Raw genomic sequence first — 144,179 nt, 5'->3', positions numbered from 1 at the left:
GAAACGAGGTCTCACTATGTTGCCCAGACTGGTCTCAAACTACTGGCCTCAAGCAATCCTCCCAGCTCAGTGTCCCAAGTAGCCAAGACTACAGGTGGCCACCACCACATCCAGCTAATCATTATTTTTTATTTTTGTAGAGATGGGGTCTTATTCATTTTCTCAGGCTGATCTCAAACTCCTAGCTCTAGCAAAATCTTTCATCCTTGGCTTCCCAAAATGTTAGGATTACAGGCATGAGCCACCACACCTGGCCTATTTTTAAATTAAGTTATGTACATTATTTTTTTAGACATTGTGCTATTGCACACCTAATAGGCTACAGCATAGTGTAAACATAACGTTTTTTGAGACAGGTTCTCACTCTGTTGCCCAAGTTGGAGTGCAGTGGCATGATCATGGTTCACTGCAGCCTTAACCTGTCTGCCTCAAGTGATCCCTCTGCCTCTGCCTTCCAAAGTGCTGAGATTACAGGTATAAGCCACTGTGCCTGGCCTGTAACTTTTACATGCACTGGGAAACAAAAAAAACATTGTGTGATTAGGTTTATTGCAATATTTGCTTTATTGTGTTGGTCTGGAACCAGACCCACAATATCTCGGAGGTGTGCCTGTAGTATTAAACTTAGAAGTGGTAGGGGAGACAATGTTAGCATCTTTAATTTAATTCTAAAAAAATTTATGCTATTATGCTTACACCTTACCCAAGCTATTTTAATCGCTTATAAAATAATTTTTTAGATAAAATTGGCATTCAAAATTAGGACTACTGTCAAAATCAAAACCTGGGCAATATTTTGCATGACACCGTAAGTTGAATGCAGGGAAAGCAAGCTGATTCTAATATTTCTCTAAGTTAAATATCATTAAGAAGATACATATTCTGCCAACATGTTCATATCAGGTATTCCAAAACCTAATACTGCATCAACTATTTTCTGAGTGTCTGTAGTTTTTGGCTTATCATTCCGTTTCTTTTCACTATTCTGTTGCATATAGCAGCCCTCTGCTGTTTAAGATATATGGAAAGTGTCAGCTTTGAGAATTTGTTTTGTATTGACATAACCAATCATCAGAATTAAATATAATCATATTATTTTTAAATTATGCCTTATTCAGCATATTCTGGATTTACAAAGTCTTTAAAGATATCCTTAAACCTATTGTGTGTACACTTTAGAAAATTAGTCTCAGTCATTTGTCTATTCAGGAAATCCATTCATTAATCTCAGCACATCTAAGTTGGGGTTTCTCCGAAACCTGCTTTTATTCTGGCAACTCCTAGTCAGTAGTTAACAGAGAGGACTTTTTCCACTACTTGTGCCACATGAGAGATACATTTTCACCAGGGAATGAGACCAGAACTGTCCACTCCAAACACAGATACCTTCCCCCTTCTCTTGAGATTTTGATGTACTTGGGAAGAATGGCTCAAAGGGTCAGGGACAGTTGAAAGAACTTGCATAGGGAGCAATTTTTATATATCTCTTTCACCTGGGAGATTTTTCATAAGTCAGCTCAGAGCATCGCTGCTTGCCATGCAATACAGAAATAACTGGGTAAGTCTCTCATAAATTGAATTGAACTGACCATGGATTTGAAGTTACTGGCTTTCCCACTGAGTTAAAGCCAAATAGAGTTGCCTCCCTGGGCTAGACTTTGATCAGTAACACAGTACTTTCCTCTTCCTGACTTAAATGCAGACAGACCTGAGCTCGGGTTTTATTCAATGTTCTTGTTCACCTCACTGGAAATGCTTTAACTCTGGCACCTGCTGACTGTGAAAGTGATTAGGATTTCATGGGACCAGAGCATTTCATTTCTAGTAAGCCACACCACGGCCCATAAATTAATACAGGATTACACTTCAGCATTTACTCTGCAGGCTTGTTTTGAACTGAAAAGGAAAGGCAATTGAAGGATGAAGAAGAAAGAAGAAAATGATGAGATGAAAAGTGAACAGTGCTAAGAAACCTGACACTGTGCATTAGCATAAGCACTTTCTTAGGAGGAAACTGAAAAACTTACACCACTACACCGTTATACTTTGTTAATGCTCATAAGTATCATCCCTTCCTCTCCAAACCTGACTCGTTTTACATGTGGAAAAGATCATACCCTCCATCAAAATGTATATTGGTAATCTCAAGTCTCTCTGAAAGCCAGTTCAGAAATTGGAGTCACAATTCCTGCTGAGCTCAGCCTTTCCAGCACTCCCACCAAGGTGCCAGAAATACATGAATAAAGCTGCCTTCGCATTGCACTCCAGCCTGGGTGACAGAGTGAGACTCCATCTAAGAAAAAAAAAAGCTTTCTTAGACTTGCCAGGCCAACACATCCAAAGACGAACACTACCAGCTGGCCTCTGTCAATATTAAGAGGAGCAGGCAAATCAACCTGCTATGCTCTGTCTTAATTCTTAACCCCACAAAGTGTCAAAGATAATAAAAATATTATTGTTGGCAAACAATGACCTACAGGTCAAATATAGGCCATGGCCTGTTTCTGCACAGCCTGTGAACTGAGAATGAGTCCTACATTATTGAAAGGCTGCAAAAAGAATCAAAATAGCAATAATATTTGTGACATAATACAATCATCTGAAACACAAATTGCAGTGTCCATCGGTAAAGTTGTATTGGAGCATAACCACATCTATTTTTTGTGTGTATTATTGTTGACTGTTTTTGTATTACGATGACAGAGTGAAGTAGTTGCCACAGAGATCTCTAAAATATTTACTATATGACTTTTCACAGAATAAGTTTGTCAACTTGTTTTAAGCCACCAAGTTTTCAGTTAATTAGTTACACAGTAATCAATAAACAGCAGTATTCTAAGTCAAAAGCCAATACTGATATTGCAAATGTAATTCATGAGAAACACCTTTAATATAATAATTTCTTAACTACATACCTTTATAGTTGATTCAAAAGAAAATGAATAACTGAAAAACATTTAACACCGAACTTCCTGAATTTTTTTTCTTATTTATTGCATAGCATGGCAATACTTTGTTCCAGTGAGGAGCAGGATAAATGGAGCTTTTCTTGAAGTCCTGCCATATATCAGCCTCTGTGTTAGGCCACAGAGAAGCAATGGCAAGCAAAACAGATAAAGACCTGCCTTCCTGGAGCTTATAGTAAAATGGAGAAGAAAGCAAATAATTTCATAAAACAATCTGCAATAGGATTATTTTAAAAAAAAATTGTGTACAGTCATTCATGACTTCAATGGGGACTGTTTCTAGGATATACTTAGAGCAGAAGCCAGATAGAGTGTGCTCAAAATGACTGGAGGTGAGGCAAGATAAAGAGTAAATAAAAATTACTTGAGTGGTTGACTGAAGTTGCCTCTGAGGAGAAAAAAAAAAAAAACTGCGTACACAGAAAATTGTGTACAAAAAAAAACTATATGCCAGGAAGATCTGACCTTGCCTTTGTGAGAGCTAAGCTTTCCCTTAAGATGTGATATGTGAATGGAGATTCTAATGGTAAAATAGAGTTAATTAGGCAAAATGAGGTGGGGGTGGTGAAGAAGGGAGACTCTTTTTGACTGAAGGAGTGTGGCACATTTGAGAAAGCAGAAGGTTAGTGTGGCTAGAGACAAGAAAGGTACAAGACAAAGCCTGAGATGGTAGGGCTGTGCAAACTATGTTACTGGTTTTAATTTTTATGCTAAGATTGTTGTAGTATAAATAGTAAGGAGAAAGAGATGGAGCTGGGTTTCAACATAGTCAGGTTAACATTTGAAAAACTATTTTGCAGCCAGGCAACCTCTGTCTCTCAGGTTCAAGCGATTCTCCTGCTTCAGCCTCCTGAGTAGGTGGGATTACAGTTGTGTGCCACCATGCCCAGCTAATTTTTGTATTTTTAGTAGAGACTGGGTTTCACCTTGTCGGTCAGGCTGGTCTTGTAATCCTGACCTCATGTTCCGTCTGCCTCCCAATGTGCTGGGATTACGGGTGTAAGCCATCGCACCCAGCTGTATCTGTTTACATTGGTGTATGACAATTAAGTAGTTCATGTGACAGGCTGTGAATTAGTCTGCAGTCACTCATGCCTCAGGTGTTCTCCACAAGTGTGATAATAGAACACCATCTTGATGGTAGACAGGATTCTGAACCCAGCCTATAAAACATTAAATTCGAGTTTCCTTATACAAATCATTTTCCTAGATGTTATTTCCCTTCTAAATACTTTAAAAGTAGAACATCAAAAATAAAGGAATTTGAACTTTCTTTTTCATTTAACTTCTGGACTTTTTTGAAAATCAGTCTTGGAATTCAATGACAGTTCCCCTTCCTCCGCTGGGTAGGAGGTGGCAGGCACTGGGATGGAGCAGGGTGAGGGCCTTTCCCTGTGTCTAGCTGGTTGCCGGTCTCACCACCCCACCACAGTTTTCTGCCACCTTGAAGAAAGGAATTGCTTCATACAATGGCTGTTAGCCTAGTGGATATTTAGACATTTTCTCTCCTGGGAGAGATGATCCTTCAGTTTTTGGAATTATTATGCGCAACATCTTGGTAAGGTGGGTAGGTGTTCCTGAGTCAGAGACTTCCTGGAAAGAAACGAGGAAAGAGAGAGACAGAGAGAGAGAGAGAGAGAGAGAGAGAGAGAGAGATCACATGTGAGCGGGAGGGAAACAAGCAGAAAGAGAGGGATACCTTGTGAGAATTGTCCTTGGCAAAATAACTTACACCTTCAAAGATCCACTTCCTGATGTGATATAAATAAGAACAATGCATTTATCAAGTCAGCTTTTTTTTTTTCTTACAATCAGGTAAATTTCTGAAACCAGCATGTGTGTTTCTGCCAAATGCTTGGGAATCTTTGCTTCAGGGCATAAGGAAGATGGGGTGTGTGAATATCAGTGTGTTAAGACTGACCTGGGTCCATTTTGCTTCCTGATTAACTTTGTGACCAAGTGACATTATTTTCTACAAGTATTGTGGAAATCATTCTTTCTTGCATTTAGAATTACTTTTGTGAAACTTTTGCTCTGTTAGACCAAAGTACTAGTTTTACACTTTAACTCAGCTGAATTTACTGGGCAGTATCCCCTCGTGCACGTTTCATACCCTTACATGGAGGATGGGGCAAAGGGTTTGTCACATCTTTCTTTCCTACAACTTCCATTCAAGTTAGCTATGAAAGCACATTAAGCCACTGAATACCGGATGTGGCAGATTCTTATGGCTTTGTGAATAGATTTGCCATTTTTGGGGGTTGCTGAGTCAGGAATTTGACATTCTACTGTTGTGCTTTTAAAAGTATTTGCTGTGACTTCAATATTTTTTCTCTGACAGTTGAAGCAGAAAGGTGGATTAGCTTTCTTGATTCCAATTATCTTCCCTGTAGTATATTGCTGATATGCTCCTGTGTCAGATAAGTTATGTGAAGCAGAAGAAATGTCACCTGGTAAATGTGACACTGTTTGAGGGAGAGCTTGAAAGGTATTTTTTGTCATTGATGGGTCTCCAAGAACTTTTTAAAAAGACTGGTGGAATTCTTTTGAAATATTTGAACTGTTTTTTTTTTCTGCCAAATTTGCTCAAAGATTACCATGCAAATGTCAAATTTTGTTTTTTAGAAAAGATATAAATTGAGATAGAGTAGAGTTCCATTTGATTTCATTCTACATGTCAGAAAAAGGAAAATCTGAAGGAAAAATACTTAAAAGCACCCCAAGATGGTTACAGGTTGGACATATGGTAATGGAAACGATGCCTGTGAACTAAAGCTGACCCTTGTCTGCAAGGCTTGAGACTGTCAACTATTTCACTGACCTGTACTGATTACAACCTTGCCTAGCAGATGATTCACAAGGGCATGGCAGAATTGGTCATCCTTCTCTGGTTCTAAGATGCCCACATGTTCTTAAACATTTTCCCCTCTATGCCCTAACCTCATATTTGCTGTATCTTATGTATAATGTCACTAAGCAACAAACAGGTTTGTCACCTTTGCTTCACTGCCCCCTTCTGCCATGTATGTGTAAGGGGAATGTATAAATTTTGTGCCTCGTGTAACCCTCTTGGGGACACATTGTCACCTTGTCCTGACTCTGTGTTCCCTGGGCTATCATCCTCAAATTTGGCTCAGAATAAAGCTCACTTTAAATTTCTTTAAGTTATAGTGCTTGTTATTTAACCTTTCAGTCAACACGTTTGAGAGTTAGATTGAAAGGTGTTCTTTGTGGCACTTGAATCTTCCTCTGATTTTTTTTTTTTTTTTTTCAGATTACCAGACAGCAGGTTATGTCACCATGAGACCAGGCTCTCATGGCTACAGGGAGAGAAAGATTTGAGACAATGATTGTATCATCACTGGTGATCCGTGTCTATGTGCTTCTGTGCTTTCGGATTTGGTGTTTGTATTTCTGAAAAGCTTTTGCAAAAATTATAACGGAGGAAATGATGACAGTGAAAGAAATCAGACCTAACCAACTCGGTCTTGCTTCTAACCTTTAAGCTGTCCTTGTTCATTCCTGGGCATAGGCCAAACTAACTTTGGGAAGGAATTCAGTTCATGATTTGATTCTGAAACGAAATTGATAATAGCTCTTTCTGGAAAAAGGAGAAAAAAGAAAAAAAAAAAAAAAAAAAAAAAAAAAAAAAAAAAAAAAAAACCTTCTTGCCTTGGGACTGGTCTGCCTTTACAGAACTGACAGATGAGCTACAAGATTAGAAGTTATAGCTTAGGGGTCATGCAGCCTCCTGCTCCAAAATACTGAACCTCCCCAAATTGATCCTGGGGATAACATCATTACTGTAAAACCTAAGATCAGTGCTTGAGATATTTTGCAGACCCTGTACTCATTGGAGCAGCTGACACCACCCAGAGGTAAATAATCTGGCTCAATGGGTTCTGTCTGCCATCCTACCCAGGAACAGAAAACAGCAAGAAAAACTTGCTCTGACCCTCTCTGATTCCATCTCCGACCTGACCAATCAGCACTCCCCACTTCCCAAGCCTCTACCCGCCAAATCATCTTTAAAAACTGCGATCCCCTAATGCTCTGGGAGACCAATTTGAGTAACAATAAACCTCAGGTTTCCCGCATAGCTGGCTCTGAATGAATTACTCTTCCTCCACCGCCATTCCCCTGCCTTGATAAATTGGCTCTGCCAGGCAGTGGGCAAGGGGGCGAACCTGTTGGGTGGTTACATTTCAAGGTGGTGAGAAAAGGCTTACACATTCAAAGCCTTTTGATTATATAGAACTGCTAGACGCCGGGCATGGTGGCGCGTGCCTGTAGTCCCAGCTACTCTGGAGGCTAAGGCTGGAGGATCGCTTGAGCCCAGGAGTTCTGGGCTGTAGTGCGCTATGCTGATCGGGTGTCTGCACTAAGTTTGGCATCAATATGGTGACTTCCTGGAAGTGGGTACCACCAGGTTGCCTAAGGAAGGGGTGAACCAGCCCACGTCGGAATCAGAGCCATGCTGATCAGTAGTGGGATAGGGCCTGTGAATAGCCACTGCACTCCAGCCTGGGCAACATAGTGAGACCCTGTCTCTAAAAAAAGAACTGCTAGACGCCTCTGACTATCTGGTGAAGATGAGTTTCTTTTGCTTTTTTTTTTTCCATTTTGTTTTATAATCTTATATTTAGAAGTTCAATTTTCCTGTTTTTCCTGATGAATCATGTTTATCTTTTTCCACAATGAGATAATTTAAATCTCAGCTAAAATGCTATCCCTATTTTTAAGGTAAGGCTACAACCCTCAGAACTTCATGAGTCAGATGAAGGAACTGCTTATGGAGGTAAGATTACAAAGGAACCTAGGTGATTCTTTATACTGAATAGGCAGAAACTGACAGCTGGGTGTGAAATTTGAGTTATTTGCCTTCTAGATTAAATCCCTGTCTTCATATGATATTAAGGTATCATTATGGGCTCATGCATAAAACAAGGATTTTTTTGGTTAAGCTACGGGCTTTCTTAATTTTTCACAAAATAGAAACTAAACACTGTCTCTGAAATTCTATAATGAATCATGACTTCTACCAGATAAGACTGCAGAGTACTTAATCTGTGTATCTTACTCAGAAGTTCTGAATCATTTTCAACACTCTGTTAAATATATTTTTGTTTAATTAATTAATGTATTTATTTTTGAGACAGAGTCTCGCTCTGTTGCCCATGCTGGAGTGCAGTGGCATGATCTCAGCTCACTGCAACCTCCACCTTCTGGATTCAAGCAATTCTCCTGCCTCAGCCTCCTGAGTACCTGAGATTACAGGATGCGTGCCACCATGCCCACCTAGTTTAGTAGACACGATATTTCGCTATGTTGGCCAGGCTGGTCTCAAACTCCTGATATTGAGTGATCCACCCACTTCAGCCTTCCAAAGTGCTGGGATTACAGTCTTCGGTCACTGCACCCAGCCTTTTATTATTGACAGAAAAAATCTTGCAAATAGAGGTATCAGCTCCTAGATCTCATTTAGCTGATTATTAGTGTTTCAATGGAAATGCCACATTCTCAGTTAAGAAGCCTAAGCATGTAGCAGGAAAAACCTGAGTCTGATATGGGAATAATGGAGATACTAGAGAAGTCCAAAGAGAAGGTAGGGACAGGAGCAGGAAATAAACTTCCCAGGAGGAGCACCTTCACGGCTTTAGAGGAAAATGAAGTCAGGGATGGCTCCGCTGTAAAGCTGATCAACAATAAAATGCAGAATCCTACAAAAAAAAAAAAAAAAAAAAAAAAAAAAAAAAAAAAAAAAAAACACCACCAACAACAAAAGAATTTCTGTCTTTCCTTCCTCTTGGTATTTATTTGGTCTGTAATAGACATGAATCAGCTCTGCAGGTCTTCATCTTTCTGCACTTCAATACTTGAGCATTTCCAGAATAAAAGCCTCCTCTAATCATTATCAAGATATCTTCCTATTTGCAATGCAATCTCCTCAGTTGAAGGAACAAGCAACAGCCTTTCCTGGAAGCATGCGGAGAGTGTTTAAGAATCTTACTGCTTTAGGTTTAGTGAACAGGAAAGCAGAACCTTATTGGTTGAGTAGGAGGACAAAAACACAGCAAGAAAGCCATGGTACTTCCTGTGATGTTAGAAACATATACGAAAAGAAATAATGTAGATCAATAGGGAAATGAAGAAAGACTTGCCAACACTGAGTCACCCTTCCTTCCTTCCTTCCTTCCTTCCTTCCTTCCTTCCTTCCTTCCTTCCTTCCTTCCTTCCTTTCCTCCCTCCCTCCCTCCTTCCTTCTCTCTCTCTCTCTCTCTCTCTCTCTCTCTCTCTTTCTTGACAGAGTCTCCCACTATCACCTGGGCTGGAATGCAATGGTGCGTCCGCCTCCTAGGTTCACGCAATTCTCCTGCCTCTGCCTCCCGAGTAGCTGGGATTACAGGTGCACAACACCACACCCAGCTAATTATTATTAGTCATAGTAGTTTGTATTTTTAGTAGAAACGGGGTTTCACTATGTTGGCCAGATTGGTCTTGAACTCCCGACCTCAGGTGATCCGCCCACCTCAGCCTGCCAAAGTGCTGGGATTACAGGCATGAGCCACCGCACCTCACCCTAAGTGACTTTTTCTATGTGTTAACAGGCATTCTTTCTAAATAAATCCTGTTAGGTCCTTCACAAACACACAGCAGGCTCTGAGTAACCAGATTTGATCTGCCAGATGAATTGAGAAAGCCCTAGGGATGCAGAAGGAAACGGACAGTGATCTACAGGGAGATGAGATGGTCACACCTCCAACTTGCCAATGCGAGGCCCTTTCCTAGGTCAAATCCTGCACTAACAGCAGTTGCTAGCTCATTGATTTCTCCTTCAGGAAATCTGCTCCTGCAGAAAATATGAAATGAGCAGAATTTTAGGAGCAGGAGAGGGAGAAGGGTGAATATAAGTATGGATTGTGTTAGAAATAATACTAGAAAAAAAAACACATACTTTTTTGGGGGGTTGATGTGAGAGAAATATTGCGTTTTTCCAGAAGATATTTATTAGAAGTCTTCCTAGGTTCAGAAAGGCAGACTAATCTGAAACTCGATGCGACCTAAATCATCTGAGATTTGATGTGACTCAAATTTTACAGAACTTAGCCCAATTACCAAATAGTTTTGTTTATTATCTGAAATTTCCCTTATAAAATTAGTACTTGCTTTTAAAATGTGGGAATCAGCAGGTGTGCACTCTCTCTGCACCTCTATCATTATTTTCTGTGTATTTATGAGCGTGAAATATGGATAATCTATGTTAGGGAAATGAAGAAAGCATTTACAACCATGTTATGCATATATATACATATATATATATATATACATATATATATATATACACATATATATACATATATATATATATATACATATATATATATACATATATATATATATATACACACACACACACATATGCATAACATGGTTTTAAACAAACACTCCCCACAAATTGCTGGAGGCTGTGTTGGGACATCCAGTCTGCGGACTGGATGAACTGCTGAAAAATCCAACAGTTGCCAGGAATGATTCTGTCTATACTCAGAAAAGCACTCTGTGATAGTTTGGATATTAGTGCCTTCCAAATCTCATGTTGAAATGGAATTTAGAAAAAAGAAAAGAAAGAAAAAAAAATGGAATCACCAGTGTGGGAGATGGGAGGTGGTGAATCTTGGGGGCAGATCCCTCATGAATGACTTGGGCCATCAGCTTGGTGATGTCTGTGCTCTCTGAGTTCACCCAAGAACTAGTTGTTTCAAAGAGTGTGGCATCTCCTTGTTCTCTTGCTCCTGCTCCTGCTCCACTTGCCTTCAGCCATGAGTAAAAGCTCCTGGAGGTCCCTCTGGGAGCTGAGCAGCTGCTCATGCCATGCTCCTTGCACAGGCTGCAGAACCATGAGCCAATTAAGCCTGTTTCCTTTTTCAATTACCCAGTCTCAGGTATTTCTTTCTAGCAATGCAAAAATGGCCTAACACAACCCCAAATCTCAAATAAGGAGAAGCAATAACATTAGAAAAAGGAAACCACAATTACTGTGAAAGAAGAATGAAAAAATCTTCTTCCTCTTTACTCAAGCTGTATTTCACCTGTCATCTGTGGGTTTTGAGAAAGCAAACTTAGCCAGCCCTCTGCTGAGAACAGTTGGTAACTACCAAGAAAACTGCAGATGCGGAGCGAAACTGTGACCCTAAAAAGGTAGAACAATAGGGCTGGGTGCTGTGGTTCATGCCTGTAATCCCAGCACTTTGGGAGGCTGAGGTAGGTGGATCACGAGTTCAAGAGTTCAAGACCAGCCTGACCAATGTGGTGAAACCTCGTCTCTACTGGGTGTGGTAGCACACACCTGTAATCCCAGCTACTCAGGAGGCTAAGGCAGGAGAATTGCCGGAACCTGGCAGGCAGAGGTTGCAGTGAGCCAAGATCGTGCCACTGCACTCCAGCCTGGGCGACAGAGTGAGACTTCATCTCAAAAAAGAAAAAAAAAAAAAAAAAAAAGGTAGAACAATAGATCCATTCTTTCTTTGATTATTTCTTGATTTTCCCCATGTCTCAGTCACTGTTCTAGGCTCGGGGATACAGCTATAAAGAAATAGGCAAGACCCCCGAATCTCATGTGCTCAAGGGAGAAAGGAGGAAATTACCAGTAAGCAAATACACCACTGAGATCATTTCAGGCTGACTGGTGGGGTATAGATGCAGCTTTAGACTGGTGATCACAGAGGTTCTCTCTGAGGGGGTAACTTCGACCGCAACCTGAACGCTGGAGTGGCACCAGGCATGGAATACATGGGATCTGATACTTTGCAATGAATATTAACTAGCAAAATTGGCCCATAATTATCATAACCATTTTTATACCTACAGAGTTTCAAAATGACATACTACTAAAGCATTTCTGAGAGTTCTGGCAACTCGCGTGCAAATGCTGCATTAAATACAATGCAGTGTATCCCCTAGGCATTATCTGAACTTTTTATAAAATCCATGTAGCTATCGCTCGTACCACTCCATATGCCACACTCATACAGGCATTATTTCTTCTGTTAAGATAATCACCATCTCCTTTGGTCCTTTCAAACTCTTGGCACTCTCAGTGTTTAGAAAGAGTGTTAATTTAAAGAAAAAAAAAAAAAAAAAAAAAAAAACTTGGTCTATGTAAGAATTTTCTTTTTCTTTTTCTTTATTTTTTTTCTTTGAGACAGAGTCTCGCTCTGTCACCAGGCTGGAGTGCAGTAGCACCATCTTGGCTCACTGCAACCTCCGTCTCCTGGGTTCAAGTGAGTCTCATGCCTCAACCTCCCGAGTAGCTGGGATTACAGGCATGTGCCATTACACCCAGCTAATTTTTGTATTTTTAGCAGAGACGGGGTTTAACCATGTTGGCCAGGATGGTCTCAACCTCCTGACCTCGTGATCTGCCCTCCTCAGCCTCCTAAAGTGCTGGGATTACAGGTATGAGCCACCAAGCCCGGCCTATGTAGGAATTTTCTTAGACAAAGAGTATATACTACTACACACTTGTCTCAGCAGGAACAAGTGTTTTTTCTTGTCCCTGATTCAAGACCATTTTGTGTTGCTATGTGTTAGCTTTAAAACAGCAGACATGTAAGTGATAATAAAAATGCTGTTTTTCTGCTTTCAGAGTACTTCCACAGAAAATAACTTCCTTGTAATATGAGTGCTCATTCCTGAAGCTTACTCTTGTGTGTAGGCAGGGTAGATATTCATCCATGTATTGTGAATGTACAATTTGAGGAACAGTACTCAAAAATTTTTATTTATTATGGTTTCTAGCAGTTGCCACATTCTCAAAATTTATATTCTTTCCCATTTAACGGAAGTTGTTGACAGTCTCAGATTGGTGATACTAAAGCTGTTTATACCCTGGTGCAAATGACTCTCACTCTTATCCTAGGATTTGGTATTGGTGAGGGCAAGAATAAAAGCAGAAAAACACTGTGTTGGCTGGGTGCAGTGGCTCACGCCTGTAACCAGCACTTTGGGAGGCCAAGGCAGGCGAATCACAAGGTCAGGAGTTCCAGACCAGCCTGGCCAATATGGTGAAACCCTGTCTCTACTAAAAATACAAAAATTAGCAGGATGTGGTTGTGGGCACCTGTAGTCCCATACTCCCAGCTATTTGGGAGGCCAAGGCAGGAGAATTGCTTGAACCTGGGAGCAGAGGTTGCAGTGAGCTGAGAGTGTGCCACTGCACTCCAGCCTGGAAGACAGAGCAAAACTCTGACCTGAAAGAAAGAAAGAAGGAAAGGAAGGAAGGAAGGAAGGAAGGAAGCAAGGAAGGAAGGAAGGAAGGAAGGAAGGAAGGAAGGAAGAAAAAAAAAAGAAAAAAGAAAAGAAAGAAAGAAAGAAAGAGAAAACGCCCACTGTGGCAAGGAGTGGGAAGAAGCTCATGTAGAACAGGGAGACTGTGTGTCCAAAACATGTATATTCTTGCTAGTCTCCATACAGCTTGGGGCAGAAACATTTCTCTAAAAATAAGATGTTGACAGAAAACTATTAACGTCTCTGGTAGATCATTCTATTTACTCAGAAGATTTAATGGACTTTCTTGAACAAATAGCATTTATTCTGTGAGAACTATTAGAAATATGATAAGACATTCTTCTTGCCCTCTAGGGCTTATAATCAAGGGGAAGGATGAGCAGTTTAGAGAAAACTAATGTTGGGAACGAATTTTGTGGGTTTGTTATATTTCTTCATGGCTTACCAACAGAGGTGCAGAGGTGCAGACTACCTTTGTTTTGGGCTGTCTTTCCAGGGATGTTTGTTTAGTGAACAGACTTGAAAGACAGTGAAGGGAGCTGCCTCTGGACCAAAGGACAGGTTTGTTTGTGGTCCAGAATAATAAATTAATGTCTCTGGGCAAAATTTAGTCAAGTTTACTGGTCATTATAAAGGATTTGGGTTCCCTAAGTTCAGGGTTCCTCTCCAAAGGACAACCCACTGCACATACAGGGAACTGGAGTTTAAAGAACTTGGATAAATGCTGATATGCCACCTACTGCTGTATCTTTGTGTAAGAAAGTCCTTTGTCTCTGACCCAGGAGTTTCATGTCTTCTGCCAGCATTCATGAATCTGATAGGCAAACATGTTAGCTTACTTTTAGATAAAATTTCAGATGCTCCACAATTCTTGACAACCAACATGCTGCCCATTTTTTAATTTCAAACACAGTAGATAACTAATGATAAAATAAAGTTGACAATAGGCCATTAATAGAAGTATATACAAATTATCATGAAAGTATATCTGAGGACAGATAATTGTAATTGGAGAACATACGGGAAGACCTATAAAGCAGAATTTGAATGGGGCCTTGAAGGAAGGGTGGGACTTCAACAGTTAGAATATCAGGGAATGGCAGTACTCGTAGTGGGAACAGTTTGAGTAAGTCTAAGGACATGTTAGGCAAGGAGAGACTGGTTATACTGGTGGGTAGTAGGGTCAGGAGAAAAGAAGATGGAGCAACCAGCCTTGAAACAGGGATAGCATCCAACTTTTCAGGGGGACTATGTAATGATGTTTTTGCTTTTTTTCTTCCTTAGAATTGTGGAAGTTGTGTTTTTTGTTTTGTTTTGTTTTGTTTGTTTCTGAGACTGAGTCTCGCTCTGTTGCCAGGCTGGAGTGCAGTAGCGCGATCTCAGCTCACTGCAACCTCTGCCTCCTGAGTTCAAGTGATTCTCCTGCAGCCTCCTGAACAGCTGGGACTACAGGCATGCGCCACCACACCCATCTAATTTTTGTATTTTTAGTGGAGACAGGGTTTCACCATGTTGGCCAGGATGATTCCCATCTCTTGACCTGGTGATCTGCCAGCCTCGGCCTCCCAAAGTCCTGGGATTGTAGGTGTAAGCCACTGTGCCTTGCCTGTCTTTTTTTTTTTTTTTTTTTTTTACAAGAAAGTTTTGCAATCTAAGCATTTGTATTGAAGAAATTGCTTTGGTGCTAGAAAAAAATACCAAATAATTTCTACCTTTTAAAACTGATGGTTGTCATTGTCTTAAAGTTTCTGGACAAAGGTGGTTTTTTTTTTTTAATTGCTTTAAGAAGGAGGAAGAATACACACTAACTCTAGAGATTCACTGTTCAATGCCAACTTGCATGAAAGGTAGGTGGCGTGGTGGTATCACCAGGACAATGAGACTCCAGAGCATTTTCTCTTTGTCCAATGCAATCTATGACTCTGGAAAACGAAAAATACCTGTCTTGGCAAGGAAGCACAACTTCCCTTTCTGAGCAGCTGCTCAGACAACTGAGACTTCTTCAAGGGGCATCCCAATAACTTTGAACAGCAAGTCTTTAGTTTCTTCCTTGCACAGAAAAACAAAGCCAGCTAAATATGCACATAATGTCCAGAAATACAGTCTGATGAATGTAGCCTTCATTTCTTGAAAGACCTTAGTAAATGTCAGTGATCTAAAAAGTACACTCCAATGCCACATCAAGGACCATGCTCACTAAAAACAGCTCATTTACAATTTGAAGGAAAGAGTCAGAAATGAAATGTAGGAATACAGCTTTTAAGACCTCTTAACAGTTGATTCTTGATAGGATTGATGTTCAAAAGTTCTAGCATTGATGATATTTACAATAACAAAATATGAAAGCATCAAGGTCACTTCCCAAATGTTCTTTCACTATGTTGCTTTCCAGAAGGGTAAATATGACAGAGTGTCTAGAAGCTGCCTAACAGTAGTTTTATCATAAATTCTGAATGATAAATGACTTTCAGACAGTCCTAAGCATCCCACAATGGGCTCTAATAATACTGAGGGAAAATTTTATGATGAATACAAATCACCCCTAAAGCCCATAATACATCATGCTGAGTAATATCACAATAAGAATGGGAAAGAAAATGAAACTCTAAATAGGCATATGCTTTTATGTACTTTGACTTGAATTTGTATTCTTTCCACCCACTCCCTCAATCCAACAATAAATATTACTCTGGAAAATAAGAAAACAACTTAAACATTTCTTGGAAAATTTGATATCTAAAAAAACAACACAAAATGTGTATTATATTAACCTTACAATTGTTCTTATTTGTTAAATCGAGAATAATGATAATGCTTCACACATGCTCCCTTTTGAAAAGATTTTTACATGTATTCTCATTTGAACTTTATAATAACGCTAAGTAATAGACATTCCCATTTTATAGACAAAGGAATTAGTACATTTAAATGACACTTTGGCTAGCTCACAAGTTAATGAATGATAAAACCAGGAGTAGGAATTTCAGTCTCTTGGAAATTGAGTATTAGTCTTAACCAACTACCTAAGGTCAACATAAATTAATTTGGGAACCACTGTTACAGTAGATATTTCTGTGTAAAAAGTGATCCCCTAACCTGGAGGTGTTTTGTTTGAAGTTCCTTATGACTTTGTGGCCCAGGGGTCTGAGAATAGCTTGGTGAGGCAGGTCCCACTGGGGGCCCATCATGCAGAGGCAGTCCAAGGGTCAGCTAGGGCTGCAGTCACCTGGGGCCCAGGTGGCCTGGGTGTCCCAGAGGGTCACTCACAGGGCTTTGTCGGAGTCTGGCTGTTGGCTGGGAGCTCAACTGGGGTTCTCTCTAGAGCCCCTGGAAGAGACCTGTCCAATATGGTATCTCAGGGCAATAGGAGTTCTTACATAATGTCCAACCTCCCTCAAAGAGAGCATCTCAAAAGAATTGGGACAAAAGGCACAACCTTTTGTAATCCAACATGTGAAGCCACATGCTGTTTTTTCCACTGCACACCATTCATTAAAGCAGTCCCAAGGGTTTGTTTTTTTGTTTTGGTCAGGAATGTTAAATAATGTGTGGCTTTTATTTCTTAACTATCACTTCTAGTCATATTCCCCTCTTCTTTCATTTGAGCCAAATATAAAACTTATTAATATATCTGACCTGAGTTTATGACAAATTTCCTAATAAAACTCAAACACCAAACCCAATCCATTCCTTTGGAGGTAAGATAAACTCTATGGGAGTCCATCAGGAAGAAATTCTATCTCTTAAGAAATCTGCCTGATTTGCCTTTATGTTCAAAATAAAACAATTTTGATTAAGAAACTGCCATTCTACCATTAGTTAAGTCCATATAGAATAACAACAGAAGAGGCTGGGCACAGTGTCTCATGCCTGTAATCTCAGCACTTTGGGAGGCTGAGTGGGGGTGGATCACAAGGTCAGGAGTTCAAGACCAGCCTGGACAAGATGGTGAAACTCTGTCTCTACTAAAAGAACAAAAAAATTGCCAGGTATGGTGGCAGGCACCTGTAATCCCAGCTACTCGGAAGGCTGAGGCAGGAGAACCATTTGAAACCAGAAGATGGAGGTTGCAGTGAGTGCTGAGATCCCACTACTACAATGCACTCCAACCTGGGCAACAAGAGCGAAACTCCGCCTCTAAAAAATAAATAAATAAATAAATAAATAACAGCAGAAGGAAAGTGGTGATTCCAGAGAGAAGAGAAAATAGAATCACCTTGCTACCTTGCTTCTCAAGTAAGTGAGCTCAACGCTTGCTTTGCAAACTTTACTTTCTGTGCAAATGACAAGAAAGATAAAGGAGTAAACTTCCGTGAAGTTTATAAAATCGTTATTTTTTTCACTTAACAGCAGTTTGGTACCTTTTTTTAAAGTTGAGTGGAAAGAGAGTAGATCACCTTGTTGGACTGAAAACATCCCCAATAGCTAATGGTACTATGCAGTGAATTATAATATTGTCTTCACAGTATGCTCTGTGGCGAGAATGGTGTGCACAGACACTTCACTCTTTGTATCATTATTTTTTAAACTCAGGTGAGCTGCTTATAAATTATAGAAGGGAAAAAGTATAATTAAATGTAAGCTATTTAACCTGGTCTTATGCAATAGCTTACATTTGTGTTTTGTGCTAAAGTTTTTGAAGTGTTTTCTCAGATCTGATTCTTTTGATCCTAACAACCACCTTGGTAGGTAGATAGAATCACTATTTGTAATTCATATTTTGTTGATAACTAATGAGGCTTGTAAAGGCTAAATGGCTTGCCCACAAAGCTCCTAAAAGTAGGCAGAAGGAAAACTAGAATCAAGACCTGATTCATCCAGTGTTTTTTTTTATTTTTATTTTTATTTATTTATTTATTAATTTTGAGGAATCTGGCTCTGTTGTCCAGGCCGGAGTGCAGTGACACGATCTTGGCTCACTGCAACCTTTGCCTCCTGTATTCAAGCAATTCTCACACCTCAGCCTCTTAGTAGCTGGGATTACAGGCGTGTGCCATCATGTCCAGATAACTTTTTTGTATTTTTAGTAGAGATGGAGTTTCACCATGTTGCCCAGGCAGGTCTTGAACTCCTCACCTCAAGTGATCCACCCCCTTCTGCTTCCCAAAGTGCCGGGATTACAGGAGTGAGCCACAGAGCCCGGCCTTGTGCGTTTTCTACCAATCTGCAAACGGAGGAAGAGCAACAGGACAGTACAAAAGCAGAATCTTGTAGGTTCAGGTATTTGGCCAATGAGAACACATGGACACAGGGAGGGGAACATCACACACCAGGGCCTGTTGGGGGTCGGGTGGCTAGGAAAGGGATAGCAGGGGGCAGGAGGGGGGGAGGGGGACAGGGGACGGAGAGCAGTAGGAGAAATACCTAATGTAGATGACAGGGTGATGGATGCAGCAAACCACCATGGCATGTGTATACCTATGTAACAATCCTGCACCATCTGCACGTGTATCCCAGAACTTAAAGTATAATAATAATAATAAAATCCAGGTTTTTAGGAGAACCCAAGGTGTTTCAGGAAAAGAAATAAGTGGCAGAAAAAAAAGTGGAGGGGAAAATGCATTAGTTCAGGATTTGAAAAGCATGCAAATAACAGTGATACACTTTAAAATATCCCATTAGCCTTCATTTCTGTAGCATACAATGGCTGGAGTGGACCACTCTTATTTTTCCTCTAGAATTCTCAGGAACTAATTAATTAATAGATACCTCTGCCAGTTCTTCTCAAGTTTAGCAAGTTATTTGACTCACTAATCCTCATAGGCTTTGAGAAAGAAAAGAAACAGTCTGTAAGACATAATTGCAAATATGTGAAATTATGCAAGTGAAAGGTAATATATGAACATGAAATAGTTGAGCAAGGACTATCGGGAGACACTGCTTATTTTTTAAGTTGTTAACATTTGTATTTTCAATTTTAAAATAAACTTGACTGATTCCTCAGAGCCTAGCTTTGAGGGAAATGATGATACAGAGAACACGGAGATAGTGAAGATGTGACATACCTGCACTGCTTCTTAGAGGATTGTGGATTTTGGGCTTCTTTTTGTTTTGTGATCATTGACAAGCTAGTGATGAAAGGAGATTCTGCATGGCTCTAAAGTTGATTCTTGTTGAGTATTGTAAGTTTGAATCCACAAACCCCCATTTACTAAGAAATGTTGTTTGCTTGAAGACAAATTAGTCTCTGAGCCCCATTCTAACTGGAGAATTCAATCTCCGTCATTATGAGTGCCCTTCTAGTTCAGGGTCCTCAGTGTTCCTTGGGCAGGGAGAGACTCACCCAGAGTAGACTAGATGGGGACACTCCTCCTATGACCAGCCCACCTGTATGCCTCACCTGTGTCCATGTTCTGACCCACGTTGTCTCCTGAGGTTCAGCTTTGTTGCTACTGTGGCCCTCACTGCTCGGGACAAAGCTGAGAGCCCTCTAACTAGAGTCCAGTACACCCGAGCTCAGCCTGCAGCGGGTTCCTTCTAGAGCACTGGGCTCAAAGGCGCTGGTCTCGCTGCCTTCTGCTGTAGTACAGATCCCTGGAGGAGCTCAGGATTCTTGGAAACAAAGGCAATGAGAAAGGGTTCACCACAAACTACACTTGCTCCCGCCTTCCTTCTGCACAAAGCTTCCCTCGTGCACAGGGGCACAGAGGCCTAGCTACGTGCTTGGTCAAGTCAGAGAGAAGCAAGAGGAGAGCAGAACTTCAAATCCATCTAGCTATCAATGATGCTGCCAGAATAATTTTCGTCTTGTGGCCCTCTAGAAAAGCAGGTATGAGGTTGCCAAAAATGCAAGATTTGACCATTTCTTTCCCAATATTTCCTTTCTTTGTTTTTACAGCTTTAAAACAGAAATGATCTCTGAAGGGGTTAAGCCTCAGCCATCCCCTGCTGTGAATATTCTACTCAGATAAACGTCCTTCTTAATTACCAAAGTAGAGATATTTGATTGGGGTGGGTGGAAGGAGGAGAGAAGGCGTGGAGGTCAGGGCTAAAAGGGGCAGCCAAAAGGCACCATGGGAGAGTGGGGAAGTGCAGGCTAGCAGAGGACAGTGAGGAGGGCGGCAGATAGTGGCGGTTTGGAAGGTGATAAACCTTCGATTTTCCCAACTCACAGCCTCTGTCTTAATCCAGACCACCCTAGCCCAGCTTCATGTCTTCCTGCATCTTTCCTATAAGTGGGCCCCTGCAGAACTTCTCTGTTCCTCTGATCTTCTAACCTGTGACTGTCATCTGTGGCAGCAGTACTGCAATACTGTTTTTTTTTATATTTTATTTTGTCTTTATTTATTTATTTTTGAGATGGAGTCTCACTCTGTCGCCCGAGCTGGAGTGCAGTGGCGTGATCTTGGCTCCCTGCAACCTCCACCTCCCAGGTTCAAGTGATTCTCCTGCCTCAGCCTCCTGAGTAGCTGGTACTACAGGCATGCACCACCACATCCAGCTAATTTTTGTATTTTTAGTAGAGACAGGGTTTCACCATGTTGGCCAGGATGGTCTCAATCTCTTGACCTTGTGATCCTCCTGCCTCAGCCTCCCAAGTGTTGGGAGCCACCACGCCCAGCCCTGTTCCTTTAAATATTTATTTATTTATTTAGAGATAGAGTCTCTCTCTGTTCTTCAGGCTGGAGTGGAGTGGCACAATCTGGGCTCACTGCAATTTCTGCCTGTCGGGTCTGAGCAATTCTCCTGCCGCAGCCTCCCAAGTAACTGGGATTACAGGCAAGTGCCACCACACCTGGCTAATTTTTTATATTTTTAGTAAAGACGGGGTTTCACCAGGCTGGTCTCAAACTCCTGACCTCATGATCTACCCATCTCAGACTCCCAAAGTGACCTCGCCTGGCCCATACTGTTCTTATCTAGAGTAAAAATGGCTTCTAGATTTTAATGTTTTGCTTATAGTGGTAAAGATGTAATGCCTGAATATATGCTCTATGGTATCAATAGATTATAATGACCTGGAAAAAAAAGAAATACATATATATATATATATATATATATATATATATATATATATATATGGAGAGAGAGAGAGAGAGATACGGAGTCTTGTTCTGTCACCCAGGCTGAAGTGCAGTGGCATGATCTTGGCTCACTACAATCTTTGTCTCCCAGGCTTAAGCAATTCTCCTGCCTCAGCCTCCCAAGTAGACGCAATTATAGGCATGTGCCACCACACCCAGCTAATTTTTTTTTTTTTTTTTTTTTTTTTTTAGTGGAGACGGGGTTTTGCCATATTTGCCTGGCTGGTCTTGAACTCCTGACCTCAGGTGATTTGCCCACCTCAGCCTCCCAAAGTGCTGAGATTACAGGCATAAGCCACTGCCCTGGTCATGACCTGGAAAAGATTTGTGTGTTTTCTCAGCTTCTTAAATTACTTTGTTTGGGAATCGTTGCCCAAGCATACACTGCATTACCCTACCTCCTCAACTACCTGAATTCCTTTTTTACGAGCTTTGCCTGCCAATGCAATCCTTTAAAGCAGCCTCCAGTTCCGTAAGTGTCACTCTCATTTATCCAGTATTTCAAGCCTTAGCCTGGAGTTTCTGCTTCCTCCTTCTTAACGGACTATGTGAAAATTCTAAGTTGTTTCACCTCTCTCTGCCCTTGAATTCATCTGTCTCCTCTGCCTTGGGCTCAGCAGAGGCCACCATCATTTCCTGTCTGTGCTGATTGTTGTAGTTGCTCTCTTTACCCAATCTTGCTTCCTTCTAGTGCCTCTTCTTCACTGGGGGCAGATTTATCTTAAGAAAATGTATACTGGATCAAGACATTTTTCTTTTCCAACCTTTTTCAGTGGCATCTCATGGCTCATACGGTAAAGTCTTCCCTCCATTCAATGTTTTCATAGCCCTCAGTGGTGTCCTGATTGTTCTCCGACCATCCCTCTTACTGCTCTCTTGAAAGTCCCTGTAGCACTGTCATTTCTTCACCATCAGATTGTGGAGCCATGCCTGCCTTATCACTCACGGCATGTTCAGCATTAAGCTCAGTGAACAGTAGAGGCTCACTCAATATTTGTAGAAACAGATGAACAAATGAGTTCACTTTTTTTGTTTTTTTTTTTCCTGAGACAGACTCGCTCTGACGCCCAGGCTGGAGTGCAATGGCACAATATTGGCTCACTGCAACCTCTGCCACCTAGGTTAAGGTGATTCTCCTGCCTCAGCCTCTAGTAGCTGGGATTACAGGCAGGTGCCACCGTGCCTGGCTAATTTTTGTATTTTTAGTGGAGACGCGTTTCTCCATGTTGGTCAGGCTGGTCTCGAACTCCTGACCACCTGTCTCAGCCTCCCAAAGTGCTAGGATTACAGGCATGAACCACCACACCTGGCTCAAATTCACTTTAAAAAACATTTCTGAGAGTCACATATTAAGCAATTAAAATAACAAAAACTAGTACTGTGTAAGTAGAACAGACTAGCTTGAACTATCAAAGTTGAATTTTGATATGAGTTATGAGTGTGGCATGACTTGTGGGTTATTTGACATGAGATATGAGTTATGAGTTTCGATATGAATTTAGAATGCTAACATTTGAACCAGATGATCTGGTTTCAAACTTTGGCTCTGCCAATCCCTTAGAAGAGTTGTTTAACCTTTATGGTCTTTGGGTTCCTCATCTGGACAGTGGCATTAATTAAATATTTACTTCATATGGTCATTGTTAGGATAAAAGAAGTAAACATACTAAAATCTTTAGAATTATACATAAGTTCAATGTAAGCATTAACTATTATTAACATCCAAATAAGACAGCTCGGAAGGTTCAAAGATAGTGAGGGATATCCACAAGTTTTGAAATCTCAACATGAATAAATGTTGCATGTATTTATATGCAATTTTAAACTTAGTTTGTTCACTTAAGTTTAGAAGAATAAATGGAAAGAAACAGAAGATTTAAAAGCAGCTGTGCACTTATGTATGGTTTTCTGATAATCACAATAGTAGCACACTTTGTAATGTCCCAATCAGTGTTGGTCAAGATGGCGGCGATGGACCTAAGTATATAATTATATTTGCTGCCTACATTTAAATTGACATGAAATAGTAAGACAGCAAGCAGGTCACCACTAACCCTCCTTGCTCAGTGAGATCGATATTTGATAGTGAGTGACAGGAAGGTATTTTAGAGAAAAGAAAATGTTTCTAAGCAAATCTAGTCTTCCAGATAACAAACAGCCTGGAAGATAACTTTTTCTCTTAAAGCTAAGTCTATATCTAAAACCTGTTCTTGCTCCAGGAGCAATAGAGTCACAGGTTTTCACAAAGTTCCTGTTAGAAAGTCAATCATAGGAGGTGTGAACAAGAGAATTAGATCCTACGTTTTAAGATTAGAAGAAGAAAAGAAAACAAGGACTTTGTTGTCCTAAAGTGTTGTGGCAAAAGTAAAGTAGGGTACCGCTTTTGTTTTGAGTTGAAATAAAAAACATTTAATGGAAATAATGAACTAACACTATTGACATTTTGAAGGCCCACTGGATAGAACTTATTCTAATTTGCTGTTAATAAACAAATCACAAAAACATTACTCAACATACATATAACACAGTAACATTGATCATGTTTTACAACTGGATATTGAGTTATAGAATAGAAACAATAATCAACTCTTGATCATATTTAGTTCTTCAGGAGGATGTTAGTATAATTTTTTTGTCATTTCGATTTTACTCCAAGTCCAAAATTTAGTATGAGAGTGAAGGTGAAAAATAAAAAAGATGTATTAAAATATTGAGCAACTGCTTCTTATTTCCTTAGAGTTATCTCTTCTCAAATTGCTTGGCTCTCCAAATCTAGGCAGGCACCAAGTGTATTTCACTTTTTCCTTTGCAGTCTGTCTCATATCTTATTGTTTGTGTTACTATAGTAGCTACATTAGTGTAAACCCTTATCATTGCCTCATGTCTGGATTATAGATGCTTCTTGACTTATAATGGGATTATGTCAGGATAAACCCACAGTAAGTAGAAAATACTATAAGTCTAAGATGATAATACCCTGATAAGCCCATGGGAGAGTCAAGCCATGTAAGTTGGGAACCATCTGTATTGCAAATGCGCCTATTTTCTCTCATTTCAATCCATAATAGCACACACTGCTCATGAACTAATCTTCATAAAACACATCTCTACTAAAACTCTTCAATAGTTTTCTACAGAGCTAGATCTAGGTCCTTAAATGATTGGATCCCATTCCAACATCTTAGTTTCATATTAAAGATCCCACATCAATTGACCCTTCACTGTACAATCTGATGTCTCACTGTCCTCAAACTGTAGGCTCCAAAATTTCAGGTGAGTTTTCCTTCTATCATCTGCCTACAGGTTAGGGAAGCCCCATCTTCACACTTTTGCTTCAGGAGCCTCCCTTGCCTAGAACAACTAACTTACCATTCCAGAGCTTACATTTCCCTAAGGTCTCACTAGTATCCTTACTGTTGTGTGAAGATTATCTGGAAAATTCTAGCTCTTACCACTGTCTTCTTTTTCTGAATCCTGACAGCATTTCTGATAGCACATTATTATCAATGTTAAGTAATTCTTTCCACTAGTTTCCAGGTTTTTCATTAAGTTAAGATCTCCTATGTTATAAAATTTGAATAATCCCTTAAAGGCTATATTTAGACACTGAAAATGAAAAGATGATTAGTTCAAGGCAATCACAGTGGCTCATGCCTGGAATCCCAGCAGTTTGGAAGGCAGAGGTGGGTGGATCAGCTGAGGTCAGAAGTTCAAGACCAGCCTGCCCAAGATGGTGAAATCCTGTCTCTACTAGAACAACAACAACAAAAAAAAGTGGGGCATGGTGGTGCATGCCCCTGATCCCAGCTACTCAGGAGGCTGAGGCAGGAGAATCGCTTGAACCCAGGAGGCAGAGGTTATAATGAGCTGAGATCGCCCCACTGCACTGCAGCCTGGGTGACAGAGCAAAATTCCGTCTAAAAAAAAAAAAAAAAAAAAAAAAGATTAGTTCTAGAACAAACCGTCAAAATAGCTCAGAGGAGTGGCTGAAGAGTAGATGGGAAACAAATTGAAAAGCACATTTTAAATTTGCTAACCAAATCCTCCAACCAACCAAATCCCTGTAAGGAGCTCCTTGTGTCATGGCTTTGGGATCATTTTGTCTCTGAGAAGTCTTCCCCTCTCATGCCCATTTTCCCTTCTCTATTCTCAACAGTTACAAAAGTTAATGAACCATCCATTTGCTCTGATAATAGTCAATATAGTTCGGTGACATAACATACGATCAAGTTTTATGTCCGTTATGGTTTATGATCTCAGACTCCGGAACACAGAAATAGTTTTTGATTACAGAACTTCGTATGGTTATCTTAGAATAATATGGCTGGGCGTGGTGGTTCATCCCTGTAATCCTAGCACTTTGGGAGGCCGAGGCAGGTGGTTCACCTGAGGTCAGGAGTTGATACCACCCTGGCCAACATGGTGAAACCCCATCTCTAGTGAAAATACAAAAAACTAGCCAGGCATGGTAGCGAGTGCCTGTAATCCCAGCTGCTTGGGAGGCTGAGGCAGGAGAATTGCTTGAACCTGGGAGTTGAAGTTTGCAATGAGCTGATAGTACACCATTGTGCTCTAGCCTGGGCAACAGAGCAAGCCTCCATCTCAAAATAATTAATAATAATAATAATAATAAATATATGGGATGCTTTTTTTTTAACCTGAGATTGAGAGAATCAGACAGAAGCACACACAATAGTTACTCAGAATCTCAAGGGATATGGTGGTAGGGAAGACATCTGCATGACAATTACAAGGAAGAAAACAGACTTTTTATATAACCTGTCTTCTAGCTAATTCTCCCACATGAATTAGACAGAAGAATTTTGAAATACAAATGTATATCATAGGAGAAATTATGGAAATACAAATGATTAGAACTAAACTAATGATGACTGAGAGATGTGATTTCCTTGCTAGGTACAAACATCAGAACACTATAGGGGAGATTCAGGGAACGGCTGTCATGTGATTAAGAGGGTATTAGTGGCATAGAGGAAGGTACTATATCATGGAGACACTAATGCTCCATTTTGTTTCATAGACTAAAGACTTATGAACAGTATTTCCTTAGATACCACTTTAAAAAAGGTAACCGAAAGATATGCAACCAGTGCTTCAACATGTGGATGGCAAGAATATTCAGGGAATCTACATGCTCATGATGCAGTTAAGGATAATTACTATCCAATTATTGTCAACACAGAACAAAACACAGCGATGCATTTTCAAGGAATGCATGTGTTGTAGGTTGAATTTTATATTTTAAGATGATCACTTCTACTTTCTACTTAAGCCACGGAACAGAAAAGACTGTCTGGAAATGATTTTCTCCTTCAGAATAGCCTCCCAACTCAAACATTCTTAACTAACTTCCCTCATGAGGTGTTAACTAGGGTTAAAGTGAAAGATGGTGGATTTATCCAGTCAGTTAAAAGTTCAGCCCCCATAGCTTCATTCAAATGTGAGTATGTGAACGAAACTTAAACCAGTTATCGTAAATGATTATGAACAAACCATTTTAAAAAAGTCAAGGAGAACACATGGGCACAGGGAAGGAAGCATCACACAGTGGGGTCTGTTGGCAGAGGGACAAGGGGAGGGACAGTGGGGGGTAGGGAGGTTGGGAAGGGATAGCATGGGGAGAAATGCCAGATATAGGTGACGGGGGATGGAGGCAGCAAACCACATTGCCATGCATGTACCTATGCAACAATCCTGCATGATCTGCACATGTACCCCAGAACCTAAAGTGCAATAATATATATGTATGTGTGTGTGTATATATCTATCTATATCTATCTATCTATCTATCTATCTATCTATCTATCTATCTATATCTATCTATCTATCTACCTATACACATATAGAAAGTCCACGGGAAAAGTTTAAAAAAAAAAGGAGACACAACATAGTGCATGGAAAAACAGATATCATCATGGCATAAAAATCTAACAATGTAAAGTGTGGCTTTGTATTAGTCCATATAATTTTTTTTTCCACATTGTCAGTGAAATATATTGCAGAGATTTGTGAAAGATAAATTATGTTAAGGTAGAAGGATTGTAGTGATAAGGTAAGGAGAAATGCAAACATAAAAATGTTGTAATTGCTTGTGGTGTAAGACTTTATCCGTACTGTATTGGCGAAAACGCTCCTCTGGGCTAGAATAGTTTAGGGAAGAATAAACGGCTATAGACTTGGATCTGAGCAGTGAACAGAAATCCTTGCTGGAAGTATCTATGGGTTAGGTCGTCATATAATAGGAATCAATGTCTTCTTAAAGAGGAAACACTTTTTAAAAATCCATCACTTGCTTACTCAACGTTAGAAAACAAACTATGACAAAATGCCAGTGTTGTAAAGCAGAGTCAATTATCAGCAGGAAATCTGTACACTCTTTGAAAACACCCTGGTGCAAACTCAGGAAAAGCGTGTGCTATGAATCAAAAAGAAAGATTGTGTAGCTTGCCTTTGCCACCCTCCACTGCTTTCTTCTGCCCACCTTTCTGCCTTCCTCTACCTCTTTTTTTTACTTCCGCCCATCACCACCCCCTCCAAATTCCTACACAGAGAGACTCACAAATAACACAGTTAACTGGCAAGTAATACAGGCTGATATTATCAAAAACATATCTTTCAAAGATGGTAAGTTTTTCCAAATAAAAGCAAGACAAAGAAAACCCGCATGTATTGTGGCAGGTTAGGAACAATCTAGAAATTGAGAAAGCCAGAGGTAATCGAAGACATATGACTGCTATCCAGTCTCTCAAATGAACTGTTGGCGTTCTTTGATTTTTCTCTCCTTCATTTCCCATATCTCTTTTTGCAACCTAATTGCCCCAAGTCTAGATTGTAAAGATTGCAACTTCTGGAGCATCTCCCATAAGCCAAAATAAATGTATTTTCTTTGACACTTGAAGCAACAAGTAAGATAGATATTACAACCTTCATCTTGAAAATGAAAGTACTAAGGCTCAGAAGACCTTCAGCGATTTGCCCAGGGCCACTGAGCTGGCAAGTGGAAAGCAGTGAATCTTAACCCCTATTTGTCTGCATTTCTTTCATTACAGCCTATGGTTCCCCTCAGCAAATCTCATCGCCTCTCGCCCATGTTATTGCAAGAGGTTTCCTGCTTTCAGTAGAATATTTTTCTTCCAAACCATCTTTCACAGTAATCACAATATAATAAAAGCCCAATCAAAGCTTTCCTATCTGAAATAACTTGGGATATCTATTTGATCTGTACTTTCTGAAGAATACAGTAGATTCTGAAGAATACGGTAGATGGGAAAAGGATCATAAGGAGTGCAATTACAGAAATCAAGAGAAAGCAGAGACAGTGAATGACAATAGACTAACTGAATTAGGACTTTGGAAAGTTGAAGTGGTGAAGAGATGCGACAGAAGCCAAAAATGTTAGAAGAAAAGGAAGGGAGTGAAGAGGTATAGGTGGTGAGTCAGGAAAATGCCGTGGAGGTGAAAGGGATGATGAATGAGGGAAACTTTAAAGGTCTAAAAGAAAAATCAGCTAATAGGATGTATATAAAACTTCTAGAAAAGTCTACCATTTTGAGATAGGAAGTGTAAAAAACATAAATGACCTCGAGATGGCTTTGGACACGTTCTTAGATCATAATCTTGTAAAGTACTTTGAATGGAAGCTTCTGGTATTTGGAATAAACTTTAGTTTTTCTGAGGGTAATGTCATAAAAGACAGTTATTCTTTCTTTTTTAAAGGACACTTTGCAGCTATTGTCAGAGATAGAGGTACAGGTAGAATGGCTGAGAATCTCACCCTATGGGGAGGGGCAGCGTAGTTCAATTCTGTCTATAACTCTGCCACTGACTTAACCAGTTTACATGTTCTTTCTAAGCCTGAGGTTTAATATCTGCAAAATGAGGGGAATGACAATTTCTGTCTCAGGATGGTTATGAAAACTAAAGAAAATATATATGCATGGGTTTGGCACAGTGCCTAGGACAGGGTTAGCATTTACATGCTTACAGTTTGAATACTTAACGATTGAATAAATGGTAAGAATCGGTGAGCCTTCCCTATGATTTTGAACTAAGAAAGAAAAGCAAGGAAGCAGGTAAGGAAGAAAAAAGAGAAAGACAGTAAAGAAAAAAGGGAGGAAGGAAGGAACGGAAGATGAGGAAGGAAGGAAAAGAAAAGGAGATAGGGACAAAGGAAGGAAGGAAGGAGGGAAGGTGTGAAGGAGGGAAGGAGGGAAGGTGGAAAGGGAGGAAGGAAGGAAGGGAGGAAGGAAGGAAGATGAAAGGAGAAAGGGAGGGAGGGAAAAGGGATTTTCTTAAAAACTCGAAATAAGGCAGGAGATTTCAAACGAGAAATTTGCAGTGTAAGGAAGGTCAAATAAACTGAACATCAATTTGCTCAGTAACATGAAAACTGGATGTGAAAGATGAAATTAATAGAAATGATTGAAACAAAAAGAAGCCAAATAATCTGACAAGTTAATGTGTCATTAGATAACCATCTGCAAGGAAGAAAAGTCAATGAAATGAAAAAATATGTGCAGATGTAATTCAAGATATTCCCAAAGCGGTACTAGACACTGTCACAGATAAAAGCCTAGTGAGCTTGAATTGACACAGCTTAGACATTCCCGCCCAGTGGTCCAATAAGGAAATAGGAAGCCAAGGACCGAACTGAGATATAAAGGTGGTTATGGAAAGGAGCGCCATGCGTGGCCTAGTTTAATATTGCTTCACTATTTCATAATAGTCTCATGTGTAGTTAGTTTAAATAACATATTCGAAACAATGGTAATAAAAAGGAAAGTAAAAATAATATTAATAAATAAAAGAACAGCAGATATTGTAAAGTCAGTTAAACATCAGGCCTGACTTTTTACAATTTGTCCAAAAGCATCCAAAGAGTTAATTTAGCCGATTTTAATGGAAACTTTAACTGCCTTGTGCTCAATGGGGCTATGAAGTTGTTCCCTGTGGCAGCTCTGAAAGACAACTGTGAAAACCAGTTATGCCTTTGACATTTATTTCCAGCCATTTCTTTTGCCTGCCTGAAATTCTTCTTCATGTCATCAATCTCCTGATGTACTCTTAAAAAAATCATTATCCTCTTCTTCTACCTGGAGGAATTCTCTCTTTCTCTTTCAGACTCTGGACAGTAGTCACTCTTTGGTGTTGGATCAGACAATTTGATAAGCACTGAGAACTACAATCTCTATGAAGGGAGAAAAATACCTTTTCCCCATCCCCAAATTCTTAAGTTCCATATAGCAAAGTGTGCAAATGATATTTTGTGAATAGTTTTATCATGGGGCATAGTTTTCTCAACCAGGCTGGAGGCTAGTGAACTGTGGCCTGTGAGCTGGATACACAGATTATTGACACTAGTTCTTTTAGCGTCATTAGTCATCTGAGACTCTTGACCTTTTTCATTTCTGTAAGGGAAGAGTTTGCTCAGATGTGAGAGGGTTAGCATCCAAAAAATAATAGGTTGTCTTTAGAAGTGTTTTAAGTTTTTCATAGGAAAAGATATTATACACAGAAAACCTTATTATTATTTTTTACCATACTTACTATTAACCTTTGCCTCATGGTCTGATTTTCATCAGGAAATTCTGTCACTTCAACAAAATAGAGAGCTATTTTGTCATTTATAGCAACAAGTTTAACTCTTTGTCCACATGATGCCAGAGTATCCTACCAAGTAAAAGTAAAAATCAAAATCTAGCGAAATGCTATGTGGGAGAAGAAATGTAATAAATTGCAATATGATTTTCTACACTTTCTTATTAGAAGATATCAGAAAAATGTATATTCTTTTCCAACAGCCAGTTCATATATTAATTAATCATCATTTTAAGACCAGGCACAGTAACACTCATATCTATAATCCCAGCATTTTGGGAGGTCTAGGCAGGCAGATCACGTGAGTCTAGGTTCTTGAGACCAGCCTTGGCAACATGCCGAGATGCTGTCTCTAAAAAAAATACAAAAAAAAAAAAAATACAAAAATTAGCAGGACCTGGTGATGCATGCCTGTAGTCCCAGCTACTCAGGGGCTGAAGTGAGAGGATCACTTGAGCCCAGGAGGAGGTTGAAATGAGCCAAGACTGCATCACTGCACTTCAGCCGGGGTAATGCAGTAAGACTGTCTCAAAAAAAAAAAAAAAAAAAAGATTAAAATTGAAAATAAAAAACAAAGAAAATAATATAATAGTCCTCAATAAACCAAACAACTTCAAGGCACATTAGTGTTATAAAGAAAACATCTTTGAATTTATCTATTGTTAGACATATTTGTGAATTGTATTGTGTTATATAGAATCTTCATGATATAGATATTTTTGGCTCTGTGGGCACAGTCTTTTGAGCATCATTCCCAATTATGTGAGTGCTTAAGAGATATTGACTTAAATAGATACTTTATGCAGGCTAGTCCCTTGATTTTTTTTTTAAGGGAAAAATGTTGAGGTAAGACTTCTATTCTGATACTTGTCTTTCAACAAAAATTAATGAAATGTTGTAAAATATTCTCAATTAATTGTATAAGCTAGATGAGAGTTCGTTGATGCTTTATGTTTCTTGCCTTCTTCCCTTAAAGTCTGAAAAGAGGCCAGGCACAGTCGCTCACACCTGTAATCCCAGCACTTTGGGAGGCTGAGGAATGTGGATCACCTGAGGTCAGGTGTTCAAGACCAGCCCGGCCAACATGGTGAAAGCCGGTTTCCACTAAAAATACAAACATTAGCTAGGTGCATGTCACGTGCCTGTAATCCCAGCACTTTGGGAGGCTGAGGAAGGCAGATCACCTGAGATCAGGAGTTCAAGACCAGCCTGGCCAACATGGTGAAACCCTGTTTCTACTAAAAGTGCAAAAATTAGCTGGGCACAGGGCACGTGCCTGTAATCCCAGCTACTTGGGAGGCCAAGGCAGGAGAACTGCTTGAACCCCAGGGGTAGAGTTTGCGGTGAGCCGAGATCATGCCACTGCACTCCAATCTGGGCCACAGAGCCAGTCTCCATCTAAAAAAAAAAGCTGAAAATATTTCTTACATAATATAAGATTTGAGTGAGTTAGAAGAGTCATCAATCAATGTGCTTAGCACATCAGAGAATTTGGGGAGAGTTAGAATAATAAAACAAGAAAGAAGGGGATATAGCCTTCAAAACTGGTTCCAATACCATAGAGATGAGACCAATGTTTTTTAACCTTGCTTCTAATAGAAACACCTAGGAGGGGGGATCCCAAGATGGCCAAATGAGAGGCACCTCCGGAATGCAGATCCCAGCAAGAGAGACGCAGAAACCAAGTGGTCTCCACAATTCCAAATGAGGTACCAGGTTCATTTTGTGGGTCTGGTTGGACAGTGGGTACAAACCAAATAGGGCAAGTGGTGGACAGATCTACCTGCCCCGAGAGGGAAGGGGAACTGAACACAAGGAAACAGCCCATACAGCAGGACAGGTCTCCCCTACCCCCTCGACAAAGCCCAGCAGACTGAAGAAAACTCTCATGCCAGAGTTTCGCACCTGGAGAGTGACAAGGAATGATCCAGCTCCGTGGTTTCTGCAGCCGCCATTGCAGAAACCTGCCTAACTTTCCTGAGTGAATAAAAGACGCAGCAGCTCCACAGAACCCTTGGCAGCCCAGCAGCGCCTTTGCAGGCAGACAAAGGAAAGGCCGTCTCTCCAAGCAGCTACCTGAGATAAAAACTATACAAATCCAACGAGATGGGAAAAAATCAGCGCGAGAAGAATGAAACCATCACAAACCAGAACGCCTCTCCCCCACCACGAGATCACAACGCCTCACCAGCAAGGAAACAAAGCTGGACAGCGAATGAATTTGACGAATTGACATAAGCAGGCTTCAGAAGGTGGATACTATCAAACTTCTCTGAGTTAAAGGAACATGTTCTAACCCAATGCAAGGAAACCAAAAACCTTGAAGAAAGGTTAGATGAAATGCTAACTAGAATAACCAGCTTAGAGAAGAATATAAGCAACTTGATGGAGCTGAAAAACACAGCACAAGAACTTCATGAAGTATACATGAGTTTCAATAGCCGAATAGATCAAGGAGAAGAAAGGATATCAGAGATTGAAGATCAACTCAATGAAACAAAATGAGAAGGCAAGAAGAGAGAATAAGAATAAAAAGAAATGAACAAAGCCTTCAAGAAATATGGGATTAAGTGAAAAGACCTAATATATGCCTGATCGGTGTACCGGAAGATGACTGAGAGAATAAATCCAAGCTGGAAAACACTCTTCAGGACATTATCCAGGAAAACTTCCTGAACCTTGCAAGGCAGGCCAACATTCAAATACAGGATATGCAGAGAACACCAAAACAATACTCCCCTAGAAGAGCAACCCCAAGGCACATCATCATCAAATTCACCATGGTTGAAATGAAGGAAAAAATACTAAGGGCAGCAAGAGAGAAAGGTCAGGTCACTTACAAAGGTAAGCGCATCAGACTCACAGTGGATCTCTCCACAGAAACCCTGCAAGCCAGAAGAGGGTGGGGACCAATATTCAACATCCTTAAAGAAAAGAACTTTCAACACAGAATTTCACATCCAGCTAAACTAAGCTTCATAAGTGATGGAGAAATAAAATCTTTTATGGACAAGCAATTGCTGGAGATTTCGTCAATTCCAAACCTGCCCTACAAGAGTTTCTGAGGGAGGCACTAAACACGGAAAGGAAAAACCAGTACCAGCCACTGCAAAAAAGAACCAAATGGTAAAGACCAATGACGCAATGAAGATATTATGCCAACCAAAGGGCAAAACAACCAACCAGTAGTAAAATGGTGGGATCAAATTCACACATAACAATATTAATATTAAATGTAAATGGACTAAAAGCCCCAATCAAAAGACACAGACTGGCAAATTGGATAAAAAGTATTAATTTGATTAAATGTCAACCCTTCACTTTCTGTTCTTTGACAAAATGAGAATTATGCATGAAGTACATCTGCTACATACTGAAGTATGACCTCTTGAGCAGAAACACTTGTGTGATTGAGTTGTGAGCTAAAATTAGCCAATGCTTTCATAAACACTCTTTTTACTTGAAAGAAGGGCTAACACACAAACTATATAGACTTGGATATTTAGCAGAGATTTTATTGAAAATAAATTATGTGCGCCTAATAACTCAAAGGAATTGCTGTCAGTATGTATTATTAAATTAGAGCTCTCATGTAAAAAGTACATTTTGAAATACATCCACAACCATGAGATTTAACAGCTTTCCACTACTTAGAGACTTTTCTTATGGGATCAGTAATTATGAGTACTTTTATATTGTGTAATGGAATAATCAGTATTTGTAAGAGCTGCATGTTCAGTCAATATTTTCCAAATGCATGGATGAAAAGTGTTATGCATGAGCAAGAGACCCCCTCTTTGATCACAAGACAGAGTAGTGGAATTTAATGCAGCACAGAAAAACAAGTTCATTGATATGGTTTCAGTTTCTACATTGCATATTGCTTTAAGAAGTTACCACTTGTCAAGTTTTGGTATCATATCAAAGAAGGAAATTCGACATTATCTGAGAAGGCAATTAAAATATTCTTCTCTTTTCCAGTTACATGGCTGTGTGAGGCATGTGTAGAATTTTCTTTAGGAACTTAAACCAAAAGAGGATATTGCAACATGGAGTTGAGAAGCAGAAATAAGAATCCAGCACTCTAAAGCCAGCCATGTAAGAGATTTACATTAATGTAAAACAATGTAACTCTTCTTGCTTTGTTTTTGTTTTTTAAAAAATACAGTTTTTAAATATATATATATATTTTTTGAGACAGAGTTTTGCTCTTGTTACCCAGGCTTGAGTGCAATGGCACAATCTCGGCTCACCCCAACCTCCGCCTCCTGGGTTCAGGCAATTCTCCTGCCTCAGCCTCCTGAGTAGCTGGGATTACAGGCACATGCCACCATGCCCAGCTAATTTTTTGTATTTTTAGTAGAGACGGGGTTTCACCACACTGACCGGGATGGTCCTCATATCTTGACCTTGTGATTCACCCGCCTCGGCCTCCCAAAGTGCTGGGATTACAGGCATGAGCCACCGTGCCCAGCCCCTTAATAAAAATATTTTATATCAACATGTAAAGGATTTATAAGTAGATATTTTTGTAATGTCTCCATTTTAATTTTTAATATAGTGAATGGCGACAGATAGAATTAATGCACATCAACATTTTGGTTCTCATTAATTTCTTAAAATGCAAAGGATTCCTGAAGCCAAAGCATTGAAGAACTGCTGCTCTATACTGAAGGAGCAGGTGGCAAAGCCTGGCCGGATGAGTGCTGTAATGCTGTTGAGTAAACAGAAAGAAACTGAGGCAGCAGAAATAGAATTTAATACAGAAGTCCAAAGGAAGCCAGTAACATTTTGACATAGTCAAGCAGAACTGAAAGACCAAAGTGATAATTTTTACAGCGGAGAAAATGTCGGTAGTTCAGCCATGAGACACACAAGTGTGACTTGAACCAGAGATTTGATTCAGATATGTAGAGAGGAAGATGCAAACATTTTGACTGCTTTAGGGGAAATTGTTCTGATTTTTACGGCAAGGAGTCAGAATTTACTCTGAGATGTTGTCATTGGGTGACTGCTGCTGATACATATGTGATGATATTTGAAGGACTGGGAAGAGGCTACGTCTTGAGGGGAAACATTAGAAAGCACATCATGCCCCAAAATCCTCTGTGATAACTTAGCTGACTGCAATCTCTTTAGTTATCTCAGGTGATTGTTTTCTTTGACACACTTGATGAGGATCTCTCTTTTTAATTTTTTAAGTATATATATATATATATATATATATATATATATATATATATATATATTTTTTTTTTTTTTTTTAGGCAGAGTCTCACCCTGTCACCCAGGCTGGAGTGCAGTGGCTCAATCTCGGCTCACTGTAACTTCCACCTCCTGGGTTCAAGCAATTCTCCTGCCTAAGCTTCCCGAATAGCTGGAATTACAGATGCATGCCACCATGCCCAGTAAGTTTTGAATTTTCAGTAGAAATGGGGTTTCACCATGTTGGCCAGGCTCGTCTCGAACTCCTGATGTCAGGTGATCCACCTTCCTTGGCCTCCTAAAGTGCTGGGATCACAGGCATGAGCCACCGCAAACCATCTGAATGAGGATCTCCTAATACAACCACTTCGTTCTATTTACGGTTATACAACGTGTTATACAATGTGTGTTACACAATGTACATTTTGAGGTTCGACATCTGGAAGAGTGGGAGAAACCTGTTGTTATGGTCTGAATATTAGCATCCTCCCAAAATTCACATGTTGGAACCTAATAATATTAAGTAGTGGGGTCTTTTGTGAAACAAGTCATTTTATAAGGGCTCCAACCTCATGAACAGGATTAAGACCCTTATAAGAGGGGCTGAACAGAGCTGCGCTACCCTTCTGCCATGTGAGAATGAAGTAACAAAGTGCCATCTTGGTAGAAAAGATCAGGCTCTCACCAGACACCAAATCTACTGGAGCCTTAATCTCAGACTTCTCATTCTCCAGAACTGTGAGTCAGAAATTTATTGTCTTTATAAATTGCACAGTCTAGCCGTAGGACTAAGCCACCTACCATGGATCTCTTAAGTGGAGTTGAAACCGTGAAAGGACTGTCTTCTCAATTTGGGGTCTAAGGGGCATCAAACCATGTTCAGGGAAAGGTAGAGAATTAAGCTTATGAGCTAAACGTTGTAGAGAACAAGACATTTTCAATCTTTGGAATACGATCTGTTTTTCAGAAAGTTAAGATTGTTTCTTTACTCTGTAACACTTAAGTCGGTTTGATATAATCAATACAAGGGCTGACTGTGGCATGCTGCTCTTGCTTAAACATGCTTCTTACAAAGTACCTCTTGAAAGTCAGATCACCACATTATATTTGCATCATATGTTATGCCTGGAGTATTGTCCTTTGAAATTGATTGGGCAGAGTATGCTATTCACAGAACAATAAGCAACCAGCTTGATAGAGTTACTAAATTTTAGCTTTCACTGAGAGAATGCCAAAGTAAGTTATCATAGACTACTCTTCAAAAATTAAAGAGCCTGTTAAGACCAAGTAGAGTATGAAAAAAAGAAGAACCCTCTTTCCTTGAATAAACACTTCTTTATTCAGAAGTAGTTTTCACAGTCTCCAGGTAGAGCTGAAAATTCTCCTATAGTCTCAGAACTAAGGCAACATTTCCCTGACTGCCTGTTTATAACTTTTCTTCCAATCCTTTACAGTCATCAGATCCAAGCATAGTAGCTGTGTATAGAATTGTGGATCATTGAACTTGTACAGGTTGTCATTTGTGGCTAGTAGAAGGGGATCTGCACTTCTTGAGGGATGATCGTAAAAAAGTCTTTTGAAAAATTTTACTTAATGTCATAGATTTCTTAATATCAGGTTCATTCTGTGATGCCATTTAGGAAAAAATAATTTCAAATCAGCCTCAGCTATAATGCATCCTTAAAATTATGTTAGAGACACATCAAGATCAATGAGGTCGAAACAGTCAGCAAAACCATTTTCTGAGAAGTGCAATGCTGAAGACAGTATCATGGACTGAGGAAACGATTGACACCTCAACTTTGCAATGTACTGTGATGTTTAAGTAATGTGTCAGTGATCGCAAAGATTTAAAATAATAGTACTTATGGTGGAAAACTAAAATTGTACGAGATCATAAAAACGTTTGTGTTCCCAAATTATTGCAAGATTTTTTTCTGATTAATAAAGACTTCTTTACATCATGTAAAAGCACTGTTGATTGACTGTCACTGAAGAAAGACTTCTCCGGAGGAGGCACGATATTAAGATTTAACTTGCTCAATGCAGGTAGGGAGATTGTGGCAAAGGAAGTTTATGGAAGGTCTCTTCTGATTGCTTCTGTTTCTTTAGTGACCTAGGAAATAGATAATTAAAAGTGAGGATGTGGAAGGTTTTCAGGGGTTTCATGTTTTAGGACAGAAGATAGGAAATGACATCAAAGAATCAAAAGAGAATGGATTAAGGAAATAAATCATGATTGCTGGAAGGCATTAGGAGCCCCTCGATATTAGTAACTATAGATTTAAAATAAGAGCAGGTGCAGTGGCTCATGCCTGTAATCCCAGTGTTTTGGGAGGATGTGGTGAGAGGCTCACTTAAGGCTAGGAGTTTGAGACCAGCCTGGGCAACGTGCTAAGACCCTGACTCTACACAAAAATAAAATAAATAAATAAATTTAAAATGAGACCATCTATGTGACTGAGAGTTTTTTTCCGATTGATTTAGATTCAGAGATGCTGATGATGGCAGCAATGGCCTGTCCACAACAGCCACTGCCAACACGCTGGCTGCTGCAGGGAAGATGCAGGAAGGAGGCAGAGCTGGGCCTGAGGCAGTGCCATGCTCCGTGCTGCCAGTGGGAGCCAGCGACAAGCGGGAGACCCCCAGAGCCTATTGCCCTGGGGGCTGCCATGATGGGGCCAGGCTGAGCCACCTGTTGACAGGGGAACAGCCTGGTCAGGCATGGAGGGGCAGACAGAGAGGGGCTCAGTGAGGACCTGCTCATCCATGGAGTGGGCAGGTGTCTGGCCCTCCCAGGTGAAGAACCCAGGCATCTCTGTACTCTGCACCTTCCAAGCCCAGGAAAGCCCTCTCTTTCCCCTGCAGACTCAGGAATGTCTACTCCCACCGCCTGGCCTCTCCCCACTCCAGGAGCCCACTCTGATACTAGAGTGCACTTGGGGCCAAGCCTGGGTGCTATCACAGCCTGTTGGGGTTTGTGCACACTCAAGGCAGTGTTAACACACCAGGCCCCTGCTGCCTCGGCTCCCTATGGACTTCATGCACCAATAAACACTGGGTGGAGGACACAGGGTGGCTGAGGGCAGCTTGGCACTGGTCTGCAGGTGCCCCTGGCTGTGAACAGCTGGGCATCATGGATGGTGGGAGGAGGCAAACAGACTCGTGGGCAGAAGTGGGTGGGCTCCCGGTGAGACCCCAACTTCAGGGCAGAGAGGGCCTGAAGGCTGGAGACTGGGTTGCCAGAGTGGGAACGTGAGGTGCCTTTTCCAGGCCAGCCCATGGCCACCCATGGACAAATTGGCATGCACTTCCTCCCAGCTGGGCCCATAGGAGCCCTGGGCTCAGCCAGAGCTGGCCAGACGACATGACAGGCAGCTGTAGAGAGGAGATGACCTCTCTGCTGGGAGCTGAACCCTTGTTGGAACACCCTGGCTATGGAAAGGAACTTCCTCCTTTGCGTTTCTTCTGAGCCATTCTATGTCTCAGTAAAACTTCTCTTTGACTGGCTCACCCTTCACTTGTCTGCATACCTCATTCTTCTTGGTCTCAGGACAAGAACTCAGAACGTGCCGAACACTGAGGCTAAAAGAGGTGTAACACAAACAGGGCTGAAACATGCCCCTTGCTCACCATGTTGCAGGGGAAGGCAAGGAGAGAACAGCTGTGGTCCTTTGGGGAGTCCAGACCTGGGAGTTCCTTGAGCCAGGGTTGTGACTCCCTCTTTGGGGCCCTGTGGTTCCTGGCATCTCCAAGCTTCCAGGCACTGCCACGTTCCCCAGTGCCAGCCATGAGAGCTGCTTGCAGTGCACCTGGTCCAGCCTCAGCCTCTCAGAGAGCCAGTGCCCATGCTGGCACCTGGGGCTGCCCAGCCTGCTGTGGCAGCCGGCATGTCTGACTGTGTGCAGTCGTTGGACTCCATGCTTGCTCACAGCATATTTTTAAGAAATAACACATTGAATCCAAAGTTTTTATGGAAAAATAAAATTATATCAATGTTAAAATAAGTAACATTTTTTTTTGCATGAAATGATGAGTAAAGATTAAGATTATAGGTCCAGAACAGAAACTTTGGAAATATTTCAGAATATATGGATATTTAGTATGTGGTAACAGTGCCATTTTCAACTAAGAAAAAGATGGATAATTTAATAAATGATGATCATCAAAGGTCATCATACCAGTTGAGTTACATATGAATAGAGTCTGAATTAATAAAGTATTATATTAGTAATAAAACTATATTAGTATAAATAACCTCTGAGGTCAAGACTTTTCTAAATTTGACACAGAAAATAAATATATCTAAATACATGAAATTAAAAACACCTCCATGTGCAAAAGAATTCTATGCCTTGATAGAAGACAAATAAAAAATTTTAGAAAAATATTTCCAACCCATGACAACACTACGGGCAAATTAAGCTAATATATGAAGAGTACCCTTAAAGCAAAAGAAAATGCTTCCCAAAAACCCAAATATATATAAACTTACCTAAAAGAAAATAAAAATTTAAACACATGAGTGATAGTGACAGGAGGCAGTCAAATGCCTAGGCAGATAGGGGCGGGTCCCTGCTGAAATCCCACCTTCAAGCCAAAAGCAGCCTGAAGTCTGGAAGACTGGACTGCTGGGTCTGGATGAAAAACGTGACCCAGAGTGAGAACTTCTGTTCCTGTTTTCCTGCCCTTTCCTGATTGGTTCTTATTGAGCAATGCTTTTTAACCAATGGAATGTTGCCTTTTCCCATACTACCTGTGGCCCACCCCTCCCCCATGTGTGTCTATACAAATCTCAGACTCACTCACACTGGGAGAGATGACCTGACTTCAGGTGAGAGACTTCCTTTCTATCTCCTCTCCTGCTAAGAGCTGTTTTGTCATTTAATAACATTCTTTACCTCATCACTCTTCAGTCATTAGCATGACCTCATTCTTCTCGGATGTGGGACAAGAGCTCAGGACCCAGCAAACATGGGTACCCAGAAAGGCTGTAACACTGTGGCCCTCTGCCCTTGCCAGTGGAGGGCAGCTGCTCTATGCAACACAAACAGTGGTGGGGCCCAGGCAGTCCCAGAGGTGTGGGCTAGAGCAGGACAAGGGGCTGACCGAGCTGCTAACACACCACTGTCCATTGGGCTGTGGGGAGCAGAACTAAAAGAGCTAATTAGCACACTGTAACACCCCCTCTGGGGCTTCTGGATCACCAGCACCCATTTCTGAGTGTCACCACATTCCCCGTGGGGTGACACAGCCAGTCTGGCTGCAGCTCCGCACAGAACCTGCTCTGTGTTGATGTTCGGAGCAGCTGGCCAGACCCCAAATTCACTCACTTACATGCTCCCTCCCACCAGGGGCTGAGTGTGTGCAGTCACAGCGGCCGTGGGGTTCACGCCAGAGGCTTGCCTCAGGCATGTCTAGGTGGGCCAAGCAGATGGGCTGGTCCTCTGCTGTAATCTGGGCAAAAGGGCTGAGAAAAATTCCTGCATCATGAGGAAAAATAAAGTTAGGAAAGAGTCAATAAAATAAAAAACAGAAATATCAGGAGATTTAATTCACTCAGGGAAGAAAAATAATAGCATTCTGAAAATTACATTAAAATAAGTATGTTTAGGACTTTCATGAAGGATACAAAGGAAAGTAAATCATGAAACGTAGCAAACAGATGTTAAATAACAATGGTCAGGGGAAAGAAACAGATAACATTTTTTAAAAGAAAGCAGACAAAATCGAAATACATGTGATGTGATAAATTTGGGACTAGGCAAAATTAAAAAGAGACTAAATAAATTAAAATATTAATTTAAAAAGAATTCACTTTCCATGCAGAACATAAGGATTTAAAAAATATAAAACAGCACATTAACTGGAGGAAGGAATTAACGAAGGAAGCTGAATGACAAGAAAACCACATATTTTCACTGTGCAGGGAAAATTTACAACACAAAAAACAGAGAGAAAAATCTTCAAAGTTACCTCAACCACTAAGAGATGGTATCTGGAAGATAACTCAGACTTAGACTATAGGAAATGACTGTGGGTCCAAGAATTTGACAAAGCTGATCCTCTAGGCTCATAGAGTGGGCATGAAATACACATGCATTGCCAGGCAAGTGACATACATGTGAGAAGTGAAATTCGTGTGAGTTAGAAAGATGTTTAAGAACAATTGATGTTCTCTCAGTGTTGGAGGAACAACAATAAATAGTTAGGGCTGGGACAGAAGTGATCAGTTACCTTCTAGAAAGAAGCAGCCCATAGGGGAATGTGGATCCATCTCTGTTTTTTAAAGAGAATCCATAAATCCAGGCTTTTAAGGTGACATCTTCCAATTATAAATACTGACACATAATTTAAAGTATGGTTCAATAGGAACCCAGGCAGGCAGGCCAAAAAGCATGTGGTGAGGGCTGGATTTGCTACTGCTCACTTCAGAGAAATGTGCACAATTAGTTGAAACGTTCCGGCCCTGAACAGGCTTGATGACAGTTTCTCTGACCTATTTCTTCCTTTGTCAGTAACAAGTTATTTAAGTCAATATCAAAAGACATGTAAAATGCAGTTTGTATTGTGAGACTCTAGTGAGACTTTCTTATAAAAAGGTGGCCCTGTACAGAGACAGACAGGGTTGTTGCCTTTCCCCCCATAGTCAAGAACTATGCCTGATATTGTTAGATTGGGTACAATTAAATCTATACATTCCAAAACGCTTCCTTTATAGACTCATGCAAAATTATGTCTGGCTTTATTGTTTTCTTTTCTTTTTTTGAGACAGGGTTTCACCATGTTGGTCAGGCTGGTCTTGAACTCCTGACTTCAGGTGATCCGGCCCACCTCAGCCTCCCAAAATGCTGGGATTATAGGCATGAGCCACCATGCCCAGCCGTTTTCTTTTCAATGAAAGAGAAAGACCAGGTCAGCTGCATCTTTCAAAAATAAGTATAAACTATAAATGATTTTGTAATGGTGTGTGATTTCTGGTCATGGAGTACTTTTCCATTAAAGAAAGTTAATTAGAAACCACAAAAATTTTAATGTGTTGAATACTAGTATGATTGAATAATATCTTTTTGGTGAATAAAGGTCATTTTAAAATGCTCATTTTACTACTTTATTTTGTTCACTTTTTGTTTCTTAAGACAATATTCCACAGAGAGCTATCATTTAATGACAAACCTAAGCATCACAACATAACAATTATGATGACAGAATCTTACTAAATCTGTTTCTTCTAATGACTTTAAGTAATTCACTTAGCAATTCGGTCTCATTTTGCCTTATCTTTTTATGTCTAACGTTATACAAAGTTGTGTTATTTACATAATGGAATATGGTAAAAGTTTATTTTGATGATATTTTTGTGACAGAGAGAAGAGGATGAATCCACCCTTCTCAGTTACAAGTGCTCTGGTTTTACTTAGCCTAAAGACACTTTCTTTTTGTTAAATATTTTACTACAAATATTTCAGATTTTCAGCTGATAGAAATGTCTCAAGTATTACACTGCTGCAATAAATCACTTAAATTGCCAGGTTATATTTTACAGCTCCAGTTGCTTGAATATTTATTGTAAAGCACCAAGTACAATAATTTGCATTTTTATAATTAATGAGAAGATCTGGAAAAATAATTCTAATTGGTAAGGCAGGAGTGATTGCAATCTATTCTTAAAATTTTGTCTAAGTCCTTATGTATCCTTGTGTTTCTCATGAACACACGCTAATTAGAAGATCAGAAGAAGTATACTTGTTAAAAGCTGAGTCTCAGACATTTTAATGGTGAGGTGAGCCCCTCAGGAGTAAGATGCCATTTGGATTATATTATGCATGCCCTTCTTTTCAAAGCGCAACTCTTTTTGGTGGGTTTTTCTATAATTTTTAAAATATTTCCCGGTCTTGACTCATTGCCTCTTTCATGAGTGCAATTAATCCTGATTTTGGATCTCCCAGTGTAATTCTCATGACAATATCCATTGATTACATTGGTCTCAAACCTACTCCAAGGTATCTACCTTTTTTAGTTCCTAGTTTAAATCTGTTATCTTTCTAAACTTTGTCAATTTGTTCTTCATTTTTTAAAGAACGTCATTTACCTTCTAGTTACGCCTGATCATGATTTGGTTTTGCTTTTTTTTTTTTTTTTCCTTCTGATTTTCTCATTTTATGTTGCTCCCAAGGCCAAAAGTAGTTATCCTTGACTTGAATTTGTCATTTCCCCTCTTCATGTCATCCACTCCTGAACATTTCTAATCTATGCCCCTACCAGAATCTTGCCTATGCTGAGATTCTTATTTATATCTTAACTATATCTTAATCGTTTTTTATATCGAATCCTACCTCTACCTCATTTATGGCCTTCTTAAATCTTTAATCTGTGAGTTTCAGACAATCTATAATTCTGCTACTATACCATGCTACCTCTCCATTTTTCAAAGCTCTATATTCCTGACCTTTTCTATAATCTTCAATGGCTTCTTCATCCATTTTTTTTAAAACTCTTAGTTACCGGGTTACTTGCTTTACTCTTGACACCCTTTAACTTTCTTTTACCCTTCTCTTGAAATCGTTTCATTAAAAATTATAATATAAAGTACCTAATTTCCATTGTGTGTCCATGAAGTTGATTTTCACAGAATCATTCGACATAATGCCAGTTGAACTCTGGGGCATGTTCCAGAGCATGTGTTAGGAGCTGAATATAAAATGTGAGGCTGGTACAGATTGAGTACTGGTGGGCTTACTGAATTGATTCCTCAGTGCTGTTACTATGATCATAGATGACTATTTCATGCTATAATAAAGGGATGACTGTAAATCTGGATAAGATACAACAGCTCTTATATGTTGGACTCTCAGTCTTTGCTTTTTGTAGGTTCCTGAATTTTTCTGTGTTTTCTAGCTCTTATCAGCATGGATACCAATAAGCAACCTCTCAACTTACCTCTCATTTCTGCTTTCATATTCTGAAACTCTTGAATACCAGACAATCAGTTTTATGAAAATAATGTACAAAGAGCAAATCAGCAGAATCCGATCTTCATCGTTAAGATGGTAGGAGTTCATCCCCAAAATAACTTGTAAAAATGGAGTGCCTGGATTTGGGGATTTTTATTTTATCTTGTCAAAACATGTTTTGTTTACTGCATAGTGTTATGCTTACATGAGATTGTCCTGGGTTCATCTTCAAATAATGTTTAATAGAAATTAAAGCTGTTATTGAGGATCTCAAAGTATGTGACAATTTTATTCAGCCTCTGAAATGCAGATAATATGGCCACTCATTTAGATAAAGGGAATTCCTTGATGATATGATGTTATATTTCAGAAGTTTTTTTTTTTTAAATGAAAACATACAGAGGTATTTGTAGTTCCGTTTTTCCATTTCTGGTAACATTCTTTAGGTATGTGTCAAGAGATTATAGTTCTTGCACTGGGCACAGTGGCTCATGCCTGTAATCCCAGCACTTTGGGAAGCTGAGGCTGGTGGATCATAAGTAAAGATGGAGACCATCCTGGCCAACATGGTGAAACCCTATGTCTACTAAAAATGCAAAAATTAGCTAGGCATGGTGGTGCATGCCTATAGTCCCAGCTACTCCGGAGGGTGAGGCAGGAGAATCACTTGAACCCAGGAGGCAGAGGTTACAGTGAGCCGAGATCACACCACTGCACTCCAGCCTGGCAACAGAGCAAGACTCTGTCTTAAAAAAAAAAAAAAAAAAAAAAAAAAATCTGTCATAAGATTAGAACAAATCAAAAAGAGAGAGAGAGAGATCATTCTTGTAGGTGAAGTGAAACAAAAATATGTTTTGTATACATTTAACCGTGTAAACTTGAACTTTTCTTTTTTTCTCTTGAAAGCAATAAGATGTAGCCCTGAAGACCTCAGAGCACGGGGGTGCACCTGCCTGTATGAACGGAAGATATATCAGAAATGCTGGAAAACTAGGACTCCAGAGTCAAAAAATAATTTTACAGCATACAAGAGATGTAAAGCTGGTACAATCTGTATTCACAGGCTAAAAGAAATTTAATTATTAATTAATATTTACCATGAGATCCTCCATACCCACGTGTGTCCTTTGGGAAAAACAATGTTTTAGGCACTGCCTAGCTATACCACACTATTTCTGGAGGAAATAGTCTCTGGCATCTGGTTCTATGACTACCAAGAGGAAACTTTTCACCATTCATCCACAAGAGGAAGCTCTGTAAAGTCAAATACACAAACAAACACAACATACCTCACTGCTCTGTGGACCTCCCAAACCAACAAATGTAATGGGCCTAATGGCCTCAACTTTGTCACGCTATGAAGTGAGCCTCTCTCTCTCTCCGTCTCTGAAGGCTCATCACCATGGCTGGGAAAGCCGGAGGGAGATTGGAAGCCATGACCTGACCCCTCTTCACCCTGGAAAAGGTGAGCCTGATGCAAGCGGTTGGTTATGAACTGAGCTGTGCATATGTGCTTTTCTTAATGTGGAGCATTGCATAGTGAGAATCTTTTCATTGTTATTATCTTTATAAATTGCTTCTGCCTGTTCTGCTCCTCTAATACACTGAAGATGTTGACATAACGTACATTCCAGGCTCCTGATGAAAAATTCACACAAAGATGTCCTACTCTTTGTTAGGAGTTATAAATGAATGAGTCTCTGCTACCACCTCTCTGAGATGAAGGAAGAGACAGTAAGGAAAGGCAAAGAAAAGCATAGTTGGTGCCCCCCATAAGTTATTTGTCAGGGATGGTTAGTACTGGGGAAGGCAGGAATGTCACCCCAGGAGTTTTGAGATAAAGTTGCCCTCGGAGAATAAAATCAAGACCATTCAAAATGTAATGGATGAGATTAGTTATCTGTGGAAATGACATACCCCAAGGAATAGACAAAAAGACTGTGTGGAGAAATTCAGAAACACCCCGAGGAATTTGACAATAGCAGAAGCTTGATTGTATCCATATATTTCTAGCAACAATCTAATCACAGTAAATGGATGAAGCTGTAACACAATCAAGCAGTAACTTAATCAGTTGTAGTGAATAGATTAAGTACTCTAATCACAATCAATTGCATTGTAGCCCACCTGAAGAAAAAAAGTTTTTACTGAAGGTGGGGGGTGCCTATAAGGAAATGGGAAGCCTGAGACGCCAGAATTTGTCTGTGATTTCAGCTCCCTCCAGCGTAAGATGCGTGGCTCCCGTACTCCACTTAGCAGGCTGGCAGAACCAAGGGCTGCTTCTGTAGTAATTTGGATTTCAAAAGCTTTATTCATATGTCCATTTGCCTACAAGGGGAGAATGCCTTTACCAGCAAAGCAGCAAAAGGCAAAAGTTTGCATTTTTAGAAATATAACTTCCTTAACTGCCCAAGAGCAGTTAGGGACATTTATAAAGGAATAGGATACATATTCACTCAACAACCATTTATGGAATGCCAATTACACTCAAGCCACTGGTCTAGGCACAGGGGATTCAGTGTTGAAGAAAAGAAAATCCATGCCCTTACAGAGCATTCATTTAAAAAAGAAAGACAGATATTCAACAGGTTATATGTGATTTCATTACAATTGTGATTATTTCTAGGAAGAACATATACACCTCTCTGTCTCTCTCTTTTTTCTCTTGAAAGCAATTAGATGCAGCCCTGAAGAAGATAAGAAGCCTAATCTGAACTGAGAAAAATCACGGGGCCCCTGAACTGATCTGAGATTTAGAGAAAGATTTTCTGAGGATTATTTTGTTTGATTTGTGTGTATCTTACTGAAGGAAGAAGAGGATGAACGAGGGAATAAATACAGTTAGTTAAGGGAATAAAATCAGGCTAACGTTGTGAATAAAGTGAGTGACAAGGAGCTCGAAACGATCCATGGCAAAACAATTATTTGCACAGAGAGCATTTTGAAAGACTGTTGCTCATGTTTCTTTAAGAGTGGCATCAAGAGAGGCTTACGTAGTAAACCGCATTCCAGAAATGATGTACTATTTAGAAATGAACTACTTCCCATCTATTTTGAACCGAAAACAGCTTCGAAGATTTTACGCCACTGGAATTGACCGTGGATCAAAATTATCTATGTTCATTTCTGAAACAAAATGAGGATGCTGGAAACGTGTTAGCGTTAGAGCCCCTTTGTAAAGCACTGGACAATCAGCTGCAATAGATAAGACCAATTTGACGATGCAAGACCATAAGGCATGGAGGTGGAATGATTGCCAAGTGGTGCTGAAGTAGGGCATTCTCTTGTAATTTCCTATCTGAGGCAGAGAAAGGTTATTGAAAACTTTTAGATCAACCATGCACATGCTCTAAGTGGGCCTCAAGGGCACTCAGGCAGAAGCTGCATTACCCAGGAATGCGTTAGGAGTTGGAGAGCCAGGACATAAAAAATAAAGTGCTAATACAGTGGAGTGTGTGAGATGCGAGGAAAGCACCAGCCTATGTCCGCCCCCCCAGTCACAGATCATAAAAGAAAGGGAGCAGGAGTGGAGGAAGCAGTGGGTAGGTGAATTGAAAACATGTATCTCCTTGTGAAAATACAAATAAAATGTTTTGGGAAGAAGCACTCATGATTATAAAGAAGACCAATTAATTGTTGCCAGGATTATAATGCATGATGTAATTTGTTCTCTAAGTGTGTTTCCCTTAAGCTTTTATTGAGAAATTATTTGTTTGGAGTGGGGGGAAACTGTTAGGGGTTATTAAATCTTTCCTTTTTGAAGATTATAGTTTATGTAAGCAAGGTTTGGTGAGAAAGCAATTAAACAGAATATCAGCACCAACAAAAAAAGAAAATAAAAAGGAAGAAAGGAAGGAAGTAGGGGGAAAAAGGAAGGGAGGGAGGGAAAAGCAGGAAGGATGAGAATTCAGAGGTCTTTGTACAAACAGCAGTGTTAAAATTTTCCCCTGGATTGCCAGCTTCTCTGATCTTATTTTCTCTATCTTAACTTCAGTGAAACTTTTTTTTCTTGTTAGTTTCCAGCCCCTGTGAATTGTTCAATTGACACTCAAGACAGGATGCTTCACACTCTGAATCAGTACAATTTGTTTTGTTTTCTTCTAAAGGTCGATTGGGGAGTTTTAATCAAGCAATTTTTTTTATGGGAATTTACATGTATAAAAGTAAGAATACCTCATTTGAAACAAATGTATGGTAAACTAACCACTGACCTAAAAGAGAGAGGGCAGAAAGAAAAGCAGATTTAAAAGTGAAGCACAGGGAAACACAGCAGAGATAATTACATTATTTTCAGTAATGTTTTGAAGAGACACAAGAAGCTGAAAACCATGGAAGGCAATCTGAAAAGAGACTGGGCATGGCTATACTATTTTATTTTATATATACTATATACTCCATGTCTGACAAAAAATGGTGAATGTGAAAACATTTTGAGAACTGTATTTCAGATTTGGGAAGGGATTTTAGGCATCTTCTAATAGAACGTTTTTTGTTTTATGGCTGAAGACTCTGAGGTCCAAGAGAAGTTCTGTATGTTGGCAGAGTTTCATATATTTATTAGCAATCATCATTTGTTATTATTTTTAACTACTATTTAGTGGCAGAGCTAAAATTCGAAATCAGGTTGCCTGACTCCCACTACACTCACTGTTCTTTTTTCAACCTCACATTTCAATTTCATTTTAAAGAATTAACCCATGAATTACAACACATTTCAAAAAAGTCTCACGTGTCTGTTCTAATGTAGTATACACATGCAAATACTTTTTGCTCTAGGACAGGGGTCCTCAAATTTGAGAATGCACAAGGATTACCAGGAGAGCTTGCTGGAGAGCAGACATTCCTGGGTCTGAATCCTGGAGAGTCTAAGTAGCTCTAAGCTGGTACTGATACTGCTAGTCTACATTTTATTAGCAGTTTTACTTACCAGCGTTGCTCTGGAAAACAGACAGTGGTTATAGTAAGCCCACGCTCGGTAAGTTGGGTGAGAACAGGTAATAACTGACAATGAATGAACAACATGAAAGTAATTACCGTTATCAGAGTGGGTTGATTTTAGTTCCAGTTGTCATTCACATTTATAACATGCTAGTCCTTTTCCATGCCAAATAGGCCTTTACAAATTCTGTTTACAGGCTTCTCCTAAACTCACATGCTTGAAGTGGGCTACAACTCATCTCTTCAGTGCTACCACCTTTGTGAAGGATTCTTTGTGTCCTCCAGGTTGCCATGGGTATTCTTTTTCCTGTTTTCTCTTTGCACCCACCTCTCTGCACTGTAGCCCTTGACACGTTGGGCTGTAATTGTTACTTTGCATGCTTAATTCCCCCCAAAGGCTTTAAACTCCTTGAAGCACTGTTCTTCCTTTATGCTTTAAAATACCTGGCTGACACCATGCACTTAAACATTTGTTGACTGAACACTTATAAAAATGAGGATAACTAGAGAGAAGAAAAACATAAAATATATATGGTAGAACTAATTCTCTGTGAAATTTATGGTTTCTAATTTTATCTATCCATTTAATCCTTGGTAGGCCATAAATAAACTGAAAACTATCTGTCAGAAAATAATAAACGTGCTAGGCATAATTTCATTATACAAAATCTTTAATGCAAGTGTTCAGAAATTACCCTGCCAAAGTTTAGCACCATTGATAATACATTCATTTATTCTGAGCCATTTTCTTTTTTTAATTGTTCAAATTTTTATTTTAATGCACGCTATGAAAAAATGAACTTTTAAATCAACGGAATTATATGGAGAATGACACAGCAAATAAATTAGACCCAGGTTAAAAGAGAAGGTCAGCTAAATGTCCAAACTTTAGGATATAATGGGCAGAGATAAACATAGATTCCACAGTCTTCTTTAAGTGGTGGCATTCCCATCTGCTGCTGATCTCTGGGCAAGTTTATATAGCAAAGCTGTGTTTGAAGGACTCCAGCCTCTTTAATTGTAGTTCCTAGAATATTACAGTGGGAAGGCAACTTTGATAGAACTAGAGGTTCCTTCTAGCCACATCTACTCCTGTAGGAAGTTGCTGCATTTCTCTGATGACATTCTCAGCAGCAGCTAAGCACCTCAGGGTGTCCTCATTTCATTTTCAAGAATTCTAATTTTTGGAATTTTATTTTTGTTAAAATCAAACTCATGAATGTTAGTTTCTGTTTTTCTGGATACACCTGGAATAAATAGAATTCTTTCTTTCTATCTCCGTCTTTCAGATTTCTGTAGATAGCTGTCATCTTCTATCTGCTATGTTTTCTTTTGTAAAAAAGGAACAGAATAAAAGGAGACTCTATTTTTTTTAATTTAGAAAATAAATACTTATCAAGTATATGTATTAATTCAAATGCAAATATATATTTACCAACAGTGCTGTATTTAATGTCACTCAGAAAGAATAGATGGGAATGCACAAATCAAATTTGAACTGAAAATATAAACAAGTAAGAATGATACACAGTCAAATTTACTAACCAACTTCTTTTTAACTATTTCAACTCTCAATATACAAGTTTCTTAAATCATTGGTGAGATCTTTGTTTCTGTATTTTTTACTCAAGAACAATAGTTATGCGACCATTAAAAGTATGATCAGAAGACAATTGAAATTGGCAATATACCATCCGATGTTAGACTGTCCGTAATTTCATAGTGGTACCTCCACCCAATTCAAGACCCACCTGATAAACCTCCCTTCCGCTTGAAGTCTCCATGTCTGACAAAAAATGGAATAGTTGTGTTTATGCAGCTGTTCCTGGGCTAATCATCTGCAGTCATTTCTGATTACTTAGTAGGCAGTGGTAGGATGTGTGTTTGCTGCTATGTTGAGTTTACACATTAGGTTTTAATGTGCTGATATGGTTAATTATTGTGCTCATTGCTGCCTGCTAATAGACCATTCCTGAAAATGGACCGTATCTCAATGGAATTTGCTTGTTTATTTTAAATAAGTAATAACTACACAACTCAGATCCCAGATCCAGTGTTTACCATTTTGAGAAGGCACTTTTTAGTTCTGTATCATTTCTAATGCATTTAAATTATTCAAGTTTGAAAAAAATGAGTTATTAAACGAATGAGTCAATAACCAACTCAAATACATCGATTTCACATTTTTCCTGCTCTCCTCAGTTTCCTAAATTGTTTTCTGGTACTGATAGCAAAATAAATTCTTTAAAATGGTGCCAAACAAGCTGAATGTAATAACATAATAATGAGAAAAATAAATGCATATTACAAGCAGACAAGTATTTATTAATATGTAAACCAAGATGCTCTTGCTAGCGATTGGGAGTGACATAGATATGTTAATATGGAAGGTAGACACGGAATTGTTGTAATGAGACTTTGAATTTGTTTTGCAGTTTTGCATTTTATGATAGCATTTAGTACAAAATGCTAGTATGGAGTTTTAAAAATGTAGAAGGCTGTTCTTTTGTTGATTACATATATTTGTGTTTCTGATTACCAAAAACAGATGCCAAGTGCCCACATATAGATGGTTTAGGTATTCCTCTTCATCCTTCCCTTTCTGTTCACAGTCACAGGACCTTTTCCTTTTTCTCTCTTCACTTTTTACTTCATCACATTTTTTTCTTTTTCTTTTCTTCTTCTTTTTTTTTTTTTTTTTTTTTTTTTTTTTTTTTTTTTGAGACAGAGTCTTGCTCTGTTGCCCATGCTGGAGCAAAGTGGCATGATCATGGCTTACTGCAGCCTCGACTTCCCTAGCTCAAGCCATCCTCTCACCTCAGCCCCACCCCCTTTTTTTTCAAGTGCACAATTGATCGAAACACTTGGCTTTCTTTCTGCAACTTCCTAGAACAATAGGTTTCTTCCATTCTCTGCTGTTCCCCAGGCCCTCTTCTGAGTACTAGGTTTACCCCTTCTCAAACAGATTTCAATGAATGGGACCCTGGAATGACTTGGGTCCATCACTGTGGGTGAAAGCACGTGACTCTATAATCTGCTTCAGTGTTTCCATGCACTTGAAGCCACACTTTCAACTGCAAAGTAGAGAGAGAATGAGATTAATTTTGGTAATAATTAATACTCATTGTTCTGATACATGATTTCTGTCTAGAATATAATATGTGCCTGGGTTAATCTGAGGCTTTGGATCTCAAAATATGTCATGTATGAAGGGCATTTATGAGTTCTTTCATGTTTTCTACTTCTAAATCTTTGGTGTCTCATTGGAACCTTAATAGTCACCCCAGCATCTCTTCCAAATACTTGTGAAATTCTGGACTCTGTTCCCTAAACATAATCTGTATGTCCTCATGCTTCCCTGCTTTTGCACTGTTCCCTTGACCCTTAGTCCCCTTGCTATAGGTTGTAACTCAAGTCCTTCTTTAAGGTTACTGTCATTGCTATTTCCTCTCTGAAACATTCCATGAGAATAGTTGTGACACAGAACAGTAGTAGTGCATTAATAATAAAGATAATAAAATTAACTCAAGAGCTTTAATTGCCAGTGCTAAACCCAATATCACGTGGATATTTTATTTTATCCTCACAACAGCCCTGTAAGAACTGTATTGTTATTGTCATGTCACCAACTAACAGATGAAGTATCTAAAACTTAGCACACAGTAGCCAAAACTTAGTAAAACATTGAGATCCAAGTCGTATGGTTAAGTCAAGGTAAGGGCTGTGCAGATCTTGGGACCAGCAGACTGACTCCAGAACTCAATTTTATTCCAGAATCTGAGTGACTAACCACCATGCACGCCATCTCCCACAACGCTGGCAGGATTGATGATTTTTTTCATTTGTCTGAGTTCCTCTGCACCATTAGCTTAGCATGTAACCCAGTATACATTGGCTTGCTTTTCTGCCCATGGGCTCCTTAAGGAAAAAGCGATTTATTTATTTTTGTATTCTCAGAACATAGAACTGGCCCATCTCAGGATCCATTTATAGCCATGAAATGGGAATTGATTCTTCTTTTACATATTTATGTCCCCATTTTCGCTCACATACTTTACGATCTAACCAAACAGGAATATTTGGTATTGCTAACACCTTGTGCTTCTGCTCTGAGAGATCTTGGTATATGCTATGCCTACTGCCTAAATGCACTTCTATGTATGTAAATCCTCAAGATGACATGTCAATTCTTTCCTATCTCTTTCCTGAAACTCTTCTAGCTCCTGAATCAGATGTGAAATTTCCCTTTCTGCAACCTTTAGCACTTTGCTTAAAGTGCTTATTTTCTCTTAACATTTCTACTCATTTATGTATCTACAAGATCTCTTTAAAAATATCTGTCCCTGAATCTTTCACATAGTATGTGCTCAATAGAGATTAACTGAATTAAACATTTATTTAAATCAGTTGGCTTTGTTTTCTAAAAAATGAAGAGGTTCAAAGTCCTGGGCATTGTAAGATATAATTATACTTACTCATGTAAGGTCACTAAATACAGTGTAGATGGAAGGCAGTATTATTTTTATGTCTTCTTTCCCCTTTCCTGAATGCATGTCCTTTGATTAGATTAATTTTGGTCTATTTGTAAGTAAAGTTTACAAAATACCAAAAGAAAAGGACTTTCATTTAAATTGCTGGAAAGATTTAACAGCTTTTAGATACTGAGGAATTTCTCTTTTATAATAAACCAGTAACACTCTTCATTGACATTTCACTGCATTCATGTTTGAATAGTGGTAACGAAGTTAAAAATGTCCAACAGACTGACATTATATTAAACCTCCATCTACTAAGTTAACAAACATTTACCAAGTTTCTACTGTGTACAAGGTAAAATACTTGGTAAGATTCTGTGAAGAATAAGGAAGAGTCATATATAATTTTTTAAGAAATGGAAAATTAAGAAATGCAGAGAGGACAAATATAACCCATAGTATATTCCAGAAAAGATACCGGTGCTGTAAAGACATCCACAAAAAGAAGTTTCCTCTTTTGGGAAACCCATCAGAACACTTCCTTTTTCATTTCCTTGCCCAATTTGCTAATACTGATTACCTATAATATACAATGATAAGTACCTTTGGAAAAGTACATGAAAACAGTGGATTTTTAAAAATAAAATAATGGAACTAAAATATATAAAGAGAATTTGAAATGAACTTATGGGAATTTTAACATTATAAATTTGACATACGTTAGAGAAGAAAAATTACCATAACCTCATCATACTGTAATTATTTTCATTTGTGTATTTTTTTCCTTTTATTTTTCCTACCTAGATGATTCTTGGATATTTGCACATATTAAAGACATGCAATTTTGGGTACACCTACTTTTCCTTAACAAATGGAAAAGGAGAATGGTTTATTCAGGGTGTGAGCATCAGTGCCTGACAAAGTTCATTCAAACCATGGCTTGTGTGACACAGACACACTTCCTACTTAATCTACAGAAGACCAAGTCTCCTTAACCGAACAGTTAGAAATAGCAACCATACCACAACAATAGCAACGAAGTTAAGTAAAGTAATCTGTGGCAAGTGTTCAGCACAGCAGCTATTGCAAAGGGTTCAATTAACAGTAGCTCTCAAAATCTGACTCTCGGCTTTTTCTCTTACCATTAAAATATTTTATATTCTTGTGATACTGGTTTGAAATACCAGGAAATGGGCAGATAAACTCCAAAGAGATGAATACCAGCAGACCATACAGCATCTCCCAAGTTAAACACAAGGATGAACAGATACAGGCTCTGAAATCTGACAACCCTGTCCAGGTTCTGCTGCTGTGGGAGTCAATGTGGTTGATGTGGGACGATAGTAACCTTTTCTCTCCACCTAGTGGTATAAGGAAACACAGGCACAGAGACATCTACTCTCCCCAAGTCCAGAAACAGCAGGCAACTCAGGGAATCACCTTCTGTGCCTGCAGACAGCACCACTGGGGATTGATAAAGAGACGCAGCAACACCAGAAGAAAGGAGACAAGACCTGTCTTGCAAAGGCTCTGTAAATGACATTGTCATTGAAACCAAAGCCTACAATATAGGCTGGAACCTACACACTAAACCTAAACAGGGTGAAGGGCATGCTAAAATAGAAGATTAAAATAGGATCTAGGCTCTCCTCACATAACTGAAACATCCAGGATATGACGAAAAAAAAAATCACCTGTCATGCTCCAAACCAGGAAAACAGCAACCTGAAGAGAACAGACACTCAACTGAAGACAGCAGTGAGATTTGTCAGATTTGGGGATTATCTGACAATAATTTTAAAGCAGTTGTCACAAAATGCTTCAAGTATCAATTATATATGCTTCTGAAACCAATGGGGAAAAAAGGGAACATCTTAGCAAAAAAACCAGAAATAATGTTTTTTAAAAGCCAACTGGAAGGAATAGAAATGGAAAATACAATAATTGAAATAAAAAAACTCACTGAATGAGCTCAAAAGCAGAGAGGAGATGACAGAGAAAAGATTCAGTAAACTTGAAGACAGATCAATAAAATTTACTCAATTGGAACAAAAGAGAGAGAAAAATAGATTGGGGAAAATGAAGAGAGCCTCAGGGATCTGGGCTATGTTCCTCAGGGATTTCAGTAACAATCTAGTAATCTAACATTTGTATCACTGGAGTCTCAGAAGAATAGGAAGGGTATGGGATTGAAAAGCATTGGAAGAAATAATGGTTGAAACTTCCCAAATTTGGTCATAGATATTAAAAATACATAATTAACTTTTACAATTAGAATATGGTAACACTTCACATAAAATGTAGAAAACTCATATAATGGTCCTTCAATCTCTCCATCCTTTATGATATAGCTGTCATGTATGTCTGCCTGCATTGTAATTTTCACAAGCTCATTTCTTGCTTTAAAAGTCCCATATATTTTAAAGAAACTAAGAGGAAATACTTTATATTCCTTATTTGCAATGTTACTTTTTTTTTTTGTATTGCTTTTTGAATATTTGGATTTCCATCTGGTATTAGCATTCATCTTGATGAACAAAATTATAATAGCAGCTTTAGGCCGGCCGCGGTGGTTCAAGCCTGTAATCCTAGCACTTTGGGAGGTTGAGGCGGGTGGATCACGAGGTCAAGAGATCGAGACCATCCTGGTCAACATGGTGAAACCCCGTCTCTACTAAAAAATACAAAAAATTAGCTGGGCATGGTGGCGTGTGCCTGTAATCCCAGCTACTCAGGAGGCTGAGGCAGGAGAATCGCCAGAACCCAGGAGGCGGAGGATGCGGTGAGCCGAGATCATGCCATTGCACTCCAGCCTGGGTAATAAGAGCGAAACTCCGTCTCACAAAAAAAAAAAAAAAAAAAAATTATAATAGCAGCTTTAAAATCTTTGTTTACCATCCAACATCTGGGTCATCTTAGAGTGGGTCTTCGTTGATTGTCTTTCCTGTAAAACTGGGTCACATCATTCTGGTTCTTCATAGGCTGCGTAATTTTGGACTGTATCCTGAAGAGTATAGGTATTACATGGTGAAGACTCTGGATTTGGTATGCAGTAAGTTCTCACGTCACATCATTGATAGATTCATGGAAACTGCAACTTTAAGCAAAATAATGTAAAATGGAACCAATTTTCCTAAAGGCTAATTGATATAAGCCAGAGTTAAGTTCCTATGGCATATTCCTGGTCACTTCTAAATAGACTTCTAATGTTAAACAACAAACTTCTAAATAGACTTATAATGTTAACACCAAAATAACTGTAAGCTGTACATATATTTAAGAAAGATGAATGAAAACAAGATATTTTCTCAAATTTTGAATAAATTCAGTCACCAAACTGCATCCAGAGTGAATTCTTTTTCTTTTTCTTAGTCACTCAAATTTTGGAGTGACTGATGGTGGTTGTAGTGGTGGCGGGTTAACCCATAGAATAAATGTTTGCAAATGTTTTGTACTGTGTTGTGCATTTGTGTAATTATTGTATACTTGGCAAATTTTTATTTTCCTGTAATTCATATTCATTCATTCATGTTCCAACTCACTTATTCCAATTCTGGGTTGCAGGTGGTGGGAACCCATCCTAGCAGCTCAGAGCATCAGGTGGGAACTCTCCCTGGCCAGAATGCACTCCCATGACAGGGGAACTCACACTCACACACACTCACTCATGCTGGGACCATTAACACATGCTTGTTCACCTGAAGCACGTATCTTCAGAATGTGGGAAGAAACTCAGTGTCCAGAGGAAAACTCATGCAGACATGGGGAGAGCATGCCAACGCCACCCAGATAGTGGTCTTGGCTGAAAGTGATTTTTTTTCTCATAGTTGTAACAAAATGATGTTGAATGAAGCATTAATCAAGGACCTGGTATAATCTTCCAAAGAGTGTTGATGTATTAGGCTCGGCAGCAGATTAATTTGGTTAGATTCAAACTGCAAAATCTCTTTCTTGCACGGCAGATCATATCTTTGCTCAGCTCTCTTATCTTCAGCTTGCTTTGTTTGCAGTTTGTCTCATGCATTTATGGTTCAGTGGTCAATGACATCAGCAGAGTCTCCCAAGTCCTTTCTGAGATTTCCCCCTTCCTTCCCAGTGGCTGTGGCGGCCAAAATTACCTGCTGACTCTGCAGATGAGAAATACTTTAGGTTTTCTAGTGAAGTTTTGGTTGGCCTACTTGATTCTGTTTTTGTTCTGCCCTCAGGGCAAAAGCTGTTAAAAATGGGAAATCACCTCCAGCTGATTCCTTCTTCTACATTTCACAGCCCTCAAGAATCTGCCGGCTTTAGTTCACTCTCCAGCAGTGCTTTCGATTTTGTCCAGAATCTAGAGTTATCTGCAGAAAGGTTGGGTTCAGCTGGAGCTGACCAGGGCACAAGGAGGCAGAAACCCCCGTTGAGATTTTTATGAGAAATTTCGTGATAATAGAATTAAGTCTGAAAGACTGCTGTCTTTTTAAACACTCCTCCTTTCCAAATGAGAACGTGTTTTTGTTCTTGTTTGAACCAGAATGCATCTGGTTTTTTAGGCCTCTCAGATGAGTTTCTTCAGGCCAGGCACAGTGGCTCACGCCTGTAATTCCAGCACTTTGGAGGGCTAAGGTGGAAGGATTTCTTGAGCCCAGAAGAGACCAGCCTGTCTCTATAAAAAATACAAAAATTAGCCTGGGCATAAAGGCACACACCTGTATTCCCAGCTAGTTGGGAGGCGGAGGCTAGGGAATCACTTGAGTCTGACAGGTTGAGGCTGCAGTGAACCAAGATCATGCTACTGCACTCCAACCTGGGCGACAAGAGTGAGACCCTGTCTCAAAAAAAAGTTTCCTCATTTAGACCCTGCACATTTCTTATTAGGATAAGGATCTAAGTTTATCATGTACCTATTGTTTCATTTACCTACATTTCCATGTAATTAATGTGCACTTTTTTGGAGACCAGACTTTATGGAAGTCCTTTGTACCGTAAACATTTTTTCCTCTTTATTGTACAATTAGCTTGCAGTTTCCTAATTTTTTTTGTTTTTTTGAGATGGAGTTTCGCTCTTGTTGCCTAGGCTGGAGTGCAACGGTGGATGTCAGCTCACCGCAACTTCTGTCACCTGGGCTCAAGCGATTCTCCTGCCTCAGCCTCACAATTTTTTGTATTTTTAGTAGAGACAAGGTTTCTCCATGTTGGTCAGGCTGGTCTCGAACTCCCGACCTCAGGTGATCTGCCAGCCTCAGCCTCCCAAAGTGCTGGGATTACAGTGCCCGGCCGCAGTTTCCTTCTTAATATACTCCCTATGTACTTCACATCAGGGCAGCTAAGACTGTCAACTGTCCAGTCTAGTTCCTGGTCTGTTCTGTAGACTCACTGCCCTGTTGAGCAATTTGGGTGAAGATCACTGATCCTAGGTTGGTCCTGTCTTTTCAGTGTGGAGTCAAAACAAAATCTTATAAAACTATAAAATATGTTTTGTTCTTGCCAGTAATTTCATATACTATTAACTTCTATAGCTCTGCATGGAAAAATTAATGGTAAAATGGAAAAGTGGTTCAAGCCACCTTCATCCTGTCCTTTAAAGAAAACAATAGATTCAACAGCTCTGAAAGGACTTTTTTTTACAAGCATGCAGAAATACCTTAAGAGTCACTTTTTACTGAGGAGGAACAATCATAGTGATCTGTGCTAAAATATAAATAAAAGCAGAGGGAAGGGCGTTAAAAATGCAATAAAATTAGACATGAAAAATACATTAAGCTTTTGAAATTGACTTATTTAAAATAATTTTGAAATGGACTTAAAAAGTAACAGATGTTAAAATTAAGATTAGAAGATTTGAAAAATATAAACTAACTTCTCATTTAAACACCTACATGCAAGTTCTTTCCTTAAATGTCACTTTGATAGTCTGCGTCCCCATCACTTTACATGAAAGCACACATTTAAAGTCATACAAGGTTTGGCATCGCCCTAGCGTCTAACAAGAACGTGATGTTTGTGGCACGGAATTTTAAAAATAGATTTTTTCATAAAGGAGATCTTATTTCTTAAATTTTATTTAATAATACAAGAAATATCTTTAACTTTTTCTTTTTTTTGAGACGGAGTCTCTGTCACTCAGTCTGGAGTGTAGCGGCATGATCTCAGCTCACTGCAACCTCTGCCTCTCGGGTTCAAGCGATTGTCCTGCCTCAGCCACCTGAGTAGCTGGGTCTATAGGCACCCGTGACCACACCTGGGTAATCTTTGTATTTTTAGTAGAGACGGGGTTTCAGCATGTTGGTCAGGCTGGTCTCAAACTCCTGACCTCATGATACAACTGCCTCAGCCTCCCAAAGTACTGGGATTACAGGCATGAGCCACGGTGCCATGGCAAGATCTTTAACCTTATACATAGTGGTAGCAGGCCGGGTGCGGTGGTTCATGCCTGTAATCCCAGCACTTTGGGAGGCCGAGGCAGGTGGATCATGTTGTCAAGAGATCGAGACCATCCTGGTCAACATGGTGAAACCCCGTCTCTCCTAAAAATACAAAAATTAGCTGGGCATGGTGGCACATGCCTGTAATCCCAGCTACTCGGGAGGCTGAGGCAGGAGAATTGCCTGAACCCAGGAGGCGGAGGTTGCGGTGAGCCGAGATCGCGCCATTGCACTCACTCCAGCCTGTAACAAGAGCGAAACTCCATCTCAAATAAATAAATAAATAAATAGTGGTAGTACATGAGAAATGTATTCACTACAGACAGAATATCTTATTTTATTGTGCTGCATAATAATCCTTTCCCCCCCCCAAAAAAAAATCACCGCTTCTCCACAGTTATAAGAGTCCAAGAGCATACTAAAAACACTTTATTGTCATTACTAAATGCATTAAATATACATCCTAAATGGAATATGCTGTACATCTGATAAAACACATAGAACATTCATCAAGGCAAAAAGAAAAGAGATAGCCAACGATGGAAAGATGGCACACACAAGAAAAGAAAAAAAAAAAAAAAAAAGAACAGTTCTCAAATATTGCAGTAACTTTTCAATGTATCATAGATATTCTACAGCCTTTCCATGAAACAGAGGGGGACCAAACATTATACACAGTTTGAAGAGATTAAATGCCAGCGAACCTACAGATATTAGCATCCAGGAATAATTTTTATTCCTGGCCCGTTTTCTGCCCACTGGAAAAAATTGCACTGTTTTTCCTTCCCAAGAGGACACACAAAAAAATTCTTTCCATTGTTAGGTCCAATCTTCAATACTGTTTTCATGATGGAACGTTTGCCATGGTTGCAGAATGGGAAGGACAGATCCGCCCACTGCAGGAAAAAAGGTAAATTTAGAAGTTTATATAAAAGTTTTCATAATGTACAGGCTGACCCTAGGCACATGTGGTGAGTGCCGTATAGTCTTCACGGCTGTTACCATTAATTTGACATTGTAAAACAATTAGTTGTTGCCCTTAAAAAAACTTATATCCTAAAAGAAGCATCTCTCTTACAAATTTGTTGGAATCACTCAGAAAATTGCCACAATTCTGAGCTTCCCTGTGTCTCTTTATAGAAGTTTCTTCAGTTTGTTAAGAATTGAAAACTACCAAAATCTTGCTATAATCACCGACAGCCCTGCTCTAGGTCTGTTTCAGTTAAAACTGTAAGAGCAGGTGAGGCACAGTGGCTCATGCCATTCATCCCAGCACTTTGGGAGGCTGAGGCTGGAGGATCACTTGAGTACAGGAGTTTGAAACCAGTCTGGGCAACCCTGTCTCTTTATAAAAAAACCAACCAAACAAACAAATAAACAAAACAAAACAAAACTGTAAGATCAAAGATTTGTTTGATTTTAATATTAAACTTTCTTACAAAGAGAAAGAATCAAATAGGGACTTACCCAGACTAAATTTGACAGATTCTATTATATTATTCTTATTAATTTTGACCTTGAGAGATGAAAAAGGCTATTATATTTTTAGCAATACTGTGATTATTGCTAATAATATTTTCCCATTACATCTATAAAAGCTTCTTGAGGAGGAAATATGTGAATTTTGTAGGGTAGAGTCATATTTTGCTCAGAGATTGAGGTCTAAAATCACTATCCAATTTTCCCTGGGAAATTCCTTAAGAAGGTATCACATTGAAGACAGATATTTGATCTTTTCAAAACGTCCAACCAGAAATTCTTTGCGTTAGCACTGAAACATATCAATATTTTCTTTTTTCAGTTCTATTCCAGATGAAGCATAACTAGAAAAAATATGTATCTCTGAACTTTAGAATCACACTCAGCTTGATGAGATGCTCACACGAGGAATACTGGAAGTGAGACTGACTAAACGGACCTGAGGTTCTTATCTCCTATCTTAGGTTCATCTTCAGGAACACAACCACAGAATGGGAAGGCCTGAGGAATCGCCTATTGCTAAACTGCTATTGTGCCATCATGTGTGGTTAAGTAGGATTTGATAAGGTTTATGTAAATCCCAGGTATGTAAATTGTTTTTCTTATAAACCTTTATCCAGTGCATAAACAAAGGTTTGGATGTAGCACTGAAGTCAGGAAGAACAAATTCTTACCTTGGATTATTATTAGCCACATATGTGCCACTATTACTTACTAGTGACTCAATATCTTTCTAACTGTACATGCTAAGGGCAACACTTCTAGACTTGTGATTACAAATGTGATATACTCTAACAATGTAATAGCTATTATTTTATTAAATATTTTGGCTGAATATCTGAATTTTAAGGTATTCAACATTCAAGCTTTAGATTGAATGTCAGTATGGCTATTTCAGATTTAAAGGTAAAAGGTCAAACTGGGTAAGTATTGCTACTTGTTATATGTGAATAATCAAAGTATTTAATTACACTGTAGTAAGCTACATAAATCTTACACATACTTCAAAAAATCCACATTGTGCTTCTCTAGGTAGTGGACAGGCATAAAAGTGCCTGCCCTTGTTTTCACCATCCTTCCTCACGACTCGGAGAATGCAGAGGTGGTTGTGTTTACTACAGCGAGGACTGCCAGGATTTAAGGTACGAGGGCCATCTGTCACATTAATTTGAAGTTCACTGTAATGACAGGTTGTAAAATCAGTACAGCATAAGAGTGCTAAAGAGACTGTTCACAACACTTTACCCCCACATATCAGATTTTCATTTGTACAGAGAAATTTTATCAAAAACTGGACCATGGCATTAGGTAATTACACAAACTGCCATCTTCTTTGTTTTCCCAGGTAATTCTCATTTACTTCCAAATTTACCTATGTACCTAAAACACATCATTTAAATGTCTGAAGAACAAAATCAAATTTCATTTTTCATTGGTGATATTCAGTTCTTTTCTTACCCAATATTACACTGTAGCCACTTTTATTTCTTCTAAAATATTCTCAAGTCCAGGTTCCCCATTCCTGCTGGCCCCAAAGTAGCTAGTCACAATCTTCTCTAATTATTTTCTCATCGGTAGCAAACTCTCATCAATGGCTCTGACAAGGCTATAGAAATCACTCTATCTGCTGTCCACTTTAAAGACAATTTTCTATGCTTTTCTTTGATCAAGGGTACTGTAATAGTCACAATCATATTCCTGTAAGAAACAGGCTGCCTGGCAGAGAGCAAAAATGTGAATTTTGTAAAGCTAGCAGAGAAGCTTTATCCTCCCCCACAATTAGGATGGCTATAAACAGAATTTCCTTTTTGAAAAGCAGCTTAATTTTCTATGTTGTACATATTTTAATAATGCCTTTATGAGAGTTAGTTTTTTAATAAACTAGTTAAAGAGAAAGTGTTCACATTCATTAAACGCAGAAGTCTCCCCTTAATGTTCCTATTTTTTTAAAATCACTTTAATGATAGAACAGTTCATCCCTTCTCATCTTTTTGGTAAATTTCTAAAGAACAAAATATCATTCTTAAATAATGGTTAAAAATACTTCAAAAACATCAAATGTGATTTCCTGTTTTCCTTGCTTCCTAAACTGCACGTTTTACCCACTTGTTTCTATAATGATACTTCAATGCATCATATGTAATTGAAATGTTCAGTGAATGCAATCTTTTATTTCTGATGAGATTTACTGAAATTAATTTATCTAATATATATTTAAATATACTGCTTTAAATATGTTTGCTGGGATAAACTCAAACATTCTGAGGGCAGGTTTCTAAGATTTCTTCGATAGCCCTTTGTAAAGTAATAGCAGTTGTAGCCATTGATAAATAAATCATTATCATTAAATTCTTCACCAGCAACTATTTTGTTGGTACCGTGTTCAGGGTAGAGGGGTGGTGGTTGTATTTTTGAGTCATGAGTAAAACACAGAAATAGGAAAGGTGAAAGGCAAAGAACTTTTCTTTTCCACAACCTTTCAGTTCACTGATCCCCTCCAAAACTCCATTTCACCAATCTCATCCAAAACTTTAACTACAAGAACAGCCAAATGTCTGAACAGTTGTAGAGAAGTCAAGAGATTTCACAATTAAGGCAAGTGGTTCATAAACAGTGCTTTCTTCAACAAAATTAAGGGAGAGAAGATTAAGAATATTAACAGAAATGAATGAAATGATGCCTTCTTGTTAAAAATTATGTGCACATAAAAACAGTTTTATATCTTATTTTGGAGGTGGCTGTTTTGGATAATGGTTGAACATTTTCTAACCCACTTGTTTCAACCTAGAGAGCTCCAGGGTTCCACATATCCAGGGAGAGGTTTAGATTCTCTTACTATTAAAGCTTTTCTGGGGAGAAAGGCAAAGGTAGAAGGCAGGACTTAAATAGAAAGGAAAGGCCCAAATGTCTTCTTTCTGCCTTCCACTCCATTTCTTCCTCTAAAAGTTAAATTAAAAACATAACCACATGCAATCTTATTCTTGGTACTCAGAGTGTGGTCCACGGACCAGAAGCATCAGCATCACCCAGAGCTTGTTGGAAAATACAGACATATGCATCCCTACTCCAGATTGCCTGCAGAATCAGAATCTGCATGTTAGCAGGATTCCCAGGTGATTCATATGCACATTAAGTTGTGACGCACTGAGGTAATGTAACCAAGACACTGATGCCACCTGTGATCACATGGGCTCTATATATGCACGGTTAATCTTAATTTTATGATAGAAAACATTACCCAGGATAATCAAATGTTCTGGTTAACTGAGGACATCTTAGTTCCTCTTTGTTTTAATCATCTAAAAACTTTCTAAAATGTAGCAGATTTCTTAGTTAAATGTAGCATACAGAATTGTCTATTTCAGTGATCACGGCCATCATTTTGAATATTAACGCTGGGTTGTAAATGATCAGGAGCTGGCAAACCTTTTCAGATAACATATTTTAGGCTTGTTGGTCTTATGGTCTAAGTTTGTTATCACAAAAAGTAGCCAGAGAAAATATCTAAACAAATGGAAATAAGCTTTACACAACCAGGTGGTGGGGTGGATTTGGCCCGGCTGGCTGTAGTCTGCTCATGTACATGTCGTGACACTCAAGAACAATGCCTGAGCATAATAGATTCTCAATACTTATTAATAAATAAAACTGAACTGAGACCAGACAAAAACTATCATCAAGAAGAAAGACATTACTAAGCACAGACCTGTAATTTTAAAGTGAATATTATTTTTTCATGGTCAGTTTATCAGTTTAACTCAAGGGTGTCCAATCTTTTGGCTTCCCTGGGCCACGTTGGAAGAAGAAGAATTGTCTTGGGCTACATATAAAATACACTAACACTAATGATAGCTGATGAGCTTAAAAAAATCACCAAAAACTCATGTTTTAGGAAAGTTTATGAATTTGTGTTGGGCTGCATTCAAAGCCATCCTGGGCTGCATGTGGCCCACAAGCCTTGGGTTGGACAAGTTTAGTTTAACTTATTTTATAGATAGGGTGGTTCATTACAGTAAAAATACTGTCTGAATTTTTTTGGATTAATCAGTCCCACTGAATGTAGATTTTGTCATACAGGATTATTTCAAGGATTTAAAAAAAAAAAAAAAGTGAAATGACTCATTCTGGATGGTCCCAGGTGGTTCTGAAATCGTTAGACTGAGAACTTCAAGAAGTAACCCAGAAACAAGGACATGGTGTCAATACTTGCACTGGTGATTAAAGATGGATCTTCAACACCCCTGACGGCAGCAAACATGAGAAAATATTAATGATTTTGTTACTGTCATTTCACCCTTCTATGTGAGCCTTTGCATGAACTCAAGAAAAATTTCAACCTACAACACATGCATTCCTTGAAAATGCATCACTGTGTTTTGCTCTGTGTTGACAATAATTGGATCGAAAACTTAAACTGTTTCTAGTAATTATTCTTAACTGCTTAAAAATGGGTTCAATCACCTAATTTAAAAGCCAATAGCTGGATGGTGTACACATCTATCTCAAGACCAATCAGAAAATATGCCTCATCAACATTGCATGTATTGTGTGGTAATGAGAACAGTAATTAAGAGAACAAAAGTCAAAGTAATTATCATATAATATTAAAGAAAAAATAAACTGGCTATAAATTATGAATGGACCACCTGCTTTAATAGTATTATGTTGTGAGCTTCTGCTAAGCATCTTGTCCACAAAATGAACACTAGAGCTGTCAGACAAGGAGAAAAATGAAATAAATGACAGTAATTTGCAATTTATTCCTTGTAAAGTAGCTGGGTGCAGAAGGGCTGCTGGGTGAATTTATTTCATCGCTTGACATTTATTCTGCTGGTTGATCTTGATTGATTGTGGAGTCTCAGTCCTGGCGTTCTTATATTGAATACATACACAGGCTGCAGCATTTCTAAGTAATGCTGTGCACTGTGATTAATCATATGATCCTATCACTAATGGCTTACGAAGAAATCATTTAAATTTAAAGTTACATTAATGTTTTTTTAAATCCCTAATTCATTAGTTAAATTGTCTACGATTTTCTACAAAGCACTGAGGGAATAAAAATATGCCAAGATATTTCATCTAGGTACAACGAATGCCACAATATTTTAAGATGATCACTTCTACTTTCCACTTCAGCCATGGAATAGAAAAGACTGTCTGGAAATGATTTTCTCCTCCAGGATAGCCTCCCCTTCAAACATTCTTAACTAACTTCCATCATGAGGCATTAACTAGGGTTAAAGTGAAAGGTGGTGGATTTATCCAGTCAGTTAAAAGTTCAGCCCCCATAGCTTCATTCAAATGTGAGTATGTGAAAAAAACTTATCGTAAATGATTATGAACAAAACATTAAAAAAACAGTCAAGGATAAGTCATCAGGATTAACTGATGGTAAATTTAGAGTTGGAATTGGAAACTTGGAGTAAATGCATCTACTGAGTAAAGACTGTCTCAGAATTTGTTATGAAATAAGCTTTAAGGATTCCTACAGTTATCTAGCAGTTTACACCAAATGGTCCCTCATCCCACTGCTGAGAGGAGGCATCTACCTACCAGCAAAGGCAGTTAATAAGAGGAAAAAACGGTGAATCTCAGAATTTCACCTGAGATTACTCTAGGTCCCAATCAAAGCACACCCCTCCATATCCATAGGTTCCCAATCCGTGAATTCAACCAACCGTGGATTGAAAATATTTGGAAACAAAAAATAATAATGAAACAATAAAAAAATTTACAATAAAAAAACAATACAAAGAAAACTCAAAACAGTACAACAATTATTTACACAGCCTTTACATTAAATTCAACATTATAAGAAGTAATGTAGAGATGATTTAAAGTATATGAAAAGGTGTGCATAGATTACACGCAAGGACTATGCCGTTTCATATTGGGGACTTGAGCATCTTGCAGATTTTGGTATCCTGTCATGTTGCCTGTAACTTACGATAAAAATGGAAATGCTGGCAGGGTGCGGTGGCTCACGCCTGTTAACCCAGCACTTTGGGAGGCAGAGGCGAGCAAATCAGCTGTGGTCAGCAGTTCGAGACCAGCCTGGCCAACATGGTGAAACCTCGCCATCTACGAAAAATACAAAAACTAGCCAGGCATGGTGGCGTGCGCCTGTAATCCCAGCCACTTGGGAGGCTGAGGCAGGAGAATTGCTTGAACCCGGGAGGTGGAGGTTGTAGTGAGCCAAGATCACACCACTGCACTCCGGCGTGGAAGACAGAGCAAGACTCCATCTCATAAAAGAAAGAAAAGAAAAAGAAAAAAAGGAAATACTAAGTTTCCTGTGTTCTGGTTAAAATAAATCTGTAAATCTAGTAGACTAACTCAGGAATCTTCAGGTTTTCCTATGAATATCTTGGATTACTTAGACAAAATTGGAGTTTATGTGACTGAAATGCCTTGTGAAGGCCTTTTGCTGAGTTTTGGAAGGAAAGATGGTCATAATTTGTTTTTTTTATTTAAGCTGGGCTACTCAGAAGATGTCTCAAATTATGAACAAGAGATCTGCTAGTACTTTGTTTTGTTTTTCTCATGAAAACTGTGTGGCTCCTAACTAATTTTAGTTGCTCAGATGTTTGCTAATTCTAAATAACAGCATTTGTTAAACTTGCAAGGTAAATCTGTTAAATAGAGAAAGTAAATTTAGATAAACTGATAGGCTAGATAAGGTTTACTCTAAGATGTGAAAGATCTAAAGTCAATTTCTTTATTTAAGGCAGGAAGAGATATGACTTTATTCAAATAGTCGATACGTTTCATTATCTTTATATCTGGTATAAAGCAAAGAGACACTGATAGGTAATTTACTTACTCTTCAGAGTGATGATCTGAATCTGGTAAGTTTCTTTATTCCTAGGATATAAAAGGCTATGACTTTATTCAAGTACTTGATCCACCTTGTTATATCAACTGGTATGAAGTGTGAAAGATGTGAATGTAATAACTTTCCTTATGTCTTAAAAATAGAGAAATATCTACAAAGATTCCTTAAAATATTAAAGTTTGGCTCTATTTTGTTATACCAATAACTGCCATGAGACAAAAAAAGTGACCAATATACTTTTGTTATTTAAGACTTGTTAATATCCTTGAATTTTCCCAAAGAATGTGAAAGAGAAATGATTTGCAGTCAACAACTTCATCTCAAAAAAAAAAAAAAAAGGTAACTATCTTAAAGACCAAAGTTAAAAACATCATACCTGTTAGAATATCCAGGGTTGCAGCTTTTAAGATCTGGTGATGAGTAGTGGGCTATTTTTAGTTTTTTATGTGTTGGACTGAATAACTTAGATTCTGAACTGATTGTAGGTGATACGTTTGCTTTGCTGGATAGTTGAGTTATAGCGTTTGTTCTCTTCTTGGAGGGGTGCTGGGTATCACTCAAACAAACATTATTAGGAGGAGATATTTGAAACTCCTCATCTAGTGTCTGGTTTTGTTTGGTTTTTCTTTCCAAAGAACTGCATTTATTGCTAAAATCAGTCAAGACAAGAGTTGTAGCTCCAAATGTAGTTTTCCTGTTGATCTTTACTTCTGCATGAGGTTTTCCAAAAGTATTACACGGGTACTTCACTAGGTTGCTGAAGGCAGCAGAATTTTCTTCATTCTTGACTGAATCTGGAAGAAGAGATAAGTAATTCTGCAATAGTCCTATAAATATAACTACTGACTATGTGAAACATCTTTTTATTTGATCAAAATATTTATGTCACTTTATTACGGTGAAATATATAGAACTAATCATACAAAGATAGTTTGAGGAAGTCAGAATTAATCGTCTTCTGGCTAGGAAATGAAATATTATGTAAAAGGCAAAATTTCAACTTATAGAAACCCAGAGATGGGATTAACAAAGATTTGTATTTTCTTTTTATGATGCTTAAGCATTTAAAGGTCATTCAGCTATCAGTTTTGCTAATATTAGGCAAAGTATTAAAAAGTGATAATTAAGAGGTGATGTCCCATAAAGCTTTAGGTCAGCAGTTACAGACCTGTTTCTAGCCTAACAGGACTGTTTCTGTGAATGGAAAGACAAGGTGAAAGGCTTATTTAAAATAAGTAAAGATGAATTACAGAGACTAAAATCTATTAAATTCAGTGTTTCAACAAAGTATCGGAGGATTTTGAAATCTGTCCAATAATACATTTTATATCATCATTGAGATGTCTTTCTGACTCAGAAACATTAACAATATAATAGTTAATGAGACATATAAATGCATTTCAGAATGTTGAAATTGGTGTGGCAACCTAAGATCGTGGTTTTCCATGAGTTCTGTCTCTGCTGAAGGATACTAAAGAAGAAGGGATAGAAACAGGAAATGCAGCAAAGCTGTGCAAGGGGTGATGTCTGTCTTTCTGGCCCAGGGAACAAAACACAATATGACAGTTAACACAGTGTGGGGGTCCGTAAGTCAACAATGAACTTTCTCATCTCTAATTGAAGAAAGAAATAACACTTTGAGAACACAATAGAAGCCGCAGCAATGAAATGGCTCTTAATCACAGGTTTCCTCTGAGGTTTTACATACTCTAAATGCATGAAATCGTGAGCTATAAAGAGTTATTCTGAAGGATTTCAGTGAAATCAGTACAATTGTCTGGATAAAGATTTTAATAACAAGGGGTAGAAGGGATAAAGAAGAGAAAAAAATCAGCATTTTTCTATTCCACCTGCAAAGATATTCTTACAGAAATCCTCCCTTTCAATTTATGAAACACTTGGACTGAATAACAAACTCGAAAGTTGCTGAAATCTGCATAAAACAAAGCTTTATTGAATAATTCATTAGAAACAGTAGAGAACAGATGTGATCATCTCCGTTTTTTTGAGATACAAAGGCACATACTGTTTTAGCACAAGCATGTTTTCCCTCCCTGTTAAAAAAAAATACTCAACAGAATATTAGCATGGTTTACATGCAAAACTGGCAATTCCTTTAAACCTATGAGAAAGAAAATATTTTATTTAGTTAGGGAATATCAAGATGAAGCAAGATACATTCCTCACTTTGTATAATTTACCCTCATAGAAATGTAACAAACTCGAAATCAAAATTCAGTCTTACCAATAGGCCTTGAGGTCAAGCAAGCATCACATGCCTTAGAAGAGGGCTTATTTATTAAAGTACAGACCACACATGTCCACTGCTCTTCAGACTTCCGAGCCACAGAGTCCATAACATGATCCACCCTGCTAGGTGTCCAACTGATTACACTATTTCTAGTCGGAAGCTTGCTGTAAGATAATTTTTAAAATTAATCATTAACCTTGTTATTGCCTTATTCTTGTTTGGGTATTTTAGAAATGATGACAGAACCATTAATACCCCAGTGCTATTTCTTTATTATTGCTTAGAAGTTAGAACTATATCTTAATTTTTTTTTCTTTGTAGAGATGGGGTCTTGCTATGTCATCCAGGCTGGAGTGCAGTAGCACCAACATAATTCACTCCAGCCTTGAACTCCTGGATTCATGCAATCTTCCCACCTGAATCTCCTGAGTAGCCTGGACTACAGGTACACATCAGCATGCTTGGCTAATTTTTAGTAGAGATGGTATGCTATGTTGCCTAGGCTGGTCTTGAACTCCTGGCCTCAAGTAATCTTCCTGCCTCACCCTCCTAAAGTGCTGGGATTAAGGTGTGAGCCACCGTACCTGGCCAGAGTAAAATGTTTTCACCTGGACCCTACTAACTGTTGTTAAAGTGAGAACTATCAAATAAAAGTTATTTAGAGTCAAATAATTGAGTACTTTTTTAAACCAACTAAAAATATTTGGTATCACATTAGGAAGTATTTCTCAAATAATTGCTATATTACCAAAACAAAACTAAAATACCTTTATTCAATTAAATTACAGGAAAATACACCTATGCAGAAATTAGAGGATTTGAAAGACGTGAAAGTTTTATACTCATGTGCATAGAAAAAAAAAAAACTCAGGAAACTCTATAATTTCTCTACAGTATCTGCTGAGCACTATATACATTCATTAATCCATAATGATAATAAAAGATATCTCTTTGTCTTATTTCCCTTCATGTAAAACTGTTTCATGGTGGATAGCCGATTAATAGATTAGCAAGCAAACAATAAAACCAACCCCGATTTTTGGCCACAAATGTAAATCTTGATTCTCCATCTGAAGTTCTTTATTGACCATGTATTTTTACACAAAATGCCTTTATACGGCTGTGACGTAATGCTACTCTCCAAAGCGCAGCTAGCTATAGGTCTGCAACTAGAGCATGTCACATGGTTATGCAACCACGGCAGCATCACAGATTCCCTTCATGATCCTAAACATCAATACTGACAAAAGCTCTTCCAGGTAAAGGCTATGTATCTTACATTTCAGAACATGAGTTCTTTGACTTTCAAAGGTAACCTTCTCTCCTGTAACATTTTGTTCTTTACATGTAATTATGCTAGTTTTAAAATTCAGGCGTGTCTGGTAAAATAATAAATAGCATAAGAAAATCTGAAAGTAAGATACATATCATTAGGATTCTTTTATCTTTACTTACCTTGACTTTTAATGCCACTCAGTATTTATTATCCCTATGGAACATCAGATCTTCTACAGAATTTGTTTATTTGACCTAATCTCTGTCCCCTACTAACATACTTTGAAAGGCAGCATGATGCATTTATCTATAATTAAAGGCAATTTAAATGACCTTTAGATTTTCAATGTGCTCCAACTTTTCCCTATTTCCATTTTCTTCTGTCCTATAAGTTTCCTTAATCATAAGGAGAATTTTATTGTTACATATGGAGGCTTTGGAAACATTCTTTCCTTACTGCTCCATTTCTTCATCACTCATTAATAAATTCTTGCCAGTCTCCACATGGATATGTAACAAGAATCTCAAACTTAATGTGTTATAGTAGAGTGAATAACGGCCTCCCAAAGACAACAGGTCACAATTCCAGGAATCTATAAATGTTACTTGATAAAGATGGAGAGTTTTGCAGGTGTAATTACAGATCTTGGCATAGAGAGATTATTTTGGATTAGCCCATGGTCCCTTAACCCAATTGTAAGTGTTTTTATAAGAGAGGTAGCTGGGCAAGGTGGCTCATGCCTGTAATCCCAGCACTTTGGGAGGCTGAGGTGGGCAGATCACCTGCGGTTGGGAGTTCAAGACCATCCTGACCAACATGGAGAAACCCCATCTCTACTAAAAATACAAAATTAGCTGGGTGTGGTGGTGCATGCCTGTAATCCCAGCTACTCAGGAGGCTGAGTATCGCTTGAACCGGGGAGGCAGAGGTTGTGGTGAGCCGAGATCTCGCCATTGCACTCCAGCCTGGGCCACACAAGAGCAAAATTCCATCTCAAAAAAAAAAAAAAAAAAGAGAGAGAGAGAGAAGCAGAGGGAGATTTGATACACACCAAAGAGAAGGCAAAGAGACCACAGAGGCAGAGGTTGCATGCAGTGATGTAGCCGCACATGAAAGAATGCTGGCAGCACCAGAAGTGAGAAGAGGAAAGGAACAGGATTCCCCCCTAGTGCCTCCAGAGGGAGCACGGTCCTACCTACACCTTTATTTTAGTCCAATGAAACTGATGTTGAGTTTTTGGCATCCAATATTTGAATGAATCCATTTCTGTTACTTTAAGCTACCAAGGTCATGATCATTTATGACGGCAGCCACAGAAAATGAATACAGATAAAATTCATGATCCACCAATCAGCAGTTCTACTAATCCATCTCATGTCAGTAAATGGCATCAGCATCACTCAATTGATCAGGCCCAGACCTAGAAGTCATCCTTAATACTTTTTTTCCTCATATTCCCGCCTTCAAGTCCATCAGCAAATCCTGTAGGGTCTGCTGCAGATGCAGATTTACATGAAGCAAAGGAAGTTCAACTTTCCATGGCTTGGTGTGTCCTCTTTGGACTGGGATGGGCAGCATGGAGAACGGGGGCCATAACTCAACCACATGCTGGGGGCTCAGAGAGGTAGTCCTTGGGCCTGGGTGCTGCCAATATCACCTCACATCTGCCCAGGGACAATGTTGCCTTGGTGACCTCAAGGAGCAGGTGGACTCTGCCCTGAAGCTTGAGGAGAAGGACCTGAACAAGACATGCTGCATCATTCCGTGTTCACAGGCCACCATGATCCAGGCTGCCAGGACACTCTACCCCTACACCACCCACTCTAACCTGGTAGAATGGAGAAACCTGAGGCACCTGAGGAAGATCAAAGGGCTGGGGTTCTCAAAGTCAAGTTCTCAGGACAGCAGCATGGACATCACGTGGGAATGTGTTAAGACATGCAGATTTTCAGGCCCCTCCCCCGGCCCACTGAATCCCCAGCTCTGGGGGTGGGGCCTGGCAATCTGTGTTTTCATATGCCCTTCAGAAAATGCTGGTACACACCAAAGTCTGAGAGACACTGCTCTCAGGGTTTCCTTATAGATGAGAAGTAATGCTGAAATAACACATAGGGGAAGTTGGAGATGTGTCACTATTGACAACTGTGAAGCTAAAGGCTTTCTCATCTAGCCATAATAAAAGATGCAATGATATTGTTGGTGGCCATATGAAAAGGCAATCAAGGAGTTTGCAGCCAAAAACATGAGGGAACACAATTACACAGCTGTGTCAGGCAGTGAACTAATAATATTTCATTTTTTCTGATGTTTGTGGTGTTTAAGAAATATAATTTGTTGTGATTTCTTATTCTAAATATTCACATTAGAACCTAACGTTGTAGTCCTATTTTTAAATTGTTTTTCATAAATAAGGCCCCCTAAATTATAAAAATTTCAGTCCTTAATCCTACCTCAACTTCCAAAATTATCCTAAATGCGACGTTTTTTTCCCCACCACTTCCACTCTCTTCCCTGTCACCAGCATTTGCCACCTGCACTACTTCTGAGAGTCCCCGATGCTGCCACCTCACTCTGGTTCCAAGGCCGTCACTTTCCCACACAGCAGCCTAAATAATCCTCAGAAAACCCAAGTCAGTTCATGCTGCCCTCCTGCTCAAAATCTCCCAATGGCCGCAGCTCAAACTATTGACAACAGTCACCAGGGTGATTGATCTTTTCAAACATAAGTCAGTTATTTCACACCCATTCAAAATCCTCCAAAGGCTCCCATACTACTCAGAAGAAAGTGGAAACGTCTTTTCTCGGACAAGTCAAGTCTGTATGCTCCTTTCTTGGTTCCTCCCAAGCAGGGAGGCTCCCTCTGTCTCTCACTCCCTCTGCTTGGTCAGTCACACATGCCTTCTTTCTCTTCCTTGAACAACTCAGAGGCTTCATGCTTTTCTGGGCTACCTTCTTTGAAAATTTTACCCCAACCCCCAATTGTTACAAGTCAGCAGATCTTTTCAAATCTCCTCCTCAGGGACTAATCCGCCCACCCTAGCAAAAAGGAGCCCTCTCCATCACTATCCCCTACTGTGGCTGATGTTCTTGAGAACACTAATCACCTCTTATCATTGCCTCATGTCTTATACACCTAGGTATAGATACCTTTTTCTTTCTCTTGAGACAGAATCTCACTCTGTCTCAAGAAAGGGATGAAGAAAGATTTACCTAGCAAGTGGAGGGCCAAAAAAAAAAAAAAAGCAGGGGTTACAATCGTAGTCTCTGATAAAGCAGACTTTAAACCAACAAAGATCAAAAGAGACAAAGAAGGGCACATAACGACAAAGGAATCAATGCAACAAGAAGAGCTAACTAGCCAGGCACGGTGGCTCACACCTGTAATCCCAGCACTTTGGGAGGCCGAGGCGGGTGGATCACGAGGTCAAGAGATCGAGACCATCCTGGTTAACATGGTGAAACCCCGTCTCTACTAAAAATACAAAAAATTAGCTGGGCATGGTGGCGCATACCTGTAATCCCAGCTACTCAGGAGGCCGAGACAGGAGAATTGCCTGAACCCAGGAGGCGGAGATTGAGGTGAGCCGAGATCGCGCCATTGCACTCCAGCCTGGGTAACAAGAGCGAAACTCCGTCTCAATAAAAAAAAAAAAAAGAAGAAGAGCTAACTATCCTAAGTATATATACACCCAATATAGGAGCACCCAGATACATAAAGCAAGTTCTTAATGAACTACAAAGAGACGTAGACTCCCACATAATAATAGTGGGAGACTTTAACACTCCACTGTCAGTATTAGACAGATCGATGAGACAGAAAATTAACAAGGATATCCAGGATTTGAACTTAGATCTGGACCTAACAGACATCTACAGAACTCTCCACCCCAAATCCACAGAATATACACTCTTCCTAGCACCACATCACACTTACTCAAAATCTGACCACATAATTGGAAGTAAAACACTCCTCATCAAAGGCAAAAGAACAGAAATCGTAACAAACAGTCTCAGACCACAGTACAATCAAATTAGAACTCAGGATTAAGAAATGTACTCAAAACTGCACAACTTCATGGAAACTGAATAACCTGCTCCTCAATGACTACTGGATAAATAACGAAACAAAGACAGAAATAAAGATGTTCTCAGAAACTAATGAGAACAAAGGGCAATGCACCAGAATCTCTGGGACACATTTAAAGCAGTGTCTGGAGGTAAATTTATAGCACTGAATGCCCACAAGAGAAACGAGGAAAGATCTAAAATCAACACCCTAATGTCACGATTAAAAGAATTAGAGGAGCAAGATCAACAAATTCAAAAGCTAGCTAGCAGAAGACAAGAAATAACTAAGATTAGAGCAGAACTGAAGGAGAGACACAAAACCTTAAAAAAAAAAAAAAAAAATCAATGAATCCAAGAGCTGTTTTTTTTTTCTAAAGGTCAACAAAATAGACCACTAGCCAGACTAATAAAGAAGAAAAGAGAGAAGAATCAAATACTGTAGACGTAATAAAAATGATAAAGGGAATATCGCCACTGATGCCACAGAAATATGAACTACCATAAGGGAATACTACAAACACCTCTACATAAATAAGCCAGTAAATATAGAAGAAATTAATAAATTCCTGGACATTTACACCGTCCCAAGACTAAACCAAGAAGAAGTTGAATCCTTGAATAGACCAAAAACAAGGTCTGAAATGGAGGCATCAATTAATAGCCTACCACCCAAAAAAAGTCCAGGACCAGACAAGTTCACAGTCGAATTCTACCAGAGGTACAAAGAGGAGCTGGTACCATTCTTTCTGAAACCATTCCAAACAATGCAAAAAGAAGGAATCCTCCCTAATTCATTTTATAAGATCAATATCATCCTGATACCAAAACCTGGCAGAGACTCAACTAAAAAAGAAATTTTCACACCAATATCCATGATGAATATTGATGCAAAAATCTTCAATTAAATACTGGCAAACTGAAACAGCACATCAAAAAGCTTGTCCATCACGATCAAGTCAACTCCATCCCTGGGACACAAGGCTGGTTCAACATACATGAATCTATAAACATAATCCAACACATAAACAGAACCAAAGACAAAAATATGATTATCTCAATAGATGCAGAGAAAAATCCAACAGCCCTTTATGCTAAACATTCTCAATAAACTAGGTTTTGATGGAACGTATCTCAAAATAGTAAGAGCTATTTATGACAAACTCACAACCAATATCATACTGAATGGGCAAAAACTGGAAGCACTCTCTTTGAAAACTGGCACAAGACAAGAATGCCCTTTCTCATCACTCCTATTCAACATAGTATTGGAAGTTCTGGCCAGGGCAATCAGGCAAGAAAAAGAAATAAAGCATATACATATAGGAAGAGAGGAAGTCAAATCGTCTCTGTTTGCAGATGACATAATTGTATATTAAGAAGACCCCATCGTCTCAGCTCAAAATCTCCTTAAGATGAGAAAAAAACTTCAGCAAAGTCTCAGGATACAAAATCAATGTGCAAAAATCACAAGCATTCCTATACAGCAGTAACAGACAGAGTCAAATCATGAGTGAACTCCCATTTACAATTGCTACAAAGAGAATAAACTACCTAGGAATACAACTAACAAAGGATATAAAGGACCTCTTCAAGGAGAACTATAAACCACTGCTCAAGGAAATAAGAGAGGACACAAATAAATGGAAAAACATTCCATGCTCATGGTTAGGAAGAATCAATATTGTGAAAATGGCTATACTGCCCAAAGTAATTTATAGATGCAACACTATCCCCATCAAGCTACCATTGACTTTCTTCACAGAATTGGAAAAATCCACCTTAAGCTTCATATGGAACCAAAAGAGAGTCCGCATAGCCAATACAATCCTAAGCAAAAAAAAAAAAAAAAAAAAAAAAAAAAAAAAAAACCAAAGCTGGAGGTATCACACTACCTGACTTCAAACTACACTACAAGGCTACAGCAATCAAAACAGCATGCTACTGGTACCTAAACAGAGATACAGACCAGTGGAACAGAACAAAGGCCTCAGAAATAACACCAAACATCTACAACCATCTGATCTTTGACAAACCTGACATCAACAAGCAATGGGGAAAGGATTCCCTATTTAATAAATGGTGTTGGGAAAACTGGCCAGCCATATGCAGTAAGCTGAAACTGGATCCCTTCCTTACACCTGACACAAAAATTAACTCCAGATGGATTAAAGACTTAAACATAAGACCTACCACCATAAAAACCCTAGAAGAAAACCTAGGCACTACCATTCAGGACATAGGCATGGGTAAGGACTTCGTGACTAAAACACCAAAAGCATTGGCAACAAAAGCCAAAATAGGCAAATGGGATCTAATTAAACTTAAGAGCTTCTGCACAGCAAAAGAAACTATCATTAGAGTGAACCAGCAACCAACAGAATGAGAAAAGAATTTTGCAATCTACCATTAGACAAAGGGCTAATATCCAGAATGAACAAAGAACAATGTATAAGAAAAAAACAACCCCACTAAAAAGTGGGCAAAGGATATGAACAGACACTTCTCAAAAGAAGACATTTATGCAGCCAACAAACGTGAAGAAAAGCTCATCATCACTAGTCATTAGAGAAACGCAAATCAAAACCACATGGAGATACCACCTCTTGCCAGTTGGAATGGTGATCATTAAAAAAGCAGGAGACAACAGATGCTGGAGAGGATGTGGAGAAATAGGAATGCTTTTACACTGTTGATGGGACTGTAAATTAGTTCAACCATTGTGGAAGACAGTGTGGCGATTCCTCGAGGACCTAGAAACAGAAATACCATTTGATCCAGCAATCCCATTACTGGGTATATACCCAAAAGATTATAAATCATTCTACTATAAAGACACATGCACACATATGCTTATTGCAGCACTGTTCATAATAGCAAAGACTTGGAACCAATCCAAATGCCCATCAGTGATAGACTGGATAAAGAAAATGTGGCAAATATATATCATAGAATACTATGCAAACATAAAAAAGGATGTCTCTTTGCAAAGACACGGATGAAGCTGGAAACCATCATTCTCAGGAAACTGACATAAGAACATAAAACCAAACACCACATGTTGCCACTCATAAGTAATGTTGAACAATGAGAACACGTGGACACAGGAAGGGGAACATCACATACTGGGGCCTGTTGGGGGGTGGGGGGATTGGGGAGGGGTAGCATTAGGAGAAATACCTCATATAGATGACAGGGTAATGGGTGCATCAAACCACCAAGGCACATATATACCTATGTAACAAATATGTACATTCTGCCCAGGTACCCCAGAACTTAAAGTATAATTTTTTAAAGTGGGGGAATAAGAAAGGATGCAAAAACATTTTTTTTTCAATTTTTTAAAAGATAAGAGTATAGTGGAGTGATTATAGGTCACTGTGATCTCGAACTCCTGGGCTCAGGTGATCCTCCTGCCTCCACCTCCCAAGTAGCTGGGACAACAGGCATGCACTGCCATGCTTGGCTAATTTTTAATTTTTAGAGATGGTGTCTTGCTATGTTGCCCAGGCTAGTTTTGAACTCCTGGCCTCAAGCGATCCTCTTGCCTCAGCTATCCAGAGCACTGGAATTATAGGCATGAGTCACCCTGTGCCAACCAACTCAGTTGAATTTAATTCTCTCCATCACTTCCCATCTTTGTTCCTATAGTACTGTTTCTTCTACCTCTCTTTCATGGGGTCCTTTTCTTTGGATCATCAAAGTTAAGGCAACAACACAGCTAATGCCTCTGCTGATCTGACACAAGGCGGAGCTCAGGCAGTAGTGTACTGGTACCAGTACTGCTCCATGACCTGGGGGATGGGGACCCCTGCTCTAAGATATCTCTGCATTTCTCAATGGAAACAAGTTACTGGCATGGGAAGCAATTGATTTTTCTTTGTCCAAACAAAACAGATTAGTTTTTAAAAATACCAATATAAATGTTAATAAAACTGAAAAGGAAGTTATGTGAAATAAAGTGGCATTTAAAGGTTTGAATAAAAAGCTGCCGTCTACCTTTGATTTTAGTCGATATATGATTTCTATTTCATTCAGTCTACCATGAATCCTTATTCTTGGAGCACCAAAACTTCCTGGAAGCCCTCGAAAATAGAGTTATTTTGCTGAAACCAGAAATAATTTCTTATTATGAAGCTTGAGGTAAGAGGCTTAAATAGGAAGCAGCTTAGACCCACCTTTTCTCTTTCTATTTGTTCTATCTGTGGAGAGCCATGGTAAGGTCAGCTTTACGGATTCCAGCCTCTGAGGCTCTGGTCCCTACAGCTTTTCTACTAATTCTGTGAATTATTCCAATATTCATTTTGGCTACATGACCCATACATTGCCATTTTTGTTTATGAGAAGTTGAGTTGGGAGTTGGGTTTCACTGTAGTCCAGACCTCCGTCCCTCCCTCCCTTCCTTCCTCCCAGGCTGGAGTGCAATGGTGTGATCTTGGCTCACTGTAACATCCACCTCTGAGGTTCAAGCAATTCTCCTGCCTCAGCCTCCCAAGTAGTTGGGATTACAAGCATGCGTGACCACGCACAGCTAATTTTTAAAAAAAAATTTTAAAGTAGAGATAGAGTTTTTCTATGTTGGCCAGACTGGTCTCTAACTCCCGACCTCAAATGGTCCACCCACCTTGGCCTCCCAAAAGTGCTAGGATTACAGGCGTGAGCCACTGCACCCGGCCTCAGATTATGTTTTAAACATGGAACTACACAGCTTCCCCAGAACAAATTTATCCTACCAAACCAACCCATCACAGGTTTTCTTATGTCTCTCAAGTGCCCTCTAATTGCTCCAGGCCCTCAAAAATTTCTGCCAGATTACACGTGGCTAAAGAATTGGTTTGCAGACAACACTAAATTCTCATTGACATGCAACCAACTATCGCCACATTTCCAAACTAGATGGTTTTTAGAGACCTGAATACGTGCTCCTGAAGGAACAAAATATCCTCCCTGTGTTCAGTTTTCCAAATGTTTTCCCTGTATACTTTCCCATGTGCTGTTTCGTCTTTCAGAAAATCCTTTTCCTACCTCTTGTCTTTGATGAATTCCTATTTCTTTCTGTACTAAATTCAAAGACTGCCTCTTTCAGAAAGACTTCCTTGCCCTTCCGAGGTGGACTTAAGTGTTTCTTTCTCCATACTTTCTAGCACTTCCATCTCGGTGCTTTACCTATTTCCCATTTACTTTCTGATTCGCCCTTCAGCATTTTGAGAAGCTGTGTTCTATTTTGTCTCTGTATTCCTAGTACCTGGCATATAGTAGACCCTAATAAGTAAATAACAATTTTTAAAAAGTTTTTTAAAAGGTCCTAATGAAAGGTAAACTCCTCAGTTTTCACTGGAGGAAACAATATTCACATATATAAATTATATTAGTGAGCAAATAACTAAGAACCAACAATAGGCCGGGGGCAGTGGCTCACACCTGTAATCCCAGTATTTTGGGAGGCTGAGGCGGGTAGATCACCTGAGCTCAGGAGTTTGGGACCAGCCTGGCCAACAGGGGGAAACCCCATCTCTACCAAAAATACACAAATTAGCCGGGTATGGTGGCAGGCACCTATAATCCCAGCTACTTGGGAGGCTGGGGCAGGAGAATCACTTGAACCCAGGAGGCAGAGACAGGCTGCAATGAACCGAGATCACGCCACTGCACTCCAGCCTGGGTGACAAGAGCAAGACTCAGACTCAAAAAAAAAAAAAAAAAAAAAAGAACCAACAATAAACAGTATCTATATTTAAAGTGTGATATGATCAATGAAAACTGGAAAATTGGGAGAGGACTTGAGAAGTTCAGTAAGCTTTCAGCGATGGAAAAAACAGGAGGATTTAGATAACTGGTACTGAGCTTTTTAGACTCCTCCAACTTAACTTGAAATGACTTTACACTAAAATGAGAAAATTTAGTCAACATAAATGTTCAAGTACTCATCCAGAAAATAAATGGGCTGTACTTAATCACAGAAAAATCTAAGAGGGCAAATCGTACTGGTTTTCAAACTTTTTAAAATATGTAAACATTTATTTCACAGTGTATAGTTGGTTTTCCAAACAAAGTCTGAAGCTGACTGCCAATAATGAAAACAGAATCAGGTCAGGAGGGAAGAAGGATTACAAGGTCCAGAACATTTTCAGCACAGCACAGCCTTTGCTAACTCATAGGTAACCCCAAACCTCTTTTGGGGAACTCTGAGGTCTTGGAAATCTAGTTTCAAAACAAAAAAGAAATTCACAACCATTTATGTAATAAATAACATATTTGATAATTTTTTTTATCTGAAAAGATATCAGTTCATAGAACATAGAAAACAGATATAGAACACTAATCATTCATTTAGTAGGCAAATATATATCGAAGGTCTTCTATCTGCCAGCTACTATGTTCAATGTCGTATTGGTCATAAATGTACATCCTTATTATAAAAAAGTTCTTGTTCATAAAAAATTATGAAAGTTCTTGTTCAGGCCAGGCGTAGTGGCCCACCTCTGTAATCCCAGCACTTTGGGAGGCCAAGGTGGGTGGATCACGAGGTCAGGAGTGCTATACCAGACTGGCCAACATGGTGAAACCCCATCTCTATTAAGAAACACAAAAATTAGCTGGGCATGGTGGCTCGTGCTTCTAATTCTAGCTACTTGGGAATCTGAGGGAGCAGAATTGCTTGAACCAGGCCCCGGGGGGCAGCGGCTACAGTGAGCTGAGATCACACCACTGCACTCCAGCCTGGGCTACAGAGCAAGAAAAAAACAAAAAAGTTCTTGTTCTTAAAAAAATATTATGAATGTTCATTAAAAATTTAAAAAATATAAGCATGTATTATATATACATTATCTAAAGGTATTTCAGATGTCTGTGATAGTAACATGGGGTGAAGCAGCTGAAAGGAAGATATGGAGTAGTTTAGAGGAAAGTATTGGAGAACAAGAGTGACGCAGAAAATGAAACACAGAGACACAAAGAAGAAAAAGCACGCAGCTTTAGATATATTTATGAAGACATAAGCTGGGACCTCCTTTGCATGCCAGCTCCCTCCCCTGGCCCTGAGCTCCACAGACAAGATCCCCCCCCTCCACCTCCCGGGTTTCCCACAGCCAAGTGGCGCCCCAAGTCTCTTCCTATGTCCAATCCTATGATTTTGTTTCCTTCGCTTTTTCTTTGCCGCCCACCCTGTAGTTATTGGCATTTGCTGAAGCTCAGACCGTGGCTCATTTTATTCATTCTAGTGAACGGAGAAGTCGGAATGCTTCAGTCAATCCCACCGTGCTGACAGCCTCTCTCATTCCACATCATAGCCCCTAAGGACATGTCTTCCTGGCTATTCCGCTGCTGTTTCACCTCTCTAGCACACACTGCATCTTCACCACTGTATCCCAATTTTCCCAGACCCATAATGTGAAAATTTACACTATTTGGTCCTGAAAGCTTTTGTATTATCCTACCTGTCAAATCTGCCAGTCCTTGCTGACCTAGTTTTACAAGGGTACCATGTCCAATGTCTTGACCCCAGCCTGGTAGCCATCGCTTGCCCGTTAGGCTGCACCAGCTTCTTTACACGTGTTTTCAATCTCCGTTTCCCATACTTTCTGTAGTTAGCTATGCTACAATCAGCTAAAAATCCTTAATGTGCTAATTTAGGAAAGACCTTAAGCATTCCCAAAACTACTCATGATCCCAAATTTGATCCCACCCTCCTTGTAAAACTAGCTTTTACTATTCAACAACGTGGAGCCTATGTTGGGGCTGGCCAGTTTGCTCATCATCCCTCCACCACGCCATGTTTATTAATGATTCAAGATTTGTGGCCATGCTTCTTTCTTCCAATTAAATACTGTCTGCTTTATGATTTAATAAAAATTCTATTTTTTTAAAGTGGATTTCAAACGATACTTTTAAGTCTAGTCAAGTACAGTAGGAAGAAGGAGGGAAAGAGTAGAATAGGGAGCTTGATTCAAATGACGCTTTCTTTGAGATCTTCCCGACCTTGCTGTACATGTAAACCTCTAACATCCCTGAACACTTACAGCATTTTATGTGCTTCATGTCACACAGGTACTACTGATTTATAATCATATATACTGCTATGCAGCTGCTTTATACTGTTTAATCTTTCTCTTACATTTCCCCAAAAGGTCCTATGGCCTGTTACCAAGGTAATGGTACATTGGGGAAAAGAAAATAATCGGACATTTTAAGAATTATTGGACAGTGGCTCTAAACTGATACTAATTCTAGGAGACAAAAATGTCACTATGATCCACCACCAGTCAGGCCAGGAGATCAATGGAATTTTAGCCCAAGTACCTCTCACAGTAACTCCTCAAACCTGTCCTGTGGTTTTTCTCCAGTTCTGGAATGCATCATTGGAAGAGACAAACGCAGCAACCGGCAGAACCTCCAGACGTGAGTTTAATAAGTGGTCTATTATTTCACCAACAAGACATACAATCTGTAAAAAGATCTTGCTCCTGTTTTATAATATTATTTGTATATTATTTCTAAGTGAAGCAGAGACTTATGAAGGTAGTTGCAGTTTTTCCAATTATTGACATCGCCTGGTACTCACTTTCCAAACTAGGTTAAAGGTAAAGGCTAGATATTATTCCCTGAGCCAGAGATTTTCTACATAAATTCAGAATTGGTTCATAAATCACCTTTAGCTCCTTCCGGTTCTTCGATGCCGTTATTTTCTATTTCCTTCCTAGGACTAAAATGCTTTTGAGTTACGCTCTCTTCTGAATAGCCTGACAGTTATTCAGTTATATTCTCTGATTATTAGCCTTTTAGTTAGATGGTTGGGGCAAATGGTAGTCCTTTAAATTAGATACCTTACCATATGTCAACATGTTGAGGATTTTCTTTTTGACAGTGAGGACAGAAATATGTCATTCTGTTATTGTCCCCAAAGCGGCACACGGTTATTCTGCAGTGACACTGACCACAATTTGGACGTTTGTAAACCTTACAGTGTTTAGAGACGGCAAGTCCTGCTTTACGGCACTTAAAAAAAAAAAAAAAAAAAAAAAAAAAAAAAAAAAATTCTGTTAGCTACAAAACAGTGCTGCCAAGAAATCAAAGACACATTGGTGAAAGTCATCTCTAAAAATCATCTGTTAAAAATTTACACATTTGTACATATGACGATATAATCTTTCCTTTCATCAGGGAAAAAGGTATTGACAAGATTTGGTAATATGTGTCAAATAAGATTTGTGTGAAATAAGTCATTATTTTATGTCATTAGTATTCAAAATTGCTCTTTGCATGGCTTTATCCTCTTATCTAAATGAGATGTAAAAATTCTATATTTAAAAATGTCTTTTATGCTTTTAAGGATTTTTTAATTAACCATAATTATGTAGTTAAAAGAAAAAGACTAGATTAGCTTTAAATATGATTATTTTTAGAAGGCTGAAACTGCTCACTCAGTTTCAACAACCAAAAATCTTATTTCTAGGGGGCAAAATTTAATAAGAGCATTTTCTCTGTTGACCTGAAAAGGGATTTTTTTTTTTCTTTTTTAACCTTAGAGATTCACTAAAAAACAATAAAAAGAAAATAAGCATTCAAATACCAGCCTAGCAGAGAATATATTCCATTTTGGTATAAAATCTACTTCAAAAGATATTTTGATATATTCTGTCAGTTTTAATCCACTCACAAATATTTAAGCCTCCTACAAAGAAAATATCTTGAGTTTCCATCAGCAGTGTGAAAATGTAAAAGCCGGGAAACATGGCTCACCACGTATGAGCTGAAAATTACACAAACAATTTGCACTAATTTAAGGAACGTATTGAAAGACCCAATTTAATCTGGGTGGAAATGGACAGTTTTCTATGGTCATCTTTTACTGGAGGAAGAAGTAAGCAAATGCAATTTAAAAATAGCCATAGTTACTCAAGACACATCTGTAGAACAAGATGTTCATTAACATTTTAGGCCAATTAATAAAGAATGCTACAATTCCTGCCTTTCTGAACATAGTAAAAACGAAAAGTTTGAATATAGAAAATGGACTGTGAAAAAAAAGAAAAAAAAGGCATATCTGCAATATTTTGTTTAAAAGATGAAATGTGTTTATCCAATTCTATATATGCATATTGTATATAACTTTCCACATTTACAAGTCAGCAAGTACTTCATTCTCACAACTGTGGTAGACAGAGAAACATTATTATCCCATTATACAGATGTAGAATCTAAACTTAAATAAAGTTATCCAAATAATCTAAACCACATAGAAAGTAAATGGCAAAGCCTGATTGAATTAAGGTCTATAGTAAGTGGCATAGCCTGACTGAACTAAGGACTATTTATCTGAAAGTGTTACTGTATGTTGGCCTCTCTAGACTCTCTCTATTTGATGTACCCAAAAAATAGAAAAAGAGTCTGTAAAATGCTAACATGGCTGCTCCCAACTTGGTATAAAGATAACTGAATATTATTATAGATAGATGAGTTTGAACTGACCTATAATCTATAATTTCAAGATGTTAATTACACCCACATGTCCCTTTCTTTACTGCACCTCCATGCACCTTCCACTAGATGGCTATATACAGCTTTCACATTTTTGGTGCAATCCAAAAGGAAACCACTGACGTTTTACATAGTTGAAAAATTTTGCTCTTACCCTGTAAAAGAGAATGCTGAAATCACGTATCATTTTGACAAGGTGATGGATTTGTCCATCTGTTAGTTGACAAACCTTAAAATGGAAAAAAAAAAAAAAAAAAAAACAGAGTCTAGTTTCATTACTTACTCATTTCTATAAGAAACAGTATGCCTTGCCAATTCTGTGAAAGAGAATGTAATTAGATTTTGAATACAGCTGACCTTTGAAAAACATGGGTTTCGACTGGGAGGGTCCACTTATACACAAATTTTTTTCCTCCTCTGCCACCCCTGAGACAGCAAGACCAAACCCTCCTCTTCCTCCTCTATTTATTCAATGCAATGATGAGGAGAAAGAAGATCTTTATGATGACCCACTTCCACTTAATGAATAGTAAATATAATCCTTATGATATTCTTTTGTTTTTTTAGAGACAGGGTCTCACTCTCTTGCCCAGGACGGAGTGCAGTGGCACCGTCATGGCTCACTGCAGCTTCAAATTCCTGGGCTCAGCCATTCTTCTGCCTCAGCCTCCCGAGCAGCTAGGACTGCAGGTGCGGTTACCTGGCTCTTACAGGATTCTTAATATCCATTTCCTTTCTCAAGCTTACCTTATTGTAATAATACAGTATACAACAGAAAACATACAAAATATGCGTGAACTATGTTATCAGTGAGATCAATAGTAGGCTATTAGTAGTTACGTTTTAGAGGAGTCAATTATATACAGATTTTCAATGGGGGGGTTAGCACCCCAATTCCTGTGTTGTTCAATAGTCAATTGTATATGCATATCTTCTAGAGCTCTATTTCTCACATATCTATGTAGTACCATTAACAGTAGTTTTATTTTGAACTGATATTACTGATAAAAATACCTTATTTATAAATTTTAATTGTAAATTCAAACATTTATTGAATATTCTGTATTAGACATCTTCAAAGTCTCAGCATTATCTATCAGACACCTTAAAAAGTCTTGCTGGACTTGAAAAAAAAATTACCAAGAACAACCTAAAAACAGAAGAGAAGGGAAACTAGGTACAGGAGTAGACCACCCAGGTCACTACCAAGCTTTAAAAAGATATGCATTTATATATATACATTAATATCAAAGTACTTATTAACACATGGAAGACCTCAGACACAGACCATACCGAAGAATTTTTTCCTGACACAGCCTAGCATAAATCTCAATGTTATCTTTGAAGAATTACTACTTGGCACATGTGCTGTTAATGGTTATCCCAAAAGAAATGGTCTGATGCCTAATGCTTGTTGCCTGTGTGTGAACATGTACATATACAGCTGACCCTTCAACAACACAGGTTTGAACTGAGCAGGTCCACTTATATGCAGCTTTTTCTCAATCAAACATGGATTAAAAAAATACAATATTTGTGAGATATGAAGCCTGCATATATGTAGGGCTGACTTTTTGTAGAGCAGTTTCCCTAGGGCCAAAAGCAGGACTTGAGTATGCATGGATTTGGTAGAGCCTGAAGTACTGGAACTGATGCCCTGTGTATACCAAGGGAAGGCTACATATCTACATACAGATACATGTACAAAGAAAATAATTTATCAGTGACTATAAAAGTGAAAATCTAATCAACATAGTCATCTTGAAAGTATTATAAACATTCCTCAGTTGTTTAAACTTTAAAACTTGCGTTCATCCAAAACATTATTGGTTACCATATATTACATACTATATTAAGTTACACCTTGAAAGGTTACACTGTACTTTTTCAATAATTGTGCATGTGCTTTCAAGAAGCTAATAGTTAAAATTCAGAAATGCCATTAACTTTTAAACCCCCAGAACTGATGGGTAAATGATCTTTTCCTAGGTAAATAGTTGGCTGGATGCAGAGATAAAAAGTAAATTCTCAGTGCATCACAGATAACAACAAAACCCTGGGTCCTTTTCTTTTTCAAAAACATCTTTCATAGAGGTTTAAGTGATTTTTAAAAAGCTCATTCTTGTTAAAGTTCTGTTTCATTATTTCCATACTGAACTTACTTATTCCAAGTATCAAAAAGCAGAATCTAATCTAGATATATCATTAACTGGCTTCTTTTAAAGCTTAATTCATACTAATTTGGGTATTACTAAACTGTCTAGTAAGTGTCTACACAAAGTAAAAAAATACCCTGAGTTCATATAAAAGATAATTTAGTTAATAGAGTGAATTATGTAAAAAATAATTCAGCTATTGGAGCTAAACATTAATTTAGTTAGTAGCAACAGGTCTTGATAAAAGCCCTAATGTAGAGGTCTTCCCTACAAACTAAAATATATGTATTCTACCTGGGTTTGGGTGCACACCTCTCTTATCCTCTTAGAGCATTGCCATATTCATCACCATTCTCTTTTCTACAAGTTTAACATCTCCCCTTCAAACACTTTTTTTTCCCCAACATGTAAATAAGTTCAAGTCTCTCTAGTTGTAGAACAGGAAAAAAACAAAATAACGACTCATGTCTTGTTCTGGTAGCCCCCTCTAGCAGGCCAATATTTTCCCTTCACTCCAGCCTATTCGAATCAGGGCTGTACATTTTGTTTCCATTTCCTCACTGATCACTTTTTCCCGGCTTCCACTGCTCTTTCCACTACAACAGCGGCTTCTAATGTCACCCACGGCTGTAATCAGGAATACATGAGTGTGTGCCAAACATGTACTTAATATGCCAGAGACGGAAAAAAATTTGTGAGTTAGTTCATTCACATAACCCGCAAATATTAACATCTAATGCCAACCATACACCACAGGCCGTGTGTCCTAGATGTTGGGATACTTTGATGAACAAAATCTTGTTTTCTTTAGAGACTGTGTTCTAGCAGGACACAGATTTTAAACAATAAGTATAATAGGTAAATATGGCATGTTTGAAAGGAATAGATGGTATGGAGAGAAGAGAAGGCAGGGCAAGTTAAGGAAGAGAGAAGTTAAGAAATGTGGAGTGGGAGCGTGTGCACACAGTAGCTGTAAGTGCAATGTCAGAGCTGGCTATGCGGAGAAGTTGACCTGGACAGAGATGGGAAGCAGGAGACCTGAAGTCTGGGGAGACTGTCACTGCAATGCAGAGTTAGGGCTTCCACACTGGTTCCTTTGCAGGACTAAAAACAGACAGATAATTAAAAAAAAAAAAATTTTAAACCTACTTTAACAGCTGGGTGGAGACCACTGTCAAAGAGCGCTTCATTTTTGATGATGTTCCCTACTCCAGGCAACACGCTCTGATCCATCAGCACGTCACCCAGCATCTGGCCTTTCTGTTTCTTAACTTCGCTTTCTGCTCTCAAGAAACTAAATGTAGGTGAACATACATCTAATTCTTTCATCATTCTTATTCTCTGTTGGCTTTCCATTGAGTTTCTATAGAAAGGAATATAAAATACATGACAATAAGTCTGGTTACAATTTCACAAAGTCTCATTTAAAATGAGCTTTGCTGACCAGACATGGTGGCTCAAAGCCTGTAATCCTAGCACTATGGGAGGCCAAGTTGGGTGGATTACCTGAGGTCGGGAGTTATAGACCAGTCTGACCAACATGGAGAAACCCCATCTCTACTAAAAATACAAAATTAGCCAGGTGTGGTGGCACATGCCTGTAATCCCAGCTACTTGGGAGGCTGAAGCAAGAGAATCTCTTGAACCCGGGAGGTGCAGGTTGTGGTGAGCCGAGATTGCGCCATTGCACTTCAGCCTGGGCAACAAGGGCAAAATAAATTCCATCTCAAAAAAAAAAAAAAAAAAAAAGAGCTTTGCTATAAGCACTTTATGTTCATCAGGATATAAGAGTTGTATATGCAAACAACAAAGACCTTACAAATTATATTATCTGAAGGCTTCTTTAAAATGAGGTTTCATCAATTATAAACTATTTGTTTCTTTAGTCACACACGTGCCATCCCACACCAAGCTCTGCAGTATTGCAGCTTAAGTACTTTTATTTTTATACCTGAGTTCTACTGATGAGTCAAAGAAACAAATCAAATCTTTGGTGAGTTGCATTTCCAAAACAGGAGAAGTTCCATTTTTATATTTATACTCAAGTGGATTAATCATGACGGAGCCTTTCATTCCAAAATGAATCCTGAAACAAAATCAAACCCATTTTTGAGTGGCAGAAAGTGTATCATTTATCAAGCTTTTTTCCTGTACTATCATTTTTTTTGGATTACAAGCAAACAAATGTAGACAGGATAGACACTTTGAAAGTGCAGCAATCAGTACTAATATTACTATATATTTTTCTTTCATGACTTTGTATCCTTATAAAGATAGAATATGTGACAATCAGTTTTTCAACTCAAAAATAAAATAACTTCTCAGAGAAATAATAAGGTACCAACAATAAGCCCAAGAAAATACACCCCTGCTCCTCTTTTCTTGTCAGATGAAGTATCTTTTATTCACGGAACAGTCTAGCATCTCTTGGCATTTTCTCAGACTCAAAGGCTTGGGATGAGATAAGGCTAAGTTTAAGTTGCCTACAGTTTGTGTTTTCACAAATTCTACAAAGCCACTAATATTCAAATTCCTTATTTCTAACCACAGTGAATTGGAAATATTTACCTATTGCAAAATAATATCTATGGTTTAAGACATTCTTTTTTCCCCTTGTTTTGCAGTAAGCAATGAAACAATTATTGTTTTTTTGCAAAATCTTATGTATCACAAAAAAGAAAGCAAGTCAGAATGCTATTGTCTTCAATTCTTTTCATTTTCTTTTACCTCTATATGTAGTGGGAAGAGGAGATTTATAAATATTTACAGTTAACTTGAAAGCCACAATGCAGTGATGAAAAATTCATAACCTTTCACATTTTATAGGATTGATTAGCATGTCCAGTTTTTTAAAAAAGTAGTTCTGTAAGATCTCTGATGATGAAAATCAAAAATGATTATCAGGATGAAATACTGTATTCCGCCTTTCAAGTTCCTCTCCTTATAGCTTTGTTGAGTTAATAAATAGGGCTCTTTTGGCAGCAAATGTTACTGCTCTCTGCTTCTAGTTGTGGAGCACCATGTTATGATATTGTACAAGGTTAACTGGTCTAACTTTAAAAATGTGCGTTTTAAACTCTGTGTGCCCTACTATCAATCATAAATGCATTTTACATGCCCTATAGTTCTTGATAGGAAAAATGTGTGCCTGTAAGTACTCCATAATTTAGCCTACAGAGGTTCAACCCCAGTGAAAGGTGTCCAACTGTCATGCCCAGAAGCCATCATATCTAAAATCTTTTCAGCTGCATGGCTCATAAAGTGGATTCTAAATAACTTTCTATAATGAAACCACATCCACATCAAAAATCTCAAAGGTTAAGACCCAATCCAAATGCAGGAATAGCCCCAACAAGAACCGTAGATCAAATAAGTATGCCTCTGTCTTATAAATCAATTCACTTTTAGTAAAACAGTGCCGAAAATATTTATTTTATTTTATTTTATTTTATTTTATTAAATAGATATAATTGAGCCCCAATAAACCGACACATCTCATGGGTTTATCATTAAGTACCTTTGATCTTAAACTATAAAAAGCATATCAGTGTCATGAAAATATTTACAGCAGAGTAAACACTGATATTGTGACAACAATTGATACTGAGGTTTTTTTTTTTTTTTTTTTCAACCAGGAATAGGCCCATACTACATAAAGAAAAGACATTCTTAGGTTTTCATTTGCTTTCTAAGATTCCTCATAATTAATTAGTTTAGGAAAATGTTATTAGATCCTTATTTCTATCTTGAGCTCCTTCTACCAACCCAAAAGGTTACCCGAGACCATTCCGCATAATAGAAGTCTACCTGCCAACCACAGTTGCGTGGGCCAAGGGTGGGCATGAGGCTTAACCTGAACAGGTCTCTGTCATCTCCTCAGATCCTGTGCCTTTGTGTCAGTTGATTCAGAAATGGACACCTGTCCCAAGCTAGATTCGTCAGTATCCAAGCTGAATTCATCAGTTTTTCTGATGAATTTAAAGATCTAGGACCCAGGGAGATCCTGCTAGCATTAAGAGATCTAATATGAGAGCTGTCTGTGAAAATGATTCCCAACATGAGCACCAGCAAAGCCACGGAAGCTCTCTCTGCAGAGAGGAAGACTAGAGAAGATCTCTGTGAGGAGCAGAGGGAAGAAATGAAGAGAATCTTAATAGCTTTTAGTCTTTGCTTGCTTTAGCTCTCCTTGAAGCCTGCCTGTATTCTCTTGAGGTTTTGTAAGATACTCCATATGCTTTTCTAAGTTTTAAAACAGTTTTTGGTACCAAAGTCAACAAAAGATAATAAATAATTATTGAACTTGCTTGAGTTGGGCTTCTGTCACTTGCAAGCAAGTTCTAATATGAAAATTGTGCCCAAACTAAAAATTCAATTAATATAAGAAAATTCCTCTCATTAGAAATAGCTTCCTAAAGAAATCAGTAAATAAGCCCAGATCCTATTTTAAGAATCAGCCATATTCTTCCAGCTATCACTGTCAGAATAATCTGAACATCCTTAAGCAAGCACAAATAGCATAAATAAAACAGTACTGAAAAGTTTCACATTAATGACAACTACATTTTACAAATAAGGCAATTGCCTATAAGTATTTTCAAGTGGTGGGAAGTGTCCTAACGATAATAAAGACTGTAAAATGTAGAATAGAATAGTCGTAAAACCTGTGCCGGGAATTTTAAAGAAGAGAATGTAAAAAGATATGGTTTTAACCATCCTAAAAAAAGGGGGGGGTTAGCTTCTACTTAGGATACAGAAGATTGAAAATGAACATAGCTACCACTCTAAGAAGGAGGGAAAAAAATTACATCATCTACAAAACCATACATTTTCTTAAGCCCATCAGAGACATGAGATTGCAACACAACCAGATAAGCTAAATTCCAAAAGGTGACAAGCGCCCAAGGAAACGAAAGTCAGAACATACAAACTGTTCCATCTATGGCAGAGCACAAGAGGAAGAGAAGGCTACCATAAAAATGGGAAAGCAGAAAACTGGGAAATTTTCGACCAACTTTTAGATACTGAATGTGGGCTGGTATGACAGTTTAGAATCCCTGGAGCCCCAGACACAAGGAGAATACACACTCGTGGGCCCATGTGAAAGATGTGTGTGACGGCAAGAGACCTGAAAGAGCTGCTCTTGTGTGTCATGGCACCTGTTTGCTTCTTGAACATTTCTCTCATATGAAGCCCAAGTCTTAAAAAGTCTTTAAGCTGCTGGGGCCAAGGAAGAGGTAGAAACAAAGGTCATAGCTGTCCTTGAGGGAGGAATAGGAAACTTCCTCTGCCCAAACAGTAAGTCTTATACTGAATTACAGCCTGCTACAGGAGTGGCAGACAAAGGTAACCTGGCCTGTTGCGTGTGAGGTAGAAGTAAAAGCCATCTGTTCCTAGAGTTGAAGCTGAAAATCAGCTTTGGCACAAAATACCGTGATGAAAAAAAGAGAAATCTGCTCCCACTAGAGAGAGGTAGGAAGTTCTCTGACCCAAATATACCTACAGATGCAAAGCAGAGCCTGGCTGCCGTAAGAGGGCAAGGGACAGTAACCCTAAGAAAGCTGCAACCTTGGGGTCTACATACACAGGGCTCGCGCAAGGCTCAGGCTAGTCAAGAAGAAGCAAAAATCCCCACTATTCCCACCATGGGCCTCTCACTAAGTCACAAGTGACAGCAGCCTACATGGTGGACAGGTAAGAACATGGAGAGACTTTCTCTGTGACATTAATATGCAGTATCTGCTGAAAGCTGAAAGTCGAGCAGCAACACAGAGAAACCATTCACTGCCAAACCAGGCCACACACATAAAGTAGCAGTAGCAGCTGGAGTTTTGAAGTTGTTGGTGCGCTGAAGTCAAGCCAAAGCAAAACCCAAACCTAGGTCAACTACTTTACTAGACTCACTCAATCCCAAACACTAATGACTGACAGAAAAGGCATGACTGTTTTCGAGCTTAAATAGTATTTAGCTCTGGTTTGTCTATACATATTGTCTGGGATTTAGCTTTTGGTCTTCTATAGACAATGTCTAGGATTCAAAAAAAGTAGTAAGTCACACACATACACACAAAGATCAAAAACCTAATATCAAGAGATAAAGCAGTCAGCAGAGCCAAACCCAAAGATGCACCAGATGTTAGAACTATGAGACAGGTGATTTAAAAGTAATGTTAAATTAATTTTAAACTTAAAATATTGATTCTTTATCAAATTTTATATATTAGTTATTAATATGTTAATAATTTAACATATATAAGGATTTAGTATAAAGGTTCATGAATAGGTGGGCTATTTCAGCAGATAAATAAAAATACATGATATCAGGGATAAGACATTTCTTCAATGAGTAGACCAGAAGACTGTATAGAGCAGGGAAAAGAATAAGTGAACTTGAATATTGATGAATAGAAATTATCCAAACCTAAGAAAGAGAAAAAAGGATGAAAAAGATAAAACAGAGCACGTTCCTTAAATATGCCTGGAGTTTTTTTGTTGAGGTTTTAAACTATCAACTTATTTACAACATAGAAAATAACTCATATTATTCACTTTTTCTAGAATATGTTTTGATAATTTGTGTCTTTCAAGGAATCTGTCCATTTATTTTAGTTGTTAAATTAACTGATATAAATTCGTTAGGCAATATATGATGTCCTACTCCTATTCAAATAACAACTTGAGGATCTGTAGTAATATTCCCTTTGTCATTCCTCTTAGTGTTTATTTGTGAGCTGTATTGTCCAATATGGCAGCCACTACACACATGTGGCAACTGAGCACTGAAAACGTGATAAGCTCAAATTAATGTGTACTATAATTATAAAATACATAGCAGATTTTGAAGACTCAGTAAAAAAAAAAAGAATGTTACATCTCAACAATAATTGTTTAAATTGTTTATATGTTGAAATGAAATATTTTGCATAGGTTAATAAACTATATTATTAAAATTGATTTCTTTTTGCTTTGGTTCATGTGGCTATTAGAAGATTTTAAATTATATATCTGTCTCTCATGTTTATATTGGACTGCATTGAGCTAAAAGTTTATCATTTTTATTGCACTTTTCAAAGAACCAAATTTTGGTGTCATTCATTTTTATTACGCTTTTCAAAGAACCAATTATTTGCTTCATTGATTTTTTTTCTCTATTGCTTTCATTTTTTAATCCCATTGACTTTGTTCTTCATTATTTCCTTCCTTCTGTCTGTTTTGGGTTTAATTAGCTTTTATTCTTCTAGTTTTTTAAAATGGAAGTTTAAATCTCAGAGAATTTTATTCATTTATAATATTTAATGCTAGAAGAATGTTCCCTCAAGCATTGCTTTAGCTATGTCCACAAATTTTGATCTGGTATTTTCATTTTCATTCAATTCAAAATATGTTCTAACTTCCTTTGTGATTTATTTGAAACATGAGTTTAAAAGCACGCTGATTTCCAAATATTTCAAAATTTTCAGCCCAGTGCAGTGGCTCACGCCTATAATCCTAGCACTTTGGGAGGCCAACGTGGGTGGATGACCTGAGGTCAGGAGTTTGAGAACGGCCTGGCCAACATGGTGAAACCCCATCTCTACTAAAAATATAAATATTAACCAGGCATGGTAGCAGGTGCCTGTAATCCCAGCTCCTCGAGAGGCTGAGGTAGGAGAATCACTTGAATCCAGGAGATGGAGGTTGCAGTGAGCTGAGATCTGTCACTGTACTCCAGCCTGGGTGACAGAGAGAGACTCCCTTTCAAAAAGAAAAAAAAAAAAAAAAGAATTTTCTAGCTACCTCAATGATTTCTAGTTTAATTCTGTTGTAGTCAGAGATGATTCTTTGATGATATCAATACTTTTAAATTTGTTAAGACTTATTCTGTCATCCATAATCTGGTCAATGTTGCTGAGTGTTCCACGTGCACACGAAAAGCATGTGTTTTTGGGTGGAATGTTCTCCACTTGTCAATTAGGTCAAGACAGTTGATAGTGATGCTCAGGTCTTTTATCCTTACTGATTCTGCCCACTTGTTCTATCAGTTACTACCAAGAGAGTGTTGAATTATTCAACAGTATGTTAGTTTCTCTTTGTCCTTTCCATTCTAACAGTTCTTTACATTTTTTGAATTTCTATTAGGATTACTATGTTTTCTTGATGCATTAAGTCTTTAATCTTTATTGAATGTCCTTCTTCACCCCCTTGATCTGAAATCTACTTTGATATTATTCTAGCTATGCCAGCTTTCTTGTGATAAGTGTTTTCATAGTTTTTTTTTTTTTTTTTTTTTTTTTTTTTTTTTTGCGGAGGAGTTTTGCTCTTGTTGCCCAGGCTGGAGTGCAATAGTGCGATCTCGGCTCACCGCAACCTCCGCCTCCCAGGTTCAAGTGGTTCTCCTGTCTCAGCCTCCCAAGTAGCTGGGATTACAGGCCTGTGCCACCATGCCTGGCTAATTTTGTATTTTTAGTAGAGATAGGGTTTCTCCATGTTAGTCAGGCTGGTCTTGAACTCCTAACCCCAGGTGATCTGCCCGCGTAGGCCTCCCAAAGTGCTGGGATTACAAGTATAAGCCACCATGCCTGGCCCACAGTATTTGGTTCCATCCTTTTATTTTACCCTGCATCATTATATTTCAAGTAGTTTTCTTGTAGGCACATTATAGTTTGGTCTTGTGTTTTTATTCAATTAATTTCTGCCAAATAATTAAGATGGTTAGATTATTTATATTTAATGTGATTATTTGTATGCTCTGATTTAAATATACTATATTACTATTGTTTTCTACTTGTTCCATCTGTTCTCTGTTCATTTTTTAATGCCTTTTTTAGGATTCAGCATTTTTTAGAATTCTACTTTATCTCCATCAGCAGCTTATTACTTTTGCCACTTTTTGAATTTTTTTAGTAGTTGCTCTAGGTTTCATAATACACATCTTACACTGTGATAGAAGTTATCACAGTGTAACATCAAATGATAAGCAAAACGTATATTGCAATAACCTTAAAGTAGTGTATCATCATTTTCCTATCCCATTATTTGTACTATTGTTACAATGCATTTTACTCAGACATATGTTATAAAGTCCAAGTCCACAATAAACTGTTATTTTACTTGCTTTAGATATAGAACATAAGAGAAAAACATCTTTTATATTTACTTCCAAGTTTCCATTCTCAGTATTTTCTTCCTGTAGATTCAGATTTCTATCTGTTATTATATCCCTTATGCTAGACAGACTTTCTTTAACTTTTCTTGCACTGCAGGTCCTGGTACTACATTCCCTTAGCTTTTTTTTTTTTTTTTTTTCTTTTTTCCAAAAAAAATCTTTCCTAAACCTTCATTTTTTTATAGATATTTTTGATGGGTTTAGAATTCTGAGTTGAGAGGGTTTTCTTTCTGCAAATGTTGCTCTGTTGCCTTCTGTCTTACATAATTTCTGTAAATGTATTTCTTAGCTTTGTTCCTTTGTGTTAATATATAATGTTTCTTCGGTTTTTTGCATAGTGGCAAGGTATGTTTGAGGGACATTTGGTTTGGTTTGAGGTTCTTTTAGCTTCTTGGATTTATGGTTTGTTTAGAAAATTCTTGGCCATTTAAATCCAAAGATGTCTTCTGTTCTGTTTTTTCTTTCTTCTAGGATTACAGTTACAAGCATGTTAGATTATGTGACCTTGTTCCACAGCTTTGTTAATCCTGCACAATGTTTGGCCATTACTTCTTTTAAAAATGTCTTCTGTTTTATCTCTCTTCCCTTCCTGGAACTCCAAATACATCAGGCCAGTTGATGTTATACCAATAACAAATCTATACAAACATCATTACCCTAATACCAAAATAAGACAAAGGCAGTAAACAGAAAAATAACACTATAGCACAACATCTCTCATGAAGATACATGCAAAAGTCCTCAACAAAATATTAACAAATCAAATCCAGAAACATATAGAAAGGATAATCCATCGTGACAAAGTGGAGTATATTCCAGGAATGCAAGGCTCATTCAAAATTTAAAAATCAGTCAATACAGAATTCCACAAATGAAGTCAAAAAGGCAATATGATGATCTCAATAGATGCAGAAAAAGTATTTGAAAAATTCAACAAATCAGAAATAAAAGGGCATTTTTTTGATCTACTAAAGTGCATCTACAAAGAAAATAAAGCTAATATCATAGACAACACGGCAAACTTATTTGCTCTTACCACTACTAATCAACATCATGCTGGGGGTCCTAGCCAGTGCAATAAAACAAGAAAAAGAAATAAGAGACATATAGGATATGGGGGGCAACGGGAGGGACAAACACCTAAAACCTAGATGACAGGTTGGTAGGTGCAGCAAACCACTATGGAACATGTACACCCATATAACAAACCTGCATGTTCTCACATGCATCCCAGAACTTGAAGTAAAATTTGTTTTAAAAAGGCATATAGATTAAAAGGAAAAAAAACTGCTTTAATTCACAGATGATGTGATTATCTACATAGAAAATACTAAAAGTAAACAAGAAAAAGCTACTAGAACTGTAATAACGAGCTTAGCAAGTGTATTAGTTTGTTTTTACACTGCTGTGAAGGACTTCCTTGAAACTGGATAAGTTATAAAGGAAAAAGGCTTAATTGACTGACAATTCCATATGGTTTAAGTTTCTCAGGAAACTTAAAATCATGGTGGAAGGTAAAAGGGAAGCAAGGACCTTCTTCAGATGGCAGCAGGAGAGAGAAGAGAAAGAGAAGGGGCAAGTGCCCCTTATAAAACCATCAGATCTAGTGAGAACTCACTCACTATCACAAGAACAGCATGGACGACTGCCACAGCCAGATCCTGTCAGCAAGGTTGCAGGACACAAGGTCAATACACACACAAAAACTGTATTTCCATATACTGTGAATGAACAATTGGAAATTCAAATTTTAAAAAGTACCCTTTACAACAGCATCAAAAAAACCACTTAGTTGCAAATATAAAATATGTCTAAATCGGAAAATTATAAAATACTGATAAAGAAATGAAGGAAGATGTAAATACATATAATATATACCATGTTCATGGAGTGGAAGACAATAATGTTAACAGGTGAATTATCACCTAATTGATCTATAGATCCAACGAAAGGCCAATCAAAATGCCAGCAAGGATTCTACAGAAATCAACCAGCTATGTCTAAAATGTAGGAGATAACTAAAATAACAAAAACAATTTTGGAAAAAAAAGAATAAAGTCAGAGAACTGACACTACTTAATTTAAACTTACTTTAAAGCTATTTTAATCAAGACAGGGCAATACTGGTGAAAGAACAGACACACAAAATATAAAATAATAACATTTTATCTGATATTCTTCCAAATAGAGAGTTCAGAAATAGACCCGCACATATATGGTCAACTAATTTTCAACAAAGTTGCAAAGAAATTCAATGGAGAAAGGATAGTCTCTTCAACAATGGTGCTGGAATAACTGGATATACACACGCAAAAAAACAAACTTCAACTCTTGCCTTGTACCATATACAAAAAAGAACTCAAAATAGATCATAATCTTAAACATAAAAGTTAAGACAATAAAACTTCCAGAAGAAAACAAGGAAATCTGATTAATTTGCATTAGACAAATATTTCTTAGACTGCTCACAAAAAGTATGAACGAGCCATGAAAGAAAAACTTGATAAATTAGGTTTCATCAACCTTAAAAGTTTTTAGTCTTCAAGAGACATGGTTAAGAAAATGAAGAAAAAAGCTACCGACTGGGAGAAATTATTTGCAAACTATGTATCTGATAAATGGCTTACATCTAAAATATATAAAGAATACTACAACTCGATAACACAAAAGTATATCCAATAAAAAGGGAAAAAATTAATAGACCCTTCACCCTGTAAAATTCACAATAGCAAATAAGCACATTGCATCAGATATCATTAGTTAGTAGGGAGAAGAAAATTAAAACCATAATGAGATACACTGTATACATATTGGAATAGCAAAATTAAAATGCCTGGCAATACCAAGTGCTGGCAAAAATGTTGAGTAACTGGAATTCTCATACTCTGCTGGTAAGAATGCAAAATAGTACCACAACTTTTAAGAACAATTTGACAATTCCTCTTAAAGTCAAACACACACTTATCAAATGACTTAGAGATTCTAATCCAATGTATTTATCCAAGAGAAATGCAATATATGTGCACGCATATATGTCATATGTATGTGAATATTCACAGCAATTTTAGTCATAATATTAAAAGCTTGAAACGATCCAAATGCCCATCATCTGATGAATAAATTAACAAAATATGGTACATTCATACAATGGGAGACTAGTAATAGAAAAGACAGTACCACTGACATTTCAAGCAATATGAATGAATCTTAACAGTATTACATGGAGTAAAAGCATACTTCAATTTCTCCTAACATGTTATGTGACAGTACAGAAAATATATTGAAGCTGTAAACTCTTTCATAAGTAGTATGTGATGGATTCAATAAAGGCATTTCAGCAAACTGAAAAGACTCATTATATTATCTCTTGCATATCTGATTTGAGGTTCATACTCACTTAAACCCCAGTAAATTATAAAATCAATCATGTTATAAAGTATTTCTAAAATGGCAAAGCCTCCAAATATCTCAGATATCATTTCCGGTCTCTGAGCACATATAACTGCAAACAGCCAGAGTCATGTAAATCACAAACTGGAAACAGTGAAGGGTCTTGGAAAAAATCTGTCTGTCTGTCTGTCTATCTATCTATATCTATCTGTCTGTCTATTTATGTATTTTTAAAATTTTAGTCCAAAATGCAACAGCTATATCCATTTTGATTAAAATGATAGCTTAAGTGTGAGTGCAGCTAGGTGAACATGCATATAAATATTTGCACACACCATACTGGCAATGTGGTAATGTATGCATCCAAAGTTAATAAAGATTATGTCTGGTAGTGGGATTGAGAATGTATTATTTTACACTTATTTTTTCATTATTTTTCAGTTTTCTCTACTGAGTACCATTTATAGCAAAAACTTGGTGATGTTGTGTTGCTTTGGTTGAAGAGTTACTGGAACGTGCTCAGAAGTTGCACAGGTAGTCATCACACATAACACCACAACAGTGCTCCTAAAATAAATGTATATCAAATAATTTTTAGTATTTCTTGGCACTACTAGGAGCACTTGAATATATCATTTAGTAGATAGAGAAATAATCACTCTCTTATATGTATCTTTCTGATGTTTGGGTTTTTACAGGGCAGATTCTGCTAGAGAGCTATGTTTGTATTCTGCTTTCGTTAACAAATGAATCCCGGGAGATTCAACAAATGAATCCCAGAAGATTCATGGCCTGACCTGTGAGTTGAACATACCTTATGACTAATATCTGTGGGAATTGTGATTGTGAAAAGCTGAGTATCAAGGGGAAACTGTTAGCAACCTTTAAACATGTTTCCTGATACATGCCCTCTCAAATGCAGAAGAGCCACCCACCTGGCTCGTCTGCATTTGAGAGGGCACATACATTCTATTTGCAATAGAAATGTCTATTAGGAGGACAAAGACATTCTATTTGCAGCAGAAATGTCTTCACGTTTGACTTCCATCCTGCAGCCTCGCAAAAGAGATCACCTTTCTTTGACAGAGTCATCCATTTCCCCTAAGAACCACAGGTTGGAAGTATATTTTCTGAACTTATGTTATATTCTAAAAGGGGAGCAACTGATTTTAGGTTCAGATTCCAACAGCAGATCTGCCACTGACCTTGAATTATTACATCCAATAGTTGTTATGGCTGCAGGAAATTGAAAGGAAGCAAGTCACTGCATTTTTCCCACCCGTATATACTGACAGAGGTACTCTCCAGGGATGGCACCAGTTTAGTGAGTTTGAAAAAGTGATTGTCCTTGTTTAGAACTTCATGGAACACTTGCTGACAGCCCTGTACTGAGAAACGACTTCCCCCTTATCCGTCTGGGGGAGAGCACTTGATAAAACACCCCCCTCTCATCTTATAGAAATAAATCTGTACCTAACAACAGAGAGTCAATAACACATCAATGTTTTCAACTATCATGCACAGATCCCATTGTGTACTACTCTATCCAGAGCTACAAGTTTTCAATCACATCAATCCACCACAGCAGTAATGTAACCTGCAATATATCATTACTGCATGAACTACTAGGCATATGCTGATGTTATCAATTCCAGACTAAGAAAAACCATGAAGTGACAATGTTGTCCAAGGACAACAGCTGCTGACAATAAAGAGAGAACACCTCACAGGAAAAGCAATTATATAAACCCTGGATTACTCTAAATATGTGGTAGATGAGATGCAATAAATAACAATCATATAGCATCATCTCTTTGAGACAATTATTCACCTTTGGTTAGCATAGGGTTCAGGAACAGGTCTTTTCTCTTTTTTTGATAGAGTCTAGCTGTGCTGCTCAGGCTGGAGTGCAGTGGCATGATCTCAGCTCACTGCAACTTCTGCCTCCTGGGTTCAAGCGATTTTCCTACCTCAGTGTCCCAAGTAGCTGGGATTATAGATGCACACCACCACACCCAGCTAATTTTTGTATTTTTAGTAGAGACGGGTTTTCACTGTATTGGCCAGGCTGGTCTCAAACTCTTGACCTCATGATCTGCCTGCCCTGGCCTCTCAAAGTACTGGGATTACAAGTGTGAGCCACCGCACCTGCCCAGGTCTTTTCTTTTAAGAAGGTGATAACTGTGGTCAATATCTTTAAAAAGCACTAAAAACAATCTGAAAAAGCAGTACCAATCTTTACAGTTGGCAAAAGCTTAGGCTAAACTCAGAAAAGACAGGCTGAGATTCAGTAGACATATTAAATCATAGACATCTTTAATTTTCCTGCAAAAATTAAATATGTGATCATGCATCACAATTAACATATATTTTAACTTTTTTATCATTAAGTCAACCAAGGAAGTAGGTTGCTAGTCCTTCTTTGCCAGTATACTAGCCATGAATTTCCATGGGAACTTTAAAACAATGGAGAACCTGCTATTTCTCTGGAAAGTTTTTAAATTCTCTAAGTAAATTTCCAAATTCCATTCAAGGCTTCAGAGAAAGAAGGAAGCCAGGAAAGTATTTAAAAATCAAGCGATATATTTAAACCAAACTAGAGTCTGTCACAAATATAAAGTAACTGCTCTGGGAGGCCAAGGTGGGAGGATCTCAAGATCTGGAGTTCAAGATCAGCCTGGGCAACACAGTGAAACCCTGTCTCTACTAAAATACAAAAACTTTGCAGGGCATGGTGATGGATGCCTATAATCCCAGCTACTTGGGAGGCTGAGGTGGGAGAATTGCTTAAACCCAGGAGGCAGAGATTGCAGTGAGCCGAGATTATGCCAGTGCACTCCAGCCTGGGCGACAGAGCAAGACTCTGTCTCCAAAAATAAAAATAAAAAATAAAAAATAATATATATATAAAGTATATAAAGTAACTGTGTCACTGAAATACAATAAACATTTGGTAAAATCAAGAAGAGACTTGTGGTATAGGGAGTTTGGGGAATAGCAAAACAGAGCTGTGTTGCTCTAATACATCTTGGGAAGCCCTATAAAATGATTGTCTTCCAACAAATGATAACATGAGAATTTATTCTTCTGCTGCTTATCAATTTCCATGATAGAATCACAACCTCTCATATTGGAGAGCTCTTAAAAATACAGTACTTCCTATATGATTAAATGTGACACCCGGCAAACTCCATCTAGCCTTCTATGCATCTTTAAATATAGAGAGATAAGATGTATTGTACAGGCTTGCCTTACCGTAAAGCTTTTGGTCCAAAGTACATAAAGAGCTCCTTCCCCAAAGTTTCCACGCCATTGTAAACATATCCATTAAACAGGCTCAAGACATTCTGGCTAGAATCATTATTATTCAGTACAGCAGCCTAGTAGAAAATACATAGATACACATAAACACAAACACATAAACTTTAAACAAAATTATAATTTAATTCTTAAATGTGTTTATATTACTTCATGCCCAGGTGCATTTCAATGAGAATAATCATCTCCAACAAGTAATGTAATCAGCTGTTTACATACATTTTTGTCAAATTACTATGCAGGCATTTAAAGAGAGAGGCCAAAAAAATTAAGTAAAAAAAAAAATAATTGACAGACAATCAAAATAAAGTTTCTTCCAGGACCACACAGCTCTATGCATATGAAAAGGAAGTACAGGAATACAACATGAATGTATTAAAACTAAAAACTGAAATATAGGTTCTTCCATTTCCAGAAGTATAGACAAGTTCCCGGAAAGAGTGGTCAGATAAAAACAGCTACAAATCATAGATGATAAAAAATGAAAACAAAATATTTTTAACCTCACCGATGAACTCTTAGCAAGTATGAAATAATAAAAGGTCAAAAACTAACAATGGGGGAGAACCCGGAGAGGTAGTTAGGAGAGTCCTGAAGCCAGCATCTACCCTAAGGGCATTGATTGAAACTAAGGAATAAGAGCTTCATTCTCACATCTTGTGATGCAGGAGATCAGAGATGAAACCTGGGCCCCCTGAGTAGGAGAATCTAATTTGAGACCTGTCCTGTTCCAACCACAATGTTAAGAATAAAGAAAAAATAAACTCATATTCCCTTTCCCCCATTAGTCTTGCAAAACCAAACAATACATTGTTAGGATTACAACATATATGCAGAATACTCTAAGATATTCAAGGAAATTATAAACACGAATCAACATATAACAAAAATATAAAATATAGGTTCTTCTGTGGGAGAAGGAAGGAAAGGGACTTGGGTTCAGATTTTAGCAATGCCCTTTTTCTTAAACTGGACATTATGTATGCTGGTGTTTCTTATGTCATTATTTTTATTTTAGACTATTTTCAATTAAATAGTGTTTTATAAACATTATTTAATTTAAACTCAAAATGTAATTAAAAATTTAAAACTTAGACATGCATAACTATTATTTAAGATAAAATAGACTACATAGAATTATATCTATGCATTAACTCAACCTAAGGTAATATTCTTATTTACCTCTAACTGCTTTTTTCTTTTTCTCAAATGGGCCTAATGATTCTCGAAGATTCTGAATAAAAACTTGGTGGCAGTGGGATTGGGGAAACGTCAAGATATAATTATAAAACAGCTTTAGATACAGAGTCTAAAAGCAAGTCACAACTTTTCCTCATTTTAAGGTGAAATGATATTGTTCAGTGATTCTCCAACCTTTGGTTTTAGACATTTGTCATTTTAAATGCTTAAGATGGCATGTCCACTCTATTCTTTATTTCATGAAATTGGTCTTTGTTAAGGTACAACCACAGTACGCAGCTCAAAGAGATAACGGAGATAAAGAAAAAAAAAAAACGAAACCAGACAATATTCTTACTATTCTTCTACTAAACCCATTCAAGGTTGAAATAGCTAGTCAATGCCAGAACTTTCCAGCTGCCTAAAGTTCAGGCAACTGGCTTTATACCTCCTTTATTTAAGAACTGGAGAATCAAACACTGGCTTAGAATGGAAGATAAATTAAATGCACAAGAGTAATCAAAAATGACAGCAGTCACTTCCAGTTCTGCACAAATCACAAAAAAGAACCCGTGGAAGACTGTAGGCACATGCCGCCATATCCTCAGAGCTCAGTTTTTGATTTCCCTTTCTGGGAGGCACTCTAGTACCTATCAATAACTATCAAGGACTGGGAAGGCAGGCTTGAGTACTCAGTAAGGAAAAAACACATTTGCCTTGTTTTTATATAAGTCAGTCTTCTAGGGCCCTGAACTGAGAAGCACCAAGAGTCTTGATGCTTTTCTGCCTAACAAGGGACTTTAAGCCACTTAAATACATTTCAGGCCCAGTAGAGATTACAATAGGATTTAAGGTATGTTTCCATGACAACCAATCAGTCTGTAAAAAGTTCTTATAAATCAGCCAGGACACTTTTAAGATGATGACATACAAAGCAGATATAGATCTTTGTCTCAACTTAGATTAGGCCGTACATTTTCAGGATCTCAGATTTAAGTTCTTACTAACATTTTAAACCCTCATTTGTAAGTTGGTGGTAAGAGCCTTGTTTCTCCACCACTCCAATGTCAACACTCTCTTATCTTTTCCCAATATTCGTTACTTGCAACTGGTTTATACACGCCCTGTGAAATCTTCTGGCTTTTCTTAGAGTTCTCAGCAGAGGCCTGGTGATGAATGTTACCCCATTTTATATACACACACACACACACTCTCTCTCTGTCTCTCTCTCTCACATATATACTAGCTTTCCCTGCTTTGTGGGTAGGAAAGAATTTGCTACTACTGCACTCCTGTGCTTTAATCACCTTTGGCTCTTTAAGTTTTTGTTTTGTTTTGTTTTTTTGAGACAGTCTTGCTCTGTCACCAGGCACGAGGGTAGAGTGCAGTGCAGTGTTGTGATCTCTGCTCACTGCAACCTCCTCTTCCCGGGTTCAAGTAATTCTGCCTCAGCCTCCCAAGTAGCTGGTATTACAGGTGCGTGGCACCACGCCCAGCTACCTCTTTAAGTTTTATAAGTTAAATCTGATGCAAAAGCATAAGAATGATACATTAGACTTTGGGACTTGGTGTGAGGGACAGAGAGGCATAAGGCATGAGTAATAAAAGAAGACACATGGGGTTTAGTGTACATTGCCTAGGTGATGGTTGCACCAAAATCTCCAAAATCACCGCTAAAGCACTTATCCATGTAACCAAACACCACCTTTTCCCCGAAAGCCTACCGTAACTAAAAATAATAATACATTTAAAGAAAAAAATTAAAACTGAAACTCAGTATCTAGCTAATGTCTGACTGCCCAATGGTAAAATTCTTGTCAGCTACCACATCACTGTTCCTCACTGCTCCTGAGCATGCCTGTAATCCCAGCTACTTGGGAGGCTGAGGCAGGAGAATCGCTTGAACCCGTGAGGTGGAGGCTGCAGTGAGCCGATATGCCAGCAGCCCCAGCCTGGGCGGCAAAGCGAGACTCCGTCTCAAAAAAAAAAAAAAAAGGAAAAAAAAGAAAGTTCTAACCATGGAAAATGATGCGGCCATTTAGCAAAGCAAAGTTTCGGTGGATAGTGCTTCAAACCTTATGGTTACTGGGCCACTTATTAACAAGAAAAAAGGTAGTATGTTCCCTTGCAAATAAATTCTGTTGTGAAAGGAAAACGAGTCAAAAATTCGAAGGCCCCAATATACTCAAAATGCATGAGGCCATTATATATCTTCACATGGCTGTCAATTGAAATTGAAGTATGTTGTCTTTGCTGACAGAGCCTCAAAGAGAACATCCAACTAAAGTCTTAAAAGTGTAATACGGCCGGGCGCGGTGGCTCAAGCCTGTAATCCCAGCACTTTGGGAGGCCGAGGCGGGTGGATCACGAGGTCAAGAGATCGAGACCATCTTGGTCAACATGGTGAAACCCCGTCTCTACTAAAAACACAAAAAATTAGCTGGGTGTGGTGGCGCGTGCCTGTAATCCCAGCTACTGAGGAGGCTGAGGCAGGAGAATTGCCTGAACCCAGGAGGCGGAGGTTGCGGTGAGCCGAGATCGCGCCATTGCACTCCAGCCTGGGTAACAAGAGCGAAACTCCGTCTCAAAAAAAAAAAAAAAAAAAAAGTGTAATACATGTCTTATTTGCTCTACTGGTGTTTACTCTATCCGCTGCAATTAAAAACAATGTTAAATATGGTCTTTTTAAAAAAATTGAAACTCTGAAATTACAAATGTTGAAAACAGATGTTTATCACCTGATGAATGTTAATATTGTAACACATATTGATAGAAAAACAAATGAAGGAATGATCACAGGTAGATATTAACTTATAGAAAAAGATTAACCTGAAAATATCAAATGACTTCAGCACAGCAGAAACTCTTCCAGCTACAGATGCTGTATGACCTTGGCTTAAATATGCTTAAGAATTCCTTTTTAATACCTGATGATATTTGGTATTAAAATGAAATGTTAGTAAAACCTCTTCCTTGCTCACATATATATAGTTTGTAATTCTCTCTGGGGCTAGAGTTTCACCACCTGGGCAGTAGGATAATCTTGAGGCCTTCTACCTGCCAAATTTCGCACAGTATTTTCTAAACCACCGTTGAAGTGCCTTCTACACTGAATTATTATTTATCTGTGACTTGCATTTCTTCGCTATCTGTCTATAAGCTCTCCAGGGACAGTAACAAGTTGAGCTAATATCCTTGACAGCTTTACACAATGCCTGGGGTTCAGTGAACATTTGTAGGATTAAATAGATGCCTCCTCCTTTAGCTCCTAATACCAAGTGTGGCTTTAAAGAATACACGCACTGCTTCCCCTCACAATATCCCCATCCTGCTTGACTTTTCCCAAGGTATCCTGGCAAAATCCTCTACCATCTACCTAATCTCCTTTTAAAATTCATTAACATCCTAATATCTTATTTTCTAATTACCTGCAATGGAGTGAGATTTAAACATAGGAGAACGAAATTCTCATGACTACTAAAAGCTATAATGGAAGTAAAATACCCTATTTACCAGAATTTCCCATAAAATAAAATGAACCATATGGGTAGGTTTAGGGAGGAGTTCCTCTGTGTTTTGCAGGCAATCCTAGAATGCCTGGTTTTTATTTGTCATGTTTACTTAGCATTTAAATTGTTGCTCTAAAAAGATCTAATCTAATAAGCAGTTCTCCCTTATCCAAGGCTTCACTTTCTGTAATTTCAGTTACTGATGGTACAGTACCATAAGATACTTTGAGACAGAGAGAGATACCACATTCATTTAACTTTTCTTACAATATAATGTTACAATTGTTCTATTTCATTGTTAGTTATTGCTATTAATCTCCTACTGTACCTAATTTATAAATTAAACTATCATAGGTATGTATATATAGGAAAAAAGATAGCATATATAGGGTTTGATACTACCCACGGTTTCTGGCATTCACTGATGTCCTGGAAAGTACCTTCTGTGGATAAGGAGGCACTACTGTGCTTAATTTTGGTTTTGAAATGACACAAAAAGTTTTTTTATTCAGTTGTTTATCATGCAGGTGGTTTACCCAAGTCAGCGGATTCCTGGTACTCTATCATTTCTAAACTAATCAGCTCTGGATAATATACTTGGGATAAAATAAAATTTTCAACTTATGATTGGCCATTGCAAGCACCTGCATATATCTTTCACTGTTCTTTTAAAAATCCATCTTAAGGCAAAATTCTCATATACTGGTAATGGTTTGTTCTACTTGTTTTCAGAACATTATTTATAAATTGGGCAAAGCTTTTGCAATAAACCTAAGATTTACAAGACACTCACTTGTCTTACTATAAATGCTAGGGTTATCACTTTTCTCTGCAAGCTTTTGCTGCCCAAATTCAAAAATTAATTTCCACAAGCCTGTTATCTTTGCTGTAACTATACACAATTGTCCAATATATACTTGACTTTCTCATGTTGACCCTTATAATCCATTACTGTATTATTTGAACATTTCATCCTTTTTATTTATTTTTTTCTGAAATAAAGATGAAAATATCCTTTGCCACAATTTTAAGTATGATTGAGAAGGGTTCACCTTCCCCTTTTCAAGCGGCTTAATAATCTTTAAAACAACATATATTTTCAGAGATAGCACATGATTTATTGTGCTAATTACCATTTATCCGGCCTACCCATGGGTGGACAAGAAAGATAAACTTTTCAGAGCAGAGTAAGTCTTTTACATAAATGCTTCAACTCTAGTCCAGTTTTTCCCTACACAAAAGAAAATACCATATTTACTTTCCTGTTCTCTCTTCTTTTCCTCACATGCTTTCACCCCCAATACAACAACACTTTTTAATCAGAGATTAAGTCTACCAGTCTAAGTCATCAAAGAACATAATTTTAAAATGATTTCTAAACACCAAAATGGAGGTCCTTAGGTCCATTAATCAAAACATATTCTATAATTTTGTAGGTGCAGGACCTTTAAGCACTTAACTCAGAGACTAAAGACTTTGTACCTTATCTGAAGGCAACAAATGATTACAAATCCTTCATACAAATAGGGTGTTCCTCAGATAAATGGGTCTGGTGAGAAAGCTCTGATCCAGGAGAAAAAGGAACAATTCCCAGGATGTTTATTTTGCTAGGCACTAAGCTAAGAATGTCATATGCTGCTTAATTTAATCCTGACCAAATAAGCTGTGACAATAAGCATTTCCAGACAAGGAAGTAACAAAGAAATGGGAATTCAAAATCAAGATGATCAGATGTTCTTTTCTCTACAGCATACTGAATATGTTCATCTGGATAAAAAGCTACAATAGCCATGGAAAATCACCTCCCCGTTTTTCTCCTTTGTAAGAATGTTATCTGTTATCCCTTGTTTCATGATTCCATAGCATTCTGGATACTGATAATGATGATCCTGAGTCATTATGGAGAAATCATTATCAGTATCCATTTAACAAGGTAAGTATATAATGCATGTTCTCTAAATTATTTAGAAATCCCCTTCAGATACTTAAAGAAATGAGCCTCATTTTGCTGGAAAATGAATCTCTGTAGATTGGCTCATTTCTTTAAATAATGGCAATAAAATGAGCCATGATTTTTTTCCCCAATTTGAAGAAGGAAAATTTACTATATGGTTTACATTCTGGTAGTAGGAATTTCCATATAACATGCACAACAAAATATCCACATACTTATAATGAAAGATTCCAAATGGAATTTATTTCTAAATCTTTAATCGTTTTACACTATTCAAAATCTTGCTCTTCTCCATCCATTCAACTTTTATTAAATGCCTCCTCGGTTAGGTTCCTGACACTGTGAAGTCACTTATATAAAGATAAGTAGCCAGCATATTAAATACATGTATCAAATTTTAAAGAGTGATGGAAATAACAAGACCATCTTTCAAATAAAGTGAATACTTATAAATAAACTGTTTCATATCCTGTTTTGTGAGATTGAAAACACGTGCAGATTAAATATGATTTCACTAAAATATTGCATCCACCCAACAATTAAAATCAAAAGAATGACCCTTCAAAGCTCATTAACCAGATATGTTCATTTATATTCCAACATTGTTTCTTACCATAAGGTTCCACAATCTCCAGCAGAGTTTTATGCAATTTGTTTATACTGTTGCACAATTTTATGCTGACAAGACAGTGGATCGTAACTCAGAGAAATAATATAGTACATACACGACTAGCAGATGCTGGGATCTTCTATGGCTAGGTTTTCTCAAAATGAGGATCAGTTGTCACAGGGAGACATGCATTCAAGTGTGTTCTCTATAAACTTTACACTGGAACAAAGAGGAATGCTATGTGACAGAGTAACAGTCCATTATGGCAATAGCTACTGAAGTTGTGTTTTTTGGTTTCTTTTTTGGTATGATTATCTGAGGTTTAAATATTTTATTTTGAATGTCCATTAAATATTTCTTTAGCTCTCATTGGTAACTTTTTCCATGTTTACTGCACTGTAAAGAATGCAGTATGCAGTTATTAAATTATTTTTAAATGCTGCCTTGTGAAAACTAATCATTTCAAGCCAGTAGCAGAAACATTTAAAGAGCTTTAATTCTTTGGCATAAATGCCTAGGAGACACAGGCTCATCTGTTACAGTAATGATCTTGCCAGAGGTTTGTGACAACCCACCATGTTTTAATGAAATTTACTATGGATCCCTCTAAAATGCAAAAGACTCTTCATGTTTACAAAAGGTTATAATTATGTTTTTTTTTTTTTTCTTTAGATCAAAGGCCCAGAAAATGAAGCCATGGTAAATTATTTAGAAGTTTATCAACAGCCCCAAAGAGCATATTCCTTCCATATTGATTTTGAAATCCAGTGTCCACAGAACCAGATTCCTGGTCCTAATCTTAAATACCTTTTCCAATTTTTAATACCTCTTTCTATCAAGGTATCAAAAATAATATCTTTAAATAGTGGGCTTTTTATGTGTGGGGTATAACTTATTGAGTATTGCTGCCAAGTGATGTTAATAATTGCCTAACCATTAATGTAGCATTTGTATTATATTATCAGGCTGCACTCTTTTGTGCAATCCAAACATAGCCATAAAAGTTATTAGAATAGAATGATCAGAACAGATACAAGAGAATTGACTGAACCGAACAAAACTAAAAATGGTGGTAGACACAGCCAAAAACCCAAGGTTGTACTTTTCTATTTAATAACCACTACCACAAACTGAGTATTATGGTGTTCCTACCATTGTATGTTGAAAAAGCAATAAAGATCCTACTGAATATTTTATTGCTGAGTGGAGGTACGGCATGGTTAAGAGGTAGGCTTTGGAGTTTTAAAGAAGGATCAAACCCTGGTTTAGCCCCTTACTAGTCATGTGATCTTGGGCAACTGATTTAAACTCACTCTGAGACTCATATGCCTTATCTGTACAATCAGGTTATGATCCTTTATCATAGGGTTATTCTTTTTCATGACTGAATGAAATGTAAAAGCATCTCATGCCTTACCACCAGAGATAATCACAATAAAACTTAAAAGGAAATGTTTAAGCTATTTTTCCTGAATACCAACGAGGTGATATTTATTTAAAACATTAGGTTGGACTCTCACAGCAGAAAGCATATCTTACTCATCTTTGTATCTCCAGGAGCCAGCATAACACCGAACACAAAATATGTTGTTGTTGAATGATGTAAATTATGATATCCTAAGGATATTCATGCCATATCCATTGTTTAGCCTTACCATCTTTACTTCTAAAATAGTGATTCTCTTCTCTTGTCTTCATCTCCACCAGCAGCACTTGACTCCAAATTTGTCACCTGGATTTCTGCAGTCATCTCCTAATTGAGAGGGCAGTGGCTGCTCTGGCTTTCTTTCAGTCTTTTTTCTAGTCCCTGTGCTGCAGAGCTTTTACTCACCCTTCACACCTCAATTCTGCTACTTCCCTGGGGAAGGCTTCCCTGCTCTTCCTACAAGTCCTTTAAGAAACATGTATCTCTGCCCGACATGGTGGCTCACAACCATAATCTCAGCACTTTGGGAGGCTGAGGTGGGCAATCACGAGGTCAGAAGTTCGAGACCAGCCTGGCCAACATAGTGAAACCCTGTTTCTACTAAAAGTACAAAAAAATTAGCCAGCTGTGGTGGCAGGCACCTGTAATCCCAACTACTCAGAAGGCTGAGGCAGAAGAATTGCTTGAACCCAGGAGGCGGAGGTTTCAGTGAGCTGAGTTTGCACCATTGCACTGGGTGACAGTGTGAGATTCTGTCTCAAAAAAAAAAGAAGAACCATACATGTATCTCCTTATCATTTTATATTTCTTTAGCTGATTATTTAATGAATGTCTTTATGTCTTTGTATCTTCCCAACTAAAATATAGGCTACAAAAGAGGAAGTATTTATTTTTGCTCCCCAGGTACCCAGAGTTTTCAAAATTTTGTTAAATAATTTTCATAAATATTCATATTTTAAAGAAACCATCTAAAATCCATCTGTGATAACCTGAAACTATTTTAGAAACACTAGAACGATAAAAAAAATAGGTGCAGAATACTCACTGGCATATCAAGTCAAAATAAATAAAAGGGCAATTGGAAGGAGATGCAAAACTTAATCTTTTTCCTCAAGTTTGAAAATATATTTTCTTCGACTTAGAATCTCATTTCTTTCAAGTTGTAAGCATATGCTAATTTCATAGCAGGCAACTTTTTCTTCCAGGACCAAAGGCTATGAGGAAGCGTTGCAGAAGAAATTGAAATACAGTGCAATATTGCATGTATCCATGAAATACAATCATCCACACATCTAAAGGGCTTTTAAAACACGATGCCTTAATCAGAATATTTTAAGTACAAGTTCTGGCCACATGAATACACATCGTCTGCAATGAATGCCTGAGTGGCAAGAAGCTGTGCTAGTTTACTTTAAAAAGAAATAAATTCACTTAAGGGAACCAGAACTGGGTTTCATTGCCCCCTTAAAGTAGATGGCAGTATGAAGTTGAGTGAGAAGTTAGTGCTTAGTGCTAAATTTTCTAGTTGCATTTTTAGAATGTTATACTAGTTGTGATACACTTATCAATTGCAGAATATTAGGCAAGTAAGAAACTAGACACTTATGCTAAAATTTTAAAATGGGACAGAAAAAAAACCGTATCAGAGGCAGCAGAGATTTGATGTTATCAACAGCGGAAAATGCAGCTGTAGACATAGGAAACCATGCGGGTATCATAAAGAAGTCAAGCAAGGCGACACGGACAAAACAGCTTCACTGGATTCCCGCAGTGCATCTTGCCCGGGCAGCGCCAGCCCCGAGGGCAGCGCCAGCCCCAAACGCGAGGTCTTCGCTCCTGCGCAGGCGCGCTACGACCCACTTCTCCCAACAGCAGTGACAATAAACTTTGGAAAAGGTGGGGCCCCAGGAAACCAGGGCCGGAGCAAAGAGATGACACTTTAAACCTTGGAACCCTGATGGGGTCTTGATTCCATTTCCGCCTGCTGACTACATGGCCGGTTACAGGAGCAGCTCACCTGCGGGGAGACCACAGCAGAGGAGGCCGCGCGGGGCAAGGCGCGGCCCCGGAGGTTCCGCAGAGCGCTTCCCCGCACGCCGGTCACCGCCTGGCCCGGGAGCACCCGCGCTCGAATCTTCTCTCCATTCAGAGTACAGCCTGGTCCTTCCACCATCTCTGTGGCCGGCGCTGTGGCCCACCAGTTGCAGGGCCTGGAGAAAATCCCGCCGCGAAACTCAACCTCCGCGGGGCCACTGACTGCTTGGAGAGGAAATTCAAATCTCGCGCGCGTCTGGCCCCGCCCAGGCCCCGCCCAAGCAGCGCCCTAGAGGTTGTTGGCCCTCCCTACGGCGCATGCGTTGTGGCTCTCCCGCGCCCCAGGTCTTGCTGTGGGTTTATTATTAACAAATCGCAAACGCGGGTGGGGCTGGGGGCCTTGGAGGACAACTAACTAGGCTGAACTGTAAAAGCGGAGGAGATTGGGATTTGGAAAGCTCTGAATGTATTTTCCTTGCGTTACAGTTTTGCCCTTGTCTTAGAGCTACTCAGAGCTATACACACATTTTCTGATCTGGTCTTCTTAATCTGTCCCTGTCTGGGACAGGAGAGATATGTCACAGACAATCTGGTTTTGGGGTCTGTTTTTGGTATGCTATATTTGGAAGTGGGTGGGATGAGAGAAACGAAGAGGAGGGCTTTTGAAACAAACAGCAGAATATATTCTAGTGCCTCTATTTAAAAACTTCATTATTAGATAGTTAAGTAAGCCCTACCCAAGTCCATGCATCCATTTTGTTAGGGGACACCCCAAGATGAAAGCTATTTGAAATTGCTTTTTTAAAGGCAGACGTCTATATAAATTCTAGGGTAATGCATAGCTTTGCAAATTTACCCACAACCCTAGCCAAAGATACATACATACATTAAAATATGTGAAGTTTATGACTCCATACACTTGTAAATTAGAAAGTGTATTCTTTTTTGAAAACTGAAATACAACCCATTAAAACAGAATGTCAGTTTCTAAGTGATTTCATAAGCATAGCACTGCATTGCAGTAAAACCGGAAAAGTATATACAAAGCTGGGCATTGCCTTAGGACGGTTCAGCATAATAGGGTTTTGACTTTATGATGGTGCAAAAGTGATAGACATTCCTCAGTAGAAACTATGCTAGTAAAGTATACTCAGTAGTACTCAGACAGCCATTTTGTTTTTAATTTTCAGTACAGATTCAATAAATTATTCAACACTTTATTATAAAATAGGCTGTTAGGTGATGTTTCCCAACTGTAGGCTAACGTAAGTGTTCTGAGCACATTTATAAAGGGCTACATGAAGCTATGGTGTTCAATAGGTTAGGTGTATTAAATGTATTTTCAACTTAATGTGTTTTCCATTTACAATGGGTTTATCGGGACATAACCCCATCATAAGTTGAGGAGCATCTGTATACTAGAGACTTGAATTTGAATATACTGAAGACTTGACTTTGAAATTTTGGAAAGTATTAAATCTCTCTTCGTGGGGAGAGATTAGTGGTCAAAAGTTGGCTGGATGAATTTCAAGACCATTTGTACTTTACTCCCTTGTTCAATTCAATAATCTCTGTCCTTTGATGGAGAAAAGTCTTATATACCTTCTCCTCTTTCAGTGTTGTATTCGTTTACTGTTACCTTATAAATTATCCCATTTGTTATTTCAGAGTTCTGTGGGTCAGAAATTTGGCAATCATTTAACTAGCCGGGGTCATCCTGGCTCAGCATTTCTTAAGAGGTTACAGTTAAAATATTAGCCAAGGCTAAAGTGCCCTAACGCTGTTTGTAGCTAGAAGATCCACTTCTGAGATGAGTTGCCGGCATGGCTGTTGGCAAAAGGCCTCAGTTTCACACCTCATGTGTCTCTCTATAGTGCTGCTTGGCTCTTCTAATGACATGGCGGCTGAGTGTGTGATCCAAGAGAGAAGTCAAGGAGAAAGCTACAATGCCCTTTATTACTTAGTCACCCTTTATTACCTACTTTATTGTGGTAACTTACTCCTTATTCCACTCATTAGAGGCCAGTTATTAAATACGGTTTATACACAAGGGGAGGGAAATTTAGCTTTGTTTTGAAGGGAGGGATATCAAAGAGCTTGTGGACAAATTTTAAAAATGTCATTTATCTGATTCACCTCATTTCTCTTTAAGGTGTTGGGTACTGAGTGCATTTGGGTCAAATACAATCTTTAATTAGTAAGAGCTGGGATTGACCCTGAGGCATTAAGAGACTTCACTGATGTGACCGAAAAGCTGAGTCAGATTTGTTTTGTTTTATCAGCTGGAGCGCAGTGGCCTGATCTTGGCTCACTGCAGCCTCCTTCACCACCTGGGTTCAAGTGATTTCCTTGCCTCAGCCTCCCAAGCAGCTGGGATTATAGGCACCTACCATGATACCTGGGTCGTTTTTGTATTTTTAGTAGAGGCGAGGTTTCACCATGTTGGCCAGACTGGTCTCAAACTCGTGACCTCAAGTGATCCACCCGCCTCAGCCTCCCAAAGTGCTAGGATTGCAGGTGTGAGCCACGTCACCTGGCCCAGATTTTGTTTATATGTGACTAGCCTCTGAGTCCTTTGGTACGTCTCTTTGTTCTCACTTCTTACATACAATCTAAAGCAAACTCGAATATGCTATGCATCGACAGTGTCTGTAAAAAAGAGTCCCCACATAACTGCAAGCAGGCCCGTCCTGCTGCAGATCCTTGCTACATTTCACCCGGACTATGTCAGGATCCTGCTAACTGCCACCCTCCCTGCATTTTCTCATTGTGCACTCTTACCAGAGGAACCTTCACAATTTCTTAAGTACAATTTACCAATTTCAGTAAATTTGCTAAATTTAATAAATTTGGGTATTTGATAACAATATATATATATATATATATATATATATACACACACACACATATATGTATCATTCATCTTTTCCAAAACTCTCTTCATACAGACAATAAATAATACTTTTTCTATGCACCTGCATATGATTGCGCTAATTTCCATACACAGCATAACTTACGTGAAAGCACTTTAAAAACTATAAAACACTACAAAATTAAGATAAATTATACTTGCCATTCCCAGAATATACTTTGTACCTATTGTTTTTTGGCTCACATTATTATTCTTATCTTTTTCTTTATTTTAATTAATTAATTAATTAATTAATTAATTTTTGAGACAGAGTTTAGCTCTGTCTCCCAGGCTGGAGTGCAGTGGCACGATTTTGGCTCACTGCAACCTCTGCCTCCTGTGTTCAAGTGACTCGCCTGCCTTCACCTCTCGAGTAGCTGGGATTACAGGTGCCCACCACCATGCCCAGCTAATTTTTGTATTTTGAGTAGGGATGGGTTTTCGCCATGTTGGCCAGGCTAGTCTTGAACGTCTAGCCTTAGGTGATTCAGCCACCTCGGTCTCCCAAAGTGCTGGGATTACAGGGGTAAGCGATCGTGCCTGGCCCATTCTCACCTTTTTAATACCTCCTCTTTTTCCCAGTTTACTGAAGTTCTCCCAACTTTTAAGCCCCAGTTGTATGGATATCCTCTAAAAACCCTTATTGATACAGTCAGAATCAACCTATCTTCTGAAGCTAGTTAGTCCAAAGAACTTACCAAACCTACCTTGTGGCAAAGTTATTTGTGTACATTTCATACATTTTTATCTTTTTCTAGACTAGACCCTCACTCCTTAAAGACAGAAGAGATGCTCATCTTTATACTTCCCACAGCAGCCAGAGTGCTTTCTTTGTATATAATAGATATTCAACAAATATTTGTTTAATTGAATTATTATTAATTTAAGGTTGAAAAATTGAACCATCTGTTCCCAGAGGCCTTTAATGTCATTCTTTTGAATTGAGATCTGATGTTTTCAAAGGTCTCTTCTAAAATAAATGTTATGGAAAATTAGTAATATATTGTTACCCTGTGACATACTTTCTTTATTAAAGCAACAAGCCAGTAATCTTGATGTACAAGACCAACCGTATGTACAGTCATTCATGTACATTACAGTCATGCATCTCTCAATGATGTGATGTATTCTGAGAAATTTGTCATTAGGCAGTTTTGATACTGTGTGAACATCATGGCGTGTACATTTATAAACATACATGTGACAGCCTACTGCACAGCTAGGCTATGTGGTATACACTATTGCTCCTAATCTACACACCTGTACAGCATGTTACTGTACTGAATACTGTAAACAATTATACCCAATGGTAAGTTTTGTGTTTCTTAACAAACCTAAACATAGAAAAGGTATAGTAAAAATACAGTATAAAAGCTGTTAAACTGGTACACCTCCATAGGACACTATTTATGAATGGAGCTTAGGGAACTAGAAGTTGCTCTGGGTGAGTCAGTGAGTAAGTGGTAGGTGAACGTGAAGGCTGAGGACATTGCTGTACACAACTGTAGACTTTATAAACACAGTACACAGGCTTACCCTACGTGTATAAAAAGTGGTAATAGATCAACATTATCTTACTGTGACATTACTTTATAAACTTTTTAAAATATTTGACTCTTGTAATAAAACTTAGCTTAAAACATAAATGCGTTGTACAGCTGTACAAAACTATTTTATTTATACCCTTATTCTTTAAGAGTTATTCTATTTTAACTTTTTTTTTTTACTTTAAACTTTTTTAAAAACCAAGACACAAACACACACATTAGCCTAGGCTCACGCAAGGTCAGCGTCATCAATATCACTGTCTTCCACCTCCACATCTTGTCCCATTGGAAGGTTGTCGGGGCGATAACACACATGGAGTGGTCATCTCTTACAGCAGTGCCATGAAATGCCTCCTGAAGGACTTGCCTGAGGCTGTTTCATGGTTAACCCCTTTTTTAATAAGTAGAAGGGATAAACTCAAAAATAATAATAAATATATATATGCAGTATAGTATATATAAAAACTAGCAACATAGTCAATTATTATCATTATCAAATATTATGTACTGTACATAACTGTTTATATGACAGAGGTGCAGTAGGTTTGTTTATACCAGCATCACCACAAACATGAGTAATGCATTACACTATGATGTTAGGATGGCCATGATGATGTCACTAGGCAATAGCTCCATTACACTCTTATGAGACCATCTAGTATATGTGGTCCGTTGTTTAGGAAAATATTGTTACACAACACATGACTGTATTTTGTATGTATTTGTCTTCACAATAACCCTGTATGGTCATCAGGGAGGATATTATCTTTAGCATTTTGCAGATGAAGGAACAGTTTCAGTTTAGTCATTATTAAGATAACCCACATTTTTTTGCTCCTGGATCAGTACCTTTTTCACTAACAACACAGGCAAGTGTTGATGAAATAAAAATTTCCAAAACACTGGGAAAGCTAGCTTTCTTTATGACCTCAAATAGGCAATATACAGCATAGAAATACATAATACTAGTGCAAAAAGCATTGAAAGGGGGTAACAATTTGCCAAAAGGAGATGGATGGGAGCTAAAAATAAATACAAATCTTACTTCCAGTGATTTTATTAATAAAAAAATATACTTGATACTTGCTCTGTCTGGGGCACAGAGTCAGGCCCTGGGGTACAACGTGACATAGAGGAGTCTTTGTACACAAATAAATTGCAATATATTTAGAGAGACAGACATTAAAAAATGTAATAAAAGGAAAAGAGATCTCCTGCTATGTATGAAAAATGACACAGATACTAGGAGAATTCATTGAAGAAACCGATCACTCAGAAGCAGTGTAATAACAAACATGATCAGAGGAGAGATGGAAGCTAAGAGGGTTCCCATCAGAAGTGGGGGCCCTAGGGAGGTAGAAAAATCAATGAAAGAAATTCTAAGCAAGGGGAATATGGAAAAATATGTGATGTATTTTAGGCACACTGATGAAAGTAGAAGTGTCAGGTAGGTAAGTAATAGTACATGACACTGAAAAAATACCTAGGAACCATGTTGTCAAGAACACAAATCGAGGAAAATAGAACTCATTCTTCTGGGATAATGTGCACTCCGTGAAATTTTTCAAGAAGTGTAGGGATCCCAAACCCACAAATTCACAAAACGTTTTACTGAATTTGAAACCCAGATTTAGTATTGGAGTGTTTAATACATTTACTAACTAAAATCCAGAGTTGCATTTTAGGCTATGAAGAGCTGTGGTTTGTGCCCCTTATTTGCACATTCTTATTAAAGAATAGATGGATCTCACAGTTGCCGATAGCAGGTGGGTAGAGTTTCCTGCACAATGCTGAGTTCTTAACACTTTGAAGAGTCCTTAGTACAAAATTCCTCTGTTTTCTCTAATAATCATCCCAGATGTCTACTTAGTGCTTTCATGTACTCAGGAAATGTTTGGGGTGTTTTACAAATATTGACTCTTTTTAACCTGTTTTTATTTTTTTAGAGACAAGGTGTCACTTTGTCACCTAGGCTGAAGTGCAGTGACACAATCATATTTCACTGCAGCCTTGAAATCTGGAGCTCAAATGATCCTCCTATCTCAGCTTCCTGAGTGGCTGGGACTATAGGCACTCACTACAGTTCCTTGATAATTAATATATATATATATATATAGTTTAAGAGATAGGATCTTATTATGTTGCTCAGGCTGGTCTTAAACTCCTAGCCTCAAGTGATCCTCCTGCCTTGAACTGCCAAAGCCCTGGGATTATAGGCAAGAGTCACGGCACCTCGCCCAAATATTGGCCCTTAGTCCTCACAGTAACCTTCTGAGGTTGAGGTTGGAGGTATTATTGTTATTCTCATTTTAGAAATTAAAGAACCGAGGCACAGAGCAGTGAAGTCACTTGCTCAAAGTTGCAGAGTTAGGATTCAACCAGGCAAGCTGTAATCTTAGCCAAATATTTTCAGCAATGTCAACTGTGTTACACTGGCTCTCAACCAAGTATTTTTAGCAACAACTTTAAAAAAGGTGGTTTAAGGGAAAAGAAAACCTTTTAGTCAGCCTTATATAGCAACTAAAGACAATCTAAAAGTCTTCTTTTAACATATTATGTTTTGACATATTTTAGATAATGAAACTTTGTTTATACCCTTCTTACAGGGTCTGTGGGCAGATTTTTAGCTGGAGTGATAAAAGTATAGCATGGGGGAATTTTTTTAAATTTTGGCGTTTTACATAAATTACCTGAATATATTTTAAAAGTACAGAGATAGCATCCATCCTCTCTTAGCACCCTCTTAATTTGAGCTTTGAAGTGAGGAAACCTCATTAGCGAGCATTATATGCAGGTGTTTTCAGTGGTATTTACTTAAAAGAGTCTCCAGTTTCTAAACATTAAGAGAAACTTTTAATGCTCAACTATCAGAAGTATAATAAAATGCACAGCAACAGAAACCATATTGACACTTTCATCATTTGGAACATACACCAAATGTTGGGACTTTGCAAATCAGTTGTTTTGTTCCACAGTGAAGGCTGGAAGTGCCCAGGTGACAGTTTTCTGCCTGCAAAGTAGAAATCTAAATTGTAAAATCAGCCATGCCCTCCTCATACAGGAAACTGCTTGATATATCTACCCTTTTCATAGTGTTGTGAAGTCTACAATTGCAGTGTTTAATTCTAGCTTTCTTTTGCCAGATTCTTGCTGAAAGAGATGTTTCTTCTAATTTAAAAAAATATTCAAATATATTAAGAAAAATAGCTTCTGAGCATGAGCCTTAATTTTGCAAAAAATAATAATAGTGACAATACACAAAATAATTTCTTGTCGGGTGAGGTGGCTCAAGCATGTAATCCCAGCACTTTGGGAGGCCGAGGCAGGTGGATCACGAGGTCAAGAGATCGAGACCATCCTGGTCAACATGGTGAAACCCCATCTCTACTAAAAATACAAAAAATTAGCCGGGCATGGTGACGCGTGCCTGTAATCCCAGCTACGCAGGAGGCTGAGGCAGGAGAATTGCCTGAACCCAGGAGGCGGAGGTTGTGGTGAGCCGAGATCGCACCATTACACTCCAGCCTGGGTAACAAGAGCGAAACTCCGTCTCAAAAAAATAAATAAATAAAAATAAAAAATAAAAATAATTTCTTTTTGAGGGGTTTTCTCCATGCAAGAAAATGGGAGAATTAATTTCTTTTCTGTTTTAAAATAGAAAAGCAAGTTATCTCGCGTTAATATTTTGGAGCAATAGTCTCCCTCAGTTTCAGCCACTGGAGAGTGTATTCATGTTGAGACATGAAATTCACCATTTACTCCATCACTCCAAAAACTATTATTGTACAACTAATATCTTCCAGGAAGAGGGTTAAACCCATAGAAACAGATAACGGTCAGAGACCTAAACAACTCACAGCCTAGTTCAAGGAGAAGAGGAAATAAACACCAGCTCTCTAATTGAGGTAATGTGCTCAGAGCATACCTGAGAAAGTGAACTAGATACTCAGACATTTAAATTAGATCCTAAAGAGAAGTAAGTAAAGGCCCATCAGATGAAGAATAGAAGGGGTTTTCTAGGTGGATAGAGGAAAAGATACTTACAAAGCCAGAAGGTGTGAGGGAACCTCATATTCAGGGGAACTGCGAGAATATATGGAATACAAGAGGAAGGAAAGAGAGGGCCGCTAGAAAAATCAGCAAGACAGAGAAATAACCATGAGAAATGAGCAAAGCCCGATTTTTACTAATCTAATATGATATATTAAGAAATGTGGACGTTGTTTTGAAAATAAGGGGCAACAAACAATTCTATGCAGGAGAGTGACATAATTGGATTTGCTTTTTTTTTTTTATTTTTCTTCTTTTATTATTATACTTTAAGTTCTGGTGTACATGTGCAGAACGTGCAGGTTTGTTACATAGGTATACACATGCCTTGGTGGTTTGCTGCATCCATCATCCCATCATCTACATTAGGTATTTCTCCTAATGCTATCCCTCCCCTAGCCCTCCACTCCCTGACAGGCCCCAATGTATGATGTTCCTCTCCCTGTGTCCACATGTTCCCATTGTTCAACACCAACTTATGAGTGAGACCATGCAATGTTTGGTTTTCTGTTCCTGTATCAGTCTGCTGAGAATGATGGTTTCCAGCTTCAACCATGTCCCTGCAAGGGACATTAACATATCTTTTTTATGGCTGCATAGTATTCCATGGTGTATATGTGCCACATTTGCTTTTTTAAAAGATCAGTAGGACAGAGTGAAAGTGTGGGTCTCAGCCCGGGGAAATATTGCCACTCAGATGACATTTAGTTGCAACTGGGGTAAGGGGATGTGCTACTGATGTCTACGGAGCACAGGGCAGGGATCCTGCTAAGTATCTTCCAATGCAGAGGACAAGCCACCATAACAAGGAATCATCCAACCAAACACGTCAATTGTACCAAGGTTGAAAAACCCTGGTGTGGTAGACAGAATACCTCCCAAAAGTGGTCAAGTCCTAATTCCTGGAACCAGTAAATATGTTTCCTCATATGACACAAGGAGTCTGCATGTGTGATTAAATTACAGATTTTGAGATGGGAGATTATCCTGCATTGTCCTGATGGGCTCATTGTAATCACAAGGGTCCTTACAAAAGGCAGGCAGGAGGGTCAAAGGCAGAAAAGCTGACATGACAATAGAAGCAGAGTTAGTGACAGGGGTGTGGTGATGCTATGCTGATGCCTTTGAAGAAGGATGAAGAAGCCATCATCCAAGGAACACTGGTGACCTCAGCCAGTCAGAAAGGGCAAAGAAACTAGATTCTCCCTGATTCCCTCCAGAGGGAACCAGACCTACTGACTCTTTGACTCCCGTCCAGTGAGGCTGATGTTGAGCTTTTGACCTGCAGGACAGTAAGAGAAGAAATCTGTGTTATTGTAAGCCACTAAATTTGTGGTAATTTGTTACAGCAGCAATAGGAAACTAATATATCTGGTTTAGAGGATGAATAGGAGAAGCAAATCCGGAAACAAGATACATGGTAAGGAGGTTTAACAGTGAGGAGTGACAATGTTACCAGACACTTATCTTAGCACTGGAGCTACCACAATGATCAGTACAGAAAATTGTAATAACAGTAATGATTCCTGCTCTCTTCAAGTATATAAGCTACTGAATGGTATCCGTTTTTGTCATACTCTAGAAAATAATCTCCTGTATAACGCTGATTTCTTTTTTTTTTTTTTCTTTTTTTTTTATATAAGAGACAGGGTTTCACCATGTTGGCCAGGTTGGTCTCGAACTGCTGACCTCAGGTGATCCGCCTGCCTCAGCCTCCCAAAGTGCTGGGATTACAAGCGTGAGCCACCTCCCCCAGCTATGCTGATTTCTTTTCTTCCTCCATCATATATCAGCCATTTTTTCTATCCTGAACATAAATTTTTACTTTTGATTTATTAAGATTTATCAACATTTTATACTGTGATTTGTTCTTTCCCTCCAAATCCAAAGTGATACCAATGTCATAAAAATATTTTCATACACACTGTTTCAATAAACTTTGTAGTTTTATGATACTAGATTGTTTGTTGTTTCCAGTTAAATTCTTACCTTGCTTCCTCATAGCAATTTTGTTAATGCTGTCATTGATGGATTTTTCTCTAGAGGATAAGACTTCACTACACCATTGTCAGACCGTTTGACCACCTTTAGTTAATGGAATGTGGGTTCCCTTATCTGATCACAGATTTGTGAGTGACAAATAAAATGTTTATTTTTATGCCAGGCGTGATGGCTCATGCCTATAATCTCAGCACTTTTGGAAAGCCGAGGTGGGTGGATCACTTGAGGACAGGAGTTTGAGACCAACCTGGCCAGCCTGGTGAAACCTTGTCTCTACTAAAAATACAAAATTTTTTTTGTATTTTTTGTAGCTGGGCGTGGTGATGGGCACCTATAATCCCAGCTACTCAGGAGGCTGAAGCAGGAGAATCACTTGAACCTGGCTGGTAGAGGTTGCAGTGAGCCGAGATTATGCCACTGCACTCTAGCTTGGGTGACAGAGCAAGACTCCATCTAAAAAAAAAAAAAAAAAAAAAAAAAAAAAAGGAAGTTTATTTTTGGAAGCCACTGACTGAGACTTTGGGATGATTTCTTATGCAAGAAACCTCAAAAACTTTGACTAAATCTTTTATGTTTTACATTTAGGTCTTTTATCCATGATGCTATTGTTATATGCAAAATTCCCATTTAGATATGTCTGTTTGTTCTTTCTCTTTAGTTTCATTGATCTATCTGTTCTCGCCCCAGTTCAATACTATTTTATTACTGTGGTATTATAATATGTCTTCATATCTTGGAAAGTGAGTTCCCACTTTTAGTCTTTTCTTTCAAAATTATATTCACTTTCTATGAGTGTTTAAACTTTCGAGTTATATTAGAATCTGTTTCATATTCCTCCTGAAATTCTTCTGAGATTTTAATTATAAATACATTAAATTTAGACATAAGCTTAAGAAAAAATTAATAGCTTTACAATGTTAATGTGTCTTCTTTTATTAAGGCCTCATTGAATTAACTTTAGTAATTTTATAAGTTTCTCTGTGAAGGTAGTGTGCTTTCTTTATTGGCTTAATTCCTAGTTATTACATAGATTGATATGTTGAGTGGTATATTAATTTCTATTGTATTTTTAGTTTTTTTCTTTTACTGTGTAAGACACTGGACTGCAATGTGAAATGTGTGCACTCAGGAAACAGAAAAACATATTAGCATTCCTATATAGTTTTAAATTTTTTTATTAAAATATTTTAATTTTAAGGCAAGTAGTTCCTAATGGATTAATAACTTAGCTCTATACTCGTAATAATAGATAGTATTTATGAGGCACTGACTTTGTACTATGAATATTTAAGTGCTTTTTAAGTATTATTGGCTTAATCCTTGCAGTATCCCAAGTGGTATTATTGTTCTCATTTTACAAATGAGAAAGCTGAGGCAGAGAATGGATACATAACTTGCCTAAATTCATACAGATAATGACACAACCAAGATTTGAGTGAAGGCAATCTTGTTCTTGTTACACCCCCAGTGGATTCTTCTTGCCCGCTGCACAGATAAAACCAATGTACTGAGACAGCAGTATGCAGCAGAGAAACAGTCTATTATTGCAAGGCAGTTGAGAGGAAGGATAGGAGAGGTTTCTCATATTTGTCTCACCAACAGCTTGGAGCTTAGGGTTTTTAAGTATAATTTAGTGGGCAAGGGGCTACGGAATGGGTGCTGCTGTTTGGTTAGGGTGAAATAAGCAGAGCGTCCAAATTGTCTTCTTTTGCTGAGTCACTTTCTGGGTATGAATCACAGGTCCAGGTGGCATCAGTTGGTCTGCCCAAATGTAAAATTCTGAAAAATATCTCAAAAACCAATCTTAGGTTTTTATAATAGCAATGTTATCTGTAGGAGCAATTGGGAAGTTACAAACCTAGTGAGCTCTAGCTACATGACTCCTGAACAGTAAGGAATTAAGAAAAGCAAGCTAGGGAGCAGTGGCTGCTTTTCATTTAACTATGTCCACATCTTTGCAGAATTCAGGCCCCTCCCGTAACCCTAACCCTGTAGCCTTTCAGTGTTCTTCCAAAGGCAGTTTCTGTCCACAGATGGTTGACAGTTTTAGGAGAGACTATTATCATCCTTGTTTCAAAGTTAAACTGTAACCTGAATTTCTCCCATAATTACCTTAGCCTACATCCAGAAATGAGTGAGAGCAATTATTAGCTTATGAGGCTAGACGCAAGATGGAGTCAGTTATGTTAGATTTTTCTCACTGTTATAATTTTTGCAAAGGTAGTTTCACTCTTAGCCTCTCCATTATATTGTATGTGAAGTACATAATTGTAGCTATTAAATAAACATATATAAAATATATAAATTTATAAATAAATTATTTATTTAATAGCCACAATGAATAAATATGTAATGTATAAATTTATATATAAATATATAAATTATAAATTATATAAAATATAGAAATTATAAATATATAATATATTAAAATAGCCACAATAAATAAATAAATATATAACATATAAATTTATAAATTATATATTTATTTAATAGCTACAATTATGTACTTCATATACAACATAATGAAGAGGCTAAGAGTGAAATTACCTTTGCAAAAATTATAATGGTGAGAAAAATCTAACATAATTAACTCCATATAGATAGATAGATAGATAGATAGATAGATAGATACATAGATACATAGATACATAGATACATAGATAGATATCAGGGTCATAGTAGACTCATAAAATGAGTTGGCTTGCTTTTTAATTTTTTTTCTTTTTGAGACAGAGTCTCACTCTGTTGCCCAGGCTGGAGTGCAGTGGTGCAATCTCAGCTCACTGCAACCTCTGCCTCCCAGATTCAAGTGATTCTCCTGCCTCAGCCTCCAGAATAGCTGGGATTACAGGTGCCTGCCACCGTACGCAGCTAATTTTTTTATTTTTGTAGAGACAGTTTTACCCTGTTGGCCAGGCTGGTCTCCTGACAAGTGATCTACCTGACTCGGCTTCCCAAAGTGCTAGGATTACAAATGTGAGCCACCATGCCTGGCCCGGCTTGCTTTTTAAAAATAAGGATTATATATTTTTCAGTTCTATTTTTATTTTATTTATTATTATTATTACTGGTAGAGACAGGATCTCATGATGTTGCCCAGGCTGGTCTCAAACTCCTTGCTTCAAGTAATCTTTCTGCCTCAGTCTCACAAAGCACTAGAATTATAGGTATGAGCCACCACACCAACCCTAAAAGTTTTATTTATTAATTTTTAGAGGAACTAATATTTTGAGACTAGTCGTGTAGAAAAATACTGTTAGTTTTTAAAGTTGATCTTGTATATAGCAATTTTACTTGACTCTTGATCTAATAATAGATCCACTAATTTGGCCTTTCTCTTGGATTTTGTATGTAGCATCTACAAACAATGGCAGGTTCACAGTCTCATCTTTTCCTTCACAATTATTATTATTATTATTATTTTGAGACAACTTTGAATTCCCAGTTGGTGTCTGGAGAATCAGACAATTGGTTGATGTGAGGAAGAAACCACACACATTTGGTGCCAAAAGTATTCTTTGTATAGAAACAGATAACAAGACAAGTAAAGGACATCTCATTTGCTCTCACTTTTCTTAGTTTTTGTTGTTGTTGTTTTGAATTAAATAAGTGGAAATTTGTATTAAATGCTTTATCTACATGTATTGAGATAATTAATTGTTCTCCACTATAGTGGTCTACTACTATAATGAATTACATTGATAAAGCCTTGGTCAGTAAACCTTTCTAGCGTTCCTAGAATAAACCCTACCTATTCACATTGTATACCTCTTCCTTTTTTTTTTTTTTTTTTTTGAGTTTCGCTCTTGTTAAGCAAGCTGGAGTGCAATGGCACAATCTCGGCTCACTGAAACCTCCACCTCCTGAGTTCAAGCAGTTCTCCTGCCTCAGCCTCCTGAGTAGCTGGGATTACAGGCACGCGCCACCATGCCCAGCTAATTTTTGTATTTTTAGTAGAGACGGGGTTTCACCTTGTTGACCAGGATGATCCTGACCTCTTGACCTCATGATCCACCCATCTCGGCTTCCCAAAGTGCTGGGATTATAGGTGTGAGCCACCACGCCTGGCCACATTGTATTATTCTTAATATATTTTGAATTTATTTGGCTAATAAAATAAAACTTATTTTATTTAGTATTTTCCCATCTCTGTTTAGAAGTGAACTATTTTTCTTTTTCTTTTATATTGTCCTTATCTGATTTTAATACAGGGTACTACTGATACAAAATGACATGTACAATCTCTTTCTTATTCTGTATTTTTGTTTGTTTGTTTGTTTTTGGAAACGAAGTTTCACTCTTGTTGCCCAAGCTGGAGTGCAGTGGTGTGATCTCGCCAATCTGTGACTCCCGAGTTCAAGTGATTCTCCTGCCTCAGCCTCCCGAGTAGCTGGGACTACAAGCACCTGCCAGCACGCCTGGCCATTTTTTTGTATTTTTAGTAGAGACAGAGTTTCACCATGTTGGCGAGGCTGGTCTCAAACTCTTGACCTCAGGTGATCTACCGGCTTTGCCTCAGCCTCCAAAGGTCCTGGGATTACAGGCGTGAGCCAGTGCTCCAGGCCTCTTGTCTTTTTCTGGAAAAGCTTTTATAAGATATAGATTATCTACTTTTTAAACTTCCATTTATCAAACTTTACAAGGCCCTACTTCAACTAAGTATTAGGTATTTAATTACCAAGGGTGAAAAGGAGGGATATCAAAGCTGTGCTATGGCATTCTCTAGAGGAAGCTGATTTAGTCAGTTAAATATTTTCTGTAATTCATCATAAAATAGTGAACTTTAGAGCTTCACAGCAGAATTTTAAAATTCATAGTATTCGGGCCATTTTGGAAGAGGATTAAGAACATTAGCACTTCTGTATATTTGCCTCGTTTGACATTGTTTTGATTGCCAACCACTTTCGAAGACAGTTTGCCCTTAAATTCCTGTTAGATTATTAATGCAAAAAATTAAAATAACTATGTCAATATAAGCTATGATTTGATGGGCCAATTGAAAGACAAAAAGAGATGAGGTTCCGGAAAGCGATTACTATAAAGGTTAGGTTTCTAGTGAGGGCTGTGTTTGCTCCAGGGAGAAATATCAAGCTAATCATTCTTTTCAAAAAATTTTTAAGAAATTAAAAAAATTATTTTTTATTTTTATTTTGAGACAGAGTCTTGCTCTGTCACATATGCTGGAGTGCAGTGACACGATCATAGTTCAATGCAGCCTCTAAATCTGAGACTCACCTCACCTCAGTCCTGAAGTGGGAGGATTGCTTGAGCCTGAGAGTTTGAACCTGCATTGAAGTATGATTAGCCTCCTGAGTAGCCAAATTTTTTTTTTTTTTTTTTTTTTTTTTTTTTTTTTTTTTTTTAGAGATGAGGTCTTCCTATGTCACTCAGGCTGATCTCAAACTCCTGGGCTCAAGCAATTCTGTCTCAGCCTCTCAGAGTGCTGGGATTACAAGCCACTGTGCCTGGGTTAATTATCTTCTAAAAATCAGAATTTGTACTTGAGGCAAAGGGGCCACTATTATCTGCACTGATAGAGTCTGAATGTGGAGGAAGTGTTTAGTAAGGAATTCCCCTCAAGAAACAAAAACTGAGAACAGAAATATTACTAATTTCATCTCAGGCAGGGACAATCGTGTTAGACTAAGGACCAAGAGTTTTGAAATTGTTTTGCATGCAGATTCATTGTTGCTATTTTTTAGTGATAGCCAGTTCACATCATGAATAGCTGGAAAACTCTTAAGATTGAATGACCCGTGTGCCTGTTTTTAGGGACAGCAAGCCATTTGTAGAAATGGAACCAAGGGACAGGTAGAACAGACACTAAGTTAAGGCCTGGCTGCTACAAAGCAGAAGAGGAAAGAGAAAGTCTTCTGCCTAAGAATAGACCTGGAGTTTCAAAAAGCAGAAATGCTTGAATGATGTCTTTATACCACGTTATCTACTCTGCGGATGTTCCAAGTCAGCTCAATTGTTTTAAGGCATGATTTGAAGCAAGGTAATGCTGAAATTGATAGCTGTGCAATGACAGCAACAGATGGACCTTGCTAGCATGAAGCAATCAAAGGTGTGCAAAGCTTAAGCAAAATACTCAATCCTGAGCTTGACAGACCATATAGAAGCAGGTTATATCATTAACTAAAGGTCAGATATAAATATAGTGAGCTCGTTTAAGACAGCTGGGCACACTAGCCTTCTCAATCATATTTACACATCTGGGAGATAACTTGTCAGCTCTATGTATATTTATCCCTACCTATCTAATAGCGCAAGTACAACTTTCAGGAGGTGACTAAATCTAGTCTATTGTATAATGTCTTAATGAGAGCACAGTAGTTATAATGTCGTAAATGGATTTATATGCCTTTTTTTTTTTTTTTTTTTTTTTTTTTTTTTTTTTGAGAAGGAGTCTCGCTCTGTCATCCAGGCTAGAGTGCAGTGGCACAATCTTGGCTCACTGTAACCTCTACCTCCCACATGCCAGCGATTTTCCTGCCTCAGCCTCCAGAGTAGCTGGGACTACAGGTGTATGCCACCACGCCCAGTTAATATTTTTTTAATTTTTAATTTTTTAGTGTAGATAGGGTTTCACCATATTGGCCAGGCTGGTCTCACTCTGTTGCCAGGCTAGTCTTGAACTCTGGGACTCAAGCATTCCTCCCACTTCAGCCTCCCGAAGTGCTGAGATTACTGGTGTCAGCCACTGCACCTGACTAAAACTTGATCTCGTGATCTGCCCCCCTTGGCCTCCCAAAGTGCTGGGATTACAGGCGTGAGCCACCAAGCCAGGCCGGATTTATGTTTCTGTGGAAGAGAAGGTCAGTTTCAGCTGCCAAATAAAAGATCACTCACTTCTTGCCAAAAGTTTTAGTCACCTACCAAAATCAACAGTAAAACTCGGTTGTATAAAATTTGTACAAGTCTTGAAACCCATTTTTTTTAAAGATAAGAATTATATTTTGAAAGTGTTCATCTTATCCAGACTGGGTTCATAGTTTATACATTAAACCTCAACAAAAATTCCTTGGCATTTTTTATATAATTATTATTGGCTTGTAATGAATTTGAACTACTGATTAGCCACAGTAGGTTATATTTTGATTTTTTCATCTTTTAGACCTGAAAGGTTTATCAGATCTAAACCTATCCAGCATTTAAAATTCAAGACTTTTTGCCTACTTGCTAAATACCAACACCTAGATTTTTTTCTTTTCCACTGGTTTCATTTGTAAAGCAATTGGAAAATGCTAAGGGAGGTGTGTGTGTGTGTGTGTGTGTGTGTGTGTGTGCATGTGTGTGTATGTATGCGTGTGCATACATGGACGTGTTTTATAGTCCTTCAGGGATTAGCACTCACCTTTACAAAATATTCTAATTTCGATTAGAAAAGCTGAGAAACATGCCATTCTTTTCATTTATTAATGCTGCACTAGGGAATCCTGAGCCATATCCTAGATGCTGGCTGGAATTACTGTCTATCTTTGATGTGGAAGTTTGCATCAGTAGACAGTTATGTGGCAGCTTGATTATAAAAGGTTTTCATTAATTCCTCAGCACATGCATGTTAGAACTTGATTCCAAGGTTGAGTACTAATGTGAAAGGGATTAGCACTGCATATTGGAAATTCAAAACTTCCCCTAAGAAGAGTTAAGCATAACTTCAGCTCAGACAGAAAAGGCCAAGGCAGTTACAGAAACATATTTGCAGAGATTCCAGATATGAAAATAATTCTGTAGAAATTTCACCTTCGGAATGTCTTTCAAACTATGTAAGAAGTTGAATTGTTTTATAAAAGGGCAGTCAACCATGTTCTTCAGGGTAGCCTGGATTTAATGTCTCATTTTAGAGAAAGTAGGAATATTTCAAAGAAAGAAAAACACTACTCAGATGATTTCTGATTACCAAAATGATGCATAATGGGAGGAAATCCGCACTGAATTCTTTGCATGATAACATAGTAACCTTTGAAGTATATTCTTCAGAGAAACAATTCTAGAAGAGGGGAAAACGGAAAAATGTACCTCATGCAGAAGTTTGAATTTGGCTTCTGATAGAGTCATGAATTTCCTAAGACTTTCTCTTTTGGTATTAGTTAGAGATTATGTTCTCCCGACTGTAACAGCAACACAACTTTGTTGGCTTAACCATGTAGGAGTTTATTTTTCTCATATACAAAGTCTGGATATAAGGAAGTGAGATTGGTATTGTGGCCTCATGAGGTCATCAGTATCCTGGACTTAATTCATCTTTTACTCCTTCCTCTCATGATTACTTATGGTTGCAAGGTGTTATTCTCCATCACTAACCTCCTTTCTCTATTCCAGGCAGGAAGAAGAAGAAAGTTATGAGGTGGAAGGGCAGGAGCCCATGTCAGAGAGACAGAATAGCAGAGGAATTCTTGACAGAGTTCAGTTAATTTCATTGACCGAACTGTAGATGGGCAGCCTTTGCTGAAACAGAGCCTGAGAAATAGGTGTGGGTTTTTTTTTTGGCTTTGGTTGCATTGCTAATAAAAATAAAATGAGGGTTCTTTTCGTAAAAACAGAGGGAGGATTCTTTTAGTGGAAACAAAAGAGGGAATGGGTTTTGAGTGGCCAATCAGCATGTTATACCGCATATTACTTCAAGGTATTTACCAGCATCCATTCTGATGTTTGACAGATGCCTGTGACATCCCGATTGTTAGTTATTTTTTACACAATACCTTCTATCCTTATTTCACTTAATTAGAAGTAGATTCTGTGTGAAATAGCTTTAGTGCACAGAGTTTATGTTCTCGGGAAATAATAACATACTGAGAGCTTGTTGACGAAGTATTTATTCTTTCACAGTGTTTCAGAATAATAACAAAACCCTAATTATTCATACATACAGAAAGGCTAAGAAGGTGTGTTAGACTAGCAACACTGGGTAAGAACTCAAAAGCAAGTATGATGTCATTCTTCATGTGGATACCCTGAGAGGTAAACCTGAAGGATGTATGATGTGGATATCAAAAATACCTAAAGTAAAAACTGGTGGAACTAACGGGAGATACAGACAAGTCTAATGGAGATATGAACACCTTTTGTCCAGAGCATATGGTACAACCTCCAGGATAAACCATATGTTGGAAAATGAAACATGTAAAAGGATTGATATTATAAACTATGTTAACTGATAATAACAGACTTAAATTAGAAATCAATAACGTAAGGTATTTAGAAAAGCCAAAACATTTGAAAAGTAAAGAACTGCCTTTTAAATATCAGATGGATCAAATAAAACAATTACAATTAAATAAAAACTTAATTTGAGTCAAATTATAACAAAAATACAGCCTATGAAAATTTGAGGGATATTGCTAAAGCAATATTTAAAAGGAAAATTCTAAAACTGAATAAGCAAAATGATTTAAAATCACTGTAAATTTCTACCATAATAAGATAGAAAAAGGTAAGCATTTAAGCTCAAATATATAAACAGACACAAAAACAATAAAGATAAGAGTGGAAATAAGAAACATAAAACAAACAAAGGCGAAAATTGACAAAGCCAAAGGTTGGTTCTGTGAAGACATCAATAAAATTGATAAAACTATAGCTAGATTGGTAAATTCTGAAAAGTTAAAAAGAAAATCAAAACTACTACTTTTGGGAAAAAATTAGGAATTTTTGTTCCAATAATATGGATATTAAAAGGATAATTGTGGAATATTATGAACTTTTTGCCAATATGTATGACAACTTAAGATAAAATAGACAAATTCCTTGAAAAACACCAGTTATCAAAACTCATGCAATAGAAAATCTGAATAGCCCTGTAATAACTGAGTTGAATTTATCATTACAGTCTTTCCACAAATAAAACTTGAGTCTGTTTTTTTTGTTTGTTTGTTTTTTTTTTTTTTTGAGACAGAGTCGTTCTCTGTTGCCCGTGCTGGTGTGCAATAGCACAATTTCAGTTCATTGCAGCTTCAACCTCCCAGGCCAAAGTGATCCTCCCATCTTACTCTCCTAAGTAGTTGGGACTACAGGAGCATACCACCACATCTAGCTAAGTTTTTTAAGAGGTGAAGTCTCGCTCTGTTGCCAGGCTAGTCTTGAACTCTGGGACTCAAGCATTCTTCCCACTTCAGCCTCCCGAAGTGCTGAGATTTGCGGTGTCAGCCACTGCACCGGACCAAAACTTGAGTCTTAAATGGCTTTATTGGTCAATTCTGTCAAACATTTAAGAAAGAAAGAATGGAAATCTTGCATATAGTTTCACATAAAATAAAAAAGGAGGTAATAATTTCCAATGTTTTCTATGAGGTCTGTGTCAGGCTTAGGATTTGATTTTACCCTAGTTACAAGCTATTATCTAGTATGTTACTGTTTCATAGAGTCTGGCAGAAGACATGAGACTCAACCTCATGAACATATTTGTGTCTATTCACTTTGTTCTCCAGTCCCACGGGGGTGACCCAAAGGGTCCAGATGGATGCCAGTACATGCTATGTATTACATGACAGGAGAGCTATTCTGTACTTAAAAAATCCACCAACTTGAATCTATCTAGTGATAAAGAAATTTGATTGAGAATCAGGAAACATGATTTTGGTTTTAGTTTAGCTATTGATGCATTCTCACCTAAGGACAAGCCATCTGTGTTTTGTGGTCTCAGGTTCATTATTAGTGAAATCAGAAGGATTGAACAAAGGAATTTTCTGTTCCTCTCGTCTCCAACTCTAAGAAGAGTTTAATTCATGTCTATAAACATGAATTAAGGAGGTTTGATAAAGATAGCTTTAAATTATTTTATATACTAGAACTCCTTCCATCAGCATTTGCCCCAAAAATATCAATTATTCCCCACTCTATGATTCATACATAATCCATGGATCTTAAACTTCCTGACATTTTTACTTAGTGTTTCAGATTTGTACTTCTCATTTTATAGCTTTCTTTTCATATCCATTTAAAAACTCTCCTGATGATGAGAAAATAATCCTGAGTGTTTATATGTATATGCAAATGTCTAACAAATATGGAGATACGTGTACACATGAATATGTATATGTATGTGCATATATGTGTTTATGTGCATGTGTGTATACACTGATAAATAATACCAGTACAATAACTAGTTACTTTTTTTTTTCAATTTAATGTGTAGCTTTGGTCTTTAAAAAGCTGACATTTTCTGCTGGTGCAGTGGCTCACACCTGTAATCCCAGCACTTTGGGAGGCCAAGACTGGTGGATCACGAGGTCAGGAGTTCAAAACCAGACTGGCCAACATGGTGAATTCCCATCTCTACTAAAAGTAAAAAAATTATCTGGGCATGGTGGCACCTTCCTGTAATCCCAGCTAGTTGGGAGGCTGAGGCTTGAAAATTTCTTGAACTGGGACCCGGGAGGTGGAGGTTGCAGTGAGCCGAGATTGTGCCACTGTACTTCAGCCTGGGCTACAGAGTGAGACTCTGTCTCAAAAAAAAAAAAAAGCTGACATTTAGTTCCTAGCTACTTTTGCTACCATTAGAACAGTGTCACCAGGTTACAGAGGAGCATTGGTCATAGGCATGAAGCTAACGATCTTATTTTCTTCTAAAATTTAGATTTTCTAACTATGAATTCTTCTGAACATTGACGATAAAAAGTGGTATTTAGCTAACTAGAATCAAATGGAATCAAATCCATATTTTTTTCTTAAACCTTAATGTCTAAAGTTTAAGGAAACAAACCGCTCTTGTCTAATTCAAGATTTTTATTACTACTTTATTTAATCCAGTTCAGACATTATTTGTTGAGTACACTATAGAGTTAAGTCTACTGGACTGCAGCTTGAAATGCTGCTATTACTTTCAGCATTTGGAAGATGGAAGATATCTTTCCAGTAATTATTTTGAAACTTTGCCCTCATGCATTTTTTCAAATTGTGTTCCATGGAATATTTGAAAATAATATTAAAAAAGAAATATTTATGAAACATTGGGTTAAAGTTTTTAAAAAATAAAGTGATTTCCTCACATGTGAACTTCTAAGGATTTTCATCCACTATGGCTCACTGTGGACTTCCAAGGGAAAGTATGGAACACAGTTTCCCAAATCTATTTGATCCCTGAAATTTATTTCAAAAAAACACACTCTGGAAATGCCATTTGAGGCTCTTCAGCATTGAGTCTTGTGATTATTTTACAGAGGTCACAGAAAGTTGGCCTAAATTTTACAAAGCTCTTAATTTGCCCTTTTCCATATTGATCAGTGAAGGCATTGTGTTGCTTTGACTCCCCTGTACATTTTTTCTCATTCAGCTAGGTAAGATACAGAGACATAAGGCTGTGGTTAGGAGAACACTGGACCTACTTAACAGGAGCTTGAAGCCACAGAGAGACAGGCAGGTTAAGTGACTGAGCAGGCAGATACTTAGACAGGCCAAGAAATGGGCAGAATCAAGGCTAGTGGTGAATGTCAGCTGTCAGTGCAGACTTTTCCAGGAAGAAATTCAGCAAGATGAGTCAAAAAAGCAGGGTTGAAGCTTAATTAAGTTTGCCACAGGTAGGAACTGAGTCTTAATTCTGCTGGATACTAGATATGAATGCCTCTTTATTTTCTAACTTTGGTGTCTCAGACTTTCACCTGTTATGTCCAGGTAGAATTATTCTGACTTTAAAAGACAAGTGTCTTTAAGGCAATCTGCCTATGTGGGCAACACTGTATCTTTTAAGTAGATTTTGGGCTCAGATTGAGTTATCTGTAGAATGAAGAAGGGTGGATTCCTGGGGTCTTTGAACTTTGAAGCCAGGCCTTAACTTCTCTCTAGCTATGAAAGTCCTAGACAGCATCTTTTTCTAATGGAAGGCTGTTTCATTTACGTTGAAAATCTGTTGTTTAGTGTAGTCACTTTCACCAATTATTGCAGCTAGATCTTCTGAATAACCTTCAGCAGCTTCTCCATCAGCGATTGCTGTTTCACCTTGCACTGTTACGTTATGGAGATGGCCTTTTTTCTCAGACTTCAAGAACCAATAACCTCCGCTAGCTTCCGACTTTTCTTCTGCAGTTTCATTACCTTTCTGAGCCTTCACAAAGTTGACTTAGGGTGTTGCTCAGGGTTAGGCTTTGATTTAAGGGACTGTTGGGGCTGGTTTGATCTATTCAGACCACTCAAACTTTCTCTAAATCAGCCAGAAGGCTGTTTTACTTTCTGAGCATTTGTGTGTTCACTAGAGTGGTATTTCTTTCTTTTTTTTTTTTTCTTTTTTATTTTTGAGACAGAGCCTGGCTCTGTCACCCAGGCTGTAGTGCAGTGGCACAATCTCGGCTCACTGCAATCTCCACCTCCTGGGTTCAAGCAACTCTCCTGCCTCAGCCTCCCGAGTAGCTGGGACTACAGGCGTGCGCCACCACACCCAGGTAATTGTTTTGTATTTTTAGTAAAGACGGGGTTTTACCATGTTGGCCAGGATGGTCATGATCTCCTGACCTTGTGATCCGCCCGCCTCGGCCTCCCAACATGCTGGGATTACAGGCGTGAGCCACCATGCCTGGCCTAGAGTAGTATTTTAAATTTCTTTCGAGAACTTTTCATTTGCATTCACATGTCTATTTGGTTCAAGAGGCCTAGCTTTTGGCCTATCTCTGTTTTCAACATGTCTTTCTCACTAAGCTTAATCATTTCTATCTTTTGATTTAAGTTGAGAGGCATGTGACTCTTTCACTTGAACACTTACCGGCCATTGCAGGGTTATTTATTTACCTAATTTCAATGTTGTTTTTTCTTAAAGAATTGGAAAGCCCAAGGAGAGGGAGAGAGATTGGGGAATGGCCAGTGGGTAGAGCAGTCAGAACACATACAACATTTATTAAATTTGTTGTCTTATATGTGCACAATTTGTGGAACCCTGAAACAATTACAGTAGTGACATCGAAGATCACTGGCCACAGATCACCATAACAGATATAATAGCCATAAAAAAAGTCTGAAATATTGGCCAGGTGCGGTGGCTCGCGCCTGTAATCCCAACACTTTGGGAGGCCGAGGAGGGCAGATCACCTGAGGTCAAGAGTTTGAGACCAACCTGACCAACATGGAGAAACCCTGTCTCTACTAAAAATACAAAAATTGGCCAGGCGTGGTGACACATGCCTGTAATCCCAGGTACTCGGAGGCTGAGGCAGGAGAATCGCTTGAAGCTGGGAGGTGGAGGTTGTGGTGAGCCAATATAGCACCACTGTACTCCAGCCTGGGCAACAGGAGTGAGACTCCATCTCAGAAAGAAAAAAAATGTGAAATATTGTCAGAATTACCAAAATATGACATGAATTAAGCACATGCTGTTGGAAAAATGGCATTGATAGATTTGCTTTATGCAGGGTTGCTACCAATCTTCAATTTGTAAAAAATGCAATATTTATCCAGGTGTGCATGCCTATAGTTTCAGCTAGTCCAGAGGCTGCGTCAGGAGAATCACTTTAGCCCAGGAGTTTGAGGCTTCAGTAAGCTATGAGTGCACCACTGCAATCCAGCCTGAGTGACAGAACAAGACTTTGTCTCTGAAAAAAGGAATAAACAGAAGAAGAATGCACTATCTTTTTTTTTTTTTTTTGAGACGGAGTTTCTCTCCTGTTACCCAGGCTGGAGTGCAATGGCGCGATCTCGGCTCACCGCAACCTCCGCCTTCTGGGTTCAGGCAATTCTCCTGCCTCAGCCTTCCGAGTAGCTGGGACTACAGGCATGCGCCACCATGCCCAGCTGATTTTTGTATTTTTAGTTGAGACGGAATTTCACCATGTTGACCAGGATGGTCTCGATATCTTGACCTCGTGATCCACCCGCCTCTGCCTCCCAAAGTGTTGGGATTACAGGCGTTAGCCACCGCGCCCGGCCGAATGCACTATCTTTGAAGCACAATAAAGCAAAGCACAAAAATGGAATAGGCCTTTACTGTACATAATATTATGTTTAGTTTTAAGCTATACAAATCCTGATGAACAGTGGCTTAACCACAGAAAGTGGTAATTTTTCTCACGAACACATCAGGGTACAGATAGGTAGTCCAGGGCTGCTGTCGCTGAAGCTCTGTAAAGTTATCAAGAATTCAAACTCCTTTTATTTCTCTACTTTGCCCTCCACAGGGTGTTGCTGCTTTTGCGTTTGTTATGGTTTGAATATTTGTGTACCCCCCAACATTTTTTTTTGAGACGGAATCTCTGTTGCCCAGTCTGGAGTGCAGCGGTGCGATCTCGGCTCACTGCAAGCTCTGCCTCCCAGGTTCAAGCAATTCTCTTGCCTCAGCCTCTCAAGTAGCTGGGATTACAGGTGCCCACCACTGTGCTCAGCTAATTTTTGTATTTTTAATAGAGACAGGGTTTCACCATTTTGGCCAGGCTGGTCTTGAACTCCTGAACTTGTCATCCATCCGCCTCAGCCTCCCAAAGTGTTGGGATTACCATTTTTATGTTTGAATTTAATCTCCAATATGATAACATTAACAGGTGAGGCCTTTGGGAGGTGATAAACTCATGAGGCCTCTGCCCTTATAAATGGGCATGGTGCCATTATAAAAGGGGTCTGAGGGAGGCTCTTTGCCCTTTTGCCGTGTGAGCACACACAGATGGTGCCATTGATGAGGAATGGGTCCTCATCACACATGGATTCTGCTGGTGGTTGATCCCGAACTTCCCAGCCTCCAGAACTGTGAGCAATATATTTCTGTGGTTTATAAATTGCTCAGTTTAGCATATTTTGTTATTGCAGTCCTAATGGACTAAGACAGTGCTCATGTTTACAAGATGGCTGCCTCCTCTCCAGGCCTTCTAATCCCATTCCAGGCAGAAAGTCAGGGATAGGTACATAATCCTTTCCCACAAGACTCTGTCTTAACTTGAGCAGGATGCTGGCCCTAGGCATGTCTGTCTGTATCTTATGACCCAGAACTGGCAACATGGTGTCCCTTACCTGCAAAGGCATTTGTGAAAGTGAATATATTTACATATTACATATAAGCTGGGAACATTGATAATAACTTCCAACAAAATTGGAGTTCTGTTAGCCAGGAGGAAGGGGAGAAGAGATAGTGACAAACAAGAAATTTCCGCCATATTCTTACTGTAGAAAAATTATGAAATGCAAAGAAGCATCTTTTGATTCTTTTTTTTTTCCCCATTTATTTCTTTACTCAGCCTTTTTGCACTTTCTTCTGGTCAATCCCTTATTTCAAAATAGAGCCTTTCCTGGCCCTCGGATAGTTAAAGCAACTTTAAAACTATGTCTTTAAACGAACTGTGTTCTAGCTTTCTGATACAAATAACTTGCAGAAGACATTTTTTTCCTAAAATCCCTTAATATCTTTAAGAAAAAAAAAATGTAAATAAGGTTTCAGGCCAGAAATTGAAAATGGTTTTATGACAGGCTGTCAGCATTTTACTTGGGTCCCAAAACAGGCCATTTCCTGTCTTCTCAAAGCCCTATACTTCTCTAGTCACTGCCCTGTAACCCAGCGAGTGGAGACATACTCAGTAAATGTCACAAAGGCAGCAGCCTCCCGCTCCTAAGTGCATGGGTTTTTGTTAATGTCTCTAGACACTGATTGCAGGACCTGGACCCATTCATCATTGCATAATCACCATGGATTATTTTTTCTGAGTGCCTACAGGGGGCATGGCACTGTACTCTGCATAATGTTTACTGTTCTATTTTTGATTCTGAATCATTAGCTGTTTTATTCACACTGGGCTTATCTCTGATTGCAAGCAATATGGTCCACTGCTGTCAGCTACCTAAAGTTAAAGCTTTTTATACCGTGAAGATCCCCTTAAGGAATCTGATGGAAAAGTGTGGTACTACCACTTTTTGGTTATGTGTTTTCATTATTAATAGATTTGCTCAATATGCCTATTCATAGGTATTCTTTTCTTTATTATGTAGCTCAGCAATGACATTGCTGAGTGTAAGCTTTGCCGGAACCATCAAGATTTGAAGAAAAAGGAGTCTATATGCATCAGTCCTGGGAATAGTACAAAATACTTGATATTTAAATCCTAAGTTATCTCTCTGAAAAAATAATTAGTATGAATGCTTTGTAGCTGAAGCACCTGATGCTAAAAGAGATTAGATTATTTGCCTAGACTGGACATGGTGGTTTCTGGTTGTAATCTCAGCACTTTGGGAGGCTGAGGTGGGAGGATCGCGGGGTAACATAGCCAGACCCTGTCTCTACAGAAGAAAAGGAAAGAAGACAGGTGGGAAGGGGAGGAGAGCGGGGTGGGGAGGGGGAGCTGGGCCCAGTCCCAGGCATCTGCAGTCCTGGCTACTGTGAAGGCTGAGGCTGAGGTGGGAGGATTGCTTAAGCCCAGGAGTTTGACATTGCAGTAAGCTATGATTGCACCACTGCACTCCAGCCTGGGTAACAGAGTAAGGCCCACTCTCAAAAAAAAAAAAGAAAGAAAGAAAGAAAGAAAAGTTTAAAGTCATGCAGATGATAAAAGATTAAAACTAAACTTGAACTTGAGTCCTAATCTAATTATCTTTTAACTGCAGTATACTATCATTTAATAAATGTTCTAGTATTTCACAAAGAGATCATATAACCCAACCCTCATTTGTGAGCCTGGTTAAACATAAAGTATCCTGAAGAACTCATACCTTTTATTGCTATCAGTTGTTACTGTGCATGAAAAAGAATAGGTCCTTTCACAAGGTAAATGAAGGTACTTAAAAAGTCTAGCAGAATTCAC

The 144,179-nt window shown here is 38.3% G+C and overlaps 1 protein-coding gene across 1 annotated transcript; it reads right to left on the bottom strand.

Annotated features, from left to right (window-relative positions):
• Window positions 1-61,265: 61,265 nt before the first annotated feature.
• On the bottom strand, window positions 61,266-116,198 carry NEIL3 (nei like DNA glycosylase 3). The gene is made up of 10 exons (XM_010344424.2): window positions 115,955-116,198; window positions 105,197-105,321; window positions 91,361-91,495; window positions 90,559-90,772; window positions 87,408-87,482; window positions 85,605-85,771; window positions 71,431-71,600; window positions 69,562-69,979; window positions 63,351-63,525; window positions 61,266-61,764 (listed from the first exon to the last, which is right to left on the bottom strand). Exons 1-10 carry the CDS (start codon window positions 116,108-116,110, stop codon window positions 61,582-61,584), a joined length of 1,818 nt encoding a protein of 605 aa, XP_010342726.2. The 5' UTR covers window positions 116,111-116,198; the 3' UTR covers window positions 61,266-61,581.
• Window positions 116,199-144,179: the final 27,981 nt, after the last annotated feature.

The sequence above is a fragment of the Saimiri boliviensis genome, chromosome 3 (genome assembly GCF_048565385.1).
Source record: "Saimiri boliviensis isolate mSaiBol1 chromosome 3, mSaiBol1.pri, whole genome shotgun sequence".
Taxonomy (NCBI): Eukaryota; Metazoa; Chordata; class Mammalia; order Primates; family Cebidae; genus Saimiri; species Saimiri boliviensis.
This window is presented reverse-complemented; position numbering and strand designations above follow the sequence as displayed.

Bases quoted from the DNA above. Each gene is read 5' to 3' on its own strand.
- NEIL3 (XM_010344424.2), bottom strand. From the start codon at position 116,110: ATGGTGGAAGGACCAGGCTGTACTCTGAATGGAGAGAAGATTCGAGCG. The intron at 87,483-90,558 runs GTAGGTTTAAAA...TTCCATTTTAAG, and splicing joins GTCTCCACCCAGCTGTTAAA to GTTTGTCAACTAACAGATGG. The intron at 63,526-69,561 runs GTATGATGTTTT...CTGTCATTACAG, and splicing joins AACCCTGGATATTCTAACAG to TGAACTTCAAATTAATGTGA.